At 37.2% G+C, this 144,179-nt stretch overlaps 1 protein-coding gene and 1 long non-coding RNA gene across 2 annotated transcripts; both read left to right on the top strand.

The window, feature by feature from the left end:
• The first annotated feature begins 17,971 nt into the window (after positions 1–17,971).
• On the top strand, positions 17,972–22,978 carry LOC123329382. The gene is made up of 2 exons (XR_006544764.1): positions 17,972–18,132; positions 22,088–22,978. It is a non-coding gene; the product is annotated as an uncharacterized LOC123329382 (long non-coding RNA).
• A 32,391-nt stretch (positions 22,979–55,369) lies between these two features.
• On the top strand, positions 55,370–103,581 carry EIF3E (eukaryotic translation initiation factor 3 subunit E). Its single transcript, XM_006075685.3, has 13 exons — positions 55,370–55,524; positions 61,460–61,574; positions 63,121–63,238; positions 66,935–66,977; positions 68,036–68,140; positions 73,619–73,744; positions 74,419–74,543; positions 84,950–85,076; positions 86,101–86,202; positions 87,386–87,495; positions 101,860–101,962; positions 102,244–102,378; positions 103,404–103,581. The coding sequence occupies exons 1-13, from the start codon at positions 55,435–55,437 to the stop codon at positions 103,440–103,442; spliced, it is 1,338 nt and encodes a 445-aa protein (XP_006075747.1). The 5' UTR covers positions 55,370–55,434; the 3' UTR covers positions 103,443–103,581.
• The last annotated feature ends 40,598 nt before the right edge of the window (positions 103,582–144,179 follow it).

The following is a 144,179-nucleotide window of genomic DNA, read 5'->3' as shown; positions in this document are numbered from 1 at the left end:
TGTATTAATGATTTAGTTATTAATAATGTAAGTATTAGGAGGCAGCATAAACTAAGAATACTAAAATGTACATTTAAAAGGCTGTATTCCTGGTTTCTCCACACTGCTCCCTGAACTCAAGTATGACTTCATTCTGCTTAAGACATTGTGGGTACTGTATTTCTTTCTTTCTCTTTTTAGCATTTATTTATTTGGCCGTGTCAGGTCTTAGTTGAGGCATGCAGGATCTTTGTTGCATTGTGAGGGTCTTTCATTGAGACGCTCCAACTCTCTAGTTGTGCCCATAGGCTTGGTAGTTTCGGGCTAAGGAGTAGCAACATGAAGGCTTAGTTGCCCCAAGGCATGTGGGATCTTAGTTCCCCAGACCAGGGATCGAACCCATGGCCCCTACATTGCAAAGCAGATTCTTAACCACTTGACCAGCAGGGAAGTCCCTGTACTTCTTAATACATTCTGTCTGGTATTGTGGCTACTTTAGTGCTTGTCTTTTGCCTTTTACTTAACAAGAAGCTCCTTGAGAGAAGTGATCATAGCATTCATTTTTGTATTCCTCCCACAGAACCTTCTTCTACTAGAGCATGTTAGTTTTATTTGTTGTGTTAGGCTTTATAAATTAGGCATAAATTCTACTGCAAATAAGGTAAACCATACTACGATGGCTTAAACCATGGGTTTATTTTTCTCATGTAGCAAGAAATTGAGATATAGGCAGTCCAAGGTTGAAACAGATTCTCAAGAAAGCAGTTAGGGACACATTATTTCCATCTCTCTGCTTCTCTTGTCCTTACTCTTTAGCACGTCACCTCATGGTCATAAGACGGCTGCTACACCTGTAGGCATTGCTTTTTTTTTTTTTTACAAGCAAGAAGGGACAGGCTCAAAAGGTCCAAAGGAACATTCCAGCCCAATCTATCCTTTTTATTTATTTGTTTCTGGCTGTGCTAAGTCTTTGTCGCTGCACTCAGGCTTTCTCTAGTTGCGGGAGCCGGGGCTGCTCTCTAGTTGTGGTGTGTGGGTTTCTCACGGCCGTGGTTTATCATTGCAGATCACAGGCTCTAGGGCACACAGGCTCGGTAATTGTGGTGCAGGGGCTTAGTTGCCCCCACAACCTGTGGAATCTTCCTAGACCAGGGACTGAACCAGTGTCCCCTGCATAGGCCCCAGTCTCCCCTGCATGGCAGGCTGACTCTTAATCACTGGATCACCAGGCGAAGCCCCCAATCTATCCTTTTTAAAAGCTTTCCTGAAATTTCATCCAGCAACTCTTTGTTGGATAGAATTGGACACATGGTTACTCCTGGACTAATACTGAAAGATGGTTAGGGAGAAAGGACTTAGGCATTGGGGTTGAGCCAGCCAGAAACATTGTACCATAAGGTTTTATTCTAATTACACTTGAAATGATTATTGCAGATTGTTTGGCACCCCCTACCATGATCTGACAGCCAAGAAAATCGTGGGCCAGAAATGTCTGAGATCCATAGCCAGGTAATGGCAGAACAGAGACTAGAGTAAGATCCAGCTATTACCATTCTTAAGCCATTGAACATTACATACATCTGCACACAGACTATTAGAAGATCCTACTTTAGAAGCTATGAGTCATTTCCAAAGACAGAATTTAGATTACTGGAACTTTGTTTTAGCCATCTCCCAAAGAACCTTCCCCTTCCTATAAATCATCAGAACAGCAAATAGGAAAACAGACCTTTCAGTCCTCCTTTGATGTAAAAGATGGCAAAATAAAAACTGTCCAAAATTTCCGTGGGACGTGTCCTCCATAAGTTGTCCTCTTGCTTTGTGTAACTGAGAAGGTTGTTTTTTAAAGTCTCTAATGTAAAATAAATTAATTAAACAGTGAAAATCCAAAAGTGTTTAAGTGCAATCCCAATCTTTGTTCCTCTCCCTTACTATACACTACCATTATTTTTGCTAGGAATTTTTTTGAAATTATTGTTGCTGTCAAATTACTTTAATTCTGACCTTTCACCCCCCAAATAAGGTTTTGCTAAATGTATGCCTCCTAAATAATTATGCTATCAAAATTTTTGTTTCCCCAAATGACTAATTTTAGCTTTCTAGGTATGATATTCCGGAGAAGGCAATGGCATCCCACTCCAGTACTCTTGCTGGAGAATCCCATGGATGGAGGAGCCTGGTGGGCTGCAGTCCATGGGGTCGCTAAGAGTCAGACACGACTGAGCGACTTCCCTTTCACTTTTCACTTTCATGCATTGGAGGAGGAAATGGCAACCCACTCCAGTGTTCTTGCCTGGAGAATCCCAGGGATGGGGGAGCCTGGTGGGCTACCGTCTATGGGGTCGCACAGAGTCGGACATGACTGAAGTGACTTAGCAGTAGCAGCAGCAGGTATGATATTCACATTTAAGGGAAGAAAAAAAAAACGGTATATTTCAACCAACCAATGCTCTACAAGAATGCTGATTATTCTCCACATCTATGATTTTTATCATTATTAATAAATGCTGAGTAAGTGGTGGCTATTATTATGCTTGTGCTTAGTCATTCAGTCATGTCGACTCTTTGAGACCCTATGGACTGTATAGCCCACCAGGCTCCTCTGTCCATGGGATTCTCCAGGCAAGAATACTGGAGTGGGTTGCCTGGTCTTCTTCCAGGGGAACCTTCCCAATCCAGGGATTGAACCCAGGTCTCCCACATTGCAAGCAGATTCTGAGCTATCAGGGAAGCCCCTGTGACTATTATTAAGTTGTTATAAGTTCAACATGACAGTGGATGCACATTTTTTAATGTTAAAATAGAAATCAATTGTATTTTTATCATGTTCAAACACATTTGGGCCTGAATTTCTAAGACTCTAATGGTTTTTCATAACTAAATCATTACCCCATGCATGCATGCTTAGCATAAACATAATTAAACCATTCAGTCACCTGCTGTCGTTTGTTTTTTTTTAAGTACCTTAAAGATTGTGTGTGCTAAGTCGCTTCAGTCATGTCTGACTCTGCGAGCCTATGGATTGTAGCCTGCCAGGCTCCTCTGTCCATGGGATTCTCCAGGCAAGAGTACTAGAATGGGTTGTCATTTCCTCCTCCAAGGAATCTTCTCAACCCAGGGACTGAACCCATGTCTCTTAGGTCTCCTGCATTGGCAGGAGGGTTCTTTACCACTAGCGATTATTCAGCAATAATCTTGCTACCACTGCAAACTCTGTTAGGAGGAATAATTTCTATGAAAATTAAACTTATTAGGCTATCATTTTTAAAACAGAAGCATAGTATTGTTTTATACACATTTTGTAATAACCCTCTATAGTCTTTCTAAGTCAATTTTAATCTGTTTGGGGTGTGTAGTTTATCGGTTATATTTCAGTTTCTATGGCAACAGATGCAATCATTGCATACACATTCTGCAGCTGGGTAGACAAGCAGTCTCCTCTGAGACTTTCACTTGCAAATAAAGCAGTGTGTGAGTAAGAGGCAAGCATTCTTCTCCTCCAGGAGACTGAGTACTCTACACTTCCAGGATACCAGGCTTAGGCGATAGCCAAAAAAACGCTTCCAAACACAACCCGTTCTCCAGGTTTCACATGGAACAATTGAGATGTCTTTACTCAAGGCATAAAGATACTTCCACTGCTGCTTTTAGAATTTGGGACACAATGGAAAACTGTACACTGAGTACCTGGTTCTCATCCATTTCTTAAGATTTCCTGCGTTTCTGAAGTGGAAATTTATAAAAGCACAGTTCAGATGTTCTGAAATAAAATTCAGATGATGATGAAAATAAAGTAATAGAAGTCACTACAAAAAAAAAAAATTAGGAACCAAAGAAATCTCTGTAACAGAAATTCCTTAAAAGTCTTTTACAATGTTCTGAAACTAAGATTGTGCATTAATTTGAGCTACTTCTTCTGAGCAAGTGAATGTCTTATAGATAATTGACTCAATTAAAGAAAAAATATTTTCACTTTTTTGTTATAGAAAATTTAAAACACACCACACAATCCACCTGGCTGAGTCCTTTTTCTCAGTTGAAATACAGGGCGTTAGGCTAGTACTTCGGAAAAGGCAATGGCACCCCACTCCAGTGTTCTTGCCTGAAGAATCCCAGGGATGGGCTGCCATCTATGGGGTCGCACAGAGTCGGACACGACTGAAGCAACTTGGGAGAAGTAGCAACAGCAGAATACAATGAACTTTTATGTACCTACCTCCCAGGTTGCTATCGTTAATACTTGACATGTTTTATCTATAAACTCTCACACTCTTCTTTTAAAAAATTATATTAAACTATTTCTTTCACTCATATATATCTGTGCTGTGTTGTGCTTAGTCACTCAGTCATGTCCAACTCTTTGTGACCCCATGGACTGTCATCCACCCGGCTTCTTTGTCCATGGAATTCTTGAGGCAAGAATACTGGAGTGGGTTGCTATGCCCTTCTCCAGGGGATCTTCCTGACCCAGGAATCAAACTGGGGTCTCCTGCATTGCAGGTGGATTCTTTACCAGCTGAGCTACCAGGGAAGCCCCATATACATCTACTACATATTTAATTGATAAGGATTTTGACATGTAACAATTACACTGTTATCTATAACACTTAAAATGAACAGTTAAGTCATTAATATCGAAATATTCTATTTTAATTTATTAATATGGAAAGTGATTGATGTTAACAATTGTTATACTTTATATTAAAGGCTTATAAATAAATCACTTCCATAAAAGTGTATGTGATTTATTATACCCATGGAAAACAAAATACATTTAAAAAATCACTTTTTATTTTGTCCTCCAAGTTTCCTTTTCTTTTTCTAGAGGAGGTATCAGTATGTAGTTATTTCCTATCATTTTACAATAGTGTAGGGAATACGCATTGAAGAATTTAATTTTCATCAGTTGAAATAATATTGGCATATCTCTGATTTAGTCCTCAATTTCCCTTCAGTTGGCCCAGAAGTAAATACCAAGAGGTTTTCATTCCCCATATACCCATCCTGCTTGATACTAATATGTTTATGAAATATGTCTCATTAAATGCTATTGATTTAGCTCTTTCTCCATGAAAACACTTTCTCTTGGAATGACTCATGTTTCACTGTTGAGTGTCTGTCTCTTTGCTTTTCCACTTAACTTCTGTGAAAGTCTTTCTAATTTTGTCTCTTTGTTCTTATCTCTGTGAATATCTTTATCTTTTTCTCATATTCTTTTTCTCCTTGTTCACCTATCATTTCCTCTAATCTCTGACTCTCCTTCATGGTTATTATATTTATTGGTTGTACGGCAATATTTTCTGTCCTTTGTTTTTAAAATAGATGAAAGAAACATTTGGGGCTTCTGTAAAAGAAAATAAAATGGTTTTTCACCTGATTTTTTTTCTTCTTTCAAAGTATTAACTGTCTTAGTATGTTCTTTTAGAATACATATTTAGCCATTCTAAGAAGGATATGGCAATCCACTCACTCCAGTGTTCTTGCCTGGAGAATCCCAGAGCCGGCAGAGCCTGGTAGGCTGCCGTCTATGGGGTTGCACAGAGTCGGACACAACTGAAGCGACTTAGCAGCAGCAGCAGCAGCAAGAGGTATTGAATGTTTACTGAAGAAGATTTCCAAAGAATTTTTTTCAAAGAACCATTCAATTTATTTAAACAAAGACAGTTCACCCATTCCTCCCACCTCCCCACTGCCCCCTTCCCACTACCCTGCACCTCTGATAGCCACCAATGCATTCTCTACATCTATGAGCTTGGGTTGATTGATTGCTGTTTCCTTCCTTCCTTCCTGTCCCTTTCTCTCTCTCTTGCTCTCTCTTCCTTCCTTCATTCATTCCTTCTTTCTTTCCTTCTTTCCCTTTTGATTCCACACATTAACAGAGATTGGGGCTTTCCTGGTAGCTCATCAGTAAAGGAGACTCGGGAGATGTGGGTTTGATCCCTGGGTCAGGAAGATCCCCTGGAGGAGGGCATGGTGAGCCACTCCAGTATTCCTGCCTGGAGAATCCCATGGACAGAGGAGAGTCAGACATGACTGAAGCAACTGAACATGCACACATAACAGATTATACAGCATCTGTCTTTCTCTGACTTATTTCACTTAGCATAATGGCCTTAGGTCCATCTTTGTTGTGGCAAAGAGCAAGATTTCATTCTTTTCATGGCTGAATAATATTGCACTGTATTTATATACCACAGTTTCTTTATCCATCCATCCATCAATAAGCATTTAGGTTATTTCCATATCTTGGATATTATAAATAATGCTATGATGAATATGGGTGTGCATACATCTTTATTTGGGGATTAATTTTTGTTTTCTTTGAATAAATACCCAGAAGTAGAATTCTGAATCATACCATAGTTCTATTTTTAATTTTTTAAGGAACTGCCATACTTTTTTCCATATTGGCTATACCAACTTACATTCCTACCAACAATGCACAAGTGTTCCCTTTTCTCCACATCCTTGCTAATACTTGTTATTTCTTGTCTTTTTGATAATAGCCATTCTAACAGGCAAGAGGTGATACATCATTGTAGTTTTAATTTGCATTTACCTGATGATTAGTGATGTTGAGCACCTTTTCATGTACCTATTGGCCATCTCTATGTCTTCTTTGGAAAAATATCTATTCAGATTTTTTTTAAGTTCATTGACTTTTATTTATACATGATAAATGATTAAAAATTCTTATGTATCATCTGCTAAAAAAATAGATGCCATATTTAATTTATTTATTTATTTTTAAATTAATTTATTTATTTTAATTGGAGGCCAATTACTTTACAATATTGTGTGTTTTTTTTCCGTGTAGACATGGAAAAATGTCTATTCAGATTTTCTGCCTAATTTTTGAATTGAATTGAGTTTTTGCTATTGAGTTGTATGAGTCGTTTTATGTATTTTGCATATTAACCCCTTATTATGTATTTTGGGTATTAATCCCTGAACAGATATACCATTTGCGAACCTTTCTCCCATTTGGTCAATTGTGTTTTCATATCGGCTTCCTTTGCTGTGCAGCTAATGGTAACTTATTAAAAATAAGTCAAAATGCTGTTGCCCGGGAGTTTCAAAAGGGTAAACTCCCCCTCCTAACAAAGAAAAAATTGGAAAAATTTTATAAAACAGTACTCCAGTTTTTTATCTGTGAAAGAGAAAGCATATCATTCTTTTCTCCACCTTCAATAATCCAATGTATTTGTTGGCTTAATAAAATAGTTCCTACCATTTTTGCTCTGTTTTATTATTAAGTTCCCAACAAGCATGTTACTTGCTTTACTTCTATGACAAGCATAAATGGGTACACATGCCACATTCTTGTTGTGAATAAAGTGCCTTGATAACAATAATAGTGGGGAAGATAATAACACACATGCCATAAGTACTCATTTAAGTGATTTAAACCCAATGCCTATTGCTCCCCAAAAGCAACTTCGGGAAATGTGTTTCAACCCCTAATGAATGAACTATATTTTAAGACATTATTAACTTTATTTAATATTAGCTATTTCTCTCATGTATTTTTAAAATTATTAGGTTTACTTCTATTATGTTTAAAATAACTCCCTTTTATGACACACAGTTTTATTTTAAGGATATGTTATCAACAATTCACTATGTTTTTCAGTAAGTTTAGAACCACTGCTGGGAAAAAAAAAGAAAAAATACTATCCTTCACTCTGTGTTTCCAGTGAGAAAAATAAATAAGTAAATATTAGAAATGTCACTTTGGTGAGGTTATTAACAACCTTAAATTATAGGGAGGTTCCCCTAAAGGGAAAAAGGGATGATAAAACATGTCTACTTGAAATGGCTTCATAGTTTAAGCAAACAACATGGTTTAAAAAAAAAAGTCCCACCCAGCAGGAAATGGTAAGAACAGCCTTAAAATATTCCAGAGAAATAGACTATTTCAACAAAAAATTAGGGGAAAAAAAGTCAGCCCTCAACATCAATTGCGTTTTGATGGAGACTGTCAAAGACTTGGACTGGAAAAACATACTAGAGTATCTCAGATTTTTAAACAGCACTGGAAAACACAGTTCCTAGGAAAACTAATGCAGATTAATGCATGAAAAGAAGGTATAGATACTGATCATATTTTAAGTATAAAATTAAACATTGTCACAACATAGCTAATTAATTTATTCTAATGTTATTAAAACACACTCACTAAAAACATACTTCCAGATCTCTATACTTCACATCTAACTCATGCTGGGTACTATTCAAATTATCTCTACAAAAATTTCCCCTGATATCTCAGAAAAAGTTCTTAACTTGTAGTACCTTTTCCCTAACTTTAGTATTAAGTAATAATCAAGAAATATAAATAGAATATAGTCATAGGAGTTGATATAATGGAAAAAACTGATAAACTCCCCTAATGGAGAAACAAAAAATTGAAATAATTGGGGCCTGTAAATTTAGTTTAAATATTTACATTCTAGTTTCTAGTCAATGACCTTAGATAGGTTATTTAACTCCTCTGAACCTCTCTTTATATATAAAGTGGGACTAATGATATTCACTTTATTGGTTTTTAAGCAAGATTTAAGCAAGATTACATATGTCTTGCTTAGATCATGGTAGATGCTCAATTAATACTTAACTTTCTTCCATTTTTATGATTAAGATAGAGCTTTAATTAAAACTTGGATATCTTAAAATGCAAGCCAGTGCTCTTTTCCTATAGCTAGAGGGCCATCCTGAGAAGGAGGCTGGAGAACATAGATTTGTCTAAAGAAAAAATTTTAAATAACATTTATTTAGTTGTTTATTTATTTATTTATTTAGACTTCCCAAGTGACTCAGTGGTAAAGAATCCACCTGTCAATTTCAGGAGATGTAGGTTCGATCCCTGGGTTGGGAAGATCCCCTGAAGAAGGGAATGGCAACACACTCCAGTATTCTTGCCTGGGAAATCCCATGGACAGAGGAGCCTGGCAGGCTACAGTCCCTAGGGTCACAAGAGAGTCAAACACAACTTAGGGCACACACATTTATTTCCTTATTTATTTTTGGCTATGCTGAGATTTAAATTGAAGAGATGGGAATACCAGAACACCTGATCTGCCTCTTGAGAAATTTGTATGCAGGTCAGGAAGCAACAGTTAGAACTGGACATGGAACAACAGATTGGTTCCAAATAGGAAAAGGAGTTCGTCAAAGCTGTATATTGTCACCCTGTTTATTTAACTTATATGCAGAGTACATCATGAGAAACGCTGGACTGGAAGAAACACAAGCTGGAATCAAGATTGCCGGGAGAAATATCAATCACCTCAGATATGCAGATGACACCACCCTTATGGCAGAAAGTGAAGAGGAACTCAAAAGCCTCTTGATGAAAGTGAAAGTGGAGAGTGAAAAAGTTGGCTTAAAGCTCAACATTCAGAAAACGAAGATCATGGCATCTGGTCCCATCACTTCATGGGAAATAGATGGGGAAACAGTGGAAACAGTGTCAGACTTTATTTTTCTGGGCTCCAAAATCACTGCAGATGGTGACTGCAGCCATGAAATTAAAAGACACTTACTCCTTGGAAGGAAAGTTATGACCAACCTAGATAGCATATTCAAAAGCAGAGACATTACTTTGCCAACAAAGGTTCGTCTAGTCAAGGCTGTGGTTTTTCCTGTGGTCATGTATGGATGTGAGAGTTGGACTGTGAAGAAGGCTGAGCACTGAAGAATTGCTGCTTTTGAACTGTGGTGTTGGAGAAGACTCCTGAGAGTCCCTTGGACTGCAAGGAGATCCAACCAGTCCATTCTGAAGGAGATCAGCCCTGGGATTTCTTTGGAAGGAATGATGCTAAAGCTGAAACTCCAGTACTTTGGCCACCTCATGTGAAGAGTTGACTCATTGGAAAAGACTCTGATTCTGGGAGGGATTGGGGGCAGGAGGAGAAGGGGATGACAGAGGATGAGATGGCTGGATGGCATCACTGACTCGATGGACATGAGTCTGAGTGAACTCCGGGAGTTGGTGATGGACAGGGAGGCCTGGCGTGCTGCGATTCATGGGGTCGCAAAGAGTCAGACATGACTGAGCGACTGATCTGATCTGATCTGATGCTGAGTCTTCGTCGCTGTGTGGGCCTTCTCATTGCAGCGAGCAGGGGCTCCTCTTCCTTGCAGTGCACAGGCTTCTCGTTGCAAGGGCATCTCATTGCAGGGGCTCTCTTCTGGAGCACTGGGCTTCAGTAGCTGCAGCACGTGGACTCAGTAATTTCCACTTGCAGGCTCTCAAGCATAGGCTCATTATTTTTGGTGCAACAACTTAGTTGCCCCAAGGCATGTAGAATCTTCCCTAGACCAGGGATCAAACCCACATCCTCTGCATTGGCAGGCACATTCTTATCCTCTGTACCACCAGGGAAGTCCTGAAAAAAGAAATTTTAATCAAGTTTAGAGTGTTCAGATAGACAATATGATAAGCAAGGAGAAGATCCCGTATGAATCCAATGTAGAAATAATGCTTCAGGTTTCTGTACTCCAACATCTAGTGCCTCATAGGAATCTTTATTGACATACAAGTACCCTAACACACTGTTGTATTTGTCTTGCATTTTAATCATTTATAAGATGACTTCTTATAAATTTCAAATTTTCTTAATAAAGCCTGATATCTTGTTTTTCTGATTCTTATATGCAGTTGAGACACTTTATTTTACAAATTATACAGGTAATAGTTAAGGGATTGGTGAACATTTGTATAGAACATTGCCACCTTTGCTTAGATTTTAATGAAAATACATATGTTTTAATCAAACTGTTTGGAAATATATTTTTGCAAAATTCAGAAAGGGCTAGGCAAGAGCTATCACAACTATGTCTACTTTTATTTAAAAACTCTGTTAGTGGTTGTGTAAGCTGATAGGGTAAGGGGTCCCAGGAGAAAGAGAACCAGGCATGGCTTTCTTGACAATAGAAAAGCAATTTTTGGTCAAAGCCTTTTTGTGATCTGAGTCTGGCCCTGTTCAATGATTGCCCTTGAATAGGTGTCAGTAATTAATGATCTTAAAGGAACAAAAAGCTGTTTGTCAGGCAAGAGAAGGAACGATAGTAAAGGTAATATATCGATTGTAAAGACTCCCAGTTCTTTTTCAGTGGAAAGGTTAGCCTGCAGGGCTCAACCACCAGAACAACCAAACCTAAGGGATGATGATGTTGACCTTTTCTGACCCTCATGATTTCAATCAGCTAAAGCCTGGACTCTGTCTACTACCCAAGCCCCTTCATGAATATGCATATACCCTTAACATTGCTGTTTAGGAAGACACTATTTTGGAAAAGACCCCTGTGTTCTTCTTACTTACTGCAAGTAATAAATTCTGCCTTCTCCCAGTCTTCGGTTTGATTGTGTTTTTTGGCTAGATGCCCACCATTTAGAGTTGAACCCAGTTTTAGGTAATAGTTGGACATAGTATGATCTGATCAACTCAAAAAGATTTCCCCTTCTATTTCTGAAACTGTGCAGCTCAGATTGGGACTGGGTCGGGATCTGAACCCAGCCAAAACCTGGACTGGGAGTTGAACACACTTTAACTGAGACCTAGCATACCTGGTCTCAGGACTTAATGAAACTCAGGATCTTGATGATTCAACACAGAAAGAATTCAGAGAGAGACAAAGTGATAGGTAAGAAGTAGATTTATTTGGAGAGAAATACTCTCCACAGACAGAGTTGAGCTACCTGAGAAGGCGGGAGCAGCCCAGGGTATGCTATTGTCAGTTTTCATAGGGGTGGATAGCTGGCACTAACAGTAAAGAATCCATCTGCCAGTGCAGAAGAAATAAGAGATGCAGGTTTGATCCCTGGATCAGGAAGATCCCCTGGTGAAGGGCATAGCAACCCACTCCAGTATTCTTGCCTGGACAATCCTGTGGATTCAGGAGCCTGGCAGGTTATGGTCCACAGGATCACTAAGAGTCAGACATGATTGAAGCCGCTTAGCATGCATGCATGCAACCAGTGGGTGGGGTAGTCTAGTTATTTTAGGAAGTGGTGGGGATTTCCAGGAATTGGGCTACCACCCACTTTTGAACCTTTATGGTCAGCCTTGGAATTGTCATGGAACCTGTTGGTGTGTGATTTAGCTTACTGATGTGTTCAGTTCAGTTCAGTCGCTCAGTCATGTCCGACTCTTTGCAACCCCATGAATCGCAGCACACCAGGCCTCCCTGTCCATCACCAACTCCCAGAGTTCACTCAGACTCACGTCCATCAAGTCAGTGATGCCATCCAGCCATCTCATCCTCTGTCATCCCCTTCTCCTCCTGCCCCCAATCCCTCCTAGCATCAGAGTCTTTTCCAATGAGTCAACTCTTCTCATGAGGTGGCCAAAGTACTGGAGTTTCAGCTTCAGCATCATTCCTTCCAAAGAAATCCCAGGGCTGATCTTCAGAATGGACTGGTTGGATCTCCTTCCAGTCCAAGGGACTCTCAGGAGTCTTCTCCAACACCACAGTTCAAAAGCAGCAATTCTTCGGTGCTCAGCTTTCTTCACAGTCCAACTCTCACATCCATACATGACCACTGGAAAAACCATAGCCTTGACTAGACAGACCTTTGTTGGCAAAGTAATGTCTCTGCTTTTGAATATGCTATCTAGGTTGGTCATAACTTTTCTTCCAAGGAGTAAGCGTCTTTTAATTTCATGGCTGCAGTCACCATCTTCAGTGAGTTTGGAGCCCAAAAACAAATAAAGTCTGACACTGTTTCCACTGTTTCCCCATCTATTTCCCATGAAGTGATGGGATCAGATGCCTTGATCTTCGTTTTCTGAATGTTGAGCTTTAAGCCAACTTTTTCACTCTCCACTTTCACTTTCATCAAGAGGCTTTTGAGTTCCTCTTCACTTTCTGCCATAAGGGTGGTGTCATCTGCATATCTGAGGTGATTGATATTTCTCCCGGCAATCTTGATTCCAGCTTGTGCTTCTTCCAGTCCAGCGTTTCTCATGATGTACTCTGCATATAAGTTAAATAAACAGGGTGACAATATACAGCCTTGACGAACTCCTTTTCCTATTTGGAACCAGTCTGTTGTTCCATGTCTAGTTCTAACTGTTGCTTCCTAACCTGCATACAAATTTCTCAAGAGGCAGATCAGGTGGTCTGGTATTCCCATCTTTTGAAGAATTTTCCACAGTTTATTGTGATCCACACAGTCAAAGGCTTTGGCATAGTCAATAAAGCAGAAATAGATGTTTTTCTGGAACTCTCTTGCTTTTTCCATGATCCAGCGGATGTTGGCAATTTGATCTCTGGTTCCTCTGCCCTGTCTAAAACCAGCTTGAACATCAGGAAGTTCACAGTTCACATATTGCTGAAACCTGGCTTGGAGAATTTTGAGCATTACTTTACTAGCGTGTGAGATGAGTGCAATTGTGTGGTAGTTTGAGCATTCTTTGGCATTGCCTTTCTTTGGGATTGGAACGAAAACTGACCTTTTCCAGTCCTGTGGCCACTGCTGAGTTTTCCAAATTTGCTGGCATATTGAGTGCAGCACTTTCATAGCATCATCTTTCAGGATTTGGAATAGCTCAACTGGAATTCCATCACCTCCACTAGCTTTATTCGTAGTGATGCTTTCTAAGGCCCTCTTGACTTCACATTTCAGGATGTCTGGCTCTAGGTGAGTGATCACACCATCATGATTATCTGGGTCATGAAGATCTTTTTTGTACAGTTCTTCTGTGTATTCTTGCCATCTCTTCTTAATATCTTCTGCTTCTGTTAGGTCCATACCATTTCTGTCCTTTATTGAGCTCATCTTTGCATGAAATATTCCTTTGATATCTCTGATTTTCTTGAAGAGATCCCTAGTCTTTCCCATTCTGTTGTTTTCCTCTATTTCTTTGCATTGATCGCTGAAGAAGGCTTTCTTATCTCTTCTTGCTATTCTTTGGAACTCTGCATTCAGATGTTTATATCTTTCCTTTTCTTCTTTGCTTTTCCCTTCTCTTCTTTTCACAGCTATTGTAAGGCCTCCCCAGACAGCCATTTTGCTTTTTTGCATTTCTTTTCCATGGGAATGGTCTTGATCCCTGTCTCCTGTACAATGTCATGAACCTCATTCTATAGTTCATCAGGCCCTCTATCTATCAGATCTAGGCCCTTAAATCTATTTCTCACTTCCACTATATAATCATAAGGGATTTGATTTAGGTCTTATGCAAAAATTGGAGAGAAAGTAACCAATAGTATAGAGAAGCAGAAGAGGGGTAGAAACGTATAACCCAAGGGTGTTGAATTTTACTAGAGATAAAATGGTGGCAACTTGAAATCATTCATGTATAATGATCCAAAATTCTTGTGGTTTCAGAGAAGGTATACAGAAATAAGTCCACATATCCTCATATTTCAAATAAGAAGAACTTGTGGCTAGCGGAGGATTACTGACTGAGACATGATCCTTTCCTTAAGCAGCCTCCAGTCTAGCTGAGAAGACAAGACTCAAGAACAAGACACAAGCTGGTAGCAATTAAGTGCGAGGCATGAGGTGCTGAGAGCCTTAGCTATGACAGAGGCAGAGAGAACGAGGAGGAGAAAGGAGAACATGCGTTTCAGATTTAGTGCCACACCCTTTTATATGCAGGGGTCCCTGGTGGCTCAGATGGTAAAGAATCCACCTGTGATGCAGGAGATCGGGTTTGATTCCTGACTCAGGAAGATCTCCCTGGAGCAGGGCACAGCAATGCACTCCAGTATTCCTGCCTGGAGAATACCATGGACAAAGGAGCCTGATGGGACTACAGTCCATAGGGTCACAAAGAGTCAGACATGACTGAAGTGACTTAGCACACACACCTTTTATATGCTTCGTAGCAACTGTACTATTTAAATGACTAAACTCTGATAGCCAGGACAACTTTCACATCAAATGTCTTACAGTCTCCTAACCTATGAAGTAATTCTAGCTTCTCTATAACTTCCTCCTTTAGGTCACTCATCTATATCCTCTACTAACCTTTGGGGTTAAAACTCTTTGGTGCCAGCTTTTCCAGAGTGTGCCAGTTTTGCTGGCTTCCAAACCTCTAGCCTTGACACGGTGATGGTCGAGGCCTGTGGCATATATTTGCTTCTCTTAACCGACCTACTGAAACGTCATATATTCCTGTTTAGTCCTCCTGCTGAGATGAGTTACTGGCTTGTCCTTTCCAGGCTAGACTATGTGTTATTATTCCTGCCCCCTTGTATGAGTTACCTATTGTTGCATAACAAGTTACCCCAACACATAGTGGCTTAAAGCAATGAACATGTATTATCATACATAGTTTCTCAGGATCAGGAATCTGGGAGAAGCTTAGCGCAGTGGTTCTGATTCAGTCTCTCATGAGACTGCAAAGTGTCAGTTGGAGCTGCAGTCATCCAGGGGCTGGCGTGGGGCTGGAGGATGCACTTCCCAGCTCACTCACATGGCTGTTGGCAAGAGGCCTCAGGTCCTTGCACATGGGCCTCACTATAGGGTTGCTCACGGTATTAATACTGCAGCTGGGTTCCTATAAAGTTAATGATATGAGAGAGAAAGACAGACAGAGAGAGAGAGGCAGGGAAGGAGGGAAGCACTGCCTCTTAGGACATACGCCATTAGTTCCACCTTATTCTGTTCATTAAAAGTGAGTCACTCAGTCTAGCCAACACTCAGTGGGAAGGGATTACACAAAGATGTGAATATCAAGAGGTATGAACCATATGTGGTAGTTTTATAAAGTCACCGCTTTATAAAGTGACTCCTCCATTCTTCATTTGAAGTAGTTACCTTAGTTTTCTCATATATGTATAATTTTATGGTGAAATTAAAGTGAATTTTAATCTGTTTGCCTATGAAACTATATGAAGTCAGTATTTTATATAGTAGCCTCAAAATAAGAGTTCCCTTTTCCTCCTACTTTTCGAGAGTGAAAATGCATGTATCTTTCCCCCTAATATTGTCTTCCAGTGAAAGCTGTAGGTTACAATTTTGTAAGTATGTCAGGATAACAGCACAAAACATTCCTTAAGCTCACCATGTCAAGAAGCAAATGGAGAACTCTTTCTTCTTCTTGCTGCTAACTGAAAATATTCATATCCAAATCCTTCACCACTCAGCCAGCAGGCCAAACCCAATTCACTGTAAATCGAGCATTTGACAAACGTTTTCTTTGTTTACTTATATCAGGTAAATAAAAAACTGTATTAATGTGAACATTTGTTCATTTCATAAATAAATGAAATAATTCAGGGCTTGAGTCTTCAGTGTTTAGAGGAAGCAAGAATTCAGCAACTCAGATATAACATACTGTTGCCATGGTTTGACGTGTGGCAAGATTCCTTTAAACCAGGTATAAATTGGAAATTGGAAGTCAAGGTCATGGCCTCTGTCATTCAGGAATTTACAGCTGGTGAACACTTTAGAACTTGGTTCCTGAAACCATACCTGTTGTCACTAAGAAAACAAAGTCTGGTCTGATATCCCCTTCTTCCAAGGAAGCAGTAGAGATTTCCCTTTCTTAAATGCATGCAAACTTGGACACCAGTGAAAGGATTGTCTGATGAAGAAAGAATGATGAAATACTCACCATGGTTGCTCCACCAGAAGTCATCTGCATTCATAGATTTGGACATAGATCCCTGGTTGTGTGTATGAATAGAAAGAAGACAGAATTGTACTCCAGTCTTAGTTCCATCACAGCTGTGTTAACCTCAGCAGTATTTCTGACCTTAGTTTCCTTAAAAGTGAAATGGGAAAAATGAATAAGTATACTTGTAAACTTGTTCTGAGGACAAAATATGTTAAAATACTAGTAAAAGGGTTGACACGTAGACATTCAGGAAATTCTGATTCTTCCCTTTGTGTCCTATTGAAGTGTTCTGGAAATACCTCTATCAGAGTGCTTTTTCATGTAACAGCTGTCTAATTTTGTGTCTGTGCTGGTGGATCTGGTGTGGAGAGAAGGTTTTCTGTCTTCTCCATGCAAGACATCAGATTGTTAACTGTATTCTGGAGACTTAAGAGAGAATTGTGCTGAATATTTAAGTACTCCCTGAAGTCAGTGCATGATTTAGGAAATTATGTATATTAGAATGTTATGCTGCAACATGATACATTAAGTCCCAACGAAGCTGTGGTTCCTGGTTCAGACTGTATTAAGTTTCTCTGCTTAAATTTTATTATAGTGTAGATCATCGATATCAAGTGAATCAAGCCAACTATGAAAGCATCACTAATAATAGAAACACATTTTAATGTATCAAGAAACCACTCTGTGAAATTTTACACAAAATACACCACTTCTTTCAGAGACATTTGCTGGAAAGTTGCTAATGTTGACCTTTATATTAATTTATGTTTACCGAATGCTTTGCAGTCACCTTTATTTCCCATCTCCAAAGACTGTTGATAATGGATCAAATCAAACCATCACTTTGGAGATAAGACTTTGCTGAGATGGAAGGTACCGTCACGCCACACACCAAGTGAAAATGTAGGATAATCTGGTCTATGGTATTTTGTAGAGCCCCTTCTACTGTCAAAAATGGGCCAAGCTCTAGTCTTGAACATTTTCTCAAATACTTTATCCTCTATTAATTGGGAACAATTAGTTATTGTCTCCCAAACTTCCTTCATTTTGCCCACAGAGCCAGGAAGAAGAATCAGCACACTCTTTGCACCTTTTACTCCTTCCAAGCCATTTATTACCACTGCAAACTTTCTCTCAACTGCCTTTTCTTACTAGAACTTAATGTACTCAACTCTCTCCTTGTCATATCATCTTGATTTCCTTGTCATATTCTTGCTTGATATGCTCAGCCTTTTCCATCTCACACCATTCCAATTTACAAAGGACTACTCTCTAAACCACAACTCAGTTTTGAAATGTATAATGACAGCTACGACGACGAAGAGAATGTAATTATTCATGATGAAAATGTCTGTCTTATCCCTGTAGACCAGGAATTTATAAGGAAGTCTGGGGAGAACCTGATGCTGTTTAGCAGAGTAGATAAAGTTAGGTGATATTTCTAGTTAATGTCTCTAATACCATGTCTCTAAGCAATGATTGCCTGATGCCCTTCTTCACCAGATACCATGCTGCTAAGAAGACTAGATATTCAATCAGTTCACAGGAGACAATATAGACAATAACTCTACTGAAGGTATGCAGAGCTTCTATAGTACTTTTTGCCTCCCTCTTAATAGGTCCCATGCAGACTTGAAAACATGGGATATATTCTTTAGCCTATCTTTCTTTACTTAAACACAATATAGTCATTTGGGCTTAGGCATTCTTACTTATGACTTCCTTGGTGACTGAGATGGTAAAAAAAAAAAAAAAAAAAATCTGCCTTCAGTGCAGGAGACCTGAGTTTAATTTTTTGATCAGGAAGATCCCCTGGAGAAGGGAATGTCTACCCACTCCAGTACTCTTACCTGGAGAATCCCATGGACAGAGGGGTCTGGCGGGGTACAATCAATGGGGTTGCAAAGAATCGGATATGCCTGAGTGACTAACACTTGGGTTGGATTCTTATTTATAGTCACCTTGATAAATCTTGGGTATTTCTATATTACCTTCTATTTGAAAGTAACCGCATCTATTGATGGTCATGCCATGTTATTTTTCCAGAATTCATCATGAAAGGGTGTTCATCATCTTGCAGCCCACCTCACTTTCTCTTAATGTACTTCTAGCCTGAGTGTTATTATAACAACCAGACATACACAAGCATACCGTGACGGCACCTTACAACCACTGCAATTTGTTGCTTTCTACATCAGGAAATGTTTGCTGTAGCACCTGTAGGAAACTGTTCAGTTAAAGTTTGACTCATGTACAAATCTGGAACTGCAAGGGATTAACAAAACACAGGACAAGAATCGGTAGAGAAGTAATACGCTCTTCCTCCCCTTGGGTGGACAGTTATGGCTGAGTTCCTCAGACCATTCCCACATGATAAGATCACACTGGTTGATTTGCCATGTTTCTTAAAAAGAATGTTTTTTCCCCTCAGTTGAAAAATGTAAGATTCAGGAGTATTTTAGTTATGCCCATTGTTACAATACATTGGCAAGTAGATATGCCATCATGATTTTAAGAAATATTTTATCAGTTCCCAAACCAATATGCATATTTTTCAGAATATTTAAACCAATCAAAATATTTGGACTATTAAATAAACACAGCATGAGAAAAATTTTAATGAGAAACGTTAAGTAAATCAAATGTAGAATTGCATGATTCTCTGTTTTCAGTGTTTTGGCATAAAAAAGCAAAAAATTGTGAAGTCCCTAATGATCCAGTGGTTAGGACTCTGCTTTCACTGCCAACAGCCCATGTTCTATCCCTGGTCAGGGGATACCCCAAGTGGAGTGAAGTGGCAAAAAAAAAAAAAAAGATGAAAATTGAAGATTTGCCCTTAGAAATGTATTATTTTTTTCTCTTTAAATAATGGAAACATGTTATAGAAAGTAGTAACAAAGTAAAATTACTGCAGTAAAATATAAAAAGTATAAAAACTCTAGTACATGACATGGTCTTTGATTTTTGCCTCAAAATGATTTCCCATTTAATACCTCCCCTTAAATATTGATATAAAATCAGGGGTCAGCCAAACATCTTGGTAACGCTAAGAAATTGTACTTTAAATGAAATATGCAAACACTTATTTTCATTTTCTAATCTTAATTCAGAGAAGATAGAAAATACAAGTATTCAGTCCCCAAAGAAATATTAACTCATCAAACTGGGCTGCTTTGGAATAAAAAGACCTACATGTGTGCCCTGTGGACTTAGTTAATACAACTACGAGTACTGTAATTTTTGCATTTCCTGATTTGTACTAAAATTGCAAGTATATTAGTTTAATATTTTATAGGGAGTTTGGAAGACTGCTCTTGAAATTTTCAAGGTATAGGGTTGTTTTTCTTCTGGAAGGAGAAACCCAGCATCTGACAATAATTCTCTGTAATCTTTTACTTGGCCAAAGGCTCTGATTGGTTATAGACATGGCTTTTACTCACACACAAGTTGAACAATTTCACAAGTAAAGAGGCTTCCCTTTTTTATTTTGTTCAAAATAGCAAACTATGCATCAAACCCTCCTTTTGTGTCTGTCCTAGAGACCCTAAAGTATTTGATCTAACACCAGACACTCCAATTAGTTACCTAGTCATCATAGTTAGTCGGTTTTTTTTGTTTTTTTTTTCTTTCTTTCTTTTTTTAAATTTTTGTGGAATCTTAATTCCTCAACCAGGGACTGAACCTGGCTCTGGCAGTCGAAGTGCGGAGTCTTGACCACTGGACCACTCAGGCATTCCCCATAGCTACTTTTTTAAAGGTATTGGGGGAAAGCTACTTTCTTTTTTTACTTTTATTTGCATTTATTTTTTGCAGCATTTATTCCCAAGCCATAACTTTTTGTTTCTTCAGTTTCTTATGGGATATCTTTTTCTTCTGTGCAGCCTCCTCTTCTGGTTTAGGAACAATCTGTTCTTTTTCAGTAATGAGCATCTCAGTGTGGCAAGGAGAGCTCACGTAAGGGTTGATCCGATCATGAGCTCTGTAAGTGCTGCACCACATCTTGGGTGCCTTGTTCACCTGAATGTTCTCAATAACCAGAGAATCTACACCTAAGCCCTTAAGTTCAGCATTATTTTCTGAATTTTTGAACACGTGCAGTAAAAATTCAGTACTCTTTTTGGGCCGCCGACCCTGCGTCCAGCCCCACTGTTTGGCTTGTGCACACCTACCAACTCCACCATTGTAACGATGGAATGTCCTTGCCTGGAGAATCCTATGGACAGAGGAGCCTGGCAGGCTGCAGTTCACAGGGTCGCAAAGAGTGGGGCATGGCTGAAGAAAGTTAGCATGCACACAGTCAGGCTTTCATTCTTCCACTCCACTGAAATATACACTCTTTAAGGTCACTGTTCTTGCTGAATCCAGTGGTTTATCTTCAGTCTTCATATTATTGTACCTGTCTTAGAGCAGCATTTGACAGTAATTGATCAAGCCTACCTTTTGAAAATTTTCTTCTTTTGGCTTCAGAGACATCATCCATATGTTTTCCCTTCTATGAAATTGTGTTTTTTTTTTCCCTAGTTTTTCTTACTCTTCCTGGCCTCTAAATTTTTAAGAGTCCTAAAGTTGATCTTCACTAAGATTTTAAGGTTTCTTTGTTATTGTTTACATAGAGTTAAGGGCTCTATGGATATAGAGATCCTGATTCTCAGAGGGAAAACCAGGGGACATATCAAGAGTCCAGTTGAACAACTATGGCTGCTGTTTGGGCACTTCCAGCTCTTAATGTCCAGGGACCAGTCAGCAAGATAAGGAGTCATCATTCTCTTGCAAGGGAAATTGACTCCGATCATCAGGAGGAGGTAGGACTGGTTAGAATATGTGAGGAGCTCAGGTAATTCACTTGGGCAGACCCTCAGTACTCCTTTGACCAATCATTTTTTTTCTAAGATTTTTTTTTTTTCGGATGTGGATCATTTTTAAAGTCTGTATTGAATTTGTTACAATATTGCTTCTGTTTTAGTTTTTTTGGCTGCAAAGCATGTGGGATCTTAACTCCCCAGCCAGGGATAGAACCTGCACCCCCTTCATTGAAAGGCAAAGTCCTAACCACTGGACAACCAGAAGAGTCCCCTCTCTTGAGTAATTCTGATGGTAAATTGAATTTGTTATTGTTGTTGAGTCATTAAGTCGTGTCTGACTCTGTGACCTCATGGATTGCAGCAGGCCAGGCTTCCCTGTCCTTCACTATCTCCCTGTTTGCTGAAACTCATGTCCATTGAGTCAGTGATGCCATCCAACCATCTCATCATCTGTCACCCCCTTCTCCTCTTGCCCTCAATTTTTCCCAGGTGTAGTAACTCTGACCAGAGAAAGATATGGTAAGCAATGCGCAGATACCTGAAAAGAAAGGGTCTAGTCATGTAGGGTAAACCATCGAGACCAGCAGAGTTGCTAGCTGAGGGCGAGGGGATCTGGAATGTACAGGAGAAGGGGGATACAGCCAGTGTTAGCTGTGGCCCCATGACCAGCTGCAGCAGTGAGAATTGTTGCTTGTCTCACTAAACCTTCCCTTTCCGAATTTCCCTCAGGAAGAAAAGATCATGAGGAGCTGCTTTGGAAGCTATGCAAAGAGTAAGAGATGCAAGGGATGGATTATGGTGACCCTGACTTATTTCCCCAGCTTCTGAGAATGCTGCTGGAAGATGATCCTCAGCTGTCAGCCTTCTATAGGAATTTCCTCAGAAGAAAACTGCCTTGCCCAAGGTCATGACTCCTTTCCAGGATAGCTGGTATCCTGTGATCCATCAGAGTGGGAATATAAAGGTCTGACCCCATGTTCCAACTCAGGACAGTTCTGAAGGGCTGTCCCAGCCGCACAGCTACATGTGGGGTCAGCTGAGGCTTCACTGGGACTGCACTGCGGCTCAGCTTCTACCTCTGCCCGATCCTACTTCATTCTCTTCTCTTCCATGAGTATTGATCCTGAATGCACTCCTCAGTAAGCTTCCCACACACTAATCTCCTTCTCAAACTCTGCTTCTGAGGAAACCCAATCGGAGACAATAGAATATTGTCTCCAGTACCTGAACTCACTACATGCCTGTAACCAGGCATATAACTAATTACAGTTCCTCAACATGCCAAAAGGATCTGTACATATTCTCCCTGCCTCAAGTACCCAGGCCATTTTAGTCAAGCCTACTCACATTCATGCTCCAAGACTAAGCTCAAGACAGTTTTACCACCTCCTTGAAGCCTCCTCTAACCGCACTGCCATTCCCAACATGTGCTCTTCCAGAAGCCTGTGCCTCCATTGATCACATATTTCACTGTATCAATCTGGAATTATAGATTTACTTGTCTGTACAAGACTGAGACTTCCTTAAACTCAACATTTGTCTGGTCTTTCATTTTTGTATTCTAATGCTAATACAGGGCATCTGATAATGATGGGCATTCAATAAATGTTTTTTAAATGACTGAATGGAATAGAGACTTTTCTCTATGTCACAGGCAAATGTTTATGTAATATAGATTTGAAAATATAGATTTTGGAGCCAGCCCGTCTTGTAATGGAGACCTAGCTCTATATTTAATTACAGCTCTGTTGAAATAACCTTGGGCAAATTGCTTAACCACTCCAAGCCTCATTTCCCTTAGGTATAAAATTAAAATTATAATAACACCAATTTTATAAGGCTGTTACAAGAATTAAAACAATAATCATAATGGGTATGATATTATCAAATACCATTCTCATTTGTTGCAGCCTACCATACTGCAGACAGAGTGCCAAGGCTTTTTTTTTTCTGTAAATTGGGGTACAGTTGCTTTACAATGTTGTGTTAGTTGTGTTGTGTACAACGTTGTTGTGTACAACAAAATGGATCCGCTATATGTATACATATATCCCCTCCTCTTGGACCTCCCCCCCAACCCCACCCTCTCGGTTATCACAGAGCACCGAGCTGATCTCCCTACACTACACAGTAGCTTCCCACTCACTATCTATTTCACACGTGGCAGTACACATATGTCAATCCCAATCTCCCAATTCATTTCACCCCCCTGCGAACCCCACCCCTTGTCCACACATACATTCTCTACATCTGTGTATCTCTTCCTGCCCTGCAACTAGGTTGATCTATACCATTTTCCTAAATTCCACATATAGGTGTTAATATACGATATCTGTTTTTCTCTTTCTGACTTACTTCAGTCTGTATGACAGATTCATTTCACCTGTAATTCTCATTCAGTCTTCCAAACAAATCTACAGAGTTAATGGCAATTAACTTTTTTTAAAATCTTAATCCATTAAGATTAAAAAAAAATAACAGCAAACTTAGACTCACAGATTATATTTAGTTTATCTAATATGCACAGTGTGTTCATGAGGATAGGCTATGCCAAGCTGCAGTAACAAATCAACCTTAAAATTTCAAGAGATGAACAGATAAAGGTTTACTTCTTACACATACAATGTATACTGTGAATCCAGTGGTTCTCCTGGCTACCTTCATTCTGACTGTTCTTCAGGGTTATAAGACTGTGTCTTGCATCTATGCCATCTTGAATATATGGCTTGCAGTTCACTGCAGCAGGAAAAGACTGACCTGCGGGAGGATGGTGGCTGCATGTGAGCCTTTAAGTACATCAATCAACTGACATACATCCTTCTAACAACAGCACATTGGCCAGAACTACTCACGCAGTTTTACCTGACTTCAAGGAATCTGTAAAATGTGATGAGGGAACATAAGGCTATTTAGTGAATAATAAATGTTTCTGCTATACCTGGCTCGTAGGCCAGATTCAAAATGGTGATATGTTTGCCTTATATGGGGGCTTCCCTGGTAGCTCAGTGGTAAAGAATCTGCCTGCAATGCAGGAGCTTCAGGGAACATGGGTTCGATCCCTGGGTCGGAAAGATCTCCTGGAGGAGGACATGGCAGCCCACTCCAGTGTTCTTGCCTGGAGAACCCCATGGACAGAGAAACCTGGCGGGCTACAGTCCATAGGGTCTCAAAGAGTCAGATACTACTGAAGCAACTTTGCGCACGCGCGCGCGCACACACACACACACACACACACACACATACCTTATATGCTCCAAAGCTAGGTTTGCTAGATAAAGTACAGGACACCCAGGTAACTCTGAATTCCAAATAAATTAATATTTTTAGTGTAGGTATACCCCATGCAATGTTTGGGACATTCTTGTAATAAAAAAATAGCCATTTTCTAATCTGAAATTTTGATTTTAATTTGCTAAATTTGGCAACCTTACCCTAAGGCCGTAGGTTTCACACATGACTAAAACTTGGTGCTCATTTCAAGTAGACCTGTGGCGGATTCATTTTGATATTTGGCAAAACTAATACAATTATGTAAAGTTTAAAAATAAAATAAAATTTAAAAAAATAATAAAAAAATAAATTAATTAAAATTAAAAAAAAAAAAAGAAGTACTTCTTCACCTAAAGTTATTTAAGAAGGTTTAGCTAATGAGGACACATCTGCAGGTTGAAATTTGTTAGTTGCTCAGCTGTGTCTGGGTCTTTGTGATCCCATGAACTAGCCTGCCAGGCTTCTCTGTCCATGGAATTCTCCAGGCAAGAATACTGGAGTGGGTAGCCATTCCCTTAGCCACTTGCCTATTCACAACTTCAACTGCACCATATTAAGGTTTTAAAAAAAAAAGTTGAATTTTAAAACCTGGATCTACGTAAACTCCATAACCACCTAAGGATGTAGCTAACTTTCTGCAATTTCAGTTGCCCGAGTCTAACCTTTCCTTATTTATTAAAATTAAGAGGTTTGACTGGAAAATCTTGAGTGCCTTCTTCCTCTTAAAATCTAGAATCCTATAACTCTATCATGTTTCTTCTGTAGCAAGGTGTCAGGGTATTAATGAAAACATATCACAAATAGTACTTCTCTCACAAATAACATGTTATCTCTCAAAGTTCATTCCTCAGGAGGCCATATTCTTATTTTAATGATAGTGCTGTTGCTTAAATCATTTTTGGAGAACATAGCAACATATTGAGTATCCTCTCTGGTGGCAAATAACTTTTCCATGAAAGTGGATTTGATTTTTGTAACCAGACCAAAAATTATTCAGAGCCAAGTCCAATGGATGGTAAAACTGAAAAATACATAGAAATTGTAAACAAAATGTGATATGAGTTTATCAAATATATGAAACTGATTTATTTTTGAGCATCTTAAGCCAGAGGTTTAAAGCAGTTAGGAGAACCGATACTGAGCAACAGTTACATCCGTGGAATAAGTGCTTGGCCTCCAACTTTAAGGGGCTCACACTCAATGGGATGTGTAAGTTCTGCCAGTTGGTTACAAAAAGTCACTCTCTATCAAGAAGCTAGTGATTCATGGCTCTTCATGATAAAGTATTGAAAATACAATCCACATGATTTATTACCCAAATGCTCTTTTATCCTGAGACATAGTTCCTTTTCGGTGAACTTTTCAACTATGTTTAAGAAAAGAAATGCCAAGTCCTGATGGTTTTCCACCTCCCAGCAGAATACATACATACATATATACACATGAAACTTCCCTTCGCTTATTCATCAAATGATTTAAAAGTACCAGGACCTATATTCTACCATGTAAAGATTCTATGACAATGGAATAAAACAGAAAAAGTGCTTCTTTCAAAAGGAAAATGTAACATGTTATCACTGAAGATGATTTTACATAAAAGGCAAAGATTTGAAAATAAAACATATTTCTAGACAGAAACAAAACAGGGATAATCAAATAAATAAAATCACACAAATTTGACCGTATCTCTAGGCCTAGTCCAATAGCACATGTTTTACTGATACAACTATGGACAAATAAAGGAGTAGAGCTGAAGGCCTTCTGCCTCCACATTTTTTATTTTCTCCCCACCTCCAATTTTCTCTTCTCTTTTCTTTCCTTTTTTGATTTTTATGGATTACACATACATTTTTTTCTTTTTCCCTCAGCTTTATTGAGATATAATTGACAAATAACATTGTGTAAGTTCTCTGTGTGTGCATATGTGTGTGTGAGAGTGAGAGATCACATAGTGTTTGTCTTTCTCTATTGTTGTTCGTTGTTGTTCAGTTGCTAAGTTGTGTCTTACTCTTTGCAACCCCATGGACTACAGCACACCAGACTTCCCTGTCCTACACCATCTCCTGGAGTTTGCTCAAACTCATGTCCATTGAATCAGTGATGCCATCCAACCATCTCATGCTCGGTTTCCCCCTTCTCCTCTTGCCCTCAGTCTTTCCCAGCATCAGAGTCTCTTCCAATGAGTTAGCTCTTCCCATCAGGTGGCCAAAATATTGGAGCTTCAGCTTCCTCATCAGTCCTTCAAGGACTGATGAGGAAGCTGAAGCTCCAATATTTTACACATACATTTTTGCATGGTGTGTATAAAAGCATATACACATATGTAAAAGAACATTAAAAACACAATTCATAGTCACGCTCAAGCATGATTTGGAAATATTTATCTAAAAACATTCAAATTTTTACATAACCTGAACTAATAATTCTAATTTTAGAAATTTACCTCAATAAAACTCTAGTGGGTTGAATGGTGTCCCCACAAAGTTCTGTGCGTGTTCTAGCCCAGCATTTGTTAATATTACTATATGAGGAAAAAGAGTGCTGGAAGTTACAATTTAGTTAACGATCTTGTGATGATAAAATCATTCTGGGTTGGCCCTAAATCCAATGACAAGTGTACTTGTAAGACTAAGGCAGAGGGAGATTACAGAGACAGATGAGGAAGAGGAAGTGTGAACGCAGAGGCAGATATTGAAAGGATCCAGCCACAAGTCAAGCAGCGCCAACAATAATACAACGAACATTATCTCCCTTAAAAGCCTAGCATGTGGGAATTCCCTGATGGTCCAGTGGTTAGGACCCTGTGCTCTCACTGCCCAGAGCCAGGGTATGACTCCCGGTTGGTAACTAGGATCCCACAAGCCACAGGCATGGCTTGGAAAAAAATAAAGAAGCCTGGGATCAGTGTGGCTCTGCCAGATATCTGATTTTTAACCCCTAGAACTATAAGAGAATAATTTCTGTTGTTTATACTGACCAAGTTTGTGGTAATTTGTTATAGCAAACTCTGACGACTAATACAGAAACTACCATAAAATCAATAAATATGATAAACATAGTTTAATATATAATAGCAAGGTGAAAACAGCATCTTATAATATACCATGTCTATAGTAGAGGGCAAGAATCTCTTAGAAGAAATGGAGTAGCCATCATAGTCAACAAAAGAGTCCAAAATGCAGTACTTGGATGCAATCTCTAAAATGACAGAATGATCTTTGTTCATTTCCAAGGCAAACCATTCAGTATCACAGTAATCCAAGTCTGTGCCCCGACCAGTAATACTGAAGAAGCTGAAGTTGAATGGTTCTATGAAGACCTACAAAACCTTCTAAATCTAAGACCCAAAAAAAGATATCCTCTTCATTATAGAGGACTGGAATGCAAAAGTAGGAAATCAAGAGCTACCTGGAGTAACAGGCAAATTTGGCCTTGGAGTACAGAATGAAGCAGGGCAAAGGCTAACAGAGTTTTGCCAAGAGAATGCATTGGTCATAGCAAACACCCTCTTCCAACAACACAAGAGGAGACTCTACACATGGACATCACAAGACGGTCAATATCAAATTCAGACTGATTCTATTCTTTGTAGCCAAAGATGGAGAAGCTCTATACAGTCAGCAAAAACAAGACCATGAGCTGACTGTGGCTCAGATCATGAACTCTTTATTGCCAAATTCACACTTAAAATGAAGAAAGTAGGGAAAACCAGTAGACCATATAGGTATGATCTAAATCAAATCCCTTACGATTATACAGTAGACGTGACAAATAGATTCAAGGGATTAGATCTGATAGACAAGGGTGCCTGAAGAACTATGGATGGAGGTTCATGACATTGTACAGGAGGCAGTGATCAAAAGCATCCCCAAGAAAAGAAATGCAAAAAGGAAAAATGGTTGTCTGAGGAGGCCTTACAAATAGCTGAGAAAAGAAGAGACACAACGGGCAAAGGAGAAAAGGAAAGATACACCCATTTGAATGCAGAGTTCCAAGAAATAGCAAGGAGAGATAAGAAAGACTTCCTCAGTGATCAATGCAAAGAAATAGAGGAAACAATAGAATGGGAAAGACTAGAGATCTCTTTAAGAAAATTAGAGATACCAAGGGAACATTTCATGCAAAGATGGGTACAATAAAGGACAGAAATGGTAGCCACCTAACAGAAGCAGAAGATATTAAGAAAAGGTGGCAAGAATACACAGAAGAACTGTACAAAAAAGATTTTCATGACCCAGATAACCACAATGATGTGATCACTCACCTAGAGCCAGACATCCTGGAATGTGAAGTCAAGTGGGCCTTAGGAAGCATCACTACGAACAAAACTAGGGGAGGTGATGGAATTCCAGTTGAGCCTTTTCAAATCCTAAAAGATGATGCTGTGAAAGTGCTGCATTCAACATAACAACAAATCTGGAAAACTCAGCAGTGGCCACAGGACTGGAAAAGGTCAGTTTTCATTCCAATCCCAAAGAAAAGCAATACCAAAGAATGTTCAAACTACCGCACAATTGCACTCACATCACACGCTAGCAAAGTAATGCTCAAAATTCTCCAAGCCAGGCTTCAACAGTACGTGAATCATGAACTTCCAGATAATCAAGCTGGATTTTAAAAAGGCAGAGGAACCAGAGATCAAATTACCAACATCTGCTGGATCATCGAAAAAGCAAGAGAGTTTCAGAAAAACATCTAATTCTGCTTTATTGACTATGCCAAAGCCTTTGACTGTGTGGATCACAACAAACTGTGGAAAATTCTGAAAGAGATAGGAATACCAGACCACCTGACCTGCCTCCTGAGAAATCTGTATGCAGGTCAAAAGGCAACAGTTAAAACTGGACATGGAACAGCAGACTGTTTCCAAATCAGGAACGGAGTACGTCAAGGCTGTATATTGTCACCCTGCTTATTTAACTTATATGCAGAGTATCTTGCAAAATGCTGGGCTGGATGAAGCACAAGCTGGAATCAACTTTGTCGGGAGAAAGATCAATAACCTCAGATATGCAGATGATACCACCCTTATGGCAGAAAGCAAAAGAACTAAAGAGCCTCTTGATGAAAGCAAAAGAGAAGAGTGAAAAAGTTGGCTTAAAACTCAACATTCAGAAAACGAAGATCATGGCATCTGGGACAAAGGACTTGACATTTCTCCAAAGAGGATATACAAATGACCAAAAAAAAAAAACCAAAAGATTCTCAACACCACTCATCCTTAGAGAAATGCAAATCAAAATCACAATGGGTTATCACCTCACACCCATTAGAATGCTATGCTATGCTAAGTCACTTCAGTTGTGTCCGACTCTGTGTGACCCCAGAGACGGCAGCACACCAGGCTCCCCCATCCCTGGGATTCTCCAGGCAAGAACACTGGAGTGGGTTGCCATTTCCTTCTCCAATGCATGAAAGTGAAAAGAGAAAGTGAAGTTGCTCAGTCGTGTCTGACTCCTAGCAACCCCATGGACTGCAGCCTACCAGGCTCCTCCATCCATGGGATTTTCCAGGCAAGTGTACTGGAGTGGGGTGCCATTGCCTTCTCCGCCCATTAGAATATCTCCTATCAAAAACCAGAAAATAGTAATTGTTAGCAAGGACTTGAAGAAATTGGAATCTTTGTGTACTGTTGGTGGGAATATAAAATGGTTCAACTGCCATGGAAAACAATATGATAGTTCCTCAAGAAATTAAAAATAGAATGATGCAGCAATCTCACTTCTGGGTTTATATCTAAAAGGACTGAAAGCAGGATCTCAGAGATATTTGCACAGCCATGTTCATAGCATTATTCACCACAGCCAAGAGATGAAAGCACGGAATATGTCAACGACAGATAAGTGTAAAACCAAAATTTGGTACATTCATACAATGCAATAGTATTTAGGCTTAAAAAGGAAGGGAAGGAAGGAGTATTTGCCATATACTGTAACATCTATGAACCTTGAGGACATTATGGTAAATGAAATTAACTAGTCACAAAAAGACAAATATATGGTTCCATTCATGTAAGTTGCCTACAGTGGTCAAATTCATAGAAACAGAAAGTAGGATGGTGGGTGCCAAAGGCTGGGGAAAGGGGAAGTGGGAGATGTTGTCTAATGGTTATAGAGTTTTGGTTTTGCCAGATAAAGAGTTCGGAGATCTGTCATACAATGATGTGAATATATTGAACACATCTGAATTGTATACTTAGACATAGTCAAGATGCTTAACAAAACATCAAAATATATATTTTAAATATTTTCAGTTTATTGTACATATAAATAAGCTATTGGTGAGCAATTTTATCGAGTGACTAAGAATGCAGACTCCAAAGTCAGACTGCCTGGCCTCAAATCTCAACTTTGCCACCTACTAGTGATGTGATCTGGGAGAAGGCAATGGCACCCCACTCCAGTACCCTTGCCTGGAAAATCCCATGGACAGAGGAGCCTGGTAGGCTGCAGTCCATGGGGTCGCTAAGAGTCGGACACGACTGAGCGACTTCACTTTCACTTTTCCCTTTCATGCATTGGAGAAGGAAATGGCAACCCACTCCAGTGTTCTTGCCTGGAGAATCCCAGGGACGGCGGGGCTTGGTGGGCTGCCATCTATGGGGTCGCACAGAGTCGGACACGACTGAAGCGACTTAGCAGCAGCAGCAGCAGCAGCAGCAGTGATATGATCTTGGGCAAGTCATTTAATAACTCTGCTCCTCAGATTTCTCTGTAAATAGAGTTTAATTACAATAGTACCACTCTATTTTTGTTGTTGCTTAGTTGCTAACCATGTTCGACTCTTTCATGACCCCATGGACTGAAGCCCACCAGGCTTTTCAGTCCATGGGATTATCCTGGCAAGAGTACTGGAGTGGGTTGCCATTTCCTTCTCCAGGGAATCTTCGTGACCCAGGGGTTGAACCCACATCTCCTGCATTAGCAGGCAAATTCTTTACCACTGAGTCACCAGGGAAGACCCAGTACCACCTTACAGAATTGTTTTTTGAATTAGATGAACTAATATTCATAAAACAAGGTCTAGAACACTGTGTTAAATAAATGTGGTGACCTATCAGTCTCACTCCTGATGTATTTCTACATAGAAATATTAACAGAGTTTATTTCTAAGGGGATGGCCTACTAGAGATTTTAATCTATTTTTCTCAGCTTATATGCATTTTAAAATCTTTTTATTACACGTGTATCAGTTCCATAATAAAAGCAATAGAAGAGTTTTTATGAATACAAAATAAGTCAGATGGTCCATCTAGTTTGGAAGTTTGTCTCTCTTGGTAATACTTAGGAAATAATTTCTGAGCCAACATGGATTATTTATTATATTTCAAAAAAGTAAAAACAAGTGTGAGTTGCTCAGTCGCATCTGACTCTTTGAGACCACATAGCCCGCCAGGCTCCTCTGTCCATGGGATACCCCAGCCAAGAATACTGGAGTGGGTCGCCATTCCCTTCTCCACGGGATCGTCCCAACCCAGGGAGCGAAGCCAGGTGTCCTGCATTGCAGGCAGATTCTTTACTATCTGAGCCACCAGGGAAACCCGATATTTCAAAAATCTTTCTAGTATTTTTAGCACTATTATTGAAAGAAAAAAAGAGAAAGATACTATTATATGTGAGTGAGAATAACAAAGTCTACAATAACAGCCTGTAACTGTTGTTATAAAAATTATGGTCTATAACCCCCTAAACTTTTTTAGTTATTAACTATGAGTGTAATTTCCTCACTGTTTGTAGGCTGGGTGACAATAACAAATTAAATGCAAGACTGCAGAGATATTCCATAAGGATGCCTTCCTGACCCATTATTTTTGCAACACTGGGAAAAGCCATGGTAGATTTGGTGTTGATCCTGCTTTTCCCCTGGACAGAGTCAGCCCTGGCCTGCTCTATCTCTCATTACTGTGATGACGGCCCTATCCAGATGCTAAATACTCAAGAGACACTCCAATATAGTATTAAACACTCTGAACACTTCACCCCCAAAGAATGTAGCATTCCAAGAGAAAACAGGCCTCCTTCTGACACCAGTAAAACTATGAAGGTGTGTGATAAATCAGGAATCAAAATGAGAGGCCTCAAATTCTTAAATGTGCTCTGCCCCTTACAGTGAGTCCCTGCCCTTCTCTTTCCAAAACAGAAACAGTCATATATTTTAAATAATGATACTAAAGCTTGCAAATACACATCAATAGAAACAACTGTAAAATACATTCAACTATAAAGTGTTCCAATCACCTACTATGCAGTTAAGAAGGCTGTTCTAGATGGGAATCAGAATAAATAGAGATGTTCACTAACAAACTGTGTGAAATATCTTAAGCCCCTTGAGGTGATTTATTTTGAGAGGATATGCAGGAATGTTTTGTCTTAACTATTTGTCTTAATGGTTTCTTCCATTTTCTTTTCTTTGTTTCCTTTCTTTTCCTCCCTCCCTCTCTTCTTTTCTTCCTCCCTTCTTTCACACAAAAGTTTTTAATTCTTAGTGTACCATTTACTTGAAACATCAACTTTCTAAAGAAATACAAAATTTTTAAAATCTAAAATAATGATTTTTACCTATATCAAAGAAAACAAAACAATGGCTTGTTTTTCAAACAAATAGATTGGTTATAAGCTAGAATTATTTTTCCATTAAAAAATAAACCTATTTCAATCAGAAATATATAAAACATTGTTTCTAAAATGACCAGTGCTTAGTTTTCTAACAAAAATGCAAAATAATCTGCCTCAGAACAATGGAAATATATAAATTATGACTACTAGTATTAACTACAATTTACTAAACATTAGATTTACTTATTTTGCTAAAGCAATATATAATTCCTAGTATTTTTGTTCATCTTATTTTTTACTGAGATAATGTGAAGTAAAGAAGTGTATGCCTCAATGAATTTTTACGTCCATGATCCACCAGCCAGATCAAGATAGAGAACACTTAAAAGATTATGTTTCCCTTCAATTTTGGGTGTATAAATCTCTCCCTGAAGATGTAGACTAAAATGTAGATACGTAGGCCACATTCCCAGAGATTCAATAATAATAATCTGGGATAGGGTCCCTAAGACTACATCTTAAATAAACTCCTCTACTTGGAGAATCTTTGCCCTTGAAGGAAGCCTAACTTGACTTATGACTCTAAAAGTTCCACTACTCTTAACTTCAAAGATAATTTTTTGGGAAATTGAAGTTGTCTTTTTTTTACTGAGGAAGAACATAGATAGGACATTTGGTATCCTTGTGTAATTTTTAGTGTTATTTTCTCTTTTTTTGAGGCAGTCTCCCAAATGAAGTTTCTATCAATCCACGACAAAATGAATAATTTTAGTCCCTAGTGAATATATCCTAGTAATATATCCTTTCTGTAGAAAATTTTAAAAAAATAGGAAAACTTAAATCAAGACCACTAAACAATTGTTTATATAGTTGTTTATCTTTTTCAGGGCTTTTCTATGTACAGTTTTTTTTAACAAGAATATGTGTGTGTGTGTATATATATATACATATATATGTGTGTGTATATATACATACATATATATATATATGTATATATATAAATTGAACCTGCCATTACCACCCAATACAGGAGACCTGGGTTTGATCCCTGGGTCAGGAAGATCTCCTGGAGAAGGAAATGGCAAGCCACTCCAGTATTCTAGCCTGGAAAATCCCATGGACAGGGCAGCCTCTTAGGCTGCAATCCATGGGGTCGCAAAGAGTCAGACACGACTGAGCGACTTCACTTTCGCTTTACCACCTGATTTTTCTTCAGCACTTTGCAACATTATTAAAAAGTATTTCAATGTAGTTTTATCTAAGAATGTTCTAACTTTTGAAAGCATCATAATTTATTACTCTATTTAAAATTTTAAACACAGACATTGTTTCCACTTTTTAAAAATGTAAAGAACACTGTGATGAATATTTTTGTACACATTTTAAAATTTCATTTAAAAATATTTCTTTAAGATAGATTGTTAAAGAAAAAAATTGATATGGAGGGTATAAGCATTTTTAGGGCTTCCCAGGTGGCACTAGTGGTAAAGAACCTGCCTGCCAATGCAGGAGCCACAGGAGATGCAGTCTCCATCCTTGAGTCGGGAAGATCCCCTGGAGGAGGATGTGGCAACCCACTCCAGTATTCTTGCCTGGAAAATCCTGTGGACAGAGGAGGCTGGCAGGCTGCAGTCCATAGAGTTGCCCAGAGTCAGACACAACTGAACTGACTCAGCACACATGCACACAAGCATTTTTAAGGCTTTTAATATATATTGTGATTCAGTTATCTATTGCTGCTGCTGCTGCTGCTAAGTCGCTTCAGTCGTTTCTGACTCTGTGCGACCCCATAGATGGCAGCCCACCAGGCTCCCGATTCTCCAGGCAAGAGTACTGGAGTAGGGTGCCATTGCCTTCTCCCCAGTTATCTGCTGCTGTATAACAAAATCTCCAGAGCTTAGTGGCTTAAAATAAAGTCATTTATTATTTAGATAGATAGTATTGGCTGAGTTCACTCATGCAGCTGCATTGAGCTGAAAGCTTGACTGAGGCTAGAATGTCTAAAATGGCTTCACTTATGTATCTGGGACCTTAGCTGGGGTAGTTGGAATACCTGGGGACTGGTTTGACCTGTTTCTGCATAGTCTCTCATCATTAAGTAGTCCAGCTTGAACTTATTTATATCACAGCTGGATCCCCTAAGAGTAAAAGTGAAAACTGCCAGGCTTCTCAAGATCTGTACCTAGAAGCCAAAGCAAGTCATGGCACCAGCCCAGATTTAAGGAGAAGAGAAACAGACTCTACTCTTTAATGGAAAACCTCCAAAATCATGTTGCAGAAGGGCATGTGGGGTTGAAGGTATTGCTGCGGTCATCTTTGGAAACAATGACCACTTATTGTCATATTATTACTTTATAAAGCACAGATTTATTATAAAAAGTATATGTAAAACATACTTCCATCAGATTGGTATAAATTAAAAAGTGTCAGCAAGGATGTATAGCAATAATAACTTTCATATACTCCTGATATGGGGACAATCTTGATGCTCACTTTATAAAACAATTTGGCCTTAATTGCCAAAGGTCATAGGTATATACCCTGATGAAATAGGCATACAGGTAGGCCAGGGTATATGTATAATAAGGTTCATAGCATCATCATTCATAGATCATTTATATCCTCAAACTGAAAACAACCTTAAGGTTCACGGAATCTAGAACAGATTTTAAGAAAATGTGGAATATTATAGAACAATGAAAATGAATAAACTATACTCACAGCAGTATAGATGAATCCTCCAAACATAATGATGAATATAAAATACAAGTCATAAAGTGGTTCATGTAATTTGATTTCATTTATGTAAAGTTCAAAAACAATCAAAAGTAAACTATGTTGTTTAGGGATGCATACATAAATAATCAAGCTATAACGAGCAGAGAAATGTTTACTATATTAAAGTCAAAGAATGAGTTTGGTCTAGTAAGGGGGAAGGAGGATGGAGAGTAGCATCCAGGTAGAGGAAAAAGAATAACGGGTGACAGATGAAGTTGACTGGATTTGAGGAATTTAAAGGAAGTCCATGAGTAACAGGAAGAACAAGAGCTCAGAGGCCAATGTAAGGATTTTCAGACTTCATGCTAAGAGAAATGAAAAGCCACTGATTGGCTGTAAGCAAAATGATCAGGTTTTCATTTTCAAAGAGCTATTTTGTCTGTCATATATAAAACAGATTAGAGAAAATAAAAAATGCATACAGGGATAATATTAGGAATCTATGTAAATGGCTTCAGGTGAGAGATAATAGGGCTGCAAGTGGTGCAGTAAGGGTGAATAAAAAAAGGATGGATCCGAAGTGGGCTTGCTGAGTGGAATTAAGAAGACTTGGTGATTAGGGGCACATCCCTGGCAGTCCAGTGGCTGAGACTTCACCTTTCATTGCAGGGGGTGCAGGGTCCATCCCTCATCAGGGAGCTGGGATCCCACACGCCTTGCAAAAAACCAAAACATAAAACAGAAGCAGTATTGTAAGAAATTCAATAAAGATGTAAAAAAAAAGAAAAAGAAAAAGACTTGATTATTAGGGAGTTCAGAAAACAGAATGAGTCATCATGATACCTATTTTCTGGCATGATCAGCAAGGTGTCATTGATCAACAAAGGGGACATTAATGGGGAGTTCAGTCCTGATTTGGATTCCTGGTAGACACACAAGTGCAGACGTTACCTAAGCAGGTAAATAAATTATTTGGAGCTCAGACTGAGCTAGAGAGAGAAATTTGATATTTTTTCTTTTAACGTACCATGGTAGTAAATGATATAGAGCATACCTGAAGTACCAAGAGCAGAGAAAATGACTCAGAAAGGACAGACGGAAACAAAAAACAGTGAAAATGATAATATTATCTATGTGCAGGACACTACACATGATTGCAGGATCACAAAGTTAAGCTATGGTGCCTAGTTTACCATGAAGTGGAGGAAACAGACACTTAGATTACACAAATCTTCCCTGGTAAATGATAAGAACTAAAAGATAACTCTGAGATCCCAGAGCAGGGCAGTTAAGTCTGGAAAGCTGAATGAGAATCAGCAATAAGGGGAAAGATGGAAAAGGCATTCCAAGAAGAAGCAATAGAATGTACAAAAGCATTGAGCAGCATTTATGCAGAGGGCTTGAAGTTTATGCAACAGGAGGTCAGACAAAAGAGAGAGAAAAGCTCAATGACGGATGGTTTGCATGTCCTCCTAAGAAGTTTAGGGTTTATTGGGTAGGAAAGAGAGTATATATTCCTGTGTTTGGGAGATTGCTTAGACCAAGCATGAAGGGTGAGGGCAAAGCTGAATACAGCAAAGCTGGTTAGGAAACAAATAAGCTGCTACATGTATGGAAAATGGTGATAGGGATAAAGAGGTGAGCAACATATTTGATAACTATTTAAGGTTACTCTTTAACTCAAGGAGCCTGTGTGAGGTTGTACTTGCTTAGTTCCAGGTTTCTCCCAGCTTTAAACGCAGTTGTCAGGTATATGGGAGAGATGGCAGAAGCCCAGGTTTTAAAATTTTGAATTTCTACAAAACGAAAAGCAAAAACAAGCAACCAGTAACAAGTAACCACTACATAAGCACAGCAACCACATGGAGTTGCTGTTGCCAAAGCACCTGGGTAACATTTACCACAAAGCTGTTGTTTTTCAGTCACTAAGCGTTCCGCTCTTTTCCAACCCCATGGACTGTAGCCCACCAGGCTCCTTTGTCTGTGGGATTCTCCAGGCAAGTATACTGGCTATTCAGTCTCTCAGTCATGTCCAACTCTGTGACCCCATGGACTGCAGCACACCAGGTTTCCCTGTCCTTCACCATCTCCCAGAGCTTGCTCAAACTCATGTCCATTGAGTCAGTGAGGCCATCCAACCATCCCATCCTCTGTCGTCCCCTTCTCCTCCCACCTTGTCTTTCCCAGCATCGCGGTCTTTTCCAATGAGTTGGCTCTTTGCATTAGGTGGCCAGAGTATGGGAGTTTCAGCATCAGTCCTTCCAATGAATATTCAGGGTTGATTTCCTTTACAATTGACTGGGTTGAGCTCCTTGCAGTCCAAGGGACTCTCAAGAGTTTTCTCCAACACCAAGTTCAAAAGCCATTAATTCTTTGGTGGTCTTTTATGGTCCAACTCTCACATCCATACATGACTACTGGAAAAACCATAGCTTTGACTATACAGACATTTGTCAGTCTAGTAATGTCTATGCTAAAAAGTGTATTAAAAAATACACTGTCTAGGTTGGTCATAGCTTTTCTTCCAAGGAGCAAACGTCTTTTAATTTCATGGCTGCAGTCACCATCTGCAGTGATTTTGGAGCCCAAGGAAATAAAGTATGTCACTGTTTCCATGTTTCCCTATCTATTTGCCATGAACTGATGGGACCGGATGCCGTGATCTTAGTTTTTTGAATGTTGAGTTTTAAGACAGTTTTTTCACTCTCCTCTTTCACTTTCATCAAGAGTCTCTTTAGTTCCTCTTCACTTTCTGCCACAAGGATGGTGTCATCTGCATATATTAGGTTATTGACATTTCTCCGGGCAATCTTGCTTCTAGCTTGTGCTTCATCCAGCCCAGAATTTCACATGATGTACTCTGCATGTAAGTTAAATAAACAAGGTGACAATATACAGCCTTGACGTACTCCCTTCCCAATTTTGAATAAAACGATTTCAAGATGGCGGAGTAGAAGGATGCATGCTCATCTTCTCCTGGGAGAACACCAAAATCACAACTAGCTGCTGAACAACCATCCACAAGATAATGTTGAATCCCACCAAAAAAAGATACACCACATCTAAGGGCAAAGGAGAAGCCACAACAAGACACTAGAAGGGGCACAATTGCATTTAAAATGAAACCTCAAACCTGCCAGAGATGCAAACAAAGGGTGCAAACAAAACCTTGTGCACACCAAGGCCCAGGGAAAGGAGCAGTGACCTCCACAAAAGACTGAGCCAGATCTTCCTTTGAGTATTTGAGTGCCTCCTGTGGAGGTATGAGTCAGCAGTGGCCTGCCGCAGACACAGGGGTTCTGGCAGCAGCAGTCCTGGGAGGTGCAGTATGCTGGCATAAGTACTTTTGAAGGAGGGCTCCATTACTGCCATTACCCCTACCATAGTTTAGCCTCAGGCCAAACTACAGGGAGGGAACACAGTCCCACCCATCAGCAGAAAATTGGGTTAAAGATTTACTGAGCATGGCCCCTAAAGGAAATCAGTCCTGAATATTCATTGGAAGGACTGATGCTAAAGCTGAAACTCCAATACTTTGGCCACCTGATGCAAAGAACTGACTTATTGGAAAAGACCCTGATGCTGGGAAAGATTGAAGGCAGGAGGAGAGGGTGACGACAGAGGATGAGATGGTTGGATGGCATCACCGACTCGATGGACATGAGTTTGAGCAAACTCTGGGAGTTGGTGATGGACAGGGAAGCCGGGCATGCTGCAGTCCATGGGGTCGCAAAGAGTCAGACAGGACTGAGTGATTGGACTGAACTGAACTGAGCATGATCTCGCCCACCAGAGCAAGACCCAGTTCTCCCCACAGCCAGTCCATCCCATCAGGAAGCTTCCACAAGCCTCTTATCCTCATCCATCAGAGGGCAGACAGAATGAAAACCAAGATAACTAAATTAACCACATGGATGGCAGCCTTGTCTAACTCAATGAAACTATGAGCCATGCCATGCAGGGCCACCCAAGACAAACGGGTCATGGTGGAGAGTTCTGCAAAGTGTGGTCCACTGGAGAAGGGAATGGTAAACCAATTCAGCATTCTTGCCTTGAGAACCCCATGAAGAGTATGAAAAAGCAAAAAGAATACCAGAGTGGTTTGCTATTTCCTCCTCCAGGGGATCTTCCCGACCCAGGGATCGAACCAGCAAATCCTGCGGCTCCTGCATTGGGAGCACATTCTTTACCACTGAACCACCTGGAAAGCCCCAAAATACAAATGGGTATGGCCACAACAGTCACAGATTCTCAGAGTTCTGTGCTAGAGGAAGGAAGCTGACGAGCTAAGGCTGCAAAGCAGTGGAATTCAGTTGCAGGCAGGTGTGCCTGGCCATCAGGAGTGCGTGGTTCCCAGCACAGCAGCAACAGGCGCAGCAACAGGGCAGTGGGCAAGGGAGTGTGTGCTTTTTGGCTCCGCCCCCGCCGGCGCGCGCCTGCGCAGAGCTGCAGGGGTCGGAGCAACTGAGCCACTTAGTGACTCCAAAACCTGAGACTGGCTGGTGCTCAGATATGAGACACAGTAAGGAAGGAGAAGCCTCTGAGAGTAGAGGAAATCTCAGCAGCACCTGAACAAGTAGGACAAAGTAAAGGAAGTTCCAGGGGGTAGGAAATAGGGCCGGGAATTACAGAGAGCAAGACACCAAGGTTTGGACCACTGCACAAAAGCAACAGAAGAGGGAGCATGCTGGAATTGGAAAAGCTTTTCTCCACCAGTCTCACTGTAAAAAGACGAGGAGGGGTAGGGGTGGGGAGACACACACACACACACAAACAACCCACAAACCTCCCTGATTTGCCATAGAAATGAGCATGAGGAAAGTATCCAGGGAAAATGTCATACAACATTTATTATAAGAAAAAATAAGGAGCAAACTAGCATCTTTACAGGTGGGAAAAACAGGCCAGGAAGATGTGCCCACAAAAGAGACCAAACTATAACTTACCATTTCAAAACAAACCTAAGAGACATTAAGCAAATGATTCAAGATGTGAAAGAACATCATAAATCAGAATTAGAAAGGCTCACCATTGAGGTGACAGAACTCAAAAAAGAATTAATTAACTTATGAATTAAGAAGAATTAGGTTAATGAATGCCTTAAAAGTAACAGAAAATGAAAAGGGGAAGTTCTTCATTTTAAAAGAGAAATTAGAGAATTCTCTGGCAGTCCAGTGATTAGGAGCCAGGGCTTTCACGGCTGTGGCCCGGGTTCAATCCATGATCAGGGAACTAAGATTCCGAAAGTAGTATGGCTAAGCCAAAAAAAAAAAAAAAAAGGAGAGAGAGAGAGAAATTATTTTAAAAATATAAACAAAATGAAGAAATGGATTAGATCTGTTCTGGCAGCTACAGACTGGGAGCCCTGCTTTTTACCTGTTGCTCCATCTTTGTACATTGTGGCCCCACTCAGGTCTTGTTACATGGCAAGTATAGAATTATTGTTGTATTGGACTCTTTAGTTGTGTTGGACTCTTTTTGCAACCCCATGGACTACAGCCTGCCAAGCTCCTCTGTCCATGGGATTTTCCAGGAAAGAACACTGGAGTGGGTTGCCATGCCCTTCTCCAGGGGATATTCCGGACCCAGGGATCAAACCCCTGTCTCCTGCTTGGCAGGCAGATTCATTACCATCTGAGCCACCTGGGAAGCACCAAGAATAGAATACCTTTGTTAAATAAATGGTGCTTAACTCCTATGACAACTCCCTTAATCCCCATCTCCAGGACTCAGAGGAGCCTTCAAAGGTAAGAATACCTCTTCCTCCATGGCATTGAGTTAATTTTCTGAAGTCACCTAGGAGAATAAAAAAGGGGAGATCTCCCTTTCAGAGATAAAATACCAGGACTCAGGGCATTTTTTCATGTTTTTTCCTTTTTCAGTAGTTCTGCTTCTCCTGTATCTACTGTGTCCTGGTATGTAAGCAGACTTTTCTATCATGTAAGAAATGTTAAGGATAGAGACATATTCATTTGGCCTAAATCACACATATTAATTCATTCAAAACTTCATTCAGCAAATAGTTATTGGGCAGTAATGAATGGGACTGAAGATTAGTTTCCTGCTTTCATGGAATTACCATGAGCTGAGAAGGATGTGGCTTCCCAGCTGGTACTACTGATAAAGAAACTGCCTGCCAATGCAGGAGATGCAAGAGACACAGATTTGATCCCTTGGTTGGGAAGATCCCCTGGAGTAGGGCATGGCAACCCACTCCAGTATTCTTGCCTGGAGACTCCCTTGGACAGAGGACCCTGATGGGCTACAGTCCATAGGATCACACAGAGTTGGACACGACTGAAGCAACTTAGCACATACGCATGAGCAGGATGGAAACCAATACTGAACAACAACATAGGCTGTGATAAACATTGGGAGGGAAGTTAACAAGGTGAGGTAAGGTTGGAGGGAATTCTTCTAAATAGGAAAATCAGGGAAGACCTCTCTAACCACATGCATAGTCTCAAATCATCTGGAAAGCTGGATAGTATTTTTCTTAAATATCTATTTATTTGGCTGCATGGGTCTTAGTTGCAGCATGCGGGATCTTTCATTGCATCATGCAGGATCTTTCATTCCAGCGCAAGGAATCTCTAGTTGTGGCACGTGGGCTTCGTTGCTGCACTGCATGTGAGACCTCATTTCCCTGACCAGGGAAAGGACCCACATCTTCTGCACTGAAAGGCAGATTCATAACTACTGGACCACCAGGGAAGTCCCAGTTGGTTAATATTAAGATATTTAAGTGCTTTCACATGAACCCCAGTTGCTGTTCTACTCTAAGGGCCTCCTTTCCATTACATCATTTTCTTCAAAAGGTACATGGGTATAGACATAAATAGACATAGACATAAATGATCTTAAGACCATTCCTGATCTTAAGAACTCATAGTTTAGCAGAAGAAACAGACATGTAAACAGTTAAGAAAATACAACATGGCTAAGAGGATACCACCAGCATGAACAAGGTTTCCATTCCTCATTAACTCTTCTGCTTTAGCCTTCTGGTGTCCCTAAAAACTCTGTTTACCTGTTTGGGTTTTAGGCTGAAAATTCTGCTTGTGTCCCCCTATATAATCTTAATATTTACCTCTACATTGTTGGCTATATCAAAGTAACTTGACTTGCATGCTCTGCTAGCTTAATTCCCTCACTGGCGGTAGATTCTAGTGTTGGCTTGAGATATACATAACAAAGTACTGGGGAAAATATTTTTTAAACTTACTTTCTTAAAGAGACCATATTTTTCATGTCAGATTTTTCAAATAAGATGTCTGGCCAGATAATTGAAGCTGGCTGTTATCGCACAAGAGAATGTGTTCAAGTGATAATTGTCATGATTAGAAGCCTGTACTGCATTTCAGTATTACCATTTCCTGTCAGTAATCATGCTAGTCTGGAAAGCAGGCAGTGAACGTTTATTTGGACTGCAGGAATTTTTAAAGACAGATAACACAGGCACAGAATACTCTAGGAAAGACACACAGAGTTAAAAGTATTTGAACAGATACATAGGTATTTGAATTATGTCCTGGAGTGGCTAGTGGTTTATATTAGCTTGTCAACTCTTAGATTCATCACAACTCTTTCAGATTCCTCTGAGATACTTTTGACTACTGGGAATTGCTACTTTCCCCCCAAGAATGGCGGCCACATTCCAGGTCCTAGCATCGGGGAAAGATAAAAAGAGTAGTGACGGTTCTCTTTGCCCAATATCCTTCACTTCACATATTGCAACGGCTCCAAATAAGGTAGATTTAGCTGTCAATCCTAGCTTTATATGAGGTGGTAAGTGAAGAAAAAAGGGGATTTAAGTCCTCCAAAGGCACCTTCTCTCTGTGTGATGCTTTAATGAGGATGACAGCAGAACTGAGGTTTCTGGAAATGCTCACAGGCATTAGGTGGAATCAGAACACAGTTCCAATAAGGCCCCCCAGAGAAAAGGAATAAGGTCAGGAAAAAGTCAGCTTCTGAAGATACACACTCCAAGAAGCAATAATTATTTGGGGGCAGGGGGAGACTTAGAAAACACATAGATGTAAGATGTGTCTGTGCTTATGATTTAATTAAGCCACTATATTAATGCTCCATGTACACCTTCATGATTGCACTTACCACACTAAAATATAAATTGTTTAGGCATCTGTCTCTTCTGCCTAGTCATGAGTTCCTTCATGTTGTTGTTGTTGTTTATTCACTAAGCCATGTCCAACTCTTTGCAGTCCCAAGGACTGTAGCCTGACAGGCTCCTCTGTCCATGAGATTTCCATGGAGTGGGTTACCATTTCCTTCTCCAGGGGATCTTCCCAACCCAGGGATCGAACCCATGTCTCCTGCATTGGCAGGTGCATTCTTTACCACTGAACCACCATGGAAGCCCTCCTTCACGTAGAAATAGCATTTTGGTTATTTTCTCATTCTTGGGATCTAGTACTGTGTCAGGCATATTGAATGAGTGGGAAATATAAGTAAAAAAGGCAGACATATTAAAATGCAATAGGTATCTGCATGCAGTATGTAAAAAGGGTAGCTGGATGAACATAATGTTATTTAGCATTATTTAGAAATATTGAAGAGAGCTATTGAATCAGAAGACATGAGAATTCTGAATATGTGTTCATTATAGTAGTGACAGGTATTCATTAGACTATTCCGAAATATGGATGAATTTATATCAAGCATATGTTGTCTGGATATCCAGGTTCTATGCATATCTATTCATTTCTATAGCATTTGTTGAGTACTTGATATATATGAGGTACTAAGACAGAAATTGGGACTACAAAGACATCTATTTCTGCTCTAAATCTTTACTATTTCCTTTCTTCTGCTAATTTTGGACTAAGTTCTTTTCTGTAGTTCTTTAAGGTGTAGAGTTAGGTTGCTTTGGGGGAATCTTTCTTGGTTCTTAATGTAGAGAAACAATAAACTTGGTGACTTACATGAGCAGAACTTAGCATGGAAGAAGTATATGGCTCCAGAGAGATAAAGTTCTAAAGAACTTTACAGAGTGTGAAGACATTTTTCTAATATACTCCATGAAATAGGAAGTGCAGAGTCTATTAAGTACCACAGATTGTGTGGCTTAAACAACACAAATTTTTTGTGTCACAAATCTGGAGACTAGAAGTTCAAGGTCAATATCTTGGAAGGGTTGTTTCTTCAAAGGCCTCTCTCCTTGGCTTACAGATGGCCATCTTTTCCCTGTGTCTTCACATAGTCTTTCCGTTGTACATGTTTGTATCCTAATCTTTTCTGCTTATCAGGACACAGTCATCTAGGATTAGAGCACACCCTAATGATGTCTTTTTAACTTAATTACCTTTGTAAAGATCCTAAGTCCAAATATAGTTGGAGGCTTGGCCTTCAGCTTATGAATTTCAACAGTTGTTGTTTAGTCACTAAGTCATGTCTGAATCTTCTGTGACCCCATGGATGGTAGCCTTCCAGGCTCCTCTGTCCATGGGATTTCCCAGGCAAGAATACTGGAGTGGGTTGCCATTTCCTTCTCAAGGGGATCTTCCTGACCCAGAGATCGAACTGGAGTTTCCTGCATTGGCAGGTGGATTCTTTACCGTGGACCACCAGGGAAGCCTGAATTTCAGGAGTTGTTATTCAGTCTCTAAGTCATGTCCCACTCTTTGCACCTTTATAGACTTCAACACGCCAGGCTTTTCTGTCCTTCACTATCTCCCAGAGTTTGCTCAGACTCATGTCCATTGAGTCAGTGATGCTATCCAACCATCTCATCCTTTGCTGCCCTCTCCTCCTTTTGCCTTCAATCTTTCCCAGCATCAGGGTCTTTTCTAATGAGCTGGCTCTTCACATTCATACTGAAGCTTCAGCCTCAGCATCATCCTTCCAATGAATATTCAGGGTTAATTTCCTTTAGGATTGACTGGCTTGATCTCCTTGCTATCCAAGGGACTTGCAAGAGTCTCCAACATGACAATTCAAAAGCATTAATTCTTTAGCACTCAGCCTTCTTTATGGTCCAATTCTCACGTCCATACATGACTCTGGAAAAACCATAGCTTTGGCTATATGGACCTTTGTTGGCAAAGTGATGTCTTTGCTTTTTAATATGCTGTCTAGGTTTGCCATAGCTTTCCTTCTAGGCAGCAAGTCTCTTTTAATTTCATGGCAGCAGTCATCATTAGCAATGATTTTGGAACCCAAGAAAATAAAACCGTCACTGCTTCCACTTTTTCCCCTTCTATTTGACATGAAGTGATGTGACCTGATGCCATGATCTTAGTTTTTTGAATGTTGAAATTTAAACCGGCTTTTTCACTCTCTTCTTTCACTCTCATCAAGAGGCTCTTTAGTTCCTCTTTGCTTTCTGTTATTAGAGTTGTATCATCTGTTTATCTGAGGTCACTGATATTTCTCCCTGCGATCTTGATTCCAGCTTGTGCTTCATCCATCCTGGCATTTCAAATGATGTACTCTGCATATAAGTTAAATAAACAGGGTGACAATATACAGCTTTGTTACTCCTTTCCCAATTTTGAGCCAGTCAATTGTTTCATTTAAGGTTCTAATTGTTGCCTTTTGACTTGCATACAGGTTTCTCAGGAGATAGGTAAGGTGGTCTGGTATTCCCATTTCTTTAAGAAATTTCCAGTTTGTTGCAATCCACACAGTCAAAGGCTTTAGCATAATAAAAGGAAAACAGACATAAATGTTTTTCTGTAACTCCCTTGCTTTCTCTATGATCCAACAAATGTAGGTAATTTGATCTCTAGTTCCTCCGCCTTTTCTAAACTCAGCTTACACATCTTGAAGTTCTTGGTTCACATATTGCTGAAGCCTAGCTTGAAGAATTTTGAGCATAACCTTACTAGCCAAGAGAACACACCGGCCAGAGCAAACATCCTCTTCCAGCAACACAAGAGAAGACTCTACACATGGACATCACCAAATGGTCAATACCTAAATCAGACTGATTATATTCTTTGCAGCCAAAGATGGAGAAACTCTATATAATCCGCAAAAACAAGACCAGGAGCTGACTGTGGTTCAGATCATGAGCTCCTTATTGCCAAATTGAGACTTAAATTGAAGAAAATAGGGTAAGCCGCAAGACCATTCGGGTATGACCTACATCAAATCCCTTACAATTATACAGTGGAAGTGACAAATAGATTCAAGGGATTAGAGCTGATAGACAAGAGTGCCTGAAGAACTATGGATGGAGGTTTGTGACATCGTACAGGAGGCAGTGATCAAGACATCCCCAAGAAAAAGAAAGGCAAAAAGGCAAAATGGTTGCCTGAGGGGACCTTACAAATAGCTGAGAAAAGAAGAGACGCAAAAGGCAAAGGAGAAAAGGAAAGAGATACCCATTTGAATGCAGAGTTCCAAGGAATAGCAAGGAGAGATAAGAAAGCCTTCTGCAGTAATCAATGCAAAGAAATAGAAGCAAACAATAGAATGGGAAAGACTAGAGATCTCTTTAAGAAAACTAGAGATACCAAAGGAACATTTCATGCGAAGAACAGAAATGGTATGGATCTAACAGAAGCAGAAGATATTAAGAAGAGGTGGCAAGAGTACTATACAAGAATATATACAGAAGAATTCAGAAGAACTATACAAAAAAGAATATATACAGAAGAACTATACAAAAAAAGATCTTCATGACCTAGATAACCACGATGGTGTGATCACTCACCTAGAGCCAGACATCCTGGAATGCAAAGTCAAGTGGGCCTTAGGAGGCATCACTACAAACAAAGCTAGAGGAGGTGATGGAATTCCAGTTAAGCTATTTCAAATCCTAAAAGATGATGCTGTGAAAGTGCTGCACTCAATATGCCAGCAAATCTGGAAAACTCAGCAATTGCCACAGGACTGGAGAAAGTCAGTTTTTATTCCAATCCCAAAGAAAGGCAAATGCCAAAGAAAGTTCAATTGAGTGCACAATTACACTCATCTCACATTAGCAAAGTAATGCTCAAAATTCTCCAAGCCAGGCTTCAACAGTACGTGAACCGTGAACTTCCATATGTTCAAACTGCATTTGGAAAAGGCAGAGGAACCAGAGATCAAATTGCCATCATCTGTTATGTCATCAAAAAAGCAAAAGAGTTCCAGAAAAACATCTACTTCTCCTTTATTGATTACACCAAAGCCTTTGACTATGTGGATCACAATAAACTGTGGAAAATTCTGAAAGAGTTGGGAAGACCAGACCACCTTACCTGCCTCCTAAGAAATTTGTATGCAGGTCAAGAAGCAAGATTTAGAAACAGATATGGAACAACAGACTGGTTCCAAAACAGGTAAGGAATACATCAAAGTTGTATATTGTTACCCTGCTTATTTAATTTACATGCAGAGTACATCATGTGAAATGCCGGGTTGGATGAAGCACAAGCTGGAATCAAGATTTCCAGGAGAAATATCAATAACATCAGATATGCCGATGACACCAACCTTTTTGGTAGAAAGTGAAGAGGAACTAAAGAACCTCTTGATGAAAGTGAAAGAGGAGAGTTGGCTTAAAACTCAACATTTAAAAAACTAAGATCATGGCATCAGGTCCCATCACTTCATGGCAAATAGATGGGAAAACAATGGAAACAGTATTTTTGGGGGGCTTCAAAATCACTGCAGATGGTGATTGCAGCCATGAAATTAAAAGACGCTTGCTCCTTGGAAGAAAAGCTCTGACCAACCTAGACAGCATATTAAAAAGCAGAGACTTTACTTTGCCGACAAAGTCCATCTAGTCAAAGCTATGGTTTTTCCAGTAGTCATGTATGGATGTGAGAGTTGGACTATAAATAAAGCTGAGTGCTAAAGAATTGATGCTTTTGAGCTGTGGTGTTTGAGAAGACTCTTGAGAGTCCCTTAGGCTCAAGGAGATCAAACCAGTCAATAGTAAAGGAAATCAGTCCTGAATATTCATTGGAAGGACTGTTGCTGAAGCTGAAGTGCCAATACTTTGGCCACCTGATGGGAAGAACTGACTCATTTGAAAAGACCCTGATGCTGGGAAAGATTGAAGGCAGGAGGAGAAGGGGACAACAGAGGATAAGATGGTTGTATGACATCAGCGACATGATGGACATGAGTTTGAGGAAGCTCCAGGAGTTGGTGATAGACAGGGAAGCCTGGCGTGCTACAGTCCACGGGGTCGCAAAGAGTTGGACACGACTGAGTAAGTGAACTTACTAGCATGCAGAATGAGTACAATTGTTCGGTAGTTTAAACATTCTTTGGCATTGCCTTTCTTTAGGATTAGAATAAAAACTGATCTTTTCTGGTCCTGAGGCCACTGGTGAGTTTTCCAAATTTGCTGACACATTGAGTGCAGCACTTTAACAGCATCATCTTTTAGGATTTGAAACAGCTAAGCTGGAGTTCCATCACCTCCACTAGCTTTGTTTTAGTAATGCTTCCTAAGACCCATTTGACTTCAGACTCCAGAATGTCTGACTCTAGGTGAGTGATCACACCATCGTGTTTATCTAGGTCATTAAGACCTTTCTTGTATAGTTCTGTGTATTCTTACCACCTCTTCTTAATCTCTTTTGGTTCTGTTATATCCTTCTCATTTCTATCGTTTATCATGCCCATCTTACATGAAGTGTTCCCTTGATATCTCCAATTTTCTTGAAGAGATCTCTAGTCTTTCCAGTTCTATTGTTTTCCTCTACTTCTTTGCATTGTTCATTTAAGAAGGTCTTCTTATCTCTCCTTGCTATTCTCTGAAACTCTGCATTCAGTTGGGTATATTTTTCCCTTTCTCCCTTGCTTCTCTTCTTTCCTCAGCCATTTGTAAAGCCTCTCCAATCACTTTGCCTTCTTGCATTTCTTTTTCTTTGGAATGTTTTTGGTCACTGCCTCCTGTACAGTGTTCTGAACCTCTGTCCATAGTTCTTCAGGAACTCTGTCTACCAGATCTAATCCCTTGAATGTTTTTGTCACCTGCACTGTATAATCACACCGGATTTTATTGAGGTCATGCCTGAATGACCTAGTAGTTTTCCCTAATTTATTCAATTTAAGCCTGAATTTTGCAATTAGGAGCCTATGATCTGAGCCACAGTCAGCTCCCAGTCTTGTTTTTACTGACTGTATCAAGCTTCTCCATCTTTGGCTACAAAGAATATGGTCAATACTGAAATGTTAGCCTTCGACCTGCTTCATTTTTTACTCCAAGGCCAAACTTGCCTGTTACTCCAGGTATCTCTTGACTTCCTACTTTTGCATTCCAATCCCCTAAGATGAAATGCACATTTTTGTGTGTGTTTGTGTTAGTTCTAGAAAGTCTTGTAGGTCTTCCTAGAACCAGTCAATTTCAGCTTCTTCAGCATTAGTGGTTGGTGCATAGATTTGGATTACTGAGATGTTGAATGGTTTGCCTTGGAAATGAACTGAGATCGTTCTATCATTTTTGAAGTTGCACCCAAGTACTGCATTTCAGACTCTATTGTTGACTATGAGGGCTACTCCATTTTTTCTAAGGGGTTTTTGCCCACAATAGTAGATATAATGATCATCTGATCACCAGCAGATACATCCACAACTGAGCATTGTTTCCACTTCGGCCCATCGGCTTCCTTCTTTCTGGAGCTATTAATAATTGCCCTCTGCTCTTCCCCAGTAGCATATTGGACACCTTCTAACCTGGGGAAGGGCTCATCTTCTGGTGTCATATATTTTTGCCTTTTCATAATTCATGGGGTTCTCTCAGCATGAATACCACAGTGGTTTGCCATTCCCTCCTCCAGTGGACCACGTTTTATGAGAACTCTCCACTATGACCTATCCATCTTGGATCGCACATAGTTTCATTGAGTTTCACAAGCCCCTTCACCACAACAAGGCTGTGATCCATGAATGGGGATTTTCAGGAGAGGGGGGCGCAATTCTGCCCATAACAAGGTTAGATATACATTTAGGTCATTCAAATAGGAGGGTGGATGACAGGCTTGATTGGTGCAGGACTTGGGACAGGAAGACCCTTTGGAAGACAATCACAATAATCTGTGTGAGTGATGATCAGAGCCTGAGAGAGAAAGAGGACAGTGTATTGAAGTGAGATGCTAAAAGATTTATCAGGAAAAAAGGGCTTGCAGGATAGAATTCAAACTCCTCAGTATAGTCCATAGAGCCTTTGACAATTCAGCCCTGAGCGCTCAATACAGCTGAATGTTCTACCACTCAGCATCAGGCATGCTACCCTCTAGGCATAAAGACCTTCTCAAAGCCTCCAATCACTTTTTCTCCAGGTCAAGTCTGTGTGCTTGATCTTCCCTCTTCAGAAAACATTCTTTTCCCTTTTCTTAGTCAGCTAAACATCTATTCAGGCAGAGGTAGCCCAGTGTTATCTTCCCCATGAAACTCCAACTTCCTCTGGCAATGAATCACTTCCTCCTCCGGACACTCTGTGCATAGACTCTCTCACATGGTGCTCTGATTCTTTTTTATTTTACAGCTTGTCACCCCCACTAAACTGTAAACTCCTTTTGGGGTGGGATTGGTTCTCTTTCTTTGTTCCCCCAGAGGCTGACATGGTGATCGGCAAATGGAAATTGTGAAGGTATCTGATGAATGTATGAGAAAGTCTTCTGATACCACTGATATCCTATGAGGTGAGGCCTTGCCTGTCATTCCTCTGTAATATCTCTTTTTAACTAAAACACTAAGAAGAGACTAAAGCAAGAAACTCAGATTTTCCATATTTGGGGCTGAATCTCTCTTATAAAAAGAAGCAAGATATTTTCACGAACCAGCAAGGAAAATTCCAAGGGAAAATCCAGGCAAATCAGCAGAGTTTCCAATTTGTCACCACTTTAATCCTTCTTGTAAATCACTTCCAGTATAATTTTAAAGGAAAAAATACCACTGTCTTCATGTCTTTTTCTATTGAAGAACTTCAGGAGTGACTCCCATTGCCTATCTGGTTAAATCCAAGTTTCCCTGTCTGTTTTGAAGATTTTCCACAGCCTGGCTGTGTTTCACCTATCCAATCCACTGTCCACCCAACAGTCAGAATTAACTTCCTGAAACACAGATAAGATTACTCTCACACTCAAAAATACTTTAAGGCTCCTCATGACCACAGATAAATTTCACATTCCTCACAGAAGCTTTCTACTATTTGGCCCTGGTGTTGTGTTTTCTATAACTTCTAGTTTTCTATATAACATCTAGTTTTCTATCTCCAGCTTTTACCTTTCTCCTGAATTCCAGATTCATATGCACCACTGCCTAATCAGTATTTCAACTTAGATGTCTAATAGACATCCAAAACCTAGTATGCCCAACTCTTGATTTCTCTCCTTTAAATATGCAACTGTCACGTCCTTCCTTACCTCAGCAAATGGTCTCTAGGTCTAGAAAGACCTTAGAGTTATCTTGGACCCTTGTCACCTAATCTACTGGCAAATGTTGCTAGTTCTTCATTCAGAAAATATTCAGAATTTCACTACTGTCCACAGCTTTTTCAGTGCTACCACTCTGATCTAAGCCACCGTCATCACGTTTGAGTTATTTCAGTAGTCCCTAACTGGTCCCTCTGTGTATATGTTTGTTCCCCCACCCTCTTTCAAACCCTCAAGGCCGTGTATTATATTATTACATTCATATGACAGTCCTGAATAGTTATGCTTTTTAAAGCATAACTCTGATTATATGCCTTCTCTACTCAAAACCCTCCGATAGCTTTCCACCTCCTTCAGAATGCAATCCAGTCTTTAATATGGCCTACAAAGCATTATGTCATCTGTCCCACCCCTCCCTCTCTGAACTAATCTTCTTCCTCACTTCCTCTTGCTCAATCAGCTATTGAATTTCAAGCCTCCTTGTTATCCCTCAAGGATACAAATTGCACTTTTGCTTCCATACCTTTATACTTAATGTTCCTTCACCTGGAATTTTTCTCCTCTAGGCAGCAACAGGCACCCTCACTTCCTTCAGATCTCTTTTCAAATTCTACTTTATCAGAAAGGCCTTCCTGACTACTTCATATAAATCAACAACCTTTCCCATCATTTTCTAGCTTCTACCTTGCGTATTGTTCTTTATAGCATTTATCACCACCAAATTATGCATTTGTTAATATGTTTTTATCTGTTTCCCCCAACTTGAATATAAGCTTCTTTAGAGAATGCAGTTTGTTTTCTTTACTGACATATTCCCAGGACCTAGACCAGTGCACAGCATATTATAAGCATTCAATTTATATTGAATGAATGAATAATTGCCCCTTATTAGAGTAAAAGCTCCTATGGCCAGAGACTAGCTCTCACAAATTTTATATTTCCTTTAACACCTAGCTTAGTACCTTGAATATGGTAAAAGTTCAAAGTGAATCAAATTGAAGTGCATCTTATTTCTCTCTGCTTCTCAAAGATGCTCACTGTTCCTTTTTGACAAGTTTCCATACTCTACCTGCTTCCTTCCCTCCTCTGTTGAAGCTCCCTTCTGGTGGAAGCCTCAGTTTCTACAATTTCTCTCTTTAATGTCCTCTTTTCCTGCATGCATACTAAATCGCTTCAGTCATGTGGGATTCTTTGCAACCCAGTGGACTATAGCCCCCTGGGCTCCTCTGTCCATGGAATTCTCCAGGCAAGAATACTGGAATGGGTTGCCATGCCCTCCTCCAGGGAATCTTCCCAACCCAGGGATTGAACCTGCATGTCATGTGTCTTCTGCATTGGCAAGTGGGTTCTTTACCACTAATGAGCATAATTTGACTTTTAAAAGTCACTTTGTCAGACTTAGAGAACAAACTAACGGTTGCCTGCACAAATTTAAAATGGATAACCAAAAAGGACCTACTGTACAGCACATGGAACTCTGCTCAACATTATGTGGCAGCCTGGATGGGAGACAGTTTGGGAGAGAATGGATGCATGTATATATACTGATGAGTTCCTTCACTGTTCATCTTAAACTATCACATTATTAATTGGCTATACCCCAATACAAAATAAAAAGTTTATTTTTAAAAAGTCACTCTGGCTGCTGTATGGAGTATAAACCAGAGGATAAAAAGAGGGAAAGCAAGGTGATTAGTGAAGAAGCTATTCTAAAAATCACGATAATGGGGGTTTGGAGTAGGCATTAACCTTGTAGGTGTTGTGAACTGATTGATCAGGACATGTTTTAAAGGTAGAGCCAGAGGATTTGTTGGTGGGGTCAATGTAGAACAAAAGTCAAGGATGACTTGAAGATTTTGTGTCTTAACTGGACAAATGGAGTGGGCATTCACCGAGATGGGGAAGCGTGTAAAAGAAGTAGGTTTTGACCAGAGAATTACATAGGGAATTTGGTTTTGGACACATTAATGTTATATTGAGTTGGCTTTTAACTACTAGTCTTGTTGGGGCTCTAATTAGGGAGTTGTCAATGTGTAGATTGCCTTTTGGTTGGATGACATCACTTAGGGCAATGGCCTGGAGCACTCTCTAGGAAGAACGAAGAGGTCAAAGACACCAAGGCACTCCAAAATGAAGAGGCCTGAAAGATGACAAGGAACTAGCAATGGAGACAAGAGTACTTAGAATAAAGCTCACATTCCCTACCTTAATCATCACCTGGCCCTTCTCCTTATCTTTAACCTCACTCTCCAGTCACATAGGCTACTCAGTTTTTGAAACACACCAGGTCCTTTCCTGTCTCATTGTCTTTGCTGTGCTTCCACCAGGCATGTTTTCACCCAGGCTCTAATTTTGTTCATCTGCCCCTGTTACCACAACTTCGGCTAAATTGTAACCCTGAATTTTCTCTAAACTCCGTAATTAAAAAGCCCCAATCTGGTATCGCCTCACTCCATGACCCACACACACACCAAGTTATGGCTCTTACTATAATCTCAAATTATTTCACTTGCTTCTTGTCTAGAAAACCATCCTACCTTAATTTAACAATTGCTTATGAAATGATTACTATATCCTAAATATAAACTCAGCTGTTCCTCCTCGTATGTGATTTTCTGGAGAGCGGGAGCCTCAGTATCTTGTCCTCCACCGCACCTCCAATACAAATGACATTGCCTCAGCCAATCAGTTCTTGAGTTTTCAGTATTTGTTAATGGAACGGATCGCAACGGTGGCTCAGCCGTAAAGGATCAGCCACCAATGCCGAGACTTGTAGGAGACGCGGGTTCCATCCCTGGGTTTGGAAGATACCCTGCAGTAGGAAATGGCAACCCACGCCAGTATTCTTGCCGGGGAAATCCCATGGACCGAGGAGCCTGGTGGGCTGCAGTCCATGGGGTCGCCAGAGTCGGACAGGAAGGAGGGACTAAACAACAACTTCAAGACATCTATTAGTCATGAAGAAATTTCGCCTGCCGCTCCACCCACGCCCACAGTAGCCTGGAGGGATGGAGGGAGGAGGGTGGGAGGATCTCACGCATGCGCTATTGTTCTCTGAGTGCTCGCGTTTGAACCCCGCCCCTTTCTTTAACTGGTTTAGCCACAGCACTTGCGCAGTTCAGGACTGTTTGTTCCTTTGTCGGCGCTATCAATAAAGTTTTAGCGAGCGCACGCTTTCCTTTTCCTTGGCAAGATGGCGGAGTACGACCTGACTACTCGCATCGCGCACTTTTTAGATCGGCATTTAGTCTTTCCGTTGCTTGAGTTTCTCTCCGTAAAAGAGGTAAGGGGTTCTTTAAGCGCGCGGAAGGCGTGGGAGTGCTTGAGATCCGAGGTAAGGACAAAAAGCAGTGGCAGAAGCCTTAGGCCTGACTCGTGGGAGGCGACCGCGAGTTTGGTCTTGAGACGGGCTGTGAGGACCTGCTAGTAGTTTAGCGTCAGCCCTGTTGATTAGCTACGCGGAATTCTGCCGTGAGCAGGGGTAAAGTGACAATACGAAACTCAGGGGCGAAAGGGAACTCAGGAGCGAAAGGGAGTGATCTCTCCTTCACTTCTTGAGGTGCCGGTGCCGTAGGGACTTCCGCGTCATTCCTCTCGGAAGTTGGCGATTGGCTGGCTCTGCTGTAGTAATGCTTGACTAGCTGGCTTCTAAAAGCAAAAAATTTAAATTTTTTCCCGGGCACTGTAGGAAGGGTGGTTTGGCTCTGTGCTTTTCTTTGCTGGATGGTTTGGAATGATTTTCTTACACTTAAATATCTAGTCCCTTAATTTCCGTAAAGTTATGAGTTCTTTGCGAGGAGTTTAGCGTTTCTGTAGATAGCCACTTCTAGAAGCGTCGCGTGTTTTGTTCGATGGGCAGGGCGACCCAAAAAATAACAAACCAGCAATTTTTATCTTGAAAGTTGGTTTTCAGCGTATAGATGTACGGACTTCGAGTGATTGGAATTGGTCGCTAATGTTTATTTAGCTATTCAAGATACCTTGAAAAAGTATTTGGTTCTGGACCTAATTTAAAAACATATCTCAGCCCTAAAAGTTTGAAAATCTTAGGCTTAGTTACACTTAAGTTTATTGGGAAATTGGTGTGTTTTAGTAGTTACAATAAAGCGATATTGCTGTGAGGAAAGAATTAGAATATTGACCAGAAAAAATAGACGCGTTCTGTTTCCAGAAGCAGATTAAAACTCGAGTCTACTTAGGGCACTTTAGATTTGGGGAGTAGATTTTGTGTGTCCGAACAGCAAAACGATTAAAAAGCCCTACAAATAAACATTAAATTGTTCTGATAAGTTTTCAAATTTTCCCATGGTACATTGGACAAGTATAACCCTCCAATTCGTATGAACCTTTTCTAAAAACCTACAGACAACTCTATAGTTGTTGAAATTAGGGAACAGCCAAGTTTATTTTCAATACTGTTCAAAAATGTCTTGCCATATAAAACTTGGTTCTGTCTTGGTTTTTCTTGTATAGGATGTACTTAATCTATATTATAGAGCTTGAATAAAACAGTTTAGTTGGCCTTCTGTTGTCGTTTTTGGAGAATTGAGAAAGATTCATCAAAGATAAAGGAATAGAAAAATATCTTCTTTACTTCTAAACTTGCCAGACTTCTTGTTTAATGGTCTTTACACTTTGGTTTTTCAAGGCAGACAGATGACAGGGAGGAATACATAAGTGTTAATTAGTTTTTCATTGGGCAAGACCAAAACTGAACAGAGCTGAGAATCAGTGGGAAATAACAGCTCTAACTATGTTTTCTTGGAGAGAATATTGGTGGTTTGGCTGTAATACTTCGAGAGGCAGAAGATGCTGGAATATTTATCAGCAGCCATGAAATTAAAAGACACTTACTCCTTGGAAGGAAAGTTATGACCAACCTAGATAGCATATTCAAAAGCAGAGACATTACTTTGCCAACAAAGGTCTGTCTAGTTAAGGCTATGGTTTTTCCAGTGGTCATGTATGGATGTGAGAGTTGGACTGAAGAAAGGTGAGTGCTGAAGAATTGATGCTTTTGAACTGTAGTGTTGGAGAAGCCTCTAGAGTCCCTTGGACTGCAAGGAGATCCAACCAGTCCATTCTATAGGAGATCAGCCCTGGGTGTTCTTCGGAAGGAATGATGCTAAAGCTGAAACTCTGGTACTTTGGCCACCTCATGCGAAAAGTTGACTCCTTGGCAAAGACTCTGATGCTGGGAGGGATTGGGGGCAGGAGGGGAAGGGGACGACAGAGGATGAGATGGCTGGATGACATCACTGACTCAATGGACGTGAGTTTGAGTGGACTCCAGGAGTTGGTGATGGACAGGGAGGCCTGGCGTGCTGTGATTCATGGGGTCGCAGAGTCGGACACAACTGAGCAACTGAACTGAACTGAAGTATAGGATTACCATGGAATTATGAGAAATCCAAGATAAAATCTCATCACTAAAAACCTTACCCTTTGGTGGAGAAAGGTCTGTAATTGTAAGTCCAAGAGTAATAAATGTCAGAGAAGTACTATTGGAGTGTTATCAAAATTGAAGAGGTACTATTCTGTGGGTAAAAAGGATTTTGAGGAGGGGAGTCTGAGTTTTATAGGCCAGATAGTTAGGATAGATACTCAGTGATGATGAGGGTATTAATTAAGTATATTTATAGTATGTTGGAGAATATAAGCTCCATGAGAGCAGGAACTGTGTTTTCTCCCTTGGGTTCTCAGTAAAGAGAGTCTGGTATAAAGGCTTTTCATGATTATTTAATAAATGTGTGAATACTTATTGGAAGCTTGATGTTCTTTATTCTCAAGTGAAGTAGAAGGCCAGATAATTTTTAAGAGCCTGGGGAATGAATTGAGACCTGGACTAGGATCCTGTTTCTGTAGGATCCTGTCTCTGTCAGCACTCTGGTGCACTTGGGAGCTGTCTTTCCCATCTTGACTAAACCTTTTCTCATGCATCAAGTGTTCGTACTACTACCACCCTCATGGGGTAAGTTAGAAAAATTCATGAACTAGTGCGTATAAAGAATTTAGTCTTCTGGTACAGAGTAGCTACTCCAAAGCCTCCAAAGGAGGCTGCTGCTGCTGCTAAGTCGCTTCAGTCGTGGCTAGGCCGTCCTGTATGAGAGGGGAGTGAGGCATTCAGTTGGGGTTTTAAGGAGTGAGGTCAAGCATGGAAATTGTGACTGAAGAAACTGACCAAAGACAAGTGCAAGGATTGGTGAATGTGAAGAGCCTAACTTTGATTGGAAATCTTACGTTTATTAGTGGTCATTCTTGGAATGAGAGAAGCAGTAGAAGGTTATTTGAGTAGCGTAGACAGTGTGGTGGATAAATGCCATCTCAAGATTGATGAAAAAGAATTGTTGATTTGAGAAAAGCAGAGATTTGATTGAATAACATTATTGCCTAGTTCTGAAATATTTTATAATTAACTTTAGCCAGAACATAGAAAAGAGATAAATTTTTCCAGTGCTAGCGATTGACATTGAATTCTGTTTGGTTGGAGAAAATGAATGGAATAAATGATAACTACTATAGAGAAGAGCTTTAAAATAGCCAAAACCTGGTGGGCTACTGTCAGTCCATGGGGCCACAAAGACTCAGACATGACTGAGCACACGTTAAAGAGGAGAGCTTGGAAATAGCAAAACTATCCAAACTAACGTGGAAAGTGACCATCAAAAACTGTAAAAATCAGAACAGAGGGTGTGTTGAGGGTGATCAAGTATTTCAGAAACAGTGGTAGAAGAGGTGATGAATTTAAGTTAGAAATGTTAGAGATGAGGTACTGGATGAAAGTTATAATTTGCAAGATAAAGAAGCTTTAAGGGCTTGAGTATTTGAAGAATCATCAGTGTAGATGTTGGATTTGTAGAGGATGATAGCAGGAAGAGGTGTTGAAAGATTTTTAGTTTATTAATAAGTAGTTGTTTTCAAGAGGTAGACAGACTGAACTGGCCGACTGTAGCATGTGAACCAGATACAGCCCTCTCTGCCTGTTTTGTATGGTCTGAGCTTAAAAAAAAATTTAACAGATGAGCATTTGCAATTGTTCTTAACTATAGAACACTAACTGTACACCAGTTGAGTGAAATTTTTCCTGTCTAGAAAGAATTCCATTCTTCTCATTAGAACTGTTGCAAAAAATTTTATTCTGTGTTATATTTTTTAATTTCAAAAAGAAAATTGTAACTTTTCTTTCTTATGGTACTTATATATAGTATTCTTGATTTTCGCGTTTTGGCTCACAAAATTTAAAATGTTTACTATCTTTTCTTTACAGAAAAAGTGTGCCTAAATAAAAGATAAAATTTAGAGAGAATGATATAAGCGGGTGTAGATTTAAGAAGGGGCCATTGAGGTCTGACGCAGAGCAACAATGCTTTGGATCTACAGTTGGGAGAAACATTACAAATTAAAGGCTGTTGATGAAGTGATGAGGAGAGGTGACATACCAGGAAAAGGATCTATTCACCTAAGGTTAGAGTTTTCATAGGGCAAACTGAAAGGAAACTTTGTTGTTGTTTTGTTTTTTAAGTAAACTTCTTACCAAGTATAACATACATACAGAAAAGTGAGCAAATAAAATGCTTTTTTTCCTCCCAAGGAAGCACACTTATGTGTGACCACCATCCAGATCAAAAAATAAAATGTTGCAAACATCCTAAAAATCTTTCTTCTGACCATTCTTAGTCATTACTCACTCTTCCCAAAGGTAAGCACTAGTTTGATTAGTTTGGCTGTTAAAATTTTTATATAAATGGAATTAAGCATTCACCAGCACCTACTGCTTTGTATGACTTCTTTCAACATTGTGAGATTTATCTAAGTTAGGGTGGTAGTAGTTCATTCATTTTCAATTTGGGATGTTAATCCATTGTATGAATATACTGCTGTTGATTCATTCTAATGTTGATAGACTTGGCTGTTACAAATAACGTTTCTGGGAACAGTCTTGGTAATGTCCTTTGAATGTATACACCCATTTATTTTGGGTACCTAGGAGTAGAATTGCTAGGTTAAAGAATATTTTAGTTTTGGAAGATAAAAACAGTTTTCCAAAGAGGTTGTAGTTCTGGCAGCAGAGTAAATTGTTCAGTTTCTCTACATCTATACCAACACTGATATTGTCAGTTTTTTAGATTTTAGTGTGGTTTTAATTTATATTTCCTTTTAATGAGGAATCAATGAGGTTGAGGGCCTTTCTTGGTGTTTATTGGCCATTTGGGTATATTATTGTGGAGTGCCTATTAAAATCTTACAGCCATTTTCAATTGGATTGTCTTTTTCTTACTATTTTGTGGGAGTTCTCTGTAGTTCGGAAGGTTCAGGTTTGATCTCATGGCTGTACCATTTGACCACCTTTATCTTTTCTTTTCATGAATAGTAAAATGTTGTAGAAATTATCTGCATTTTTCTTTGCATGGCAAAACTAGATTTAGTACAAAAATCTTTTGCTGAAATGGTATCATCTTGAGTACTTGATTAAAAATTGTTTTTGAATTAACATTACCATCTCTCTTCCTGAGTGCCGTCGTGTAAAATCCTTACATGTTGCTCAGTACATGACATGTTTATGTGAGTTTGCTTATGTATCTATTTGGTCCCAGAACTGTGGGCTAAATTAATGTTTATTGGACTTCTTGCCAAAGCGAAACCTGTTACGACAAGATTGACAGAATGGGTGCTAGTTTTGTTTCAGGAGTGTGGATGGAAAGCATGAAGGATTTTAACTATTTAGAGAAAAAGTATGTGGAATATAAAGGAGAGACCACCTCAAGGAGAAATGAGTAGGCATCTTGTGGATGTGAGTGACTGAGAAGGTAAAACATTTAAGAGTTGATTCCTAATTACCTGATTGTGGAAAGGTGTCAGCTATACCATGTGCTTCTCAGTGGGGTTGGTATGGTTGGTTGTTTACCCATAGCCTTGTTCTTTCTAGGCTAAAAGGTGACTTGTAGGGACACATAAAAGATCAGAAGTTGGTGGGAATGGTTTTGCTTTATTTTAAAGTTGTTAGGTAAACAAAATATTTTGTCTCTGTAAGTTGATTGCTTGCCTTTCTTGTAGGAGCATGAATTAATAGTGTATGATATTTTACTAAAATATTGTAGTTTAGGATATGTTTCCAGGTACACTAATCTTTACTATTAACTACTTTTTTTGAGGGAACTTCAGTTTATTCATTAGAAACTTGTTTTTTTGTTGTTTTTTTTGTTTTTTTTTTTTTGCAGATATATAATGAAAAGGAGTTGTTACAAGGGAAATTGGATCTTCTTAGTGATACCAACATGGTAGACTTTGCTATGGATGTGTACAAAAACCTTTATTCTGATGATATTCCTCATGGTAAGTTTTTTCATTACATCTGAAGTTTGACATGTGAGCTGAGGGCGTGTGTATTAAACATTTTGTGATTTATGAAAGAACTTTAGCCAAAGTTTTAATAATTATTTGAATGATTTAAAAGTTGTTTGAGTGAAAGGTAATAAATATAAAGGATACAGGTCTTCAAAAAGTATTTTCTTTCATAAAAGGTGTGAATCTGCTTTAAAACATGGTCATCAATGTTTTCAGTTCATAGTATGCATCATCAGAGTTGTACTTACTAATCAGATTGTTTCCTTAGAATTATCTGAGAATGTTGCAGGTTTTTTGGCTTGCTAACTTTTTCAGTTAGCATCTTGTGTGCCTTAGAGATTTCCTGTTTGTCTTGAAGCATCTGAGAATAGCCCTGGTCCTCAAAAGCTTGGTCCCCAGAACCACCATCTTCAGCTTACCTGGGAGAGCTTGTTAGAAATGCGAATTCTTGTGCACAGATTTACTTAGCCAGAGAAAGTTGGCCAAAGACCAGCACTCAAATTAGGGAACTACTGTGGTATAGTATTTTCTAAATCCCTGTTTTCTGTAGTAATAAGTAAGTAAAGTCGCTCCGTCGTGTGCAACTCTTTGCGACCCGATGGACGGTAGCCTACCAGGCTCCTCTGTCCATGGGATTTTCCAGGCAAGAGTACTGGAGTGGGTTGCCATTTCCTTCTCCAGTAGATATTCTTTAAAAACAAAAAAAACACTGCAAGTAATATTAAAAGATTTTAAGAACTCTTCAGTAGAGAAATAACAATTTGCTCTATTTAAATAGACATTTCTCAACATTTGATCTAGATTCCCTCTGTGTGTGAGAAACACTCTTCTAGTATATACTTTCTAATATATAATGTAGAAATTATTATCTTAAATATAATCACTGTTTTGACTTCTACTAAAATTTCCTGCAAGAACCATAGCTCTTTAAATTTTAATTTGTGGTGAAAAAGTAGACTTAATATTTCTCTGAAACTTTAAAACATGCTAACAGGGTAGGTTACGTGCAAGTTTTCTCTGACTTCATAGTGCAGTAAAAAGAAACTATAGAATTGCTTGTGAGAGATTGCCGAACTAGATTTATAGTGAAAAGAGAAGTCACTGATTGGATTTAAATTCCATTCAATCTAGTTGAAAACCTGTAGTAATAATGTATGGAAACCCTTTTGGGCCTATGTTCAGAAACTGGGATAGTCTGCTGAGAGAATGCAGTGACAGCGAATATAAAAACACCGAGAATGAAGTCTCTGAAATGTAAAGTTAGGTAATTGGTTCCTCAACAGCTTCTTTCAGAGGGTATCTGTATATTCCTCAGTTTGCTTTGAGAGTAAGAAGAGGATTCCCTTTGACTTTGTGATGCTAGAAAGAAACAAATTGGATCTAGGGGAGTTACTAACTTGGTGGCTTCTGGCATGTGAATATGTTGGGGAGAAATATATATGTGTACAATTTAGATAGATTGAAAAATGTCCAAGACATCCTCATAGTTAGCAGTATAATTTAACATTGTAGTACTCCTTTGCATTTTTAATAGCTTTGAGAGAAAAAAGAACAACTGTTGTTGCACAGCTGAAACAGCTTCAAGCAGAAACTGAACCGATTGTGAAGATGTTTGAAGATCCAGAAACTACAAGGCAAATGCAGTCAACCAGGTAGCTTCTTTCTTTTTTTAAAAAGTATTTTATTGAAGTTGCATTGATATATAATGTTGTACTAATTTCTGCTGTACAACAGAGTAATTCAGTTCTGCATATATATAGGTTTTGTGTTCTCCAGCATGGTTTTTTTCACGGGATATTGAAAATAGTTCTTGTACTGCACAGTAGGTCCTTGTTGGTTATCCATTAGATATATTTAAAGCTTCCATCTGCTAGTCCTCCCCTCTCCCCCTGTGCGCTGCCCACCCCCCCCCACCCCCCCCCACGCAACTACAAGTCTGTTCTCTGTGTCTGTGAGTTTATTTCTGTTTTGTAGTTCATTTGTGTCATAGTTTAGATTCCACATCCAAGTGATGTCATATGATATTTGTCTTTCTGTTTTTGACTTAGTATGATTTAGGTACAATCATGTTGTTACAAATGGTGTTATTTCATTCATTTTATGGCTGAGTAGTATTCCATTGTGTATATGTACATCTTTATCCATTCACCTGTTACTGGACATTTTATGTTTTCATAACAACTCGGTAACTGTGAATGGCGCTGTTATGAACATAGGGGTTCATGTATCTTTTTGAACTACAGTTTTGTTTATATATGTGCTCAGGAGTGGGATTGCTGGATCATACGGTAGCTCTGTTTTTAGTTTTTTGAGATGCCTCCATACCGTTTTCCACAGTGGCTGCACCAATTTGCATTCCCACCAACAGTGTAGGAGGGATTCCATTTGTCCACAACCTCACCAGCATTTATTGTTAGACTTTTAATAATGGCCATTCTCCCTGGTGTGAGATGGTACCTCATTGCAGTTTTGATTTGCATTTCTCTAATAATTAGCAGTGTAGGGCACATTTTCATATGCCTGTTGGCCATCTGTATGACTTCTTTGGAGAAGTGTTTATTTAGACCTTCATGTCCTTTTTCAATTGGGTTGCCTGCTTTGTTGTTGTTGAGTTATATGAGCTGTTGTATTTTTTTTTGTTTTTGCCACATTGGGTGGCATGTAGGATCTTAATTCCCCAACCAGAGTTCAAACCTGTTCCTCCTGCAGTAGAAGTGAGAAGTCCTGAACACTGGACCACCAGGGAATTCCTTTATGAGCTGTTTGTATTTTGGGAAATTAAGCCTTTGTTGGTCGTATCATTTGTAAATATTTTTTCCAATCACTGGATTGTCTTTTCATTTTGCTTATGGTTTCTTTTGCTGTACAAAAGCTTATAAATTTGACTAGGTCCTCTTTGCTTATTTCTGTTTTTATTTCTATTGCCTTCAGGTAACCTCTCCTTAATTTGAATTCTAAAATTCTCTTTTCTGGATTAATACAAACATTAATTCATGCTTTCTCTAGTAACTCAGTCTAAAAGTTCATGGTCTAAATGATGACTTTGTTTACTTTGCTTTATCTTTATTGTGTAGGGACCAAGAAGTCCTTAATTATAACTGATAATACTAAATGTTTTTAGAACTTCTTGACCAGTTAATCCAAATGTCATTATGCTGAGCACCTCCACCCCTCTTTCCAGGGACTTCTGGGAATGTCTGGAGATATTTTCGGTTGTTACAACTGGAGAGATGCTGCTGGCATCTAAAGAGAGGCCAGGAATGCAGCTGTACATCCTACAGTGCATCAGATACTATCCTCCCTTCCCCTTAAAAGAATCACCCAACCCAAAATGTCAGTAGTGCTGTGGGTGAGAAACTCTGTGCCTATGGAGGACCTGTTCGGGAAATCCTGAGTTCTCTTATCACATTGCATCATTCTCTCCTATCCTTCCATGCCCAGCCCAAGGAGGGTGGTGGAGAGCTGATAGGTTATTTTTTATTCGTGACTTCCTCTCAGCTAGAAGTAGACTTATTGTTTGGTTTCCAAAGAAAGCATGTTACCTTACTCTGACTTTACTAAGTGAAGACCTTTGTGTCATTAAAAATGTTTAAAAATAAAGTCCTCTAGTAAAATTGAATATTACCATCATGGAAAATCTTTTCTATCAGTATATTCACTTGAGGAGTTGTTCAGGATTTTACCATGTTGCACCTTGAGTTCTTATGATACATCATTGAACCAAATTTTTAGAGTGATTGGCTCTAAGTTTTATTTGTGATTTGAGAAAGTGTTACCGGATATTTCTTTTTAGAAAAGCAGCAAGTACTACAATGTACTTGCTATACGTACATACTATACATGTACATACTATGCTGCTGCTGCTGCTGAGTCACTTCAGTCGTGTCCGACTCTGTGCGACCCCACAGACGGCAGCCCACTAGGCTCCTCTGTCCCTGGGATTCTCCAGGCAAGAACACTGGAGTGGGTTGCCATTTCCTTCTCCAATGCATGAAAGTAAAAAGTGAAAGTGAAGTTCGCTCAGTGGTGCCCAACTCTTAGTGACCCCATGGACTGCAGCCTACCAGGCTCCTCCATCCATGGGATTTTCCAGGCAAGAGTGCTGGAGTGGGGTGCCATTGCCTTCTCCATATACTTTATAATATAAAGTGTGTAACAGAGTTCTTCACTGTGATCTACAGCATGTATTAAGTGAGGTGTTTTTTAAAAATCTTTTTATGTTAAAATTTTGTAAATGTTATTATAATATGCTCATATCCCCTCCCCATTAAACTTTCAAGTAAAATTATGCTCCCAAAGACATGCAACAGTATTCATTCTTGCAGTAAACATACGGAAATGGTTTCATTCTTGAAAATGTGCAAAAGGCGGGCAACTCTGCCACCTGTCATTTGTCCCTTGGTGTCTTTGTCACTAATTTGTTTTTTACTAGGCTGCCAGCATCTCAAGTTATGCTACTTTTAGAAAAGTTAAATTGGGTTTTTTGATACTTTGGTATGAACTGTATATTGATAGAATGTGTAGCACAGATAGCCTGTAAGTTAAGCATGATTTATTAGTCTTATAAATTTGCCAAATCACTGTTCTTATGAAAAATACTGGGGAGGGAGGAGGGAGAAGGGTTCAGGATGGGGAACACATGTATACCTGTGGCAGATTCATTTTGATATTTGGCAAAACTAATATAATTATGTAAAGTTTAAAAATAAAATTAAAAAAAAAAGAAAATACTAACATTGTGGAGGGCGGCAAAATTAATCTATAGGATTAATTCGTGCTTGTTTGTATTGTCTGTTTATTTCCTTCTCTATTCTAATATATTATCAATTAGAAATGTGTCCTCAAGAGAGCAAATAGCATTTTCAGTAGGTTACCACCTAAATAGATCTCACTGATGCCACTATAAGAATAGTCAGAATGTTCTGGTTTTATTACCTGAAAAACTGAGATCATGTGGTGAATCAGAACATATGATTTTCAATTAGGGCTTAAGAAATCTCAAAAGTGAAATTTTAAACTTTAGTTTTCCTTGAGTTCCTATTCCTTATGTTCAAAACATGTAATGTTCTGTTTATTTCTGCTGCTGCTAAGTCGCTTCAGTCGTGTCCGACTCTGTGCAACCCCACAGACGGCAGCCCACCAGGCTCTCCTGTCCCTGGGATTCTCCAGGCAAGAACCCACTGGAGTGGGTTGCCATTTCCTTCTCCAGTTTATTTCTGGAAGTCTTATTTTTAGTGTTAAATATTAAAGTAATTGTATGGCTTTATGTGAGTAATAAGATAGAAGTTGAATATGCTTGTTTTCTGTGGTCTGTGAAAGACAGTAATTTTTAAATTTTTTTTATTAAGGGATGGTCGGATGCTGTTTGACTACCTGGCAGACAAGCATGGTGTAAGTGGTCTTTTAAAAAACTGTTTAGTTGTCGTGTTGTAATAAAGGTACAATGCTGAATAAATAAATAATAAAGAACAATGCTTAATAGTTAGATTCATGGCTTGAAAAGGATGTAATTTCCCAATTAATGTGTTAGACATAAGACCAGGTATGTTTTTGAAGCTTTAAAAATTAGTCTTGATTGGAAAATAATACGCTTGTAATTACCTTTAGATAACATGTTAGCTTTTTGTATTTCTGACAAGTAGGTAAAACAGAACTAAATATGAATTAAAATGCCTTGAAGAATAGCAATAAGTAACACTTTGGCTACCTTGTGGAATGTAGTAGCCCTTGATGTTATCAAGACCTTTATAAATCCTCAGATAAAGGAATGTTGTTATAGGCTTACATAGTCATCTTCCAGTCTCCTTCCCTTGCATTAACTCAAAGTGTGTGTATAATCATTTGCATATAATTAATTATTTAGCTTGCATTCAAGTGTTATCTCTTATTTAACACATAATTATTGTAACAGGAGGCATGTTGACTACTGTGCATGATTACTTTTTCTAGTTTCTATGTAAAATGTTTTGATATATTTGTTAATGTTCTAGTTTGGAGCCTTTCTTTTAGATTTCTTCTCTTTCACTAGGTTTGCATCATAAACTCTAAAAATGGGTGTAATTTGGGGGCCAGTTTTTGCAGAGAACTGAAATTTACTGTACACATTATTTAAACAGAATCAGAAAATCTTAACAGGGATGCATGTGCTAGATAGTTGTCTAAGCTCCTTTACCAGCTAAGGGATTCACACATCAGACCTTCAGCTGTAGTTCAAGTTTGTATCACAACAGTGAAGGTGTTACAGTTCATAACTCAAGGCCAGAGCTGTGAATGTGAAATTCAGTAATTCCTAATATATATTTTAAGGGTCATATGGTTTTCTGATATTGGGCTGGGGGAGAGATCAATTTTTGAAAGAATTGCTATCTGGGGACATTTTAAAGAGTAAATGGTTTGAATCTTAAAACTCAAAATTAAGAAGCATAACCTAAGCTTTTTTCTTCTTGTAGTTCAGGCAGGAATATTTAGATACACTATACAGGTATGCAAAATTCCAGTATGAATGTGGAAATTACTCTGGAGCAGCAGAATATCTTTACTTCTTTAGAGTGTTGGTAAGTAATCTTTTCTTTTCCCTCTCTTTTGTAGGTTGCCTTGGTTCTTCAAAACAGGTCTATAGATTTGGGTCTGTCCATTAAGTTTTCAGCCATCATTGGCAAAAGAAAAAATAAACTTTCAACAAAAGTCAAAGAGAAACAGGAAACCTTATGTCAGGGCCTCAAAATTTGGAGGGAGATTTAGCTTGTCCTTGAAATCCAAAAGTAGGAACCACTAATGTGTCATTTTATGTATAGCTGTATGATTTTAGCATTAGTAAGAGTTCTATCATGTAATAGATTTGTTATAATAATACTGCCCAGCACAGTGAGTGGCACATTGTAGGTGTCATATTACTTAATTTTTAGTGAGTAAATCTATTATTGCTAATTTTAGTTCAACGTTTTATGCTGCACGTATTCCTTGAACTTGTTCTAAACAGCTATGGAATTCCAATGACATTTTAAAAAGATTTTATGCCTTAATAGTAACTTTTTCTACTTACTTCCCCCCCTCAGGTATGAGACCATAAATTTCAATTTTTTTTCCCCATTTTGTAGGGAGTAGATGAGTTTAAATGGTATTGCTAGATAATAGCAATTTTGTCTTATCTGACAAGTTGTAGTTTCATTGCTTTTGTCAGGTAAAGAGAGTTGTGTGAAGCTAAAGGAAAAATAAGGCTTCACACTGACAGATTTCTTTCTCATTCTGTCTTCTGTTTAGGTAATTATATTAATAAATGCCTTCTAAAATTTCCAAAATTCTTGTTTTAACTGGCCTCTCATTTGAGAAATTATAATTTGTTACTTTGGTTTAGTAAGAAACTGCTTACATCTCTGATAACTCTAGTTAATCCTAGAAGTTGGGAAATTACCTCTTAAGACAGGGACTTTTTGTTTTCTAACCTTGGAACAGTCCCTTCTTTCTGTCTCTCTTTTCTGGTACCTTTTTCTTTTAGCCCCACATGTCACAAAGAAAACATTCAATGGCTGCTATCTTTGGTTGTTTTCTAGGAAATTAAATTTTCCTTTTTTTGTAAGGGAAGGAAGAGTTTGGTGTTATTAAATAAATCTTATACTTTAAAAAAATACTTAGACAACTTTGTTTTTTAAAAGTACCATCCTTTCAAAGAAATAGATTTCACTTTATTTCTGAGTTTGATTTGGAGAAAAAAAATTTTTTTTTCTTTTACTCCTATTTGTAAATGAATTCTTAATTTGCAGTTTAGCTGTGGTTAGCTTGCAAGTGCATTAAAGGTAATGGATGATGCTAAATTTGTAGTGGCTTATCAGAAAATTCCATCAGTTTTACTTTTAATATTATGAAGAATTTAAGAGAGCAAAAGTTGATTACTTTGGAAATGTAAACAGCTTAGAAGAGGATTGTAAAATCAGAAGCCTGCTATGATTACAGGTACATGAAAAGAGTTGGTTATTCATATCATTTGTTAATGCTGGGAGTGAATTTTGAGAATGAAGATTTAGTGTCATGTTAGAGTTCTAGCACAGTAAATTTATTGTTGCTGCTCAGTGAGTGAATGTGCCATTTTGCTAAGACATGGAAACTTAAGGTACCTGCTGGAAATCCAGATATTGAAACTCTTCTAGCATATCCACCCTTGAAAGCAGGTTGGTATGAAGAGCCAACTGTAATGACATGGACTTGAGCCAGAGTAGTATGCATGAACCTTTTGGGAATTAAAAAACTTGCTGCACTGCTACAAAAAGCTTTTTATCCTAACATGTATTACATATTTTAGTTTTAATAGTATTATTATGTTTATGTAGTATGGGTTAGTCTGAAAATTTCTGCATGTGATTCATGTATGGGGCCTCCCTGGTGGCTCAGATAGATGGTGTATACTTTAAAAGTTTGCAGAGTTTTTATATTTACTTTTGCAAAATATGAAGATCTCAATTGGTTTCCTATCTTTAAAAAATTCTGGATTGATCTTAAGCTTTTGCATCACCTGGCAAATCTTATGATAGAACTCAGATGACATTCCAGTGGTTGAATACCATGGTCCAGATACAAAATTAATGTTTTATGTTAAGAATCAAAATACAGTGATTGGACAGTACTCAGAAATTAGGTGCAATTCACCTTAAACTTTTTGTCCCATCTTGTGCCACAGAAAAATTGAGTTACATGGAGTTGGTTATTTCATGTTGGCATATTGATAAAGGCTAACCAAGCTGAGTTTTAAGCTGGTTTATTTTATTTTTTCTTTTGATATAGATAGACACAATTATAAAATCTATGTATTTGAGATCTTCTTAATAGCAAAGATAAAAATCCTATATTAGATTTGGGATAAATAATATCAGTGTTTTTGCTTATTGGTTATTTAATTTTATTTTTTTGCAAAAGACCTGTTTTCATTTCTCAGTTCTTTCCTAGTAGTTGATTAGTCTTTTAAATCTATGGTTAGGGAAACATAAGCTATGAAAGAACCATTGTAACTATGATCTGAGATTAGAATTTGACTCTCTGAGTGACCTATTGTAGGTTAGTGTTGTATAAATTAAAGCTGTGTGACCCTAGAATCTACTTTTATTTTTAAAAGATTTGGTGGCTTTTAGAAAATACCAACTAGTACTTAAATGCACCCTCATTGACGGCGAAACTTCTTTGAATAATACTGTAAGAAATTCATTAATTTAAATTGAAATGGTGCAATAAATTTGGTAAGAATTTTGGAAATTTTTTTGTTTTGAAAGTTATTATCGCTGTATTTTAATTATTTTGTTAGAATTTGCCCTCACTGTGGTCTTTGGTCTGGCTTCGAAATATAACCGCTCCCCTCATCCAACAGCTATTTGAAATAAAAGTAATTTTAAGATGCTGGGACTGTTGGTGATCATATTTGTGTATGTGATTCACTTAGAATTTAAAATTTCCTACTCTTCAGTACTTGTCATTCAATTTAAAGGTACTTTTCCTTGACTCAAGAAAATTTGAGTAATGATGAGTTGCTGCTGCTGCTAAGTCACTTCGGTTGTGTGCGACTCTGTGCGACCCCATAGACGGCAGCTCACCAGGCTCCCCCATCCCTGGGATTCTCCAGGCAAGAACACTGGAGTGGGTTCCCATTTCCTTGAGTTGTTGGATTTTAAAATCTTTTCTTTTTTTTTTTTTAGTGTATTTATTTATTTTGAGTTTTAGAATCTTGACTGAAGATTTGGATCAGATGTGCTCTGCTTGATAATGTCACTGTAAAAGATGTGTATTTCATACATCGTTCATCCCATTTTAACATCTAAAATTGGGATGTGTCCTAAATTGACCTAAAGTAATTAATACACCTTAAAATTGATGACATCTTAAATTTCAGTGAAATATTAGTACTTAGATTTCTTTGTAAGGATCAAACATCTTCTCCTTTGTAATTTGAACAATAGTTTTATGATATTTGTGTCAGGTTTTTAATTTCAGTAAGTTTTAACATGCACATACCTGTGCAGCTACCACCAAATCAAGATAAAGAATATTTTACCCCAGAAAGACCCCTTGTTTCCATTTGCAGTCATACCTCATCTCTTGTTCATCTACTGATTGGTTTCCATCCCTATTAAAGTGGCCTTGTAGAATTTCATTTTAAGAGGAATGATATTTTTAAGCTTGTGCCTGGCATATTTTGGCTAGCAAGTTTTTGAGATGTGTTTGTGTTGTTGTATGTATCAGAAGTTTGATTCTTTACGTTCTAGGAATATACTAGTTTTTCTGTTCATTCATTAATAAACATTTGGATTAGTTCTGGGTTTTGTCTGTTTCAAATAAAGATAATGAATATTCATATACAAGTTTTTTGTGGACATAAATTGTAACAATAATAAGAACCAGTGGTTTCATTATGTTTCCGATTTTAATTTGCAAATTCAGTCTCTGCTATTTGCCTGTTCTAAGAGTTTGTCTGTTTTAAGAATTTGTTATATATTTTTCAGTATATTTGAATTAGTTATTGCCGTCAAAGGAAGAAGCTCAGTATAGGCTGAGTCTGAATTAGGTGTGGTCTTAATCCTCATAGTTAAGGCAGCCTGTGGTACTCTGTATCGTCATTTCTAGTCTCATTGTTTTGGTAATGACTCATATTTTCTGAGTTTGTATTATGTGTCAGATGATGATGTAATCATCTTTACATGTATTATGTCATCTAACTCATACAACAATTGAGGTGGGTTCTGATAGTATCTTCATCCTATAGATGAGGAAGCTAAAGCACAGATGGCTCAGCTGTTCATAGTGGTAGAGCCAAAATTCTTAGTTTTTGGATTTCCAGTCCTGCCCATATAATTTTATTTAACTTGTAATTATGATATGTACTAATGGTACTTTACAGTTAATACCACCATGTAAATGCTTCAGTGAAAAAGGTATTCTGCCTCCAGTACACTCACTTGCTTCTGCTGCTTTAGCACAGTTCAGAGTCATTATATAATTCACTTTTCTTTGCCTTGCTTTTTGAGAGTCCGGCTTTACTTGTTTTTGTTGGTAGCCTAGTCCGTATAGGTGTTTGGGTTTATGATACTCTTCCTCCAATGGCAAGAGGAGATAGCATGGCCCTCATTTCTCTTTTTTTGTAGGTTAAAATTGCAGTGTGAAATTTATAGCTTTTATGAATAGAGGTATAATTTTCAACAAGTTATGCTCTCCATGCATCATTTCTGCCCTCATTTTTAATGAAGATAAAAAATTTTTATTTACCTTTCATGGTATTAGGATTGTGTAAGAAAATGAACTTCTGTTGCTCATTGCATATTCCTTTGATAATTATTAATGTTATTAGCCAGTACACCTGCTTTTCTTTTTGTGACTTTTTCCATTTGTATCGTAATTCAGAAAGTTTTTTGTCCTGAAAATTTTTTTTAAATTGTAAATGAGATCCACAAGTCTTCATTTCCACATCTTTACTCCAAATTTTTAGCAACAAATTGCTTCTGAATCTTAAATCTTGGCAAAGATTTAGGGCTCTAAAATTCAATTAATTGTGTATGTGCTGTGTACTTAGTCACTCAGTCGTGTCCAACTCTTTGCAACTCCATGGACTATAGCCCACCAGACTCCTCTGTCCATTGGGATTCTCTAGGCAAGAATACTGGAGTGGGTTGCCATGCCCTTCTCCATGGGATCTTCCTAGCCCAGGAATCGAACCCAGGTCTCTTGCATTGCAGGCAGATTCTTTACCATCTGAACCACCAGGGAAACCCTGATTAAAATTATCTGAAATGGATTATGCTAAAACACTGGTGCTGTATCCTAGTTTTAGGTTACTCTTTATTTTCTGATCTAGACTGAATATCGAAGACCTGAGTATTTTTAGTAAATTAAGTTAAATGAAAGCTGTTTGAGTCAGCTTAACCAGTGTGATCCAAATAAAGGGCAGTTTTGGGAAGAGAGCTTTAGATTTTTTAGTAGGCTGGGTGGATATGTAGGGTTTAACATTATCTATTCCTCCAGAGTATTCAGAATATAATTAATTATGATGGCTTCAACAGGTTCCAGCAACGGATAGAAATGCTTTGAGTTCACTCTGGGGAAAACTGGCCTCTGAGATCTTAATGCAGAATTGGGATGCAGCCATGGAAGACCTGACACGGCTAAAAGAGACCATAGATAATAATGTGAGTTACACCTTTTTAAGGTGATTCTCTGAAATTTCTATGTATCCTTCATACTTCTTAATAGGAAAAGCACTGTGTACTTTTAAAAGGAAGGAAGAATGGGAGGGAGGAAGCTAAACTAAAATGTTGACCTGACTTAAAAATCACAGTGGGTTAGTGGGTTGATTAATTTTACTGAATCTCCTTGAAGGAAGTTCTCAAACTTCTTTTGGCTCTTAGAGAAAATAACTCCGCTTTCATTTTTGTTAGAGCTGTAATGCCTCTTTTACCTGTTTCAGTGGAAGAGACATTAAACTCTTAGTGCTACTTATTGAAAGTCCTATGCAGAAGACATTTTTCATCTCCTATTAGTATCTAATAAAACCTCTTTTTATGGAGTATTAATTTAGTGCTTGCTTTTAAAAATGTTTTCTGAAATGAGTGTAACTTAGAGGCTCTGTAAAAATGGCTTAGTGGACATTGTTGAATTTGTCTCTGAGAACAGGGAAATTTTGAATGTCAAGGGTCATGTAGAGAGCAGAGTAGTATAGGAGATTGGACTTTGATTGTAAGAATCACAGTGTGCATGCTTTAGAAGGTTCTCATTTTAAAATTCCAATATTAGCAATAATTTATTCCCTTTCGTCTTTTTCATATATTAATATTTCCTTTGTATACATTTTTTAATCCTTTAGTCTGTGAGTTCTCCACTTCAGTCTCTTCAGCAGCGGACATGGCTTATTCATTGGTCTCTGTTTGTTTTCTTCAATCATCCCAAAGGGCGCGATAACATTATTGATCTCTTCCTTTACCAGCCACAGTAAGTTATTTCACTGTTTGTTTTTTTTTTTTAATATTTATTTGTTTCTTTATTTGGCTGCACTGTGTCTTTGTTGTGGCCTGCGGGAGCTTTTAGTTGTGGCATGTGGGATCTAGCTTCCCAACCAGGGATTGAACTGGGCCCCCTGCATCGGAGCTGCAGTTTTAGCCACTGGACCACCAGGGAAGTCCCCACTGTATAATTTTCACTTTAATTATATGAAATCAAATGGGATTTTTAAAATTTAAAATGTACTTCTAACATTTAAATTTGTTTTCACATTTTTTTCCCTTCTTCATGTGGTAGATGTGCTTGTTCATGGAAAAAACTTACATATAACTCTTAAGTAAATTATTTGATAAAAGTATATTCTGATCCCTAAAGTGCTCTTTAAGTGTGGTCCCTGGGCCACCAGCATCAGTATTTTGCAGAATCTTATGCCTTATCCTAGAAGAACTGAATAGAATCTTCTGTGTAACAAGAATCCAGGTAATTCATACTTGCATGAAAGCTTCAGAATTAAAAGACTTTAGGCTGTATTATTTGGAAGGAAGATAATACATCCCAGGAATCCCTATTATATCATCTTTGCTCTATCATCCAGCTTTTGGTAACAAGAAATACACTGCTTTGTGAACTATACTATTCTATTATTAGGTAGAAGTCATTTTTAAAATTTATTCTTCCATTTGAGATAAATGCCTCTGAATCTTCTACCTGTTATTTCTTAATATTTTGGTTGGAGCAACAGAAAACAAGGCTTACTTTATGAAAATATTTCAGATACCTGAAGATAATTTTCCTTATTTTTCTTTCCTTCAAGCTAAATATCTCTGATTTTATCAAGTAATGTAGTTTGTTACGTTCTTTAGTATTATGGCTACTGTTCTTAGATAACCACCGGTTTATCCATAGCGTTTTTTAAAAATCTGTATGTTTAAAATTGAAAGCTTATTCTAGAATATCTAAGCTTTATAGAAAGCAGTGGCAGTATTAGCTTCAGTGACCAGTGCATATGCTTTTATTAATTTAACCCAAGATTTCATTAACTTTTGTTTCTGGGTGTGATTTATTAACTGCATTGTTGGCTAAATCACACATAAGTACTTTAAGCCATATTTCTGTTATTTTTAACCTAAATTAAGATAGAGATCCTAATACATTCCACTTGATTTTTGCTTATTGTTGTCTGTCAGATTAAGATTTTAATTTTTTTCTAAAGTGTGTATTTACTTTACAGAAGTATAGTTTAGGAATTGATGGTGTAATACCCTTTTAATATAAAATCAGTGAACATTGAATAACCTGTATTTTTTGTGTGATTTTTCTGAAGTTTTGAAAATAAGGCAGTAGCACTCTAGCAATATTTTTACATAAGTTGATGAAATGTAACCATCTAAACTGAGCACATTAGTAACCATGTTCCTTAAATGCTCAGTTTATTAAGGGTTTAAGACTGAAATATTTGACTTCTTCAGTTAAGTTGGTAACATGAGCATCTGAACTTTAAATTTAAGAGAAATTATTGGTGGTGATAAAGATGAAAAATATTTGCCAACCAAGAAGTGTCAGTAATTTTTAAATGTAGAAACAGGGAGCCATTTTTAAATGGTATACATTGTGTTTTCTCCATTAAATGCTAAATATTCCCCTGAATCTGGCAGATAGAAGCACTTTTATCAGAAATCGGCTTGGCTTATTTTCTGTATTAATATTATAACTTATGTTCAGCATTAGTGTATTTAGTCAGTATTTGCATGATAGTGAAAGTTGCTCGGTTGTGTCCGACTCTTTGTGACCCCATAGACTATATAGTCCATGGAATTTTCCAGGCCATAATACTGGAGTGGGTAGACTTGACCTTCTCCAGGGGATCTTCCAAACCCAGGGATCAAACCCAGGTCTCCCGTAGGTGGGTTCTTTACCAGCTGAGCCACAAGGGAAGCCCTTGTATCATGATACACTAGTCCAGTTTGTTAAAACTGAACACAGGCAAGGAAGTTTTTGTAACAGGAAATTTTTTTGATCTTTCCTTGAAAAAGCAAAAACTACATGGCATTAAGTGAGGTAGAAGACAGTGTATGACTCCAGCATTAAATTTTAAATGTAAATTACAAGAGATAAAATTTTTTATAACTTAACATGGTTTACAGTTATTTATTTCATTAGAGATTATAGCATTCAGATATGCCATCTAGGTTCACCATAGTCGCTAAGGCATAAAAGCTTGTTTCTATCTGAGCTGCTGTTCCTCCTTAAAGAAACCCTCTTTGTAGGAAATTGAACGTTGCTCAGTCTTGTCTTGCCTAGGACTGTATAGTTCCTAGGGTTGCAAAGGAACCCTAGGAACTATACAGTCCATGGAGTTCTCCAGGCCAGAATACTGGAGTGAGTAGCCTTTCCCTTCTCCAAGGGATCTTCCCAACCCAGGGATCAAACCCAGGTCTTCTGCATTGCAGGCGGATTCTTTACCAGTTGAGGCACCAGGGAAGCCCCCAAAATTTTATAGTTGCATACTCTTTGCTGGATGTAATAATAGATTGTAATCTGGAAAGTTAAGTTATAGTACATTTGTTGCATTAAGTAAGCTCTTAGAAAAGGTTAAAAAAGGAAAGTCACTGTGTACTAAAGTAAGATCCTACAAGGATGTTATATTTTTTTCTGACTTTTGGTATAGGAAGCCCACAACTTTATTTGGTAGTATTTTAGGGGTTTATTTGCAAAGAAAAAAGCTGAACCAACCTCAAAAAAACTGACATACCATCATTTGCTATGAGAAGTGCTAAGAGGACTAAGAACATGAAACATTGACCAGATTGTTCTGACCCTATAGGTTGAATATTTATATAGGAAGTTATGGAGTACAGAAGATTTCTTTATGAGTACTTGGAATCAGGATAGAATATTAATTTATGTGACTAGAATGTTTAATAGCACCATCAGATTAACATATCCATTTCCACAATATTTTTGTCACTAGGTCTATCCAGGATCCAGGTCAGGAGCATGTTTTGGTGTGTATGTCACCCTAAATATTTGAGTGGGCTTTTCCAAGATTTGCTTTTTTCTATACTTCTCTTTTTATGATTCTGTTTCAGATCACTACCTCTCACTTTGCTCCCATCTTCTTTCTTTCCCGGTCCCCAGTATTGATTTAAATATTTTTATCAAGTTCTCAAGTCTTCCTAATAATGATAGTTTTCTCTTACTAAATTGATGAGCACTACCTATCTTTAATTTTAAACTATCCATGCCTGTGGTGGATTCATTTTGATATTTTGATATTTGGCAAAACTAATACAATTATGTAAAGTTTTTAAAATAAAATAAAATTAAAAAAAAATAAACTATCCATGCATCTTCTGAAAAAAGATGTGAGAATTTCAAATTCAAAAATTAAGGATATAGTTCTCAGTATTTATGGAGGTTAATCAGACATGCATTCAAATGAGGAGAGATTAAAAATAAAATTGTTATGTAGTATTTTGCCTCCCTTCTGAATAATAAACCTGTAAGATTGTCTTATGAATTTATTAATATCTCTAAACTCATGAGTGCAAAGTATGAACCTTCCCTAAATGAGCAAATTTGATTCAGACATTAGATACTGTAATAGCTGGCTCTAATCTTGGTACCTAGCACGTGGGTTATAAGGACAGGTTTTCTTGTACAAAGTCATAGGGATCCCTAGGAATTGGCCTTCCACGCTACTACTTATGGGTAGACTCACTCTCCTATAGTTTTTATAGTTTCATGTGTATCCAGAGAGGAATATTATTGAGCTGATTTTAAAAACACATCTTTAAATAAAGTAAACAAGAAAAGTAAAAATATTCAAACCCACTGTAAAAATTCTATAATACAGATCAAGGGGAAATAGTATGGATTCGTTCTTGACAACTTTATGGCTTTTATATAATTAAAACTATATTTAATTCCTTAGTAGAATCATTTATTATAAATAGTAGAAATATAAAGGTAGTAGTTGAGATAGCAGAAAGTTTTGTTGAAGATAAAAAATCAAACTTATAAAGGAAAACAATGCAAAAAATATTTGTTTTTTAAATTTTAAAGTAACATAAAGGTTCATGGTTATAGAAATATAATTAAAATAACAACTTAGAATTAAGACAGTTAATTATGAAGCTGTACTCTGTAAGTAGGCTTAATGCTTTCATTTGTATTTCCATGGGTTCATGTATAAAAAAGAATAACTTAGGCCATTAAAAATCTCTGAATAAGTTTTTAAAAACTAGAAATTTCATAGCATGTGCTTCCTGGACAAAAATACAGTAAAACTGGGCATTAAAAGTTTTATAAATAACTGAATCAAAGAGATTAAGTGTTATAATTATGAAATACCTGCCAAAGCAGCACTCAGAAATTAGTTCATAGCCTAGAATACTTGTTCAACTTTTAAAATCTTGATTAAAAGTACAGAAAAAGAGAACAAAGGCAGTGAAAATAAAATTAGCAATGTATTAGTAAATGTTAAACATTTTCATCCTCCCAACTCAGTATTACAGCTTTAAAATTTCTCCAAAATATGGTGCTTATCATCTTCACTTGCCATAGGGTCAGGTTGCCATCATATTTTCTTCCTCATTAGTAATGTCTTAATGACATATTCTCATTTTTGCCTGATTATAACTTTTTCATGTGAGAAAACACCCAGTTGGCTTGACAGATTATTGTTTCATTCATTTTCCTAGGTTGCATATTCTTTAAGTAGAGTAGGTTTTAGTAAGTACTGTGTAATTTGCATTTGTGTCTCTACAGTCAGTATGTCTTTTTCAATTGTCATTGGTATATAGTAGGTATTAATGGAGAAAGTATCATATTTTTCTGTTTTTAATTTCTAATAGCACAGGAATACAATTTAATGTGGTTCATTGAGTATATATTAAATTGATAGTTTATATAGATTGTGATTTCAGGCTTTTTTCAAGTACAAAAAGTACTGCGATGATTATTTATACATTTGTCCTTGAAGTGAAAGTTTAGATGCCAGAGCCAGTTGAGTCTCTTACATCATGTACATTATCATTTCTGCCATAATTTATTCTGAATCTAAAATGGAGATGATTTACACGTTTGAAAATGTTGAACTTTTAAATGTAATATAATATGTAAGATAAGGTATCAAATGTAAGCTGGAACAGTGTTCGTAGGCTATTAGAGATGAGGCTTTGCCACCAAACGTAGATGCTATTTAGTAAGAAGAATGCATATGTAATACAATGCTCTCGTTACTCTCCATTTGTAAAAAAAGATTCAAAGTTCAGTTAGCAAAAGAATGTTTGATTTGTTTTCTAAATAAAAAAATGTGTATTTCCTAAGAAATTTCAAGTTTTACTGTTAACAGTCAACTATATCGTGTCCAGAATTTATTCTCACTTACTATCTGCTGTTATTTTTCCAAAACTTCCTAACTGTTCCTGACAAGAAAACTTTTTTATGCAAGTATTTTACTTGCTTTAGCTTAGGATGATCTCTAAAAATCCATCCTCTGCAGTTATAGTAAGTCTAGCCTTTTTAAATTTTTTTAGCCTTTCTGGAAATACCCTTTTCTTCTTTTTGTACCAATTCAAAGCCTGCCTGTTTTTCAAGATCCAGCTCAGGTTTACTTCCTACATAAGGTGCTATATATTGTGCCTACCTTATACTTGAAGTTTAATTAATGTCTTTCTAAAAAAAACTTAAAATTGCCTTATCACCCTAACTAGATTATAAGCATGTTTGAGAGGAGAATTTTATTTGGTGGTTTATTTTGTCTTATCCTTTGATTACTAAACATTCTGACATAATTAAAAAATAATGTAAGAACACTTCCATAAAATGATACAATCAGAGCAGGGTTGTGCTAGAGAAAGAGTAAACTTTCTTATTTGACCTTCCTGAAATTGCACTTCAGAACACAATAAATACTGAACCTCTTATTTAAAGGAAACATAGTTTTAAGTTAGATTTCAAAAATAGAGAAGGTATAGGCTCTTTTCTTACATAGTTTATAATCCAAACAAATAACACAAGTAGCTTAAGAACATATTTAACTAAATATAGATGTATTGTGCCGGAGAAGGCGATGACACCCCACTCCAGTACTCTTGCCTGGAACATCGCATGGATGGAGGAGCCTGGTAGGCTGCAGTCCATGGGGTCGCTCAGAGTCGGACAGGACTGAGTGATTTCACTTTCACTTTTCACCTTCATGCATTGGAGAAGGAAATGGCAACCCACTCCAGTGTTCTTGCCTGGAGAATCCCAGGGATGGGGGAGCCTGGTGGGCTGCCGTCTATGGGGTCGCACAGAGTCGGACACGACTGAAGCAACTTAGAAACAGCAGCAGCAGCAGCAGATGTATTGTGCATGTTAAACAGTATAAATTTATGACACTTACCAGTGAGACCTGGAGAAGTTAGAAGAAGATGAAAATTGATTTGACTTTTAAATTTTGATTGATAAAGAAGAAAGGAGATGAAAGAAGTAGAACAGAAAAGCACAGTGGTTACTGGCAGGCTGTTAAATAGCAATACCTATGGTTTTTTATATTTGAACTAAATCATATGATTACTGATCCTTAGTTTACACTAAGATGACTTGCCCAGAATCACCCGTAATCCTCACTCCCTTCCTTTTTGTACTGATCAATATAGATAATTTGCACCCATACATAGACAGGATCACTGCTTTCCTAGCAGGTAGGAATTCCCTGCTGTGTTTGGAAGTCTACTGTGGTAATGCTGTATACCAAAAGCTATGGACCGCGAGCTAAAAACTGTGGCCCATTTCCTTTTTTCTCATGGCCTGCAATCTGAGAATGACTTTTGCATTTTAAATGGTTAGGAAAAACAGTGAAAAGAGTAATATTTTGTGATGTGAAAATTATGAAATTACAGTTTTAATGTCATTGATCTATATTGATCTATCTGATCTGTGCATGTATAAAGATAGATGGATATAGAGAGATACAGAGATGATCTATATCTGCTTTCGGACAGTAACAGCAGAGTAGAATTGTTGTGACGGAAATGGTCATACGTTGTTGCACTTGCCTTGCTTCACTGCTGCTCAGTGCTCTTTGAATCCCAGTGATGCTGCCCTAGTGCCTGGCCCTTTTCAAGTGTCATGTGTATCACCACATGGCAGCATTTTATCAGTGCATACTCACCATGTCAAAACAGCAGGAGAAAAGTGGATTTCAGATGTGCTTAAATTTTAAGGCACAATACACTGGAAATATTTTGTGTCAAATTAGAAAGCAAAGCATTGAATTGACAGTGTAGATACGCTAAAAGTGTACAGTGTTCATCCATATAATCAGGCTGTAAGCACTCATTACAGTATTCCCAACTGATTACAAAGCAGCTCTCAGAAAAATTAGGAAATTTAAAACAATATTGCAGCAGAATTTCCTCACAAAATTAAGGAAAATGAGGCTTCAACCAAAGAAAGTTTCTGAACAGCTCTTTTGTTAACCAAGTAAGGAAAGCCATTTACTAGTTATTTTCAGTTGCAGCAGCCAAAAAAATATGTCCAGAAAAAAAGAATTGCTTTAAAACTTATAGCCTTCTACTGAGAACTGTTCCTCAGAACTGAAGATATTGGGAGCACATAAGTAGTCAATTAAAAAATAAAGTATATGATTTTTTAGTGATTTCTTAGATTCTGTTGATAGATGTTTATCATTATGGCTAGTTGTTGATTTGAGGAATCACTGTTGGAATTTGAAGTGTCTGAAGAACATGCCTTTATTATGAATAGTCTGTGGAACAACTACAGTTGAAAATATTTTCAGAGTTAAAAAAACACTAATTTAGTACAACCTGAAGTGGAATCTGCTAAACTGTGTTAAAAATATTGGTGGCAAATATATGTGGGGGAGAAAATTGCTTATTATTGGACAAATTTACAAAGCTTGTGAAAATGTGAGGTGTTGAAAGCCTATAGTTGTCCATTGCACTATACATTTCCATGTATTTTGTGGAAGATACCTGAATCCATGGTGTATTATTAAACCATTAGCATCAACAGTGAGCTTCATTTTCTTTTGTGGGCTTAACTGTTCGCGGTCCCTGAGTTTCTGTTTGATCAATAGAATATCTTGACTTTCCCTAGTACCACAGTGATAAAATGGCTTTGCAGTGGCAAAGTTTTATTGTGACTTTTTCTAGGTTGGAGTAAGATGGAAATTTTCCTAAAGAAAAAATTGCCCTCAACCACTATGAGCAAGCCCTGGATGGCCCTGGAAGTTATATTTTGGTATAGACTTAACGTTTCTTAGTTCAACCTAAAATTACAAATCTGAACAGTACTTATATGCAGACTTATACTGCAGCAGGCATTTGATGATCAATAACATAGTATGAATCCTAAGTAATGTCTAGCTGCTTTAACCTTTCCTGTTCTTTCAAAAGTCTAAAGAAGAAATGAGACCTTCATTCCCACACACATTTGTAGCAGATACATTTTTTTAAGCTCAAGTTACATTTCCAAAAAGTTTTAGATCTCATTGTAAGTACAAAGGAAATTTCTGTGTATGAAAATCCATCTAACTGTGCAGTTGAAATAGAAATGATTTATTTGCAATGTAATGATAGCTAAAAGGCAGTATCAAAAATCTTAACAGAATTCTAAAAAAGCCTTCCCCAAGTGATAAATATGCTAAATTAAAGTCTTATCATTGATATCAATGTTTGGTAGTACCTGCATACATTAAAAAATCATTGTCAGGTTAAATATGTAAAATCTCATTACAGATTAGCATTAACAGATAAACATTTGTAATAAATTTTAATAGGGATCTCTAAATTTGAACCCAATTAAGCAAAGTTGGAATTTTACTATTTTTATTAGTAGACTTGAATTATAAATATTTGTAGTCAGCTATTATATTTTTGAGTTTTTATAAAGTTTTTTAGAAATTTGTTTTATTTTTATATAGGTGCCTGATTAATATTCTGCGTCTTGCCTCTTGACCTACAAAACCTAAAATATTCATTATCTGGCCCTTCACAATAATTTTCTAACCCAGCTATATACTCAAATAGAGAGAAATGATTTCTTAAGGACATCATTTTCCAATAAAAACAGTGAAATTATACATGATGCAATAATACAGAGAAAGGATAAGTAAAAAGGAGGGGGTTACCATCATATAAAATAAACTTTAATCTTGTATGAATAAATCTATGAATGAGTTGCATAAATGTCTACTAAAACTACCTACTTCAAATCTGATTAAGAAAACCAATCATGCTCTCCTATATATACCATGTCTCTGGTAAGAGTATTGAGGCAGTCACTTGTACTGAACAACAAAAATTGCATTTAAAATTTTCTGCCTGAAACTCATACTTAATTTTTCAGATAATGAAGCTTTTAGCTGATTTATTTAGTTATCTTTTCTTAGAAATTGTTTTGTTCTTGAGTTAATGTTGATTATTTTTATACCTTGCCTTGTTTAGAGGGAATTTAAAGAGGAGTAAGTGGAACTAGATTTTATCTAAATGTTAGGTTATTATCAGATTGTAGGGTCCTCTGATGAGTTCAAACAACATTTTATGGCGTATCTACAATATGACAAAGTATAGAGATTTATTAACATTATAATCTGGGAGACCTTGGGAGATAAGGTTTCTCTCTGGACCTTGAAGAATGGCTAGCATTTAGACTTTCAGAGGGATGTGTTTGGGAGAGCAGTTCATGTGGAGTGAGCTTTAATGAGAAGTGAGGAAAGCAGGAGGCAGTCAGTGGTATGCTGGGAGATAGAGCTAGATGGGTACTTTGGAGCTTGAAGATTCAACTAAGAGAAATGGACTTTATTGACAAATATTTCCAACGTGGTGCTCAAAGGTTCTTACTGGATAAAAATTAGAGAGCTGTAAAAGGAAATTGAGCAAAAGAAATACAGGATAAATACCGAATGACCAGGGTGGTCAGCTGCTTATCATCAGAATAGTTTCCAGTCTTCCATCCCCTGAAATTAATTGTTTTTAATTCAATTTGTGTAAGCGCCTGATTCTCTTAATTATAAGGAGTGTTTTGCACATAGCTTTTCATAACATTTGTTCTTACAGGTAAATGAAATCTTTTGAAACAGACTGATGGCTTATATAAGAGCCTTTCAAAATCCTTTTACTCAGCAGTGGTAATAGAATTATTTACCTCTTAAGTGAGTCTCTCATCTCACTCCAAATTGAGAAATACCAGCTAGCATTCTTACCATTTAAACTTTTTCTTGGTGAAGATGGCCCTAATAATACTCATTTGTAATTTTTTTACAATCCTTGGTTACTGAAACAGTGCAGTCTGACAGGCTGCTCAAGTGTTTTCTTTAAATCACAGATGATTATAGATCTATAAAACTTGGTAAGTTACTAAGTAAATTGCGTGTTTTTATTTAGGTATCTTAATGCAATTCAAACAATGTGTCCACATATTCTCCGCTATTTGACCACAGCAGTCATAACAAACAAAGATGTTCGAAAACGCCGGCAGGTGCTAAAAGATCTGGTCAAAGTTATTCAGCAGGTAAAAAGTAAAATCTTTATTGATTTTTAAAATGTGCCTAAACTTTAACCTCTTTTTCTTGAAGAAGTAGGACTCTTAGTTCTTAACGGTGAAAAGAGTGAAAGTGAAAGTCGATCAGTCGTGTCCCACTGTCCTCAACCCCGTGGCCTATACAGTCCATGGAATTCTCCAGGCCAGAATACTGGAGTGGGTGGCCTTTCAGGGGATCTTTCCAACCCAGGGATCAAACCAGGGTCTCCTGCATTGCAGGCAGATTCTTTACCAACTGAGCTATCAGGGAAGCCCCTGTTGGTAGGCTAAAAATCTTTTAAAAAATAGGAGGAAAATATACATGAAAAGAGCCCCAAGTGGGCATATGCTGCCTTTCAGTTCAAGATATATTTATGGTAGATGTGGCATGAATGAATACTGCTCTCTGCTAGTTGGATACTTAATATATATTGTATATTAGTGTTGCTCTTACTGCATAAAGTAAAGGAGATCCGGAGCCTGGATTTTTTTTTTGAAGGACACTACCTATATAATACCAAAGTAGTTAATCTTTACATAATTTTAATAGTACCTATCTTGTGCAGAAGCTATAGCACTACTGCTTGGTTTTTAGTGAATATAACTAAACAATAACTCAACAATAACTAACTGTGGGTTCAAAAAGAACTTAAATATTTATTTTATCTGAGAATAATTTAGATAGAAAAAGGCAGTTTTATTCATCAGAATATGAATACACTTTTACTTGGAGAAGTTCATCACTGTTTATTGACTAAGGGAGACTTGGCTGTAGAGGAATTTGAAAGCTTTTGGAATGGTTCTAGGATGACCATTTAGAGAACTTGGTTTAGAAGGCATTATAAGGTTAAGATGTGGCTATGAATTAGGATATGAGCAGTTGCTTTGAGAAGATAGTACTTGGTAATTTGTTAGAAACTAATGGTAAGGGAGGAGAAAATAGGAAGATTGGGGGCTGTGTACTACTAAACAGTGTTGAATCAAATCCAGCTTAACCTTTGACTTAATTTTACAGGAGTCTTACACATATAAAGACCCAATTACAGAATTTGTTGAATGCTTATATGTTAATTTTGACTTTGATGGGGCTCAGAAAAAGCTAAGGGAATGTGAATCAGTAAGTATACATTTTTGCTTACAAATTAATAATTCTTTAATTTGGGGGTATTATAAGAATTAACAGGGTTTTATTAATTATGTCAGAAATGTTTATTAATCTTAAAATGGCAGACTGTTTAGAAATGTGTTGGGTCGAAGACATTTCTAATGTTATTAATATGTGTCTACCCCTTTTGTTAACAGTTGATTAAAACATTAAGGGCTTTATAAATTCACACATAATTTCATGTCTTATCCTGAATGAATAAAAATATGTGAAATGCTTTATATGTATAAGCAAGATTATATCAAGTTTTACATCACATTTGTGATTCCAGCTTGTTACATAAGCAGGCCTAATTTGAAATTTTTCTTACGATTGTATTTTAACATTTGCTATAAATCAGTCAAGCTAAGAGTGAATTTTTAAACTAGTGTCTTCTGTTAGCTGGCAGAAACTAAGGTACTGTCAGAGCATCTGAAAAAGTTGGGCTTACAGTCTTTTTTCTTAGTAAGTTAGTTTGCAAGTTTTGAAAAACTAAGGATTACTTGTTAAATGCATTTACCAAATGTGTAAGTAAGTATACCTTTAGAGATGATTTTCAAACATTGAACAAAATTTGTAACAACTTGGGTATATGTAGTATAGCAACTTGTGTACATGCAGTCAAATGTGACATTATTAAATATTGGTGTTTATTGTAATACTAAGTAGGCCGTGCCAGGCAGTGGGGCACTTGGTTGCTGTTCTTGAAGTTAAAATATTCTCTTTTAATTATGATACATCTGTGAAATAGGTGTCACCCTTTGAATTTTTTTCTCCTGTGGCTTTCCGCTCTACTTATTATCACAGAAGTATGCATATCTTTAGTCCATATCTACTTTAAAAAGCTGGAAATACATTATCTACAGAGCATTTCTATAGATTAATGACAGGACAAAGCTTCTTTGTCATAAGGCTGATCAGGTCATCAGTGGAACAAGGAAATGTAGTTTTTAGCATTCATTTTCTTCTTATTTGCATTTTTAGAGACTTGAATATAGTGTTGTGAAAAGTGCTATGAAGTAGAACCTGTGATATTAGATGAGAGAGTTGTAGTGAAAGGAATAATGAGTAAAGAACAAAAAACATATTTGAGACAAATTTTTAAAATTGCTCATCAGCACTTATAATTTTTTCCTCTTATATTTTATTCATATAGGTACTAGTGAATGATTTCTTCTTGGTGGCTTGTCTTGAGGATTTCATTGAAAATGCCCGTCTCTTCATATTTGAGACTTTCTGTCGCATCCATCAGTGTATCAGCATTAAGTAAGAATACTTATTTAATTTATACTTTCTACTTTTAAATTCCTATAAACTTTTCATTTATTGTAAAGTTGCAGTTACCAGGATTCCAGTTAATTGGATTTCTATTGTATTTCTCTGTGCTATAGTAGAAAAAGGAAATGTCATAGTGATTTATTAAAAATCCTAACTTTTGTTTGAATTCTGGGATGCTTCAGATCCTTCTTATTTTCTATATGTGTGGGAAAGCATGATTTTTGAAAATTACTTGAAGGCAGTATTATGATTGTCAGAGAGTTACCTTTTAAAAGAATACTTTTATACCATTACATAGGGAAAAAAGAGCGATGACCAGTTTTAGAATGGTTTTCAACAGGAGTTCACTTAAGGAATTAGTCCTTAGTAAATTGGAAATGCTGTTGAAAAGACCACATTTGGTAATTATTTCAGTTAGTTGAATTAATTTTATTTAATTATATATTTGAATTCTCATAGTAAACTCCTGTGACATCCTAAAATGTTGAAACATGGAAAAGTTATGGAGAATTTCAATTGAAATTTTCTCTGTTGTGTGAAGAAATTGTTGGGGAAAAAATTGTGAAACTTATGTAACTTATTAGAAACTGATTTTATGTATTAGAAATTGAAAAATGGCAGTGCCCCTTGACCACAGATGAAGTCAAACAGTAAATGCTCCTTAAATGTTTAAAAACTTACTACGTTAATGTTTGCCTCTTAGGAATTGTATGTACACCGAAGTTTTTCTTTAGAGCCTTTGATTTTCACTAAGTCATCCATTATTGCTTGCCTTATTTTAGTGGGTTGTCATTGAAGTGGTTATTTAGAGTTAGAATTCTAGTGTGAACATGGGTCTTTTCCTTTGGGAGTTGAAGCTTTGACCTTATTTAGTACTTTATTATAGCTAGCAGATATACTGATACAATTTTAAAAATCTGGTTCCCAATCTAGTTCCCTTAAGGAATGCATGGAAATTCCTAACAGTCATTAGTCCTGAAATGCAGTATTATCTATGTAAGCATACATATTTATGTATATGCACAAGCAGATAAAGGAAGAGCCCTTTCACTTTGTTTTGCCTGCACTTCTGTTCTGCTTTCCTCCTGACTCCGTGGAACCATATGACTGACTCTGGAAACCCAGTTTTATGCAACACTGATTCAGTACAACTCCTTTGTTTTGTAGCTCCCCGTTTATAGCTGAGAAACTGAAGGCTCAGAGACATTAAGCAGCTTAGGTCTTATTTAATGCAAGATTCTGAGCTAATAGCTCTCTGGCATTCATTGTCTTGACCCTGGTTATAAATTCTTTCTTTTTCATTGTGCGCAATTGATATTTTTAGAAATAGCCGATTTAGACTAATTTGTTATTAGTGTATCATTTGAGCCAGAGGATAAAGATGGAAAAAACCATGAGTCAGTGTTTCATTTTTTGTGCAGAATCTGTAGAGTTTTGTTTTTTATCTTACAACTATAGATTCCCTGAAGCCACCACAAACTTTCTGAATCCAATTTTCTGTGTTATGCTGTGTAGGGCTTCTGTGTTACACTGAATAGGGCTACTTTACTGTTGCAGTTAGGGTGATTATTCCAAAGCACATCCAAGATTGAGAACCATTGCATCAGGTCACAAAATTTTTTTAGGCACATAGTTATAGCCTGCTAGGGTAATGGATTGAAAAATGAGTGACTGAATATTTTTAGTATGCAGTGAATTAACAGGGTAGAGGACAAGCATAACGTATAGCTTCATGTGAATAAACAGTTCTTCTTAGTGCAACAGTGATGTCTCAGATTGTAAGGTTTGGGGGGTGGTACCAGAGAGTATGGGGGTCAATAGGACTCAGTCCAGGGGCCTAGGCTTCTTCATGTTTTTAGAACTGCTTTAATGGGTTAGAAATATGACTGGAATAATGTTAAGCATCTGAGTTGGGCTTTTATAAATATAGCAAATATCTTCAGTCAGACACCAGGGACTTGGAATCCATGATAATGACCAAACTAGCTATTGTTTACATTCAAACAGTACATAGAAAAAATTACTGTTCTCTAGTTCAGAGGTTTTTAAACCTAGCTATGCATCAGAATCATCTGGAGAACTTAAAAAACCACCAGTATAACTTAAACTTAAGAATGGATTTTTCTGGCTTTACCACAGACCTTCTGAATCAGAATCTCTGGGATCAAGACTTGAGAATCTGGTTTAAAACTTCCCAGGTCCAACCCCTAAAAAATTAAAGCATTCTCAGAATGGAAAGGGGCAGATCTCAGCACCTGTAATTTTCAGAGCTCCTCTCAATATTTCTGATGTAAGAATTAATGAAGAAATCCTCTGTGCCCTTTACAATTTCCTTCAATGGTAACATTTGGTGAACCATAGTAAAATACACAACCACCCTATTGATATTGATACATTCAGATATAGAACATTTCTGACACCACACAAATTCCTCAGATTGCTCTTTTATACCTGTACCCACTTCCTTCTCGCCTCTTATGAACCCTTGGCAACCATTCACCTGTTTGCTATTTCTGTAATTCTGTCATTTAAAGGATGTGTAGAACTTTTTAAAAAGTAGTGTTCGGGGTAGTCCATGCATATGATACAGATTATGATATAATTAGTTAAGAGTTTGATATAGTATGATATAATTAGTTAATAGTTTAACTATGAAAATTTTTGAAAGAAGAAAATATTACAGATGTGAGTAAGTGCCAGGCACTAGATAGAAAGTAGAGAACACAGCCTCAGAGCTTAAAATCCAGAGGAAGAAACAGATATTAAATAAAGATAAGATTATAACTAGAATAGGCATTTTGAAGAAAAATACAGAGTAATTAGAATAACATGGACATAATTTGTATACAGAAAAATTAGAGAAGTAATTTGGATTGAAGTTTCACTGAACCCTGATAGCTCTCTAAAATATCTTTAAGTAGACTCTTCCATCGTATACTAATTATGACAAATCACTCCATTTACTAGTTTACGCTGGCCTATCTCTGCTTCTAATTAATTTAGTTATTTGATATTTGATCTTTTTTAGGGCTAGGGGGAAGGATTTGTCTCTGTCTTGCTTTCTTTCCCCTAGTGGACACATATCAAATGCTATGCATTTTAAAGCCCATGGTTGTTTATTAAATAACCCTTTCCATTTGTGATTTGGAACATTCTCTGTTGATAGGATTCTTCACTAAATGGCACATGTGATAGTCTTATCTTTATAAAAATGTATGTTAAGAATGTTTTTATCAGTTTATACACAGCCCTATAGATTTATAGGATAAGTTACAAATCTGTTTACCATGAAGTATGCAACATCTGTCAAAAAAGATTACTGTGGTGGGATTTAATTTAGTATAGCCGAATAGTTTATCAGATACAGTGTGTCTGAAATTTAAAAGCTGTTCTAGAATAATCCTTGGACCAGTTTTCAGTTGTAGATAAAAACAAAGTATGGAAGTAATATTTTGAATGTGTATGATAAACATGTTGGAGCATACATTAATATAATTTCCCTATGGGGGTTAGTTTTGGCTTTTCACAAAAGTATGTATTTGCCAACTGCTCTTGCATTTAAGTTATGAAGTCATTCCACTTTGCTTATTTTATTCAATAACATTTTAGATCTTAATATTTTTCTTAAAGGCCTTATTACCATATAGCAATTTATACTTAATTATACTTTGATATTAGAGATAAAAGGTGTGTTTCCAGATGGAGATTGTTTTTAACAGTCGTTATCATTGTATTTCTGTGTTAATTATCAAGTAATATAGTGTCATTTTTGACTAATGAGATGTTAGTAAATTCAGTGAGAATTTTCATTTGTCATACAGAGCATTTCATGTCTAAGTTTTCTCCTGTTTTCTTTCTCCTATTTAAATACAGTTTACACTTAACACTTACTTTTTAATTAATTGTCATAGGATATCCTTATAAAAGACTGGAGCTCTTTGGATATATAAAATAGTTAGCCACAGTCTTCAGTGGAAAACAGGCCAGAGATTTCCATGACTATAATGGCTTAAGTCAGTATTTTTTTAAATAAGTTGTGCTTATCAACTAAAATTTGGAAACCCAGGTTATTAAACAGGTAATTGATAAGCTTCTGAAATTCTGGACCCCAAATCTTTATTTGTTAAGATACATCAGGGTAAGGGCTATGGAAAAGGGTTCAGAACTGTCGAAAAGATTAGTCATTGAAAACCTGATAGACAGTCAGCCTAGAGTTGATGAAAGCCTAATTGGTTCTCTAGATTTAGGTTTATATACCTTATGCTCTTAGGTGGGATGACTGGTCTTAATGCCTTTCCAGAAAGAAGAAAAGTATCTCATTTTGTGCTAAGAGTTATGAGTATGTTTTACTAATGAAATTGAATAGAGGATAAAATAATTATTTTTTTTATGCCTTAAAGTAGCACTTAGGATTCTCTTTTTTTCCCCTTTGCCCCAAAGGAATGAAGGCTTCCCAGGTGGCAAAGTATTAAAGAATCCGCTTGCCAATGCAGGAGACACAGGGTCGGGAAGATCTCTGGGTCAGGAAGATCCCCTTAAGTAGGAAATAGCAACACACTCCCAATATTCTTGCTTGAAAACTTCCTTGGGCAGAGGAGCCTACTGGGCTAGTCCATGGGGTCACAATGTCTGAGCATGCACACACATGCCAAAGGAATGATTTACATATTTAGTCAGTTATTACTAAGCTTTTCCTTTATGGTACTGACTGTATTTTATTTAAAAGTTCTTTCTCATAATAGGTTTATATGCCATTTACCTAATTTCTTCTAGGACCTCTGTGACTTTATTTCTTCTGTTTGAATCCATCGAGGATTTATTTGGAAATAGAAAGTAGCTCCTCTCCCTGTCCCCAAAATAGCCCACATGATTTATTGAAAAACTGTTTTCTCCCACTTACTTGAAATGCCATCCATATTGTATTTGAAATTATTACTTGTTTATGGGACTTTTTCTCAACTCTTTAATCTTTTATAAATTGTGTGTTAGTGTCTGAACTTAACATCAAGTAAGTGCTGAGTTAATTTAGCACCTTGTTTCAAATAAGGTAGATTTGTAGTATGTTTAGTATTCAATATTTGTTTTCTCTGGAATTGATACTGGCCACTTTCCCGCCATTTGCTTTGTTGTTTTCCTTAATGACTTTTTCATTAATTCCGCTTCAGACTCTTTGCCAGTTTATAAACCTCTTTTCAAAATTGATTTTTCTATCAGTTTTATCTTCCTCAAAAAATCTGGACTTGGACATAATATTATGCATTCCTTTATTATCTTACTTGGTAAAGCATATTCTTCAGTGGCTTTATAAGGTAGGGTGCTTTGAAGGTAAATTTTTTTCACATCTGAAATTCTGTATTTTACTTTCATACTTGAGTGATGGTATTGCTAGGCATGGTACTCTCATTTGAAAACTACTCCAGAATTTTGTTGTAGAAGTCAGAAGACTTTTTTTTTTTTTTTTTAATTCCTCATCTTTTATACCACAGAAGGCAATGGCAACCCACTCCAGTACTCTTGGCTGGAAAATCCCATGGACGGAGGAGCCTGGTGGTCTGCCGTCTATGGGGTTGCACAGGGTCAGACACGACTGAAGCGCCTTAGCAGCAACAACGTCTTTTGTACAGGTGTTTTGTTTTCCTCTCTAGCAATGGGGAGGAGGGAGGTTTTTTGGTGCCCGTTGTCTGAAATTTTACAGTGACAATGCCCTTGTGTAGGTCTGTTTTAATTTTTCATGTTTATTGTTGCTGTTAGTCACGAAGTTGTGTCCGACTCTTTGCAACCCTATGGACTGCAGCATGCCAGACTTCCCTCTCTTCCACTATCTCCTGGAGTTTGCTCAAGTTCATGTCCATTGAGTCAGTGATGCTTTCTAACCATCTTATCCTCTGCCACCCTCTTCACCTTTTTGCCTTCAATCTTTCCCAACATCAGGGTCTTTTCTAATGAGTTGGCTCTTGGCATCAGGTGGACAAAGTGTTGGAGCTTCAGCATCAGTCCTTCCAGTGAATATTCAGGTTGACTTCCTCTAGGATTGACTGGTTTTATTTCCTTTTAAGGAGATCAGTTCTTCATATTGGACTCTTTAAATTTAGAAGTTCATGGCCTCCAGGTCTGGGAATTTTTCTTGAATTACAATTATTTCTTTAACAGTTTCTTCTTTATGTTCACTGTTTATTCTTTCTGGAACTTCTGTTATTCAGGTATTAGACCTCCTGGATCAGACTTCCAATTTTCTTATCATTTCTCTATTTTCCATCATATTATCTTTGTTTTCTACAATCTGGGAGATTTTCTCCCAGAGAAATCTTCTGTGGTTTAAAAATAGTCTCTGATGTTATTTTTCAGTTTCCGAAAGAAAGACCTCTGTCACTCTTCTTTTTCTGAATATTTTGTATAGCATTCTGTTCTTATTTTATGAATGCAGTTCCACAGTTTTTAATTTTACTAAGGATATTAATGATACTTTTTGTTCTGCTACTGCTGCTAAGTCACTTCAGTCGTGTCCGACTCTGTGCGACCCCATAGACTGCAGCCCACCAGGCTCCCCGCGTCCCTGGGATTCTCCAGGCAAGAACACTGGAGTGAGTTGCCAAATTGAGATGTAATTAACATATAGCAGAACATTAGTTTTAGGTGTACAACATAATGATTTGATATTTGTATATATTGTGAAATGGTCACCTTAATAGGTGTACTTGACGTTCATTGCCACACATAGTTGCAGTTTTTTTCTCTTGTGATGAGATTTACTCTTAATTGTAGTCCCCATGCTATACATTATACTCCATGGCTTTATTTATTCTATAACTGGAAGTTTGTACCTTTTGACCCTTCATCCAGTCCCACCCACCCCATCTCTTCTTTGTATCCGTGAGCATTTTTTGTTTTGTTTTAGAGTCCACATATAAGTGAGATCATGTGGTATTTGTTTGTTTGTTTGTTTTTGGTCTGGCTTAATTCACTTGGCATACTGCCCTCAACATGCAGATAGTACAATTTCATTTTTTTAATGGTTAAATAACTCTGTGTGTGTGTAATCACATTTTCTTTATTCATTCATCCACTGATGGCCATTTAGGTTGCTTGGTATTATAAGTAATGCTGCAGTAAACATGGGTTTACCTATATTTTTTCAAGTTAGAATTTTCATTTCCTTCAGATAAATTTAAGTGGAATAGCTGGGTCATACTGGGTTCTATTTTTAATTGTTTGAAGAATCCACTTAGTGTCTTCCATAGTGATTGTACCAATTTACTTAACTACCAGCAATGCATCAAGAGTTTCCCTTTCTCCACATTCTTGCTAATACTTCTTACCTTTTTAATGATAACCATTCTAACAGGTATGAGATGATACCATTGTTTTGATTTGTGTATGTTTCTCTGATGATTAGTGATGTCAAGCATGTTTTCATGTACCTCTTAGCCCTATGTATGTCTTCCTTGGAAAAACATTTATTCAGGTCCTCTGCCCATTTTTAAATCAAATTGTTTGGTGGGGTTTTTTTTTTTTTGATACTGAGTTGATATGTGTTCTTTCTGTATTTTGGATATTAACCCCTTATATATGTGGTTTGCAATATTTTCTCCCACTTGGTAGGTTACTTTTCATCTTGTTGATAGTTTCCCTTACTGTGCAGGGGCTTTTTAGTTTGATGTTTATTTTTGCTTTTGTTACCTTTGTGTTTGAATTTATTTTGGTATCAGATGTAAAAAATCCTCACAACGACGTATGTCAAGAATTTACTGCTTGTGTGTGTGTCTGTTTTTTAAAGTTTTATATTTCCAGGTTTTAAAGTTCAAGTCTTTAATTCGTTTTGAGTTAATTTTTGTATCTGGGGTGAGGACTGGTCCAGTTTCATTTGTTTGCATGTAATTGTCCAGTTTTCCCAGCACCATTTGTTGGAAAGTGACTGTTCTTTTTCCATTGTATATTCTTGCCTCCTTTGTCATAAATTAATTTACCATATATGCTTCAGTTTGAGCTCTCTATTCTGTTCCATTAATCTGTGTGTCTATTTTTATGCCAGTAGCATACTGTTTTGATTACTATAGCTTTGTCATATAGTTTGAAATCAAGGAATGTGAAGCCTCCAGCTTTGTTCTTTTTTCTCAAGATTTGGGAAAGGATGTTTGGGGTTTTGGGCTTCCCTGGTGGCTTAGATGGTAAAGAATCCGCCTGCAGTGTGGGAGACCTGGGTTCGATCCCTGTGTTGGGAAGGTCTTCTGGATGAGGGCATAGCAACCCACTCCAGTATTCTTGCCTGGAAAATTCCATGGACAGAGGAGCCTGGTGGGCTGCAGTCCATGTGTTTGCAAAGAGTCAGACATGACTGAATGACTAAGCATGCACTTGGGGTTTTATGTGTTACTTACTTAACATATTCAAGGACTTCCCTGGCAGTCCAGGGGTTAAAACTTCACCTTTCAGTGCAGGGAGTGCAAGTTTGATCCCTAGTTGGGGAGCTAAAATCCCATATCCCTTGGGGCCAAAAAACCAAAACATAAAAAAGGAAGCAATATTGTAACAAATTCAAAACTTTAAAAAATGATCCACATTAAAAAAAATTTCAGTATCTTGTGTCACTTGAGCAGGAGAACTTTGCAACTAAAAGGTGTGAATAAGGGATTTACACAAAATATTTAATGTATCTATTTTATTGAAGTTTTATAATGTGTTAATTTCTGCTGTACAGTAAAGTGATTAATTTATATATGGACTTCCCTGATAGCTCAGTTGGTAAAGAATCCATCTCCGATGCAGGAGACCTGGGTTCAATTCCTGGGTGGGTAAGATCCCCTGGAGAAGGGAATGGCAACCCACTCCAATATTATTTTATTGAAGTATAGTTGATTTATAATGTGTTAATTTCTATACAGCAAAGTGATTCATTTATATATATATAAAATTATAACAAATTCAACAAATATATATATATATATATTCCTTTTCATATTCCTTTCCTTTATGGGTTATTATGGGATATTGAATATAGTTCCCTGTGCTGTTTTTTTCATAGGACCTTGTTGGTTATCCATTCTCTAGTTAATAGTTAGCATCTGCTAATCCTGTATTCCCAATCCATCCCTCCCCCAGCCCTCCTCCTTTTTGGCAGCCACAAGTCTGTTCTCTGTGACTTTGAGTCTGTTTCATAGATAAGTTCATTTGTGTCATATTTTAGATTCCACATGTAAGTTAAATCATACGGTATTTATGTTTCTCTTTCTGACTTAATTCACTTAGTATATCTCTAGGTCAATCCATGTTGCAGCAGATGGCTTTATTTCACAATCTTCTTTATGGCTGAGCAGTATTCTCTTGTGTATATATACCACATCTTTATCTGTTCATCTGTCATTGGACATTTAGGTTGTTTCCATGTCTTGGCTGTTGTGAATAGTGCTGCTGTGAACATAGGGGTGCGTGCATCTCTTTGAATTATTTGTCTGGCTATATCTCCAGGAGTGGGATTGCTGGGTCATATGGCAACTCTAGTTTTTTGAGCAACTTCTATACTGTTTTCTACAGTGGTCACACCAGTTTACATTCCCATCAACAGCGTAGGAGGGTTCCTTTTCTCCACACCATCTCCATTATTTGTTTGTAGACTTTTAATGGTGGCCATTCTGACTGGTGGTCATTGTAATTTTAACTAGCATTTCTCTAATAATTAGCAATTATTTGCTATCTGTATGTGTTCGGAGAAATGTCTGTTTAGGTTTTCTGCCCATTTTTTGGATTAGGTTTTTTGTTGTTCTTATTTAGTTGTATGAGCTGTTTGTATATTTTGGAAATTAAGTCTTTGTCAGTCACATCATATGCAAGTATTTTTCATTGTCAATAGACTGGCTTTTTGTTTAGTTTTTTTTACTATGCAAAAGCTTGTGTTTGATTACATTCCATTTGTTTACTTTAATATTTATTGCCTTGGGAGACTGACCTAAGAAAACAGTATGGTTTATGTTAGGAAATGTTTCACCTGTGTTCTCAGAGTTTTAAATCGTGTCATGTCTTAAATATAAGTTTTTAAACCTAAAATGTCTTCTTTAAGCTGCCTGCAGACAAGGTTGCGATTTTAATGTTATCTGAATAATCTGGAAGTTATTTTTGAGTTTGAAACTTAGATTGAATTAGGATTTTTTTCCCCCAGAAATCCTGCCTTTTGATATATTTTGTCTTTTAATTGATAAACTGAATTCTTTTAAATAACACAAAATAAGCATGGTGTAGGATAGCAAAAGACAAATTTTTGTTTCTTCAAGCTTTAATAAGATTTTTTTTTTTAATCTTTTACTTTTTTTTTTTCCATAAAATCAGCAAAATGTAAGAGAATTGTGGACTTAGAGAACTTCCCTCTGTCATTTAATTTCTTTTACTGTGGATATTTTCCTGTTACTTAAAATGGATTATTGCCACATTCTCTTATTCTTAAAGTATTTGGTAGCCTAGATAATCTGAGAAGGTATCAATAATTTACTAATACTTTTCAGACCTTATTTCAGATTTTTCTTTGACTTGATTTAATAAGTAGAGGTTCAGCAAGCACATTGCAAAACAGTAAATCCTCAAAATGGTGTCATGAGTCAGAGCAGGCACACGTTTGTGGGTCTTAATACATGTTATCAGATTGCTCCAGCCATGATGGAGTACAAGATTTAAAATATGTATGTAAAGAAAGAAGAAGAATAGAAAATTCTAAGTAGAGTTATACAGAATAAAATTGTCTTTCTTTTGTTTTATAACTTGACATTAAACATTTCCATACATAAATTATTCCCAAACCTCCAAACTAGAACTGGTTAAACCCTTTTACACTCACATAGCTTCTTCCTCCTTTTCCTTCTTACACTTAAAATAGTTTATATATTTGGAGGATTAGGTGCTTGTCCCCTACTCCCCAACCCTAGCTTTAAACTTTTATAAAAGTGGAAGACAGACTGTATGTTGTCACAAGCATCTAACACAATTCATATTTTGTTGAATAAGTGACAGGAAAGGAAAAGAATTGGTTTGGTTTGGATGGGCTGTGGTATTCATGAAGAAGAAGGCTGAAAAGTTCAATTGTAGCTAAATTGTAGAGAACCATGAAACTTGGAAGTTTGAATTTTATTGTTTTGGTAGAAGGGCTCATATTTTTGAAAGGAATTTAGGAATAAGCTGGTAGTTGGGCTTTAGGACTAAGCTGGCAACTATAAGGTGAGACTCAAGAGGCAGATTAGTTAGAATATTATGAAACAGTCACAAAGCCAGCACTGGGGTAGTAACTAGGGTAGGAATCAGACAGTAAGTTTTTATTAATTGCCTCCTCTCTACTGGGCATTGTGCTAATTGCTGGATATATAGAAATGAACGGGGAAGCTGTGGTGCATGCTCTTGGGTTACATGGACAGTCTATCATTAAACAAGATACTCAGTTACACAACTGCAGCTCTATGAAAGTGAAAGTGTTAGTTGCTCAATTGTGTACAACTCTTTGCAACCCCGTGGACTGTAGCCTGCCAGGCTCCTCTGACCATGGGATTCTCCAGGCAAGAATACTGAAGTATGTAGCCATTCCCTTCTTCAAGGGATCTTCCCCACCCAGGGATCAAACCCAGGTCTCCTGCATTGCACATGGATTCTTCACCATCTAAGTTACCAGAGACAATGAATGCTCTGCAAAAAACAGAGAATGGTGAAAACATCAAACAGATACATAATGGTTGGGAGAAGTGTCTTGGAAGGCCAGTGAGGGTACTGTTTTCTCTGATACCCATATAACACATCGCTAAGTGAAGAAAAAGGGATATTAGCCTTTGAAACAAAAGGCACAGCATTTGCAAAGACCCTGCGGTGGTTTAAAACATGTCATAGTTAATGAACAGTGAGGTTTAGTCTGGTTGGTGGGAGAGGAGAGTCTTTGAAGATGAAAGTAGTTTGGTAGGGAACTTCGATTAGAGTCAGTGGTTAAAGAGATAATTGGTAGGACTTCTCAATGGCTCAGATGGTAAAGAATCTGCCTGCAATGCAGGAGACCTGGGTTTGGTCCCTGGATCAGGAAGATCTCCTTGAGAAGGGAATGGCTACCCACTCCTGCCAGGCTACAGTCCATGGAGTCGAAAAGAATCAGACACAACTGAGTGACTAAGCACAGCAGACATTATGCAACTATAAGGCTTTGGTTACTCTGCTTGAGTTCTTAGTCACTTTATAGTATCCAATAAAGTAACCCTGAATGTTTCATTATAATTTTAATTATGTAAACAGCCTCCATAAAGAGCTTTTATTTATAGTTTTAAAAATCTTTTAAAAACTGACTATATCCAGTTAGTAGCTACTAGGAAGAACATATCTGTTTTTTAAAAACAGTATATGGAGATCTTGAAGATTGGAGTTTTAATATATTTAGTACAGATTGTTTCATTTGTGCTTTTCAGAGTAAAATGGTCTTGGCTTCACTTTAAAGAGTTGTATTTTGGGGGAATGGAGGAGACATACAAAAGAGAAATTGTTACAGGAGTTGATAAAATAATGTTTTGGAAAATATGTTCTTTACCTTTAGAGTAGCAGCTTCAGCTAAAAGTATTAGGCAATTGCTTACTTTAGCAGTGCAGAAGAAAATGAAATGTACACATTTCTAAAATAAGTCAAGTACCAGTAGGAAAAACACGGAGTTTATTGAGAAGCCATAGGAAACACCAGCTTCAGGAATTTTTCCTAGTCAAAAAAATGCCTTGTTGTTTCAGTAAAATGACATACTTCCCTATTTTTAGTAACATAAATAGGGTTTGCTTAGAGAACAATGATAAAGAGAATAAAATGAAACCTGATCATGAAATTGAAGTAGTAGTCATGGAGTAATTGTTCTTTGTTTGCTGAGAATGTGTACTTAAGGCAAAATTGATCATAAAAAGAGAACAGAATTTGACATGTAAATCCAAGGAGTTTTATGGTCGAGTTGGCTCATACTCATCGTCATGATGTTTTTTAACTTCAAGCTTATTTTAGGGATAAATTTTAAATGATTGCCTTCATTGATTTAGCAGTAACTTTAATGATAGCCTAACTTTTTACATTTGGAACGAAATTCTTCTCTTTGTCAGTAAACATGGAATAGAGATAGCTCAGATTATATTATTTCCATTAAGGTATTTTTGTTAACTTGATTGATTACTTTTGGATTAAGACTTCTGCAATTACATAGCTATATGATTTCCAGTGTATTACAAATTTATACTTTAAAATTGGGAGTGCTATTAGATTAGGAATTTTGATATTCTAGTTTTTTTCATCAAAGTAGTGATAATATTAGAAGACCTGGCAAGTGTATAATATCTTCATTGAAGACAAGTGAAAGAGGAGAGTTAATATTTGTGTATAAACACCTATATTTGGGGCTTCCCTGGTGGCTCAGAGGTTAAAGTGTCTGCCTGGAATCGGGAAGATCCCCTGGAGAAGGAAATGGTAACCCACTCCAGTACTCTTGCCTGGAGAATCCCATGGAGGGAGGAGCCTGGTAGGTTACAGTCCATGGGGTCGCAAAGAGTCAGGCACGACTGAGCAACTTCACTTCACTTCACCTGTATATGCATATATGTATACCATCCTTTTAAATATTATACATGCATACATAGATACTCTTTCATCGTTTGACTGACTGACTGACCTGCTACGAAGGCTTGTGTTTGTGTTAATCCTGATAAATTAAGGCCTGCAGTGGCCTCTTTTTCAAGAGGCCTCTGATCATTAATTAGAAAGTGCAAATTGGTTGATGACATCAAAGACTTTAAATCAGGGTCTTGGTGTCTGTCATCTTTCTCCTTCCCTTTCTCCTCTGTGTTTTCTCTGTATGTATGTATGTCTCTTTTTCCTTAAACTCAGTGGCCATTTAGGTATCTACAGTGTACAGTTCAAGGGAATGTCCTTAGTGCAGAAGAAAATGAAATTTAGCAGCCCTGAATTTTAGTTATGGGCTGCATTTTATTATTCTTAATTACTGATGCTCCTTGTAATGGGTTTAATGTCTATAATCATTACACATCGTACAACATTTTTCTCCCTTAGATCATTAGTAGTGGAGCACTACTAAGTAAGATACTTTTATGGAAGCTAGAAGGATTTGTATAAATACAGAATATGGGGCCCTCCCGTCAAGAACCTTAAATCTGTTAGGTGAAATGAGCTAGATTGTGAACAGCTCAAGAAAATAGCACAAACATGAACAATGCAATTTTAAGAGTCACAATATTTAAGAGAAGATGACCCATAAGTACTTAAAAGTTTCCATATAGAGTATAGGTTAGAAACTGTGTATATAAAGCTAAGTTTTTAACTCAGTTAATGTCATTTTATTTCTTTTTTCTTTTTCATTAGCATGTTGGCAGATAAACTGAACATGACTCCAGAAGAAGCTGAAAGGTGGATTGTAAATTTGATTAGAAATGCAAGGCTGGATGCCAAGATTGATTCTAAATTAGTGAGTGTTGTCTATGCTATGTACTAGATATCAGTTGCCAATTATTTTATACTTTGGGGGGGAGTTTTTGTTAGGACATTTATTCTAGAATTTTTGTTTTAATATATAATAGTTTTTTTGAAGGCAGCAGCATTCTCTTGTTTTTCTGTTGTTGGATGAATTTGTCATCTGTACTGTGCATACAAATATTTGCAACATACATGGAGGTTGTGATGTCATACTTATGACTTAAGAAACTCGGTTGTTAACATTATAGGACCAATTTTTCTGTCTCATTTTAGGGTCATGTGGTTATGGGTAACAATGCAGTCTCACCCTATCAGCAAGTGATTGAAAAGACCAAAAGCCTTTCATTTAGAAGCCAGATGTTGGCCATGAATATTGAGAAGAAACTTAATCAGAATAGTAGGTCAGAGGTAAGAACCACACATCTTCTGTTGTCTCAAATTTGGCAGTAAATAATATAATTGTTACATGGGCATCATTTGAGAACAAATTAATTTTGGTTGTGTCTGATTTTGTATTTGGGGGTAATTTTATTTAAGAATCACTAAACTGAAAAGATCTTTCTTAGATGTTTTATGCGTTAGTTAGGAAACAAAAAAATAAAATTATGTGTTCCTAGTTTTATTACAATTGGGTGTTTTTTTCTCTTACCCTTCCTGTGTGCCTTCATTATGTCATTTCCTTAGTGTTTTCAACACATCATTTTGATACTGGCAGTGATAAGTTACATGTGTTATCTCTCTCTCAAGTGCTTGAAATTTGTGTTCCTTTAAAGAACTACTTCTGCAAAAATGTTGATCTTATTATGTTAGTGTTGATTTTACAAAATTTGATTTTATCTGATATTCATATTTAAGTGTCAGAAAAATAGATTTCCACTTTGGGTAGAAATCCTGCCTATTAGATATTAAAGGAATTTGTATAGCCTTGAAATTTTGGGATTCCAAACTACCCCTAGTACTTTTCAGGCATTATGATTACTTATAGCTGGAGGGTAGAAAGTTTTTAGAAAACAGTCGAGCTGCATTCAAGGATCTCATCTGATTGAAGTTTTAGTAACAGATTTGTGTCCTTAGCATAGTCCTTCAGTTTTAAACATTATTGTCCTTGCCTGTTCCATCCAAGTGTAGAATTAACTGAGCCTGAAAAATAACTATCGTGTAGTTATTTCTGTATGCTTAAGGGTTAAGTTGTATTGTTTTGGGTATAATATTGTCATTGTTATACTTTATAATTGGTCAAAAACTATATCAGATGGTATTTTGTTGTGTTGTTCTGAAACACCTCACATTTAGTAATTGCAGAAGTTGTTAAAGTTGTAGAGAATAGATTGGCAGAAGTGTGGCTAAAAAAATGCTAGTGTCACTTTTTTTTGAAGTTGGCTTTTCTGAAATTATTTCTTTTCACCCTGTTGATTTCTCTCTGTGTATTTTAGGCTCCTAACTGGGCAGCTCAGGACTCTGGCTTCTACTGAAGAACTATACAGAAAAATTGAAAAACCTTTAAAAGAAAGGCGAAATAATAAAACCATTATATGAAGGTGAAACCTTTTAGAAACAATGTATTTAGTATAAATTTTGGAGAATTTGAATAAAATTGACCGTTTCATTTTATTTCTTTGTGTATGTAAGTGTGTGATTTTTTTTTTTTTTAACTTTTCATTTTGGAATAATTATATCAATAGTTTTCCAATAAGTTGCAAAAATAGCAGAGAGAGGCCTTATGCAACCTAAATATAGTTTTTCCCAATTTTTTCCTTGTATGTTACTATAATCCCAATATCAAAACTGGGGTATTGACATTGGTACAGTGGTATGAATAACTCTATGCCATTTTATCACTTTTGGTGTTACCATCTCTACAGTCAAGAATTAGAGCTTTCATTATCATCAGGAAGGTCTCCTCGTGCTACCCCTTTGGAGTCATGCCTACTCCAATAGCTGTAACACCAGACAGCCACTAATCTGTTCTCTTTATCTATAATTTTGTTATATGAAAGTGTTAGTCACTCAGTCGTGTCTGACTCTTTGTGACCCCATGGACTGTAGCCTCCCAGGCTCCTCTGTCCATGGAATTCTCCAGGAAAGATTTTCCTGACCTAGGGTTGGAACCCGGGTCTCCCACATTAAAGGCAGATTCTTTACAATCTGAGCCACAGTGGAGATATAATCTTGTCATTATTGAGAACGTTACAGCAACAGTATATGACTTTTTTTGAGGTTAGCTTTTTCTACTCATAATCCCCTTGAGATCTGTTCAAGTTATGTATGTCTGTGGTTTGTTTCTTTTTATTTCTAAGTTGTATTCCATGATACTAATGTACCACATTGTTTGACCTGTACCTCTTTTAGAATAGTTTGATTGTCTCCAGTTGGGGCTATTAATAAGGCTACCAGTTCTTAATGCCTTAGTTAAAGTGGCTCTTTAGTCACTCACTAGGCTTCTACAGAGACTTAAATAGGAGTGTAAGCTGAATTTTGTAAATACCTTATTGAATATGATGTGTGTGTGTGCACATACAAACACACAGAGTTAAACACACAGAATATTAAACAGAGTTAAATATTCAAGAAGTATATACAGTCCCCGTTAGTCTCCTTTACCTAGAAGTGGTTTGATTTTCCACTTTTTTGAACTAAAACCCAGTCACATGACAGAAATATCTGTTAACTGCTCTCAACAAATAGTATAAGGATAAAAGATATATGCATATTTTTCTTTTATTTGACACCTGATCAGGCCACCATTAACATACAGTTAAGTTTGGAGAATACAGGTCAAATCTGGTGCTTGTGTTGTGTTCAGGTCTCTGGTTTGTGGTATTGGTTCTTCTAAACTATAATGCAAAGGTGCTGAAACTAGAGGGGAGGATTCCCAAAGAGGGTAAGCCAAATGCTAATTTTTGACTCATCTATAACCAGTGTTGTGAGAATGCCAAGTTTAGAGGACCGCTTATAGTACAAAATGATCGAGGTTCATAGAGAAAGTACCAAAAGGTGGCATATCAGTAACTAGATAGAAGCAGACCCTCATTACCTCATGTAGGAGCTGATTCCTTGGATCAGAAGTACTGATCTATAATAAATGGAGCAATAGTTATATAAAACTGCATGTGTTAGTCAGGCTACATTGAAATGGGAAGGCTGTTAAGATGCCTTTGTTTCCATCTGCACCAGTGACCCGAGGGCAAAATGTTCTGAAAACATCATTAACACTCACTTTTTAAGTCAATTGTTCAACCAAGGTGTTAATAGCAAAGATTTCTAGGTGATTATATCACCAGCAATTAAAAGCAAGTCTGACAGTTACTTCATTTGTCATAGTGGACCCATAAAAACTGTAGGGAGGAAGAGAATTTGTCAGGCATTTTTAACACTTATTTATCTAAATAACCCAAAGGGGAAAAAAAGGATTCAAACATTTGACCGCCTGACTCATGCCTGGAAGCACTGAAAAATTGGTGTTAATATTTATATATTGTTGATGAGGAAACATACACAGATGGTTTACTCAGGGTCATACCTAGTAAATGTTAAAGCATGGAATTGAATACAGACTTTTTCAGTTACACTATCTCTCCTTACGTCATTATTGCTTTATAAATCCTTCCAGACTAAGTTTACATAGGGTTAGAGGATATATGTTTAGTACGTTGTAAACGAGGATCTTGATTCACAAAACCATCTCAGTATCTTCAAATGAGAGCAGAGGGTGTATTTTTTAACCAATATAATCATTTGATACTATTTGGTTCCCAAAAGGACCTATTGGAACATAATAAAACTTTAATGAGTATCTGTTTTTTTTTATATTTAAATGTTCTTTCAAGATTATACACTATATAAAGTTCAATTCAATTCAATTTAGTCGCTCAGTCTTGTCTGAGTCTTTGCGACCCTATGAACTCCAGCATGCCAGGCCTCCCTGTCCATCACCAACTCCTGGAGTCCACCCAAACCCATGTCCATCAAGTCAGTGATGCCATCCAACCATATCATCCTCTGTTGTCCCCTTCTCCTCCTGCCCTCAATCTTTCCCAGCATCAGGGTCTTTTCCAGTGAGTCAGCTCTTCGCATCAGGTGGCCAGAATATTGGAGTTTCAGCTTCAACATCAGTCCTTCCAATGAATACCCAGGACTGATCTCCTTTAGGATGGACTGGTTGGATCTCCTTGCACTCCAAGGGACTCTGAAGAGTCTTCTCCAACACCGCAGTGCAAAAGCATCAATTCTTTGGTGCTCAACTTTCTTTATAGTCCAAATCTCACATCCATACATGACCACTGGAAAAATGATAGCCTTGACTAGAAGGACTTTTGTGGACAAACTAATGTCTCTGCTTTTTTATATGCTGTCTAGGATGGTCATAACTTTCCTTCCAAGGAGTAAGTGTCTTTTAATTTCATGGCTGCAATCACCATCTGCAGTGATTTTGGAGCACAGAAAAATAAGAGTCAGCCACTGTTTCCCCATCTGTTTGCCATGAAGTGATGGGACCGGATGCCATGATCTTAGTTTTCTGAATGTTGAGCTTTAAGCCAACTTTTTCACTCCTCTCATTTTCATCAAGATGCTTTTTAGTTCCTCTTCACTTTCTGCCATAAGGGTGGTGTCATCTGCATATCTGAGGTTATTGATATTTCTCCCGGAAATCTTGATTCCAGCTTGTGTTTCTTCCAGACCAGCGTTTCTCATGATGTACTCTTCATATAAGTTAAATAAGCAGGGTGATAATATACAGCTTTGACCTACTCCTTTTCCTATTTGGAACCAGTCTGTTCCGTGTCCAGTTTTAACTGTTGCTTCCTGACCTGCATGTAGGGTTCTCAAGAGGCAGGTCAGGTGCTCTGGTATTGTGATCCACACAGTCAAAGGCTTTGGCATAGTCAATAAAGCAGAATTAGATGTGTTTTCTGGAACTCTTGCTTTTTTGATGACCCAGCAGATGTTGGCAATTTGATCTCTGATTCCTCTGCCCTTTCTAAATCCAGCTTGAACATCTGGACGTTCACAGTTCATGTATTGCTGAGGCCTGGCTTGGAGAATTTTAAGCATCACTTTACTAGCGTGAGAGATGAGTGCAATTGTGCAGTAGTTTGAGCATTCTTTGGCATTGCTATTCTTTGGGATCGGATTGAAAACCGACCTTTTCCAGTCCTGTGGCCACTGCTGAGTTTTCCAAATTTGCTCGCATATTGAGTGCATCACTTTCACAGCATCACCTTTTAGGATATGAAATAGCTCCACTGGAATTCCATCACCTCCACTAGCTTTGTTCATAGTGATGCTTCCTAAGGCCTACTTGACTTCACATTCCAGGAAGTCTGGCTTTAGGTGAGTGATCACACCATTGTGATTATCTGGGTCATGAAGATCTTTTTTGTACAGTTCTGTGTATTCTTACCACCTCTTAATATCTTCTGCTTCTGTTAGGTCCATACCATTTCTGTCCTTTATTGAGCTCATCTTTGCATGAAATGTTTCCTTGGTATCTCTAGTCTTTCCCATTCTGTTGTTTTCCTCACTTCTTTGCATTGATCCCTGAGGAAGGTTTTCTTATCTCTCCTTGCTATTCTTTGGAAGTCTGCATTCAAATGGGTATATCTTTCCTTTTCTCCTTTGCTTTTCGCTTCCCTTCTTTTCATGGCTATTTGTAGGGCCTCCTCAGACAGCCATTTTGCTTTTTTGCATTTCTTTTCCATGGGGATGGTCTTGATTCCTGTCTCCTGTACAATGTCATGAATCTCTGTCCATAGTTCATCAGGCACTCTTTCTTCAGATCTAGTCCCTTAAATCTATTTCTCACTTCCACTGTATAGTCATAAGGGATTTGATTTAGGTCACACCTGAATGGTCTAGTGGTTTTCCCTATTTTATTCAATTTAAGGCAATAAGGAGTTCATGATCTGAGCCACAGTCAGCTCCTGGTCTTGTTTTTGCTGACTGTATAGAGCTTTTCCATCTTTGGCTGCAAAGAATATAATCAATCTGATTTCAGTGTCGACCATCTGGTAATGTCCATGTGCACCGTCTTGTGTTGTTGGAAGAGGGTGTTTGCTATGACCAGTGCGTTCTCTTGGGAGAACTCTGTTAGCCTTTGCCCTGCTTCATTCTGTACTCCAAGGCCAAATTTGCCTGTTACTCCAGGTGTTTCTTGACTTCCTACTTTTGCATTCCAGTCCCCTATAAGGAAAAGGACATCTTTTTTGGGTGTTAGTTCTAAAAGGTCTTGTAGGTCTTCGTAGAACCGTTCAACTTGAGCTTCTTCAGCATTAGTGGTCAGGGCATAGACTTGGGATTACCGTGATTTTCAATGGTTTGCCTTGGAAATGAACAGAGATCATTCTGTCGTTTCTGAGATTGCATCCAAATACTGCATTTCGGACTCTTGTTGACTGTGTTGGCTACTCCATTTCTTCTAAGGGATTCCTGCCCACAGTAGTAGATATAATGGTATCTACTCTTGTCATCTCCTGTTTGACAACTTCCAGTTTGCCTTTGCCTAAAATTAATATTCATATTTTACTACTTTACTTTTCAAATACTACTGCCCTTTGAATTTGAAACATAATGTCACTATGGATTACCAGTATCAATCAGAAAAAAAATTTATATAACTAATGGTCATATTTGCACATTACCAAAATGTATTCATTGATGAAATGTATGTTTGAAGCATGTATAAAAACAAATTACTTGGTTCTGGATTTAACATTAGGTTTTGATAACAGGTAAACTGTCCTAGTAAGATGTTGACCACAAATGATGTACTAATTAATTATTTTGTGCTCTTTATTTTTTTGCATTCTATAATAGGCACTTCTTTGTGTCAGCAGCTTTTACAGGCACTAGAACACGTCAAAGAAACTTAAATAGTTGCGTGTGTGTCTTTTTAAAAACTTTTTTATGTTCATAAATGTGTATGCTTTTTAAAATATGAAATATACAAAAGACTGTATTTAACATCTCCAGTTTAAAGAAAAATAAAACCTATACCCATTAACTAATATCTCCTACCTACTACTAGGCTTAAGACATTAAGTGGTTCTCTTAACTTTGAAGAGCTTGTGAGCCCCTCACTAATTGTATTTTCCTCTTTGTCCCTAAGAAGTAACCATTACCATGACTTTGTGTTATTTCTTTGTATATCCCTACAAAAAGACCTGTTTCTTTTCTTCATATTTTTGATGTATATTTAATTGAAATGCTTTGTATTCTATGGCTGCATTGTCAACACTGAAACTAACCCATGTTAATTTGATAAATTCATCTATAGTCCGTTCTTTTTCACTGCTTTGTAGTATTCTCTGGTCTGATTATATGATAACTAATTCATTCAACTGTTGAACATGGGGTGTTTCCAGCTTGTTACCTGGAATTTATGAAACTAGGCTGACAGTCATGTGTCTAACTGAAATGTTAAATCCATTTCCTCTTATTATAATATATGAGTTTATTTCTGCCATCTTACTATAACACTTTCTGTATGTTCCACCTTGGCTTTTTTCACCTCCATTTCTTGCCTTCTTATGGTTCCATTTTTCTTTCATCCTCTATTAGTTGGGCGACTAAGCATTCTATTGTTACAGCAGTCACCCTAGAAATTTTAATGACCGTGTGGGGTCTTAGCTTGTGCTGCATACAGGCTTTTTGTAGTCGCGGTGGGTGGAAGTTTCTCTGTGGGGCATGGGCTCTAGGGCATGCAGGCTTTGGTAGTTACCGCTCAGGCTCTAGAATGTGGGCTCAGTAGATGCGGTGCACAGGCTTTGTTGCCTCAGGGCACGTGGACTCTTTCAGACCAGAGACAGAACCCATGTCCCCTGCGTTTGCAGGTGCGTTCTTCACCACTGGACCACTGCAAAGTCCTTAACAGGTAGTTTTGACCTTAGTGTCATGAAGAAAGCTGCTGCTGAAGTCATCTTGCTCTCCACTTGTTATTTGTGTCCATAGTCTCTCCTTTTCATTGTAACTTCATAAATTAAGACATTATTTTGTACAATAATATCCATTTCCTTGTTCATTCTTTTTTGCGATTAGACTTTTTTTCCTCGAATTGCTTTTAGCATTTCTTTTCCACTGGTGTACAACACTGTGGCTAAGTGAATTTTACTTATACTGACAGTATTTATTGGGCCTCCTGATTCTGAAAATGGACTTTGTCTTGCATTAGTCCTAGAAAAGTAACTCTTCGGATATTTCTCTTTTTTCAGTTCCTCAGGTTTTGAGTTCTCACACCAGATAAACCTCCCTACCTTCCAAATTTTTTACTTCTGTGTCTGTGCTGCATTAGATTTTGGGTAATTTCTTCAGATTTGTCTTCTGATTCATTAATGATCTCTTCAGCTGTTTCTGATTTGCCGTTAAACATCCATTCAGCTTTTTATTTCAATGATTTTCATTTATTTTGTATTTTGTGTTTTGAATCTACTTCCCTGCCACTACTCTTACCCATGCTGGCATCCATTGTTTGATGAGTACAGTAGCTTCTGAATTACTCTCCCTATAAGTATTCTTGACATTTCCCCTCCCACCATTTCCAGCTGTTTTCCATATAAGAGTACTCTTTTAGAATTTAAATCTGATTGTTTTTCTTCCCTGGTTAAAATTGTTCAGTGGCTCCAAACTGTTAGCCTAAAGACTGAATCCCTGACTGTCATTATCTAATATCTGCTTGCTGCATCCTCCTTGTATACCAGCCTCAAGCCACACTGACCTTCTCTGCCCTTCAGAGCAGTAACTTCCAGCTATTTTGGCTACTGAAGAATAAGAGAAACATTACATTATAACCCAATACTATAAAAACATATTTGATGCAAAAGTTTGTGAAACAATACCCACCCTTTCTATATGTGGTGATCTCTTTTTCTATTCTGTTGGTGTTCATAATCTAATTGGTATCAATTCACATTTGAAAAATACTTCTCTAAAGAGCAAGAGTCCTCCCTGTGCTTTAATATTTGTAATGCTGTTCCCTCTACCTGGGAATAAATTTTTTCTCCTGTCTCCCTCTTTCCAGAAGCACACATGTACTTTTAGCTTATTTTTTCTCCAGAACTCAACTCAGTTACCAAAGAAAACTTGACATTTCCTTACTAAAGGAAAACTTCTTTTACCCCTAAACTAGGCTAGATTCTTCTGTTACAGTTTTATCTCATTTGTATTACTTAACGCTCAAAATTCTCTAAGTTGGGCTTCAACCGTACATGAACCGAGAACTTTCAGATGTTCAAGCTGGATTTAGAAAAGGCAGAGGAACCAGATATCAAATTGCTAACATCCATTGAATCATAGAAAAAGCAAGAAAATTCCAGAAAAACATCTACTTTGCAAAAGCCTTTGACTCTCTGGATTACAACAAACTGTGGGAAATTCTTAGACATGGGAATACCAGACCACCTTACTTGCCTCCTGAGAAATCTGTGTGCAGGTCAAGAAACAATAGTTAGAACCAGACATGGAATGACAGACTGGTTCCAAATTGGAAAAGGAGTACATCAAGGCTGTGACTGTATATTGTCACCCTGTAGATTTAACATATGCAGAGGACATCATGTGAAATGCTGGGCTGGATGAAGCACAAGCTGGAATGAAGATTGCAAAGAGAAATATGAATAACCTCAGATATGCAGCTGACACCACCCTTGTGGCAGAAAGCAAAGGGGAACTGAAGAGCCTCTTGATGAAAGGGAAAGAGGAGAGTGAAAAAGCTGTATTAAAACTCTCAGAAAATTAAGATCATGACATCTGGTCCCATCACTTCATGGCAAATAGATGGGGAAACAATGGAAACAGTGACAGACTTTATTTTCTTGGGCTCGGGCTCCAAAATCATTGCAGATGGTGACTGCAGCCATGAAATTAAAAGACACTCCTTGGAAGAAAAGTTATGACCAACATGGACAGCATATTAAAAAGCAGAGGCATTACTTTGCCCACAAAGGTCTGTCTAGTCAAAGCTATGGTTTTTCCGGTAGTCATGTATGGATGTGAGTGTTTGATCATAAAGCTGAATGCCGAAGAATTGATGCTTTTGAACTATGGTGCTGGAGAAGATTCTTAAGTCCCTTGAACTGCAAGATCAAACCAGTCCATCCTAAAGGAAATCAATCCTGAATATTCATTGGAAGGACTGATGCTGAAATGGAAGCTTTACTACTTTGGCCACCCAATGAGAAGAACTGACTCACTAGAAAAGAACTGATGCTGGGAAAGATTGAAGGCAGGAGGAGAAGGGCACGACAGAGGACAAGATGGTTAGATGGCATCACCAACTCAATGAACATGGGTTTGAGCAAGCTCCGGAGTTGGTGATGGACAGGGAAGCCTGGCGTGCTATAGTCCACGGAGTCACAGAATCAGACGTGACTGAGCGACTGAACTGAACTGAACCCCACTTACATTAATAATTTTATAATTAATTGGTTAATATTTGCCCTAGACTATCAGTTTCATTTGTTTATGGATAACATTTGTCTTATTCTTTGCCAGATTCCTAATGCTTGGCTTGTATTAGGCCCTTAATTAACTATTGAATAGACTTTGCAGGTGGTGCTAGTGGTAAAGAACATGCCTGCCAATGCAGGAGATGTAAAAGAAGTGGGTTCAGTCTCTTGAGTTGGGAAGAGCCCATGGAGGAGCTCATGGCAGCCCACTCCAGTATTCTTGCCTTGAGAAGCCCATGGGCAGAGGAGCCTGGCGGGCTACAGTCCATAGGGTCGCAAAGAGTCAGACGTGACTGAAGCAACTTAACACATACAAACTATTGAATGAATGAATAAATGTTGTTCAGAATGGTACAGAGGAAAAATTGTGGACTTGGAGGGAGAGAGTTTGATAAACGTACCTTTTCAAAAGCTTACAAAGAGTTCCCCAGCACTTCTTTTCATGAGTTTACAGTTGATGTCTGATACACAGACACAAATGTAATACAGTTTGTTAGGTACTGTTGTATTTGAAAATTTGAAAATGGACTGATGAAGTGTTACAGTAGCCTTTTTTTTTTTTTTTCCAAGTCGTTAAGGTCACTGGAAAACTTGTTAAAATCTACACAGTACTGCAATTTATGAGAAGTTGCAAAACTTTCTCTTGGTCTTGGCTCTTTCTTGGTAGAAGCAAAAATAGAAGCAGATATTCTAATGATCTCAGATATTTTCCTTCCTTTGTACTTCACAGCTAAACAACGTATAAAACTATTGACTTCTAAAAAGACAATATTCTGAACTTGGAATTCTGTTTGTCAGCCTACTGTTGATCCCCATATCTAACCAATATTTTGTTTTCCAATTGGATGTGTGGACAAAGGAAGAGATACAGTTATCCTCAAAGATCCTCATGCATCTTGAAGAGGTCACTTGGAAAGTAAACTCTTGATTTTAGTACCACTGCTAATACAGGAGCAGTGGAAGCCCTAAATCAGATTTGCCTCAGCCTTAGACGTCAGTGGTAAAATACTGAGCAGTACAGACCATCAGTAAGAGAAGTAAACAAGGTCAGGGCTAGAGTGAAATGTTTAAAACTTCCAATGAGTCTTTAATTAGACTCTTAGAAGGAGCCTGCTGTTAAATTGTTTTATGTATTTTCCATGCAAATAATTTACTCCCACACATTTTAATTCTCTCAGAGATCAAACCATCCTCTGGAAAAGTGTTAACTTACTGGAGAGGTAGCACAAACACTGTTAAGTTTTGTTAATTTTTCATCTCCTGTATTTAATAAACTGTTTGACTATTAGAATCTGCAAGAAATAACATTAAGCATCTCCTATTTTGGTTCTAAAACTGTGACTCTCATGCTGACTTCCATTTAGCCTAATGAGACTGGGAGAAAAATGCCAGATTGATTCATTTTGTTTTTAAGTATTGTGAGGACAATGGAGAAGTTGACATTTTGAACTGGGAAGCAGCATGGGTGCTTAGGCACAATTCCAGGTAAATAAACGAAGTATATGTCTGTGTATGCGTAAGTCTGATGACAAAAGTATACTTCTAAGATTCCGTGTGCATCAGTGTCAGATAGCAGCTGTTTGAGGACCAGAGGATGACTTATGTGCAGAATAGCATGGAAAAAAACAAATGGATTGCAGAAAGACCGTCTTACTTGATCAGGGCTTGAAATGTGGTGCTCTTCTGAGGGAGTAAAGCAGTATTCTATTGCATTTATGTGTAGATATGTTGTTTTTCTTAACCTCTACATTCCCTTTTAAGCCTGGTAACCATAATTTGTTCATTTTGTACTCCCTAAACAGTAGATTTAATAGTAGATACTTAGTAGATATTTCCTCCACTACCTATTCGTTTATTCAGGTGATTCCCTCTGGTTTCCTCAACTTAGGGAGTATCTCTTTATTTTAAAGACAGATAGTCTGCATAGAGAGAATGCACTGATTAGTTATGTCTGTTCAGTTTGCCAATTAGAATGGAGCTGTTGGTCATCTGTGCAGAAGTCAATCAGTGTTTTTCTACTCCTAGCCAGAGACTTGCAACTTGAACCTTTGCCAGTGTTTCCTAAGTGTGTGCCATTGGATGCGAGAAGACCAGAAAAGGGTTCACGTAGATCTGCTTGAAATTATCACAACTTTTAAAAACAAAGCAAATCATGAATCTCCTAGTGGCAAGTCAGAAGTTTATCTTTGTATATCAAAAGGTCAGTACATTGGTACCATATATGCTGCCGTAAGTGTAAATACTGCATTAATAGGGACAGAACTTTAAAAGCTGTGACAAGTATTGAAACTTGTTATCATTCTTACTTAAAAATTAAATTTTCTGCTGGTGAGTTAGTATAATCAGGCCTACAAAATACTGGGCAGAATGTGTGAATAGCCCTCCAGAATTCTAAGTGATCTGTATGTTTCAATAGATGTTTTAATGTGCTGTGCTAAGTCACTTCAGTCGAGTCTGACTTTTTGCAGTCCTATGGACTAGCCCACCAGGCTCCTCTGTCCATGGGATTCTGTAGGCAAGAATACTGGAGTGGGTTGCCACACCCTCCTCCTGGGGATCTTCCCAACCCAGGGATCAAACTTACGTCTCTTACATCTCCTGTATTGGCAGGTGACTTCTTTACCACTAGTGCCACATGGGAAGCCCATCATTTTTTTATTTTTTAAAAATTTATTTATTTTAATTGGAGGCTAATTACTTTACAATATTGTAGTGGTTTTTGCCATGCATTGACATGACTCAGCCATGGGTGTACATGTGTTCCCCATCCTGAACCCCCCTCCCACCTCCCTCCCCATCCCATCCCTCAGGGTCATCCCAGTGCACCAGCCCGGAGCACCCTGTCTCATGCATCGAATAGATGACATAATTAGAGATCATTCTTGGTTGTCTAGACATAACTCCCTTGTCTTGGGACTTGGGCTTTGTTCTCTGAAGATCTGTAGGACTCAAATGAGGTTTAACTGACAGTCAATAATAATGCCTCATATTTGCTTCATTTTCCACTTTTAGTTAACATTCACTTGTAATGATTTACACCATTTCAAGTGAGCCTCACATCAGCCTTGTATTGTAACTTGGCCATTAGTTTCCAGGTTTACCATTTGATCGCCTGGCAGGCATTTCTTACCTAACCATAGTGACTTAAGGAACTCTGGGAAGAACAGTTGACTATATAGTTTATTATTTGTTTTCTTTTTAAGTAAGTCCCATACTGATAGAATTTCTTTTGTGAGATGCTACATTCTTTTACTAAGTTAACAGAATGAAATTTAAGTTCATCATTCATCAAAGTTTAAAAAATGCTGAAATGATTTTTTTCCTTTTGGAGCATTTAAAGAAAAAAATGAGAGAATTCCCTTTGGCATCTCTGGATGTTTGAATAGACAACAAGGAAGAACTGTAGCTTTTTTCCTCTTTTTTAAGCTAAATTATCCTAAGAACACTCTGCTCTGACATAGGAATGCCAGTGGAATAAGAGATGGTAACCTAAGATGTACCAGGAGACTCGAGGTTTTGTGTGTTTGAAACTTATATTCTACTATAATGACTAAATTGTAGAGAAGCAGAACTAATGTGTGTGTGTGTGTGTTTTAATTTACCCAATGTTTTTTGGGTTCTGTCTTCTAGGAGTAGACAAACTTCTTTTGTTTTTTGTTTGTTTGCTTATTTTTAAAAGTTCACTCTCAAATTATATAAAACAATGAAAGAAAAAAACTTTAAAGTTGTACTACATTAGAACAATATATTTGCTCAAAATAAAAATGCCAAAGGTATAAAGTTTTATGCAGTGTTTTCTCTCATAGAACTTATTTACTGTTTTTTTGTCTTTCAACTTTTAATTTCACTATAAACAAAAATGAAATAAATACAACTCACTGAATTTCTGAATGCTAGATGGAGCTTCAGTATTTAAAAGAGCATAACTCTTATGAACTTGCTTTTGGTTTTAATTCACAAATAATTATGCTAGGTTCTTATGTATGAGTGGACAAAAAAACATGCAGTTGTGTTTTGGTATGTGTTCTTCCAGATACTTCAGTGATAATCATGGTAACCAAGAAAGGAAATTTAGATCAGAAGGCCTTTTTCTGTACAAGATTCTAACCATCACCCTAAGAATAATTCCAACATGTATAGGTTACTTGTACTTGAAAGTCCTTCAATGTATGTACATGACAGAAACTCACTGACATTAAGTAGTGGAGAACACAGATGTGGAATTAAGGATAAACTTTCGGAACAAATACATACAATACCATGCTCTTTTCCAGCTTCACTGCTGTTATCAGAAAAATATTTGGGTAAGTAATAAATAATAAATTAGTAAAAATATAATGGTTTCTATAACAGGATATTTTCTATCAGACTTTCCCCTCCATCCTTCATGTTTAAAGCTTTCCTCAGTGGAATAAAAATTGTAGATCTTAGCTTTAACATATATTATTACCATAAAGTAAAGGAATCTACACACACACACACACACACACACTTCTAGAACAGAGACATGGGTGTTGTGCAATCAACAAAACACAGTTGTGCAATAATTAAAGAATTTTTAAACTGAAGATTAAATTGGAATGTTGTTATAAACATAAGGGAAATGGCCAACATTTTTCTTTGTATCAAAAGAAAATGCATTTCTAAAAATAAGCACCCTCTTTGTGATGACCCTTTAAAATAGTTTTAAGTGATTCCATTCACAGATGAGCTTTTGGGTCTGCAGCACTTTGCTGTAAGTGGTTTGCTCTTTGATCCTATAGCCTTTAATCAGGTGTGTATCGAGAAGAAGAAAGCACTGGCTTGGCAGTATCACCCTCCAAATTCTGCATCTCCCTGAAAGGGAACATGCCGTGACTAAAACAGGCTGCTGGGTGGGTCCTGAAAGGTTTCCTTTGGCGTATGAATTTAAGAAAACACTGGTTCAAGTTAATTCCCATTGGTAAGCTTTATTTCATCAAATTGAGGCAAACATGGATCTTTCTAAAATTACCAAATTTAAAAATCACCTTGACTGAAAAGAAAAAGTGTTTTTATCTTCCATGTTTCATTTTACATTCCCAGAAATTAGAATTAAGTAAAAGAAAGGATTGAGAATGTTACCTAGTCTTTTAAGTGTTGCTCTTGACCTTTACCAGTCAATTCCTTTGTAATGCAAAATTGATTTAGTGTAATCTAAAGGTCTTTGTGTATATATATACATATATATATACTTAGAGTGTCTTGGATAATGCCTTCAGAAATGCAAAAAGCAAAGAATTATTTTTATTCCCCGCCCACTCCACTCAAATTCACACTTACCTCTACTCTGTCATTTAGATTCCAGACCTTCATCCTTACCTAACCAGTTTTTCCCCCTAATAATAACTTAATCTAAGTTGTTATTAAGACTAAGAACTAGGTTTCATTTCTTTTTGACCAATTAAAAATTGTTACAACATAGTCCTGGATAAGTTTCTTAACTTCTCTAAGGACTTTTTCCAATACCTGTTTCATAGGGTTGTGAGGTTAAATGAAGCGATTTGTGCACAGTGCCTGCACTCAGTCCATGTTAGCGAGCACTCAAATTTCCTTTTTGCCCTCCCCCTCCCTTCCTCCCTTACCTGCTCTCTCCTCCTCCCTTCTGTCCCTGCCCTTCCTCCTCCTCCACTCGGAGTGAGTAGTTGGCACAGGGTTAACTACTCAGTAAAGTGGTAGTTTTCATTGTTGTGAAACTGTTCTCTCTTAAGAATCAAACCCTCATCATTTCTCTCCGGGAACACTGAACTTTGTTAATTGATCCACATGCCTTATTAATATTTGCCTTATTAATATTTTTCACAATGAAGTTCTGTATCCACTGATTCAAATTTCTAAAATTCAGTGTTTAAAGTCATGCACTGAGGACAATGAAATATTGCAAAAACCACTGTTAATAACTTATGCTTTCCATCTTTGTGTAGATGCTCCATATAATCGCTGTCTTCATATAGACTTATTCTGGCGATTTTTAAATGACTTTGAGAATATTTTATATAAAGTTTTACTTGAAAAGACTACCATGTGCCAGGCACTGTGACTTAAGTGCTTTACATACATTATCCTGTTTAGTTCTCAGCAACCCATGAGATGTTTAGTATTATTGCCATCCATTTTACAGAGAAGGAAATAAACACAGTCATGCTCAAGGTCATACGGCTATAAATGGTATAGAAGTATTGGAACCCAGATGCTCTGTCTGATTCCAGATCCTATGCTCCTAAACACTAGCCTATACTGCCCCTCTGCTTCCAGAAGTAATTTTATAATTTAATAAAATGCATCCTTAACCTAGTATTTTATGAATACTTGAGTTACAATTAAGAAAACTTCCTGGAAATTAACTTATAAAAGGAAAACATTTTTTTTTTCTAATAGCACTGAAAAATATAACTAAAACCTTACCATTGACTTTTCATTTTTTTGATGGCTGTCAATAAGGTTTTCTCATTTGCTGTGTCTAAATAAGGAATATGTCTGAAGGATGGCATCAGTGTTGTAGAGACAAAATCATGACCTATGAGAAACAGTTTAATCTGGAGACTTTCAGACTTGAGAAAACCCAGGGGGGATAAAAAGTTTTCAAATATTTGAAGGGCTTGCATGTGAAGGAAGGATTAGACATATGGTGAGAGACCCAAGAGAACAGAATTAGAACCACTTGGTGGAAGCAATTAGATGAGAGCTGTCTAACAATTAGAGCTATAGCACCACTGAAAAATCCCATTCTGAAACACAGTGATAAAACCTTTCCAGTCACAGTTAATATCTCCTCACTTTCTAGCTCACACTTTCAGGAAAAGGAAAGGCAGCTCATGTTTGGCAAGAACCCTCAGACACCTTAAAGTGTGCTCAGTTGGTCTCTGAGATGAGGCTATAATGTAAAAAAGATGATTTTCATAAAAAGTCAAATTATAAACTTCAGTTCAGTTCAGTCGCTCAGTCATGTATGACTCTTTGTAACCACATGAACCGCAGAATGCCAAGCCTCCCTGTCCATCACCAACTCCCGGAGTTCACCCAAACCCACGTCCATCAGGTCAGTGATGCCATCCAACCATCTCATCCTCTGTTGTCCTCTTCTCCTCCTGCCCTCAATCTTTCCCAGCATCAGGGTCTTTTCACGTGGGTCAGCTCTTCACATCAGGTGGCCAAAGTATTGGAGTTTCGGCTTCAACATCAGTCCTTCCAGTGAACACCCAGGACTGATCTTTAGGATGGACTGGCTAGATCTCCTTGCAGTCCAAGTTACTCTCAACAGTCTTCTTCAACAGCACAGTTCAAAAGCATCAATTCTTCAGCGCTCAGCTTTCTTTATAGTCCAACTCTCACATCCATACTTGACCACTGGAAAAACCATAGCCTGGACTAAAAGGACCTTTGTTGGCAAAGTAATGTCTCTGCTTTTGAATACGCTGTCTAGGTTGGTCATAACTTTCCTTCCAAGGAGTAAGCGTCTTTTAATTTCATGGCTGCACTCACCATCTGCAGTGATTTTGAAGCCCCCCCAAAAATAAAGTCAGCCACTGTTTCCCCATCTATTTGCATGAAGTGATGGACCGGATGCCATGATCTTCATTTTCTGAATGTTGAGCTTTAAGCCAGCTTTTTCACTCTCCTCTTTCACTTTCATCAAGAGGCTCTTTAGTTCTTCTTCACTTTCTGCCATAAGGGTGGTGTCATCTGCATATCTGAGGTTATTGATATTTCTCCCGGCAATCTTGATTCCAGCTTGTGCTTCCACCAGTCCAGCGTTTCTCATGATGTACTCTGCATATAAGTTAAATAAACAGGGTGACAATATACAGCCTTGATGTACTCCTTTTCCTATTTGGAACCAGTCTGTTGTTCCATGTCCAGTTCTAACTGTTGCTTCCTGACCTGCATACAGGTTTCTCAAGAGACAGGTCAGGTGGTCTGGTATTCCCATCTCTTTCAGAATTTTCCACAGTTTATTGTGATCCACATAGTCAAAGGCTTTGGCATAGCCAATAAAGCAGAAATAGATGTTTTTCTGGAACTCTTTTGTTTTTTCCATGATCCAGAGGATGTTGGCAATTTGATCTCTGGTTCCTCTGCCTTTTCTAAAACCAGCTTGAACATCTGGAAGTTCACAGTTCACATATTGCTGAAGCCTGGCTTGGAGAATTTTAAGCATCACTTTACTAGCGTGTGAGATGAGTGCAATTGTGCGGTAGTTTGAGCATTCTTTGGCATTGCCTTTCTTTGGGGTTGAAATGATAGCTAATTTTTCCAGTCCTGTCCTGTGGCCACTGCTGAGTTTTCTAAATTTGCTGGCATATTGAGTGCAACACTTTCACAGCATCACCTTTTAGGATTTGAAATAGCTCCACTGGAATTCCATCACCTCCACTAGCTTTGTTTGTAGTGATGCTTCCTAAGGCCCACTTGACTTCACATTCCAGGATGTCTGGCTTTAGGTGTGTGTATTATAAACTTAATACATTTAAAAAGTTAAAGTTTCATCAAACCAGAAACCTGCCCCAGATCCCACCATCTAGGGGCAATAATTTGAAATATTATTAATAGCATCTATATTTGTGTGATTATAAAATGAATATCATAGAAAATGTAAATACAGAAAAGCATAAAAAACAAATATAAGGAAAGGAAAAGAGGGGACTTCTTTAGTGGTCCAGCAGCTAAGACTCCATGCTCCCAATGCAGGAGACTCGGGTTCGACCACCCTTTTTGGGGAGCTGGATCCCACATTCTGCGACTAAAAATATCTCATGAGCCACACTAAAAGATCCTGTATGCCACAACTAAGACCCAGCGCAGCCAATAAATAAATAAAAATAAACATTAAACAAAGAGAAAAGAAGTAAAAATAATCACAATCCTTTATATAATCACCACTTAATTTTGACATATTTGTCTTCTAGTCCTTTATTTTACTATTTTTATATGTTTTAATGAAGCAGTACAAAGTTTTGCAGGCCATTCTTTTCATATAGCTTTATATTATAGACATTGCCTCATTATTTTAATAATTCAAGTATGTAATTGTTAATGGAGACCTACGTGTCTATCTTATGAATGTACTGTGATATATTAAACCAATTTCCTATCACAAAAATTACGTTATGCCACAGTTTGTTAGCTTAGTGACATTGCAGTGCACATCTTGGTTTATTACTAATTATCTAAATGCTAATTGTGCTCATAAGTTAGATTTCTAGGAGACAAATTATTAATTCCTCCAATGATTTTGATATGCCTGACCAAACTGACCTCTGAAACGTATGAAAACCATGTATCATTCTAATTATTTCTTTTAGCTTATTGAAAAGAATGCTATTACTTTTTAGCATATTTATCTTCTATTCTGCTATTTTGCTGAAAACCCATTAATTTTAGAGCTTTGATTTTCACTAGTTTTCTAAGCATATAGTTATATGATCTACAAACAATAGCCTTTAATCCTTTCTGGGTTGTTTTTTTTTTTTTTCTGTTTTTTATTTTTTTGCTTTTTTTTTATTTTTTAACTTTACAATATGGTATTGGTTTTGCTGTTTTTGTTTTATCTTGTTGTTCTGGAATTACTAGTTGGTGCAATGTTACCCGATAGTGATGATAGTGGGTGTCCACTCAGCTTCCTGGCTTTATGAGATATTTTAAAACCTTGAACAGCTACTTATGGTTTTGCTTGTTTGTTCATTTCCAAAATCAGGAATCTATGTGGAATGCCATTTGACATCTACTGGCATAGGTGGTATAATACATTAATAAACTCAGCAGTGGACTATCTGCATTCCTGGAATTAATCCTGCATTATCCTGGTGAAAGATTTATCTGTTAATTCACCTTTGAGATGTGTTGTTAATAATTGACTTTTTAAAATCAGTATTTCTAAGTGACATTGGTTCAGTTATTTATCTGGTCTCAGTTTCAGAGTTATGCTAATTTCATAAAATTAATTCATTAGCTTTATTTCCAGATTCTGTGGCAGTTTGCATAGCTTGAGAAATATCTAGTTTTTGAAAATATAAAAGACCTTGCCAGTAAAGCTGGTATCTGGCATTTTTGTAGTAGTTTTTAAAAATTAACTTTTTATTTAAAAGTAAAATATATGTATAGTAATGTGCACAAGCCTAATAAAATTTTAAATACAAACACACACACACACACTTACACTCCTCTGTAACCACCACCTAAATCCAGATAGAAATCATTTCCAACATCCTAGTCAAAATTTCTACTAAGCTAATTACTATTCTGGCTTGAAAATTATTTTTAGTCCCATATTTTTTCTCTTGTGAGTAGTTTCAGTGAACACATGCCCTACCCCCTTTTAACCACTGTATTAGTTTGTAAAAGCTGCTGTAACAAAATACTGCAAACTAGGTTGCTTAAACAACAGAAATTAATTTTCTCACAATTCTGGAAGCCAGGCATCCAAAATCAAGGTATTAGCATGTTTGATTTCTGTTGAGGTTTCTATCCTTGACTTACAGATGTTCTCCTTCTTGCTGTGTCTTCACATGGCCTTTCTTCTGTGAATGCACATCCCTGACGACTTTTTGTATGTCCAAATTTCCTCTTTTGAAGACATAGGTCAGATTGGATTATGGTCATCACAGCAGATGGTGATTGCAGCCATGAAATTAAAAGACGCTTACTCTTTGGAAGAAAAGTTATGACCAACCTAAGCAGCATATTAAACAGCAGAGACATTACTTTGCCAACATAGGTTCGTCTAGTCAAGGCTATGGTTTTTCCAGTGGTCATGTATGGATGTGAGAGTTGGACTGTGAAGAAAGCTGAGCGCCAAAGAATTGATACTTTTGAACTGTGGTGTTGGAGAAGACTCTTGAGAGTCCCTTGGACTGCAAGGAGATCCAACCAGTCCATTCTAAAGGAGATCAGTCCTGAGTGTTCTTTGGAAGGAATGATGCTAAAGCTGAAACTCCAGTACTTTGGCCACCTCATGTGAAGAGTTGACTCATGGGAAAAGAGTCTGATGCTGGGAGGGATTGGGGGCAGGAGGAGAAGGGGACGACAAAGGATGAGATGGTTGGATGGCATTACCGACTCGATGGACATGAGTTTGAGTGAACTCCGGGAGTTGGTGATGGACAGGGAGGCCTGGCGTGCTACGGTTCATAGGGTCACAAAGAGTCAGACACGACTGAATGACTGAACTGAACTGCACTGAAAGGGACAAAGGCTTCAACATACGAATTTTGTAGGGAGCATAATTCAGTCCATAAGAGCCACCTAACATTTCTAACACCTTCCCTGAATCTGGGGAGTTTCTCACTTCAGTAGGCCGTATGTTTAGAAGTTAGAATCCAGAAACTCTTTTGTTCAAGCATGTGCCATGTGCCAAGGCGTCTGCAAACACCTATGATTGTACTGCACAGCTTAGGGAGATGGTATTCACATAAACTCCACGAGAATGATGTTTTACAGTTCTGCTGTGTTCAACTTCTCTATCATATGACTTAGGCCCATTATTCTCCATTATTTTGAAACTAGTTCACAAAGAAGGAAGTATTTCAGAAATCAATTCCAATGCTGAAGAGAACAGGGCCATGAAACTTCCAGAGACAGAAAATCTAGTGACACTGTCCATTGCCCAGTGTGTGCAGAAATAATATCTACCCTGTGGTTGCTGAAAAGGCAGTTGCTCAGGGACAATCAAGCATAGTAACCTGGGCATCATTCTGCCATCATGGTTTCCATGTTGGACTAGCTGATTCTAATAGAAATTCAGCATAATATCCTTTACAAAATAGATTTTTTTCTTGAGTTCTTTGTAGTGCATTCTTTTGCTTACAACTAAGAGCCCTACTAGATACATTAGTTTTTGCAGGAATTTTGTTTCTTAGAAAAAAGAAGGATTTCTTGGTGTCTGTTTGTGAAATATAGCAGGTACCTAAACAAGATGAAAGTGTATATGTGAAACTTGAAAATAGTTAGATTTCTATGTACTCATTACTTAAATCAAGAAATTGCCAATGTCTTTTCGTGTTCTTGCCATTTGTACCTCTTCCCTTTCTGATGTTTGTGTCAACCAACCCCTTGCTTTTCTTTAAAGTGTTTACCACCAGCATATGTACAACTAAAGAATATGTTGTGAGGTTGTGAGTGTGTATGAAATTTATATAAGTGGAATGATATTGTATGTATTTTTCTATGGCTGGTTTTCTTTTGCTTAGCACAGTATTTTTGAAATTTGTCCACATGGATGCACATAGTTGTAGCTTACTCATATCACTGTGTAGAGATTCTTTGTGTGATCCCATAACTTATTTATCCATTCCATCAGTGATAGACTTTTAATTCTTTAATAAATAATAAAAGAGGTATTATTTCAAGAATTTTCCTAGAGATTTTAACATGCATTAGTTAATTAATTTTACATTATTAAGATCTCAACTTCATAAAAAATATTTATTCCCCCTGGACAGTATACAAAACTTAGCACAGCTTATTTCAGTCACCTGTCCCCCATTTATATCCCATTGTTGTCATGTATTTGAATTCTAACTTATATTGTTTTTATTTTAATCCAGAAAGATATTAGTGTTGATATTTTATACCATCAATATTTTATTAAACTTATCTATAAAACCCTCTCCTTCTTGAAGTTTAAACTTTTCATCAGATAGAGATCCTATTCCATGTATCTGAAACACATATTTTAGAATTTTCTTTAGTAATATTTTATTGATAACAAGCTCGCTGTTTATCCATCTCTGAAGACATTTTTTATTTCTTTTAGTTGTAATGACTTTTTGGTTACAGTCATTCTAGGTATAGAATTCTGATTGTTCCCTTCTTTTAACAAAATTGAGCCCCTCATTTCATAGACCTCTGGGTTCCATTGTTGCTACTGAAAATCTGTTATCAGTTTAATTTTTCATCCTTTGAAGATTGTTTATCTTTTTCTCTTAGGCTTCCCTGAAGATCTCCCTGCCTTTGAAGTTCTGTAGTTTCATTATGATATCCAGGTGTTATCTTTTTTTTTTTTAACTTTAATTAGAATTCATGAATTATTTGAGTGAGTTGACGATGATAGAAGATGATTTTCATCAGTCTTGGAAAAATTTTCAGTCAATATCTCTGTTTTTCTCTATACTTCATGTGATTTTTTCCCAAAGTGTTTCTATGTATGTCTCTTTCATGTGCCTATCAAAATACTGCATTAGTAACCTAATGAATACATCAGTCTAAAACAACAATAAATGATTTATTATCTCTCATAGTCTGTGTTGGTCACATTCAGTATATACTCTGAATTGGTCATTATTTGGGGTCATGAGATTTCAGTGCTTTGTTGGCTGGGGCTGTAGTTATCTGAAGGCTTAGGGGACCCTGGAGTACCCATTATCAAGGTGGCAGAGGCCATATTTCCTCTGTTTGGGACTGCTGGAATAGACCTCATGGCACAGCAGTCATACTTGGTCAGCCTTTTTATAAAGATTGGATAGATGACTTCCAACCTCTTTTCATGTCACAGCAGAAACTGGAAGTGCTGATTTTGTCTGTTGAACTTCAGTTTGAAATTTTTATTCTATTTCTATTCTGTTTTAGATTTTAAAATCTTTCTTTAATTATATCACTTGCCACATAAATGGCAAATGAAACAGTGGGAATGGATGAAATTGCCTCATAACAGAATGGGAAAAGAATCTAGGGCTGGGAAACTCGAACATTTAAAAGGCAAAAGAAGGCAACTCCCCCTTGCCTGCTCACCTGCATCCCTTACACGCATCCTATATTAATAAATCCACTTCTTGCCTATCCAAAAAAATAAAAGATATAGAAGGAAGCACATTATTTTTATAGCTTCTTGAATGTTAGTTTTAAAATTTCCATTTGTTATTTTTTAAAAGCAATAATAAAGATTACGCATTTTTGCCTTTTGACAACTTTGACTATATTCCGTAACACGTGATCCAATAGAAGAAACATTTCATTTTGAAGTTGTTTAGGTTTTTTGGTTTAAATTTCCATTATAAATTTATCTTTTTATTGCTTTGCAATCTATAAACTAACCTGCTATATTTTAACTTTGCAGAACTTATGTTTCTTTTTTGGTCTTGTGAAGGTTAGCATGTTAATTTTACTTCTATGTTTTAAAAATTATGTGAAGTGTTTTCAGAGTGAATCATTAATTTTTCAAATCTCTGACAATTTTTTTCTATCTGATATGACAGAATTTATAGTGGAATGTTAAAATTTTCTCTCTCAAGTATATTTCTAAATATTTCACATATATTTTAGTGATTCTACGTTTTAGTGCTGAATAATTTGATATACAGACTTTTATACAGTTATTAATTTTTATAATGTATTATTATACACATATATATAACTGTGTGTGTATCTTTTTCCTCACATAATGTTTTCTTCCTTTATCTCTCCTTTTTATGAAATTCAATCTTTTGACATCTGTTTTAATTGTGTTTACCTAATAGGTTTTACGGTATCTGTTAATTTTAAACTGGTCTGTTATTTTTATATTTGCTTCTCTTTTCTGAACATTTGCCTTTATTTTTATCTACTTTGTTGTTACTACCTTTAAACTGAGGCAGTTCCAGTGCTAGTTCTATGTATATTTTTATATAGTTGAATGCATAGTAAATACACAATTTTTATTATACGTTTTTAATTTTGCAGTGTGACAAAGCAGTTTTCCTTGTCAAAAATCTTCTCACAATTATAGTGAATGATGTTGGTGTTTTATAATTTTACCATGCACTTTCTTTTATTGGGTATTAGGTTGATTTTTTTGTTTCTTTAATTGTTTCAAGTAATATTTCAATAAACTTCTCTGTATTTTAATTTAGAATAGTTTCTCCGAAGTGGAATTAATGAGTCAAAGTGGAAAAACATTTATAATAAGGCTTTTGTTTATAGTTCCATTTTAAAAATGAATTTATTCTTTTCATCAGTGACTGAGATGGAATCCAAACAAATATGCTAGAGCTTATATATCCCAAGGTATCATCCTCCTTAAAGTGGACATTCTGTACAGATAACACGCTGCAAATACTAAAACTCCCCTTTATGAGTTGCTCTCAGAGCCTAACACACAACTTTTTAGTGATTTTCATGTGGTAATCTTAATTTTTGAGAATACATTTGATTTTTAGAAATGAAAATCTTTCAAATTCATATCTTATGACTCAGAAGGAAGAACAAACCCTCCAACGGAAGTTTTAGTATATAGATACCTGAATAAAACAGAATTTTGACCCAAGTATTTCTGACTTCCAAGCCCATGTACTTAACTAAACTTACATCCAGCAGACAAGTATTTATTAAGTTTTATTGTTGAGTTTTTTTATTCTAAGCATTTGCTAGGTGTCAAGATAGAGTAGGGACCATAATGGATATTTTTTTTGTTCTTATGCTGCCAAGACTTTATTTTATACTCAATGTTCTTCTTTCAGTTATACTCTTTTAAGCATTTAAGTAATGGTACTTTAAAAAACTCTATCTTGTTAATTGATAAGTAGTGCTTATATACACCACCTTATGATAATATCATTTCTTTAAAAGCAGAAGACATTAAGTCCTTTTATTGCTTGACTGCTATGCAGTTAGTGTTGGTCGGTTAGTATTTGCTCTAATGAATGTCTGATTGTATACTGATAGTTTGACTCAAACTCATTTTATGTAGGGTGACATTATAATTTATCATCTAAACTGACCAATATGATTGCCCTAACTTTATGTAGTGTGTTAGAGAAAGGGTTTTATGGGCCGCAGACAGGTGCTTTGGAGATTTTTAAAATATGCTAAGAGGATAGGAAAATGAATCTGATTTTGGAGGATTTCAAGGTAAATTTCTGTTGTGAAAAATATTTTCATCAAAATGAAAAGTGGAAGTTTGATAAATATTTCTTAGGATGTCTTTTATTCCAACATCTTTATTTTATCAAGTCAGATTTTAAAATCAGCCATAGCTTAAAATATAGATTACTCTTTTTTTAATCCAGTACAATGGTATAATTGCTTTAAGCATTATGGGAACAGAAGCAATTGGTCCTAGACTTACAGAAAATAACTTAGTCATAAATTTTGTAACCTCCAAAAAGAAGATAAGCATTGGGTATTTTCCAGCTCATTTATCTTGGCATTTAGCATGTAGGGTCAAAAGCATCTGAATTTTAATAGCTTAGATACTTAGATCATTTCTTGATCCCTATTTTGTTTTCTTCAAGTCAGCAAGAGTATATGAAGAAATAATCAATTTTAAATGACATCTGAAAAACATTTGATATCATCTCCTGCAATTCCCATAGTTTTATTTTTTAACTCAGGGTAACATGAACTATAGTAATTCTTTGACTAAGAAAAATTAGTAATTAAGATATTTAATATTTTACTCTGAAAAATGTCCATAGCTGTTTAAAGTATAAATAGAGATTAAGTAATGTGTATTTTGGAAAGATGAAAACCCATCCCATTTACTCATTTGAAGTGTTTGGTGAGTTTCCTAGATAAAGTTGGTCCTAACAATTAGCTGACTTTTAAATTAACATAGCAAAATGATGCCATAGGTGATGAGACAGGTTAGAGTTAAGTAAATCATATGAACTCTAATTTAAACATAAATCTTATTTTGGATTTGCTTCTTATTAATAGTGAGTACTTTGTATGCCATAGATTGGAGTCTCCTAAAGACACATTAGAGTGATTAGTATCAGAATCTTTGGAGATTCTTGTTTAAAATGCATCCAGTTTGAAACCATCATTCTAGTTGATCAAGTTTCAGCAAGCCTGACCAAGAGAAAGAGAGAAAACCCAATTTACCAGTATCAGCAATGAGAAAAGGGGATATTTCTACAGACCCTGAAGAAATTAAAAGGATAAAAATACTATTATCTTCTCTATGCTCATAAATCCTGTAACAGATTGAATTGACAAAATCCTCAAAAGACACAAATTATCAAAACTCACTCAGAAATAGATAACCTGAATTGTTCTATAACTATTAAAAGAAATTTAATTTATATGTTAAATGCCTTCCCACAAAGAAAACTGGTTCCACTGACAAATTATACAAAACATTTAAGAAAGAAGTAAATGAATTCTATACAAACTGTTTTAGAAGATAGAAGAGGCAGAAACACTTCCCAACTCTTTTTAAGAAGTCAGCCTGATGGCTCAGAAGGTAAAGAATCTGCGATGCTGGAGACCCAGTTTCTATCCCTGGGTCAGGAAGATCCCCTGGAGCAGGGACTGGCAATTCACTCCAGTATTCTTTCCTGGAGAATTCCATGGACAGAGAAGCCTAGCAGGCTACCATCCATGGGGTCTCAAAGAATCCAACACTACTGAGCGACTTAACACTTTCACTTTTCATTATTCTGATACCAACACTAGACAAAGACGTTACAAGAAAAGAACACAACAGACTGAAAAACCTCATGAACACAATGACAAAAATCCTCAACACTATATTATCAAATGTAGCAACATATAAAAGAGTAATAAATTACAAAAAGTGAAGTTTATCCCAGAAATGGAAGACCAGTTCAACATAGAATAATCAATCAATATATTTCACAATATTAACAGGTTAAAGAAAATCACATGATACTTTAAATAGATTTAGAAAAAGTACTTGAAAAAATTCAACAACCATTCATGATAAAAGTTCATAATAAACTAGGAATGAAAGGAAATTCCTTAATCTGACATAAGGCATAAAAAAAAAAAAAACTACAGCTTGCATCACTACTGAACATCTATATGTAGAAACAAAACACCTTGATCTATACCCCATATCTTATACCAAATTTACCTTTAACTGTACCATAGATATAAATATAAGTGGTAAAACTATAAAAATTTTGGAAGAAAACATAAGGGAAAATCTTTGTGATCTTAAGTTAGAGAAAGAGTTCTTAGATACATCAAAACCATAATCTATAAAAGAAAAATATTGACTAACTGAAATTCATAAAAACATTTTTATTCTCAAAATGACACTGTTAATAAAGTGAAAACGCAAATCATAGACTTGGAGAAAATATTTGAAAAGGACTTGGATCCAGATATAAAATGAAAACTCAAAAATAAGAAAACAACCTAATTTTAAAATGGACAAAAGATTTGAAGAGACAGTTCACCAAAGAAGGTATACTAATGGCAAATATGCACAACATCATTGGCCTTAGGAATATGCAAATTAAAACTGCAATGTGCTACCACAACTTACAGACCAAAATGGTTGAAATCAAAGACTGACCATTCCGCATGCACAGGAAGGTGTGTAGCCACCGGAACTCTTATCCTTTGCTGGTGAGAATACAATGTGGAATTTTGGAAAACAATCTTACAGTTATTTATAAATTTAAGCATACAATTAAAATGCAATTCTGCATTTCCACTCATAGGCATTTACTAAGTGGAAATAAGCACAGAATTAGGCAAAATGAGGAGACAGAGGACTATGTTCCTAACAAAGGAACAAGACAAAACCCTAGAAAAACTAAGTGAAATGGAGATAGGCAATCTAACTGATAAAGAGTTCAAGATAATATCATAAAGATGCTTAATGAACTTGGGAGAAGAATCCATGAACACAGTGATAAGTTTAAACAAAGAGAAAATATAAAGGAACCCCCCCCAAAAAAAAAGAATGTTGAAATTATATCAAACATCTCTTGACCACAATGCTATAAGACTGGAAATCAACTATGAGGGAAAAAACTGCCAAAACACAAATATATGGAGACTAAACAATATGTGCTAAACAATCAATGGGTCACTGAAGAAAACAAAGAGAAAATAAAAAATTATCTGGAGACAAATGAAAATGAAAACACAGTGGTCCAAAACATATGGCACTTACAAAAGCAGTTCTAAGAGAGAAGTTTATGCTGATACAAGCTTACCTCAGAAAATAAGAAAAAACTCAAATACATTAGCAAACTAAAGAATAAAAATCATATTATCATCTCAATAGATGCAAAAAAGTTTTTGACAAAATTCAACACTCGTTTATGATAAAATCTCTCAATAAGAGAGGAAACATACCTCACATATTAAAGACCTTATATGAGAGACTGACAACCAATATAATATTGAGTGGTGAAAAACTAAAAGCATTTCATCTAAGATCAGGGACAAGACAAGGATGCCCACTCTCACTCATTTTTATTCAATACAGTATTGGAAGTCCTAACCATAGCAATCAAACAAGAAAATGAAATAAGAGGAATCCAAGTTAGAAAGAGAAAAACTCACTGTTTGCAGATGAAATGATGCTCTATATAAAAAATCTTAAACATGACACCAAAAACCCATCAGACTAGTATATAAATTTAGTAAAGTTGTAAGATACAAATTAATATACAGAAATCCGTTGCATTTCTATACACTAACAATGAGCTATCAGTAAAAGAAATTAAGAATACAATCATATTTACAGTTGCATCAAAAAGAATAAAATACCTATGAATAAACCTAACCAGGGAGGTAAAAGACTTATACTAAAAACACTGTAAGCCACTAATTAAAGAAATTGCAGGTAAAGAGATGTACTGTGTTAATGGATTGCAAGAATTAATATTGTTAAAATGACTATACTACTCAAAGCAATCTACAAATTCAATGCAATCCTTATCAAAACACCCATGATATTTTTCACAGCTACAGAACAAGTATTTCTAATTTTTTTATGGAAAAGCAAAACACTGACCCCAAATAGTCAAAACAATCTTTAGAAAGGAGAACAGGGCTGGAGATATCACACACCTTGATTTCAAACCATACTACAAAGCTATGTAATTAAAATAGTATGATACTGGCACAAAAACAGACATGCATAGATCAATGGAACAGAGTGGATTGCTCGGAAATAAACCCATACTTACATGGTCAATTAATCTATGACAAATAAGACAAGAATATACAATGGGGAAAACTGGACTACTCTGTCAGAACATATACAAAAATAAACTCAGAATGGATTAAAGACTTAAATGTTAAGATTTGAAACTATAAAACTCCTAGAAAAAATGTAGTCAGTACAATAGTTGACATCAGTTTTAGCAGTGTTTTTTTGGATATGTCTCCTGATAGAAGTAAAAGCAAAAATAAACAAATTGGACTTCGTCAAACTACAAAGTTTTTCACATTGAAAGTAATTGTCAACAAAATGAAATGCACTTAGTGAGAGAAGATATTTGCAAACATATCCAATAAGGGGTTAATATCCAGAATATACAAAAATTCATAAAACTTAAAATCCACCAAACAACTGAATTAAAAATTGGGCAGAGGATCTGAATAGACATTTTCCCAAAGACATACTGATGGCCAACAGACACATGAAAAGATGTTCAGCATCACTAACCATCAGGGAAATGCAAGTCAAAGCCGCAGTGAGATACCACCTCACACGTGACAGAATGGCTCTCACCGAAAGGACAAGAGATAGCAGGTGTTAGCAGGATATGACAGAGAAGGCAATGGCAGCCCACTCCAGTACTCTTGCCTGGAAAATCCCATGGACGGAGGAGCCTGGTAGGCTGTAGTCCATGGGGTCGCTAGAGTCGGACACGACTGAGCGACTTCACTTTCACTTTTCACTTTCATGCATTGGAGAAGGAAATGGCAACCCACTCCAGTGTTCTTGCCTGGAGAATCCCAGGGACGGGAAGCCTGGTGGGCTGCCATCTATGGGTTGCACAGAGTCGGACACGACTGAAGCGACTTAGCAGCAGTAGCAGCAGGATATGAGGAAAAGGGAAACTTGTACACTGTTGATGGGAATGTAAACTGGTGCAACTACTATGGAAAACAACACGGAGGTTCCTCAAAGAATTAGAACTGCCATATGATCCAACAGTTTCACTTCTGGGTATCTACTTAAAGAAAACAATAGCACCAATTCAATAAGATATATGGAGTCCAAAGTTCATGCAGCATTATTTACAATAGTCAACATGTGGATGCAATCTAAATGTCTCAGTTCAGTTCAGTCGCTCAGTCGTATCTGATTCCTTGCGACCCCATGGGCTGCAGCACGCCAGGCTTCCCTGTCCATCACCAACTCCTGGAGCTTACTCAAACTCATGTCCATTGAGTCAGTGATGCCACCCAGCCATCTCATCCTCTGTCGTCCCCTTCTCCTCCCGCCTTCAATGTTTCCCAGAATTAGGGTCTTTTCAAATGAGTCAGTTCTTTGTATCAGGTGGCCAAAGTATTGGAGTGTCAGCTTCAGCGTCAGTCCTTCCAGTGCATATTCAGGACTGATTTTCTTTAGGATTGACTAGTTGGATCTCCTTGCAGCCAAGGGACTCTCAAGAGTCTTCTCTAACACCACAGTTCAAAAGCATCTAAATGTCTATTGATAGACAAATGGATAAAGAATATGTCGTGTATATATACTACATATGTATATGTACATACTCACAGGGGAATGTTACTCAGCCATTTTTAAAAATGAAATTTTTTCCACTTGCAACAACATGGGTGGATCTAGAGGGTATGATATTAAGTGAAATAAATCAGATAAAGACAAATATCACATGATCTCACTTATATGTGGAATGTAGAAAACAAAACAAAAACAGACTCATAGATATACAGAAAAAACTTGTGGTTGCCAGAAGGGAGGGAGGTTGGGGGTCAAAAATAGGTGAAGAGGAGTAAGGGGTACAAACCTGCAGTTATATAGTGAGTCAGAAGGATATAATATCCAGTTTAAGGAGTATGATCAATAATATTGTAATAACTTTGGATGAGGACAGATGATTACTAGGCTTATCATGGTGATCATTTCATAATTATGCAAATATCAATGCATTATGTAGTACACCTGAAACTAGCAATATTTTATATCAATAATATTTCAATTAATAAAAACTTTTGAAGTTTTAAATTAGGTATTAAAAATTATTCTCTTAATTTACTGAGTGCTAAAATACAAGATGCTGTTTGACATAAGTCCAAGTAGTCATCTGTTTTCTTTTTCTATTATAAAACTGAGTATCTTAAAATCAGAAAATTTTAAGAAGTCACGATTTGCATATAAAAAAGGACTTAAGTTTCAGAGTTGGACTATATTCAGCTGAATATCTGTGATGGTGACTTATGTATAAAAAAGAAAAAAATAGACTATTTCCAATGTGATTTCATTTATATGATGCTCTCAGAAAGGTAAAACTATAGAGATAGAATATGTATCAATGGTAGCCAGGCACTGAGGGTAGGGGGAAAGACTAATTCCCAAAGTGCAGACCAGGAGATCTGGGGGAGGCTGATGGAACTGTTATATATTTTGTTTGTGGTAATGGTTGTACAACTATGTGCATTTGTCAAAACTCATAGAACTGTATACCGAAAAGTTTTACCATTTGTAAGCTGATATAAAAACCCATCTACAGCTCTTATTTTTTTCACTTTATCATCTCTCAGTCATTTCTGTACATACTAGTTTTTTAAATTCCTCCTCCTCAGTTAATTAAAACAGGAGTTTTGCAAGGCGCATCTCTACACTTATCAGTTTAAAAATTGCTTTGCAGTTATATAAACAAAAAGTTAAGCAAATGTCATTTTGGGGCCCAAGATTTAACTACATGTGGTTATTCATATGAAAAGTATAAAGTTTTAGCTATTATTTAAATGACATGATTAACTATAAAGTAATACTTATCTATTGTCATAACTGTACTTTTTCCATGATGGTTCTAAAGGCACTGTGTGGTGTTTTCACTGGTTAGAGCAATAGATGCAGCAGAGAATTCAGAGAGGGATCCAACTGGTAACTTCTACTCTGAGGAAACAAGGAAGTGAATAATCTGAGGGACTGATGGGAGAAAAGAAAATGTCTTGATATTCCCCAAAGTCCTACTGAGCAGGGTTGATGGTCACACTCACTTTTTCTTCCTGTGCAACACCCAATCACTTATGGTGATGTACATAGAGAGCAGTACGATAAGACATTTCTTTGGAGCATATACAATACTGTCAGTCCAACCAGTGATGACCTCTCTTAATTCGGTATCATTGCACATTGGAAGGTTGAAGTTGATAGATTTTATTTCTCATTACATTCTGTTGAAAGGCAGTGAAAAGAAGAAGGAGGAGTAGGAAGACAGGGAGCAGAGTGAGAGAAAAAAAAGTAGAATAAGGAAAAGCATCAAAGCCAAAGGGCTGGTGAAATCTACAGGGAGGTAACAGAGTGTTATAGCAGAGTATAGATGTTGGGGTCAGACATATTTAGGTTCAAACCTCAGCCTGTCACTTATAGCTTACTTAGGGAAGTTACTTAATCTCTATGAGCCTCAGTTTCCCTGATTTTAAAGCAGAAATTTAACAAAATATTAAAAATTATTGTGAGAATTAACAAGATCTTGTAAGGAGGCTGAATTTAATGTTTGGTACAATGAGGAGACTTAAGTAATAATTGTTACTGTTAATGTTATAATTATACCTTTGTAAATCAGCATGGAATAACTAAATTGTATGTGAGTTGCTATTATTCCTTCTATTCTAACACTCACTTTGGGCACAGTGATATAATTTCTCTGATCTTAGTTTTCTCATCTATAAAATGAGTCTAAGAATAATAGTACTGATTTCATAGTATCATTGTGAGGACCAAATAAGTTATACTTTTAACGCTCTTAGAACAGTGGTTTGCACATAGTAACTACACAATAAGTGTTAGCTACACTATTACTATGACTATTATTGTTATTTTTGTTATTATTCTCAACCAAGGATTCAGGTCAGATCAGATCAGTCTCTCAGTCGTGTCTGACTCTTTGCGACCCCATGAATCGCAGCACGCCAGGCCTCCCTGTCCATCACCAACTCCCAGAGTTCACTCAGACTCACTTCCATCGAGTCAGTGATGCCATCCAGCCATCTCATCCTCTGTCGTCCCCTTCTCCTCCTGCCCCCAATCCCTCCCAGCATCAGAGTCTTTGCCAATGAGTCAACTCTTTGCATGAGGTGGCCAAAGTACTGGAGTTTCAGCTTTAACATCATTCCTTCCAAAGAAATCCCAGGGCTGATCTCCTTCAGAATGGACTGGTTGGATCTCCTTGCAGTCCAAGGGACTCTCAAGAGTCTTCTCCGACACCACAGGTCAAAAGCATCAATTCTTCGGTGCTCAGCCTTCTTCACAGTCCAACTCTCACATCCATACATGACCAGAGGAAAAACCATAGCCTTGACTAGACAGACCTTTGTTGGCAAAGTAATGTCTCTGCTTTTGAATATGCTATCTAGGTTGGTCATGACTTTCCTTCCAAGGAGTAAGCATCTTTTAATTTCATGGCTGCAGTCACCATCTGCAGTGATTTTGGAGCGCCAAAAAATAAAGTCTGACACTGTTTCCACTGTTTCCCCATCTATTTCCCATGAAGTGATGGGCCTGGATGCCATGATCTTCGTTTTCTGAATGTTGAGCTTTAAGCCAACTTTTTCACTGTCCACTTTCACTTTCATCAAGAGGCTTTTTAGTTCCTCTTCACTTTCTGCCATAAGGGTGGTGTCATCTGCATATCTGAGGTTATTGATATTTCTCCCGGCAATCTTGATTCCAGCTTGTGTTTCTTCCAGTCCAGCATTTCTCATGATGTACTCTGCATAGAAGTTAAATAAACAAGGTGACAATATACAGCCTTGACGTATTCCTTTTCCTATTTGGAACCAGTCTGTTGTTCCATGTCCAGTTCTAACTGTTGCTTCCTGACCTGCATACAAATTTCTCAAGAGGCAGATCAGGTGGTCTGGTATCCCCATCTCTTTCAGAATTAACATGTACTAATTAAGCACTGTTATGAGTCCAACTGTGTTGGTAAAAGATTTGTGAGATATACTGAGTATTAAACCGTGAAGTATTGAGTCTAAGTTCTTAGCACTAAGAACTAATTAGTATTTGGTTAATTAATGAAGGTATGCATTAGTAACCCAGAGAACAGTCAGTGAATTGGTGAGGAAGAATGAGGAAAAACAATATTCATATTCTGAGAGAAGTGAATACATGAGAAGGAAAAAGGGAGAGTCTGTTAGGCTGGGATAAAGGCATTAAGGCATAAGTGGAGCAAAGTATAGATGGAGAAGCAAATGTCCACTGGCATGGATACAGGAAACTGCAATATAGTAAAGTAATGCAATGAATTGCTATACAGCAGGGAAATTTAACTAATTATAACTATATACCAATGTGGACAAATATTACAAACAGAATATGGAGTAAAACAAGCAGTCACAAAATAAAAGCTATTATTATCTATTTATATAAAATTCTAAGACAGGCAAAACTAAATCACATTGTTACAGGATAACAAATGTAAATGATAAACTTATAACAGTGATTATTGCAAAAGTTAAAATAGTTATTACATCTGGGGAAAGGAAGAAAAGGTCTCATGAAAAATTAATGTTCTATCATTTCATAATGAAGGTATGTATGAGAACGTGGGTATTTTCTTTACAATTTTTTAAAAAAATATACATGTATGCTTTATATATTCTTTTTTATGGATGATGTATTTCATAATAAAAAATAAAATAGATTAAAAGTAAGAGTGAGTGGAGTCCAGGAAGTTAGCATGCTCAACTAGAGGATATTGTATACTGTGGATATTGTATGCAGGAATTAAAACAAATAAGGTGATATTCAATCCATTTCTTTCAAAGTGCTAAATGGAGTCCAATTGGTTGCTTTCCTCCCCCTGTAAGCTTAAAAACCTCACCTTCCTCAATATATAAAAACAAATAATGGAAGTCATCAAGCAGAGTCAAGGGGTCATGATGGAGGGTATTGAAACCTCAGAGAGGAATGTTACCTCTGACACCTAGCTAGCTGGGCTAGGGTATCAGACGCAAGGCAAGAGTTAGGCGTTGATAGCCAGCAGTTGTCTGTCAATATTCAGGGCTTCCTCATTACAATTGAGGCCCTTATTCCAGTTGATAAATGACACCCCACCATAAGAGACAATGAAACTCATTCTGCTATCGAGGGTATGGTTAAAGCAGAATCTGGTCAGTCCTCAGTGGGAAAATGGAAGAGATCAAGCAGTGATAAACCAAAGGAATGTACTTCTACCAGGAAGATCAGAAAGAGATATAGGCTGATACAAGTGCAAGTTTAGATACTTGGAGTTTATCTCTCGTGTCTGAAATCTGCCCCAGACATTCCATTACTCATTGCTCTTTTTCTTTTAATTCTGCTGTCGAGGAAATAAGATGCAAGCTGAGCAGGTGGGAACTAAATTCAATAAGTTTCACATTCTATTTGAATGCTTCTAGAATTTAGCCAGCAATGAAAAGGTTTATTCTGAGCTCCTTATTATTATTTTTTTTAATATCCAGCCAGCTAAGAGATAGATAGCTGGATATTTGAAAGTATTATTTGGGCTATTTGTTATTATTTGTTATTGGGTTATTTGTTATTATTATCTGTGTTATTTGGGTTCAATTAAAATTGCTCTGTCTCTATCCCTCTCTCTCAGAAAGTATTCTGGGAACAAGGTAAATGTCCAAGGGTAAATAAGAACACTAGAATACAGAAGAAGCTTGCCTTTTTATGACCTTTATTTTATTGTTGTTATTGTATGTAAAGTAGTAGACACTTTACATAATCCCTCAACAACCTTGCAAAATTGCTCTTTTTCTCAATAAGAAAACAGAGATGCTGAGAGGTTAATTTGACCAGAAACGTATAGTGCAGCTCGGATGCCAACTTGGTTCTGTCTGAAAACAACTCAAAGGCAGTAGTCAGGTAATCACTAGTTTCTCAAAAAGCAGGCTGCTGCTGCTGCTAAATCACTTCAGTTGTGTCCGACTCTGTGCGACCCCAGAGGTGGCAGCCCACCAGGCTCCTATGTCCCTGGGGTTCTCCAGGCAAGAGTACTGGAGTGGGTTGCCATTTCGTTCTCCAATGCATGCATACATGCTAAATCGCTTCCGTCGTGTCTGACTCTTTGTGACCTCATAAACAGCAGCCCACCAGGCTCCTCTGTCCACAGGATTCTCTAGGCAAGAATACTGGAGTGGGTTGCCATTTCCTTCTCCAAAAAGCAAGAATACTGGAGTGGGTTGCCATTTCCTTCTCCAAAAAGCAAAAAGAAGGAGAAGACTTGAAAAGGCATCTTATCAGAGCTGGTCACAGAGGTGGGAAGATCGTTCCCTGAAAGACTGGTGTATCTAGGGGAAGTCTTTCTGAACTAATGAAAGACTGGGAGGTGAGGGGACCATGTGAACTGGAAAAGGTGTAAGTCATCTAAAGTGGGCAGTGGCTCCTCATGCACCATTGTTGTAATGTGGGATTTAGGCCTAATTTTCTTACTTTTCAAGAGGCCAGAAATCCAGACATTAGGTTAAAAAAAAAAATCTCCTGATTAAAAAAACAAAAAAGGATTGTATTGTGTCTGAGTTTTTACAAAACACACTATAATGACCAAACAAAGTCTGCCATCAGTCTGAATTTGCCCTGTAGGCAAGTAGTTTGCAACTATGAACTTATTCCAATGCTGCCAACTTGGGCTTGTAGATGGTTTTCTTCTTAGCCTCCAGAGAATTAACTAGCTGTCCCTTCCTCAGGGAAGGCCAGATTGGTTCTTCCAGTTGGACTTTCTCTAGTTCTCTACGGATCCCTATCCTGTCTCTCCCTCCACAGACCTATTTTTTTTTTTAATTAACATGTTTGATGTTTTTCTTTCCTGCTAGGCTGTAAGTTCATGAAGGAAGGAGACATTTCTCTGTTGGTCATTGTCATTGGGCTCCCCAGAATCAGATTGGCTGATGGGGAGTTATGTGAAGAACATTTACCGAAGAGTGCGCTCAGGAGCATCAGGTGGGTGAGGTGAATGACTTAGTAGAGCTCCTACCTGGGAGACAGCTATCTATAGTATATAATTTGTGTGTTATTACTTTAAAATAAAGATATGAAAAAATGGGTTTTATTTGAAATTATATTAAATTCTGTATTATTTACTTTTCTGTTATGTAAATGCTATTTTTTTTCCAACCAAGGCAATGAAACTAGTTAACAGTAGCAATTAGTAGTAATTAATAGTAGGACTAATGAATTATATGTGTGAGGAAGATTTAATAATATTTTGATAATATTTCTTTTCTCTGATGTAATGATTTAACTTTTTCTTAATGGGGTACTAAATAATTGCAGGCTGTACTTGTATTTATTTTTAAGATTCATATTATTTAAACAGATATGCCCATATCTGTTTAATCAAAAAAGTAACAATGAGATGTTTCTTATTGTCTTATGATAGCAGTAGAATATTTGTACTCTTTCAGTTTGCTTTTTCTTTTTGTTGAAGATTTATTTCTTTCTTTATTTTTGGCTGTGCCGAGTCTTCGTTCCTGCATGTGGGCTTTCTCTAGTTGCGGCACGTGGGGGCCACTCGGTTGCAGTGTGCGGGGTTCTCATTGTGGCGGCCTCTTTTGTAGAGCAAGGGCTCCAGGACGTGGGCTCAGCAGCTGTGGTGCAGGGGCTTAGTTGCCACATGGCATGTGGGGTCTTCCCAGACCAAGGATTGAACCCGTGTCCACTCCATTGGCAGGCAGATTCTTTATCACTGGACCATGAAGGAAGCCCCTCAGTTTCCTTTTTCAGTGACACTTCTCTGAATGCCTGAAGCCTTTGCCTTAGGACATATTTTTTTTCCTTTTATGTAGTGGTGGAAGTAAACATAGTTAGTTGAATGTAAAATTCATTTTGACTTGCAGGTCTCCTCTTTTTTCTTCCAATTTTATTGAGATATAATTGATATACAGCACTGTATAAGTTTAAGGTGTACAGCACAGTGGTTCAGCTTACATATGTTGTAAAATGATTACCACGTTTAGTGAGCATCCATTTTATCATGCAAATACAAAATTAAGGAAATAGAAACTTTTTTACTTGTGGTGAGAACTCATGAGGATTTACTGTCTTAAAAACTTTCACTTATACAGAAGTGGTAATTATGTTTATCATGTTGTACATTATGTCTTTTGTAAGTAAGTTATAAGTGCTTACTTATAACTGGAAGTTTGACCTTTTGACTGCCTTCATTGAATCCCCCCTTTCACAATCTCAATAAGTACAAATCTGACCTCTTTTTCTATGAGTTTATTTGTTGGTTTATCTGTTTCTGAAGTATAATTAATCTACAACACTGTGTTAGAGCCTGTTATGCACCACAGTGATTTGATATTTCTATATATTTCAAAATGATCCCCATGATAAGTCTAGTTACCAAAGATAGTATATAGGTATAATCCCACTTATTTCTGATGTCAACCCAATCTGATATTGATCCAGATATCATCTCAACAATTTGGGCATTGAATATTTGGGATTTTACTTGGTAATAACAGCATGTTTTTAGATGTATAAGAATTAATTTCAAGGTCTTCCCAAAAGTCCATTCATTTTTTACCTACACACCAGCTGTTATCAATCAGAACCTGTGCATGTAGAAGTTAATCAGGTATGTTGCTGCTGCTGCTAAGTTGCTTCAGTCATGTCCTACTCTGTGCGACCCCATAGACGGCAGCCCACCAGGCTCCCCCGTCCCTGGGATTCTCCAGGCAAGAACACTGGAGTGGGTTGCCATTTCCTCCTCCAATGCATGAAAATGAAAAGTGAAAGTGAAGTCTCTCAGTCATGTCCGACTTTTAGCGACCCCATGGACTTCAGCCTACCAGGCTCCTCCATCCATGGGATTTTCCAGGCAAGAGTACTGGAGTGGGGTGCCATTGCCTTCTCTGTCAGGTGGGTTATCCATATCTAAATCATTCATCATTTTTAAACATTCTTAAGCACATAGGACATCACCATATTAAATACTCTTTCTCAGCGTCAAAGGCAGAGGTAATCTGAACTTGTGAAATTGAAAAGTTGGATTTCAAATAGGGTAATTTAGTAAAGGAATGAGAAAGTCCTGTTTAACTTGGCTGCCATTTTCTGAGTTTTAAATCAGTCTTATTTCTCAAAATAAAAAAAAGAGTCATTTTTTTTCACTGTATGAATTTTGTTGAAATCTACACATAACATCAAACAATTCACGTACAGTCAATCCACCCTTTTCCAGGTTCCTTATGGCCTCTTTAAAGATCATTGAAGTTTCAGAGAAACAGCATATACATTTCTGTTTTACTGTAATCTTTTTTCCATTCTCCTTCTGGATGCATTTTCATATTAGAGAAGGACATTCTTGTCTCACACTTAAAAATATGATTTTACAGTAAGCTAATGTTTTAACATCTTTTCTGTGCCAGTAACAATGGCCAGACCCATCCTGTGGTCACACAGCTAAGGACACAATCTCCTTCCATTTCTATAAAGCCAATAATCTTATCAAGTGCTTCTGTACATTTTACAGAAACTGAAAAGTGACCAATATTTTTATTATAAAAACCTCAATATTATGGGCAAGCAATTAAGTCTTTTTCCCCAAAAAAACTGTTGTGTACAGGTGTGTAGAACATAGCAGGTAAGATCTTTTTATTTTCTTCAGTAAGAAGTTTCTAGATAAGAATTTTACAAAATTTAAATTTGAATAGTACATCTGTTGAATATAGAGATAGATGAGCAAAATCTACTTCTGTTTGAACAAGATAGTAACCATATTTTGTATTTTCTGTAGTTTGATTAAAATCTTTATAGAAATCAACAAGATGATTTAAAACTCCATTTGTTTTTTCAAATCAAAATACCTACGAACCAGGGGGAACCTTTTTTTTTTGCCATGATTAAATTTATCACTTATACTATAGAAGGTATGGTCATTGGTAATACCTGACTTAATTCTAAGGGATCGATACATCTGTTATCAAAATTCTCCTTTTTGGGAGGGGGCACAAATAATTTTTATTGGACCACAATATTTTAGTTGGGACCTGTGAATCAGAAGATACAGCTTTACCCAGCATCATGGAGCAATTAAGGGACTGATAGATAATGTGCTTTATATGATATATCTAGATTAATTTGTGGCCACTATTTTCAATTGGTATCTTTTGGATAAGATGGGAGAAAAAACCGTTGATTGCTTTAAAGTACTTGTGTGTTTCATTCCTAACTTGTGAGATTTAATCTTCTTAGGTGATTTTACCTCTCTTTCTCCACCATGCCCGACCAGTTCTTTTTTGCATATCACACCCATATGGTACCAACAGTAGTCCCTCTTTTAGTTTGGTCACGTGTCCAGAATTTAATAAAGTGCTTCTAATAGTATGAAAGACCAAGCCTTGAGCTATATATTTTATGGGGGCACCCTGACTCAACACTTCATCTTCAACTCTTTACTGGAGTTAATCCTAATTTTTAGAAAATTGTTTAATTTTCCTACATGCTACAGGCATAGGAAGCTGTACTAAAAGGAAGAGGCTCTGATAGGAAACCACAGTGAGTCCTGATGTCACTTAGTTCAGCACAATGGAAATAAAAGCCACCTCCCTTCTGTTGTTCCATTTCCCCTTTTGGATGAGCAAGAGAGAATCATCTTTAGGGCATTATGTATTCATCAAGGGGCAGTGACCTTAATCCATAAAGCCCTATAGAGTTTATGCTTTGATTACCTTAAAGCCCGCCTCCCCTCATACAGTGTCCCAGACAATCAAAATTGCCCCACAATGTGCCTGCTAATGTTCCCAATTTCAGTAGACCCAAGACTGAGCCATCTGGTAAATAAGGCTTGGCACAGAGATTCCCCTTAAAGTGATCTGACCATGCCACATAGTTTGCCTAGAAATCTCTTCCTGAATTGCCATGAGGCTAGGCCAGTTTTT

This window comes from Bubalus bubalis, chromosome 15, assembly GCF_019923935.1.
Source record: "Bubalus bubalis isolate 160015118507 breed Murrah chromosome 15, NDDB_SH_1, whole genome shotgun sequence".
Lineage (NCBI taxonomy): Eukaryota > Metazoa > Chordata > Mammalia > Artiodactyla > Bovidae > Bubalus > Bubalus bubalis.
Note: the sequence above shows the minus strand (reverse complement) of the source record. Positions and strands in the feature narration are given on the sequence as shown.

Excerpts from the sequence above, each read along its gene's own strand:
- EIF3E (XM_006075685.3), top strand. The coding sequence starts at position 55,435 with ATGGCGGAGTACGACCTGACTACTCGCATCGCGCACTTTTTAGATCGG. Across the intron at positions 55,525-61,459 it reads AGTTTCTCTCCGTAAAAGAG|ATATATAATGAAAAGGAGTT; the intron begins GTAAGGGGTTCT and ends TTTTTTTTGCAG. Across the intron at positions 66,978-68,035 it reads ACCTGGCAGACAAGCATGGT|TTCAGGCAGGAATATTTAGA; the intron begins GTAAGTGGTCTT and ends TTCTTCTTGTAG.